This window comes from Protopterus annectens, chromosome 17.part0 (genome assembly GCF_019279795.1).
Source record: "Protopterus annectens isolate FY-2018-M chromosome 17.part0, PAN1.0, whole genome shotgun sequence".
NCBI classification, from domain to species: Eukaryota; Metazoa; Chordata; order Ceratodontiformes; family Protopteridae; genus Protopterus; species Protopterus annectens.
Window position 1 is genome coordinate 193711546 of NC_056751.1, and position 144179 is coordinate 193855724.

Sequence of the window (144179 nt, forward strand, 5' to 3'; positions counted from 1 at the left end):
CAACCAAGTACCCTAAGTGTCTTGCTAAAAAGAAAGCAGATATTAAGAAGAGTGATTATGTTAGCTAGAGGGACTGAGCAGTTAATGGAGAGGGGAACCATTTTATTTTCAATTTTTTTGATAGTCATGTTTAAAGTTATACATGGAAGACATAAGAGTGGGGATGTAATTCTTTTATGTGACACTTGTTTCCTAGAACTTACCTGGGCAACTTACGTACAGCTGAAGTTTGTAGTTGTTTATCTGACCTTATGAGGGCATTCCAATATATTTCATATGATTGCATTTATTTAATTGTATTTTACATTTGGGATAACATTTAAAAACAGAAAATACCATACCTTTTTAAAGTGTCACTTTGCTCTGTGTAAAATAAGATTTTTCCCATTTAATATTATTTCTGCCCTGTAGGTGTTACAATCAGCGAACATCCGGCTACAATTTTTAATTAAATGTTCTTTATTCTTGGCTTAAAGAGGTCAACAATATGTGACACACATGCCTTTTAATTCAGCTGTCATAAGGAAATTATATTACTGAATTTTATTAGCTCATCCTTTTCATTCATATGACTGAAGTAGCCTATATTCATGGATTTGAGTATGAATTTTATTAATGTCTGTGCTGTTTCCTTAGCTACTCTGATTATGTTAATTCCCTCTGTCTACAATTTTCTTTTTTTTTTTCTCTCTAAAACAATGTATGTTGCTTCTGCTATGTTTCTTTCTTCTGGAAAACACTTTATAAATGCAGCAAACCATCTATGGTATTTACGAGCTGTGTGACTATTACAATTAAAGTGCATTATACAGATGCCACAGATTTTGAACCCACATTGCACATTATATTGAGATGTTTCTGCATATGCTTGTGATAGTCTTCAATGTAAAATTTAAAAACTATATGCACTGTAGCTGCAGACAGCAATTTATTCACTAAATGCATTTTCTTTATAGTTTACACGAACTATGATGGACTTTAGTGGAAACTGATAATTTTTATTGTATAATGCAAAGCTTTGCATGAAAATGCATGTAACTAAGCAAGCATGTCTATTCACTTTGGGGAACAAAGTAAAGTTCATAGGTTCATAGGCAGGTACTAGGTTATCTGCCTGAGGGCATTTATAAGCCTAGCCAGTGTGTGCCAGCTTTCGCCGCCCCATTGATTAATTAACTGAGCCTCTGTCAAGAAGAGCCAATTAAGTGATCCCAGGGGTGTATTTTCTGTTACCCATCCACTTGTCAAGGTTTCTCTTGAAGAGTGTTAGTGAGGGGCTCTGCCTAATGTAGTTAGGAATTTTGTTCCAAAGCATGGGGAGTCTCTGTGACAGGAATCTATCCCTCCAGCATGTTCTATTTATTGTTGTGGCGAGGTTTAGCTCACTAGAGCGAGTGGCTCACAGTGACTTGGATTTCTTTAGGTGGAGCATGTCCATCAATTCTGAGTTGGACATGGCTTTGTAAGTCAGGCAGAGATCACCTCTGAGTAAGCGATATGCCACTGAGTACAGCTGGAGTTTTTCCAGTTGGGCTGCATAGGACATATGTTTGAGGCCAGTAATCCTCTTGGTGAGGTACTTTTGTGGTCTTTCCAACTGTTGGAAGTGTCTTGTGAGGTACATCCCAAATGGGACATTGTACTCTATGATGGGTCTGATGAGTGACAAGTAGAGGGGCACTATAACGCCTTTATTTCTAGATGCAAACACTTTAGTAATTAGATGGGCTACATAGAAGGATTCCCTAACTACTTTGGCAATATGATTGTCAAAGGAGAGATTACTATCTACCTCAGTCCCCAGATCTCTTATTACCTCTTCTGTATTAAGGGGGCTGCGACCTATGTAGTAACTCATGGGTGTTTTGTTTTTCCCAAACGGGATGACTATGCATTTTTTTTGCATTTAGCTTGAGACCATGACTTTGACACCAGGTGTCCGTCTCAGTAAGGCCCTTTTGGAGAATGTCCGTGTCAGCCAGAGAGTCAATTATGGCTCCCAGTTTGCAGTCATTGGTGAGCTTGGCTATCCATAGTCCTCCTGTGTTTGCCTGTACTTCTGAGAAGTATATGCCGAACAGTAGGGGTCCCAGGACCAAGCCTTGTGGGACACCACCTGTGACTGGTTTAGAGTCGGACCTGGAGCCCGCTATTCTTACCGTGTGAGTTCTGTCTGTAAGCCAGTTGGCAAACCATCTCATGATGTAGGGGTTTATGTTCAGGCTGGTGAGTTTTTCTATAATTCCTGAGTGGGGAATGGTGTCAAAAACCTTGGCAAGGTCAAAGTAGGCTGTGTGAACTACCTTCCCCTCATCTATGGCCTTGGTGACTGTCTAGAAGAAGTCAACCAGGTTTAGTAGGCATAATCTGCCCTTAACAAAGCCAAACTGGGTTGGGTCAAGTGCTTGGAGGTTCCCAATGTCTTTGTTAATGAGTTCCATGATGATGCGCACCATAGCCTTGCAGACCAGGTTAGTCAGGCTTATGGGGCGATAGTTACCAGGGTCAGTTGTGACCCCTCCTTTGTGGAGTGGAATAACCATTTCTGTGAACCATTCTATGGGCATGTAGCCTGTGGAGAGGCTGAGGTTGAACAGTGTGTTTAGGTGGGGGGTTAGTTTGTTCTGTATTTCATGCAAGATGCAGCCTGGGACATCATCCAGCCCCATTGATGCTGTGCTTTTGACTTTTGAAAGGGCTGTTTTCACCTGTGCATCTGTGATTTCCAGGACGCTACACTTTTCCAGTATTGTTGTGGTCCCTTTCGGGGTGAACGGGGGGTGAAGTTTGCACTGAATCTATCTGCCAGGATGTTGGTAATATCAGTGGGTTCAGTATATTTTGTGCTATTTTGCACTAGCTCAGAGCGTATCTGCAAGTTGCCACTTAGATTATTGACATAGCTAAAGAAGGCTTTGTGGTTATCTTTCAAATCCTTGGCTATTTTTCTTTCGAAGTTAGACTTGGAGGATTTTATGAGGGACCTTAATTTCTTACTGATACTGATCAGGGTTGTCTTTCCTTCTTTGGATTTGCTTTTTTTCTGAACTAGTTTCCTCCTTCTATTGTATAGCCCGTTTATGGCAGGGGTCCACCAGACTGATTTCCTTCTCTTAGGGGAGTGAGTCTTGGTTTTGCTAGGGATGGCATGATCCATGCATCCTTGTAGGTGCTCATAGAGTGCATTTGTAAAGTTTCCTGCATCTTGGACACTGTTATCCTTTAGTATGGGGGCTGTGAAACTTACCACCTCTGTCTTAAGTAAGGTGAAGTTTGCTATAGAAAAGTTTTCACTGTGGTTTCCTTGGCTGGAGGTGCTGGTGTGGTATGGACATCCAGAGTGATTAGTTTATGGTCTGATCTAACCAGTGACATGTTGACCTCTGTCGCCCATGTTGGTGATGACCAGGTCCAATATGTTTTTACCTCTGGTAGGGTAGTTTACCAGCTGAGCCAGGGCATTTGAGTTGATAAATTCCAGGAAGAGCTGGATTTGGGAGTTTGTACTTGAGTAGTTTTCCCACTTAATGGTAGGGTAATTGAAATCACCCAGTATCAGGGTGTTCGGTAGGACCTTCATGTTTTCCAGTGTCTCCAGAAAGGAGGAGTGGTGGTCCTGGGTCATGGAGGATGATCTGTAGCAGGCCACAATTTGCATTGCAGATTTGCCTGATGTTAGTTGCACATGGATGATCTTGGTGGTATCATGCTGCGCCACTAACCTGGAGGTGTAGGTATCCTTGATGAATATGGATACACCCCCTACTTTTGTGTTTCGGTCCATGTTCTGTGGCCAAAGTGTGTGGTATGAGTTGTAGCCCGGTAGTGCTGCAGTGCTCTGTGGAGCCTTGAACCAGGTTTCAGTTACTGCACAGATGTCAACGTTCTCCATACTGAAGAATGCTTCAAGCACATGCATTTTGAGATTGAAACTCCTGGCATTGAGTAGCATAGCCCTCATTTATTTTTTTGTGCCGTTTACGAAGGTGAGTTTGACTTTTGAGCCTTACCTAAAAATGGCACTATGGGGGCAGCAAGAGCTTTGGCCAGTATTCGAAAGCCTAGGGGTGACAGGTGCAAACCATCTCTTGCGAAGCAATGAGGCCTGTCGAGCATGTCATCCCAGGCTGACAGACACTGGATCCCCTTTGAATGACACCAGAAGTTTAGCAAATTGTTGAAATTGATCATTTTTTCTTTATACTGCGGTATCATTCTTGGTGAGAGCAAGATGCTACTCAGGGTCAGGGTCATACCCGCCTGGGCTACATGATCAGAGAGGTCTTCCATGTCTCTTTTCATGTAGTCCAGGGAGGTACATCTCAGGTCATTCACACCAACATGAACAATGACAGAGTCATATTTGTCCTTGTTCGGGAGTGACCTGATTGCTTGTGTTATGTGGTGGATTCTGGCTCCCGACAGGCAGCTAACAGTAACCTTCTCCTTGTCCAGCCTAGTGAGCGAGACGTCAGTGTGCCTGACTATAGAGTTGCCTATTACTAGTGTGTTAGGTATGTTATTTCGCCTTAAGGGCTGTGATTGTGCGGCACACTGATTTTGTGTTTTATGTGTTGTCTGGTTTGTAATGGGAGTTGCAGGTTTTTGGGTGTCTGCTTTGGAGGTCTGTGATGCTTTTGCAGGTTTTTATTTAGAGCCTCTGAGTATGATTTTGTGTAATTATGTGTATTTTTGCCAGTGCTGGTTTAGTATGTCTATATGAGGCTGGAGGTGTGGTGCAAATGTTAACCTTCTCATCATGACTGCCTGTTCCAGTCTTGGATGGAGAGAGCTTAGCCTCCAAATTAGCTATATAATTGCATCTCTCACATACGTTAATGTTGTGTGGTAGGATGAGAGGGTTGTCTGTGTACATGAGACAGTTGTAACATTGCTTCCGGATACCCAGGTTCACCAGCTGGACTGGAGAGTATATCTGAAATTGCCCTTTGGTCATGCCTGAATAGTAGGGTAAGCTGCTTAGTCGCATGGTTGGTGAGGGGTGAATAATGAGCCTTGCCCTGCTGGGCAATCAAGTGTCGGGGTATATTAGTGCTTGCTATTAAGTCTGAACAAGTGCTGGACTGTAGGATGCTTTTTAAGTACTTAGGTTGAGAGTTAGACTACTTTCAAGGGAAAAACTGAAGAGGAGACTTGGTGGAGCCGGGATAAATTTAGCCCTAGCTAACTGGCACTGCCTGGATGTGCAAAACTGTGCAAATGCAGTATTTACAACAGGGAAATGAAAGAGATAGAAATTAGCCCAAAATGGCCTATAAACTACTAACTTCTGGGCTGGAACCACTCCTCCAGGGACAGATGGCTGCTCCAAGCTCCCTCTCTCACAGGTGAACAGAGAAACCTCCCTCTATCCTAGTAAGGTATGGGCAACTCAGAAAATTGTAACACAGCCCTGAATTCAGTACTAGCCTGAAAACTGGACTATACTAGCCTAGAAAGGTGAGAAACAAGGAAAAAAAATTTGAAAAGATAAGGCAAAAAACAGTAAATAATACACTTAAAACAGCTTTAAAGGACTACAAACAGTAAAAAATACACTTAAAACAGCTTTAGATGACTACAAGCAATCAGAAAAGGCTTTTAAACAAATTACCCAGTTAACCAGTAATAAATTCTCAAAACGGAGCCCTGTTCCTGTAGTCTTCAATCAGACAAGTTCTAACTGCACACTCCTGCCACTGGGGTGCAGGGGAACCTTCTCCAAAAAAGAAGGCCTGGATTAGTGCTCAAGTTATACAAACAAAGCTAGATTCAGCAGGCCTGGATCTAGTCTATGCTACAGCAAACAAGGCACACAAATTTCAGTAAGAAATAGTTCAAATATGCAGGCACTATAAGCCTTTAACCAGAAATTCCCAGCTCAGAAGGGCAGAGTCCAGCCTCTCCTCCTACAAGAGTGCAGACCACAAACCTTCTTAATGTAAAATAACTGGCCTGAAGCCCAAGAGCTTAAATCAGAACTAATACACTTTTAGAATAACAGACACTGAGCCTTCAGTCAGCAGTTCCCAACTTAGAAGGATGTAACCTTCCTGTCCTGCCACAACAGTGCTGACCACAAACCTTCTTAATGTAAAACAACTGGTCTGAAGCCCAAGTGTTTAAAGCAAAAGGCTTAGAATGATAGCTACACTTTAATCAGGTTACTACCAAGCAGTAATAAATACCACTGAATACCTTTAAGAAGGCCTGGATTAGTGTTAAGTTATGCAAACAAAGCTAGATTCAGCAGGCCTGGATCTAGTCTATGCTACAGCAAACAAGGCACACCAATTTCAGTAAAAAACAGTTCAAATATGCAGGCACTATAAGCCTTTAACCATAAATTTGCAGCTCAGAATGGCAGAGTCTAGCTTCTCCTCCCACACGAGTGCAGACCACAAACCTTCTTAATGTAAAATAACTGGCCTGAAGCCCAAGTGCTTAAACCAGAACTAATACACTTTTAGAATAACAGACACACTGAGCCTTCAATCAGCAGTTCCCAACTTAGAAGGATGTAAGCAACCTGTCCTGCCACTACAGTGCAGACCACAAACCTTCTTAATGTAAAACAACTGGTCTGAAGCCCAAGTGCTTAAACCAAAAGGCTTAGAATGAGAGTTACACCAAGCAGTAATAAATACAATTGAGTACTTTTAAGATGATGTAAAAGCAAAATAAAGTAGGAAGAAAAACAAATACAGTAAAAGCAGATGAAAAAAGTGCAATTTTTTTTTAGTGAGCAAATGAGATGGGCCTAGGAGGAGTATCCAAATGCAAATTTACAAGAGGGGCAGCAGTTTCAAAGCCACCAAGAATAACACCAAAACAAAAGCAGGGAGGGTGGGTGGGTAACTAACTGAAAAAACAGAGCCACAACTTCCAGCTAGATAGTATTCAATGCAACACAAATAAATCAATTTAAATGCTGTATTATTTGAAAAAAGTGCAGATAAAGATTTACTGAAATTCATTTATACGTCCAGCTGATTTGATTTCATGTAGGTCTTAAGAGTTTAAGCAGAAAATAATCCAAAAATGTACCGCATATATAAGGTAGAAACTGAATAACAACGGAGTGAACTACCCCCACTTATCACTGGTTATTCAAGAATTCTAACAAGCATTAACTGAAAAAACAGAGCCACAACTTCCAGCTAGATAGTATTCAATGCAACACAAATAAATAAATTTAAATGCTGCATTATTTGAAAAAAGTGCAGATAAAGATTCACTGAAATTCAATCATACGTCCAGTTGATTTGATTTCATGTAGGTCTTAAGAGTTTAAGCAGAAAATAATCCAAAATGTAGCACTTATATAAGGTAGAAACCGAATAAAAATGGAGTGAACTACCCCCACTTATCACTGGCTATTCAATAATTCTAACAAGCATTAACTGAAAAAGAAAAGAGCCACAACTTCCAGCTAGATAGTATTCAATGCAACACAAATAAATCAATTTAAATGCTGTATTATTTGAAAAAAAGTGCAGATAATGATTTATTTAAATTCACTTAGACGTCCAGTTGATTTGATTTCATGAAGGTCTTAGCTGGCCAACGCTCAGAGTTTAACCAGAAAATAATCCAAAATGTACGACTTATATAAGGCAGAAATGAATAACAATGAAGCGAACTACCCCCACTTATCACTGGCTATTCAAGAATTCTAACAAGCATTAACTGAAAAAAACAGAGCCACAACTTCCAGATAGATAGTATTCAATGCAACACAAATACATCAATTTATATACTGTATTATTTGAAGAAAGTGCAGATAAAGATTTACTTAAATTCACTTATACATCCAGTTGATTGCATGTAGGTCTTAGATGGCCAAAGCTCAAAGAGTTTAAGCAGAAAATAATCCAAAATGTACCACCTATATAAGGCAGAAACCAAACAACAATGAAATGAACTACCCACACTTATCACTGACTATTCAAGAATTCTAACAAGCATTAACTGAAAAAACAGAGCCACAACTTCCAGCTAGATAGTATTCAATGCAACACAAATAAATCAATTTAAATGCTGTATTATTTGAAAAAAGTGCAGATAATGATTTACTTAAATTCACTTATACGTCCAGTTGATTTGATTTCATGTAGGTCTTAAGAGTTTAAGCAGAAAATAATCCAAAATGTACCACTTATATAAGGTAGAAACCGAATAACAATGGAGTGAACTACCCCCACTTATCACTGGCTATTCAAGAATTCTAACAAGTATTAACTGAAAAAACAGAGCCACAACTTCCAGCTAGATAGTATTCAATGCAACACAAATAAATCAATTTAAATGCTGTAGTATTTGAAAAAAAGTGCAGATAAAGATTTACTGAAATTCACTTATACGTCCAGTTGATTTGATTTCATGTAGGTCTTAAGAGTTTAAGCAGAAAATAATCTAAAATGTACCTCTTATATAAGGTAGAAACTGAATAACAATGGAGTGAACTACCCCCACTTATCACTGGCTTTTCAAGAATTCTAACAAGCATTAACTGAAATAACAGAGCCACAACTTCCAGCTAGATAGTATTCAATGCAACACAAATAAATCAATTTAAATGCTGTATTATTTGAAAAAAGTGCAGATAATGATTTACTTAAATTCACTTATACGTCCAGTTGATTTGATTTCATGTAGGTCTTAAGAGTTTAAGCAGAAAATAATACAAAATGTACCACTTATATAAGGTAGAAACCAAATAACAATGGAGTGAACTACCCCCACTTAACACTGGCTATTCAAGAATTCTAACAAGCATTAACTGAAAAAACAGAGCCACAACTTCCAGCTAGATAGTATTCAATGCAACACAAATAAATCAATTTAAATGCTGTCTTATTTGAAAAAAGTGCAGATAAAGATTTACTGAAATTCACTTATACGTCCAGCTGATTTGATTTCATGTAGGTCTTAAGAGTTTAAGCAGAAAATAATCCAAAGTGTACCACTTATACAAGGTAGAAACCGAATAACAATGGAGTTAACTACCCCACTTATCACTGACTATTCAAGAATTCTAACAGGCATTAACTGAAAAAACAGAGCCACAACTTCCAGCTAGATAGTATTCAATGCAACACAAATAAATCAATTTAAATGGTGTATTATTTGAAAAAAGTGCAGATAAAGATTTACTGAAATTCACTTATACGTCCAGCTGATTTGATTTCATGTAGGTCTTAAAGGAAAACAACAGGATATTAAAGCAGATTCCCCAACCTGCTGACTCTTCCAGTTCCTGTTCTTTGATAAAGCTTAAAAAAAAATCACCCTTGCAGCTTTAAAAAATAACCCACTCAACTGTTTTCCCTGTTCTGCTTCCTAGCTTTCTATACTGTTTTTGTTTCACTTTGCAAACCAACATGAAAAACCTGTAGCTGGCTCTGAAATTATGATGTCACATCTGCCATCTGCTCTTGCTCTAGCTATCGGGATGTTTCCTCCCCTAAAGTGATGTAATCCCCACCTGATTTGAATGCTGTATAGAAGAGCCAGTGTTCCTCCCACATTGTGATGTCAGACCTGCCTTACCCAGCCCACTCAACCTAATAAAATCCATGTGGTGTGTGGAACTCCTTTTCATTGTACGTGTATCCTGTCGACTGCATTTGTTTGAGGGACTACTGAAAAGTTTGGATTGCCTGCATTTTTTGTTTCATTGGTAAGGTAAGTCTTCCTAGTGAATTAAACATGTAATTCTACACACAGCCCCTGTTTGAATGCACTTCTAGTCCTATTTTGTGCTGCCTGATATAGTTTATGCTTCTGTTTGAGGGTGCCACATGGTTCACTAGTGTATGCTGCTGCTGACCATCTAGATTAGTCTTCTGTTGTATTTGCTTGCTGCTGATATGTAATTATATGTATTTTGTATATTATTATTGTATTATGGTTATACATTTTATTTGATACTGCTGGTTCTCAGTTAATTATCTAGTCGTTGTGTTCCCGTGTGTGAATGCTGCCTTCTGTTTTAGTCATGTCCCATGCTGCATGCTGAATTCGGCTTGGTGAGTATTATCTGCATTTATCTTCGTTACTCAGAATAAGCCATCTCTTCTTTTTTTTTATGCAAGTGTTGGTTTATAGTGATATCTCGTATATTTATCACTACTGCTGCTCGTTTGTTTTTTCTAATTTTAGCATGTTATTAATGCTCATTTCGGCATCTGTGTGTGCCGTACTCGTTTACATATATTTTTTTTCTGCTGCACGTTAGTGTTTCATGCAGCCGTTTTAAAGGTTAGAGTGAGATGGACTGCAATTGCGATGTTCTCTCGTCGGCAAGTATCATGTTTACATGCCCTTGTTTTGCTGTGTATGCTGTGGGCTCTGTTTGTGTGTGTCAATATCATCTACATTTCTGAAAAGCCCCCTCACCCTGAAGAAAGTTTCTCTTTCATGGTATATTCTGAACCAAGTTAGGTACTGCTGTAGATATTTTAGCTCTGTGAGCTGTTCTTGGTATTGTAACACATAACACTTCTATTTAAAAAATCCGATGAAGTGTAATGTTGGTGTAGGTCTGAAACTGTTCTAACTGAAACCGCCGAGGTCTGGAAGGGGATGTTCATCGTGTTTCACTGTTGCAGTCATTACTCTTGGGTTATCCTGCTGGCAGGCTACCCGCAGTCGGCCTGAATTCCAAAGTCTTGGTCTGGCGTCGGTTGCTGTCACCTCTTCCCTGACGTCAGTGCGCCAGGAGTGTAAAAGATGCAGCAGACACCATTTTCTCCAGTCTTTCTTGCCACATGGTGCCCGAAGCAGAAGCAGTTTGCAAGTGCCGGTCGGCCGACTCTTGAGATTTTCGTGTTCGAATTTCAGATCCGAAGTCTTCATTTAAAGCTAAGTACCCTTTTGGGGAAACTTTTTTCTTGCTCCAGACCGATGTCAGAAAAAGTTAATAATTGTATTTCTTGTGGGAAGCAAATACCTCATAAGGACTTTCATTCTTATTGTATTCCTTGCCTAGGCCCTGATCACGATGTTGCTAATTGCAGGTTTTGTGCTAGATTTAACCAACACACTATTAAGCGTCGGTACGATTTTGCATTTCATTACTTTGGCCGAAGATTTAATTACACGATGTCATCGGATAGCCATCCGACTACTGCAATTCACAAGAAATGCAAGGAAAAGGAAAAGGACAGGCATCCAAGGTCCAAAACTGATGACAAGGCTTCTTCTAAGCTAGTCGCCGGTTCTCAGTGAGGCTCTTTCACAGCCCCTGACACCAGCTACCTCAGAGCCACAGGCTGCTTCCGACTCCCACGTGGAGCAGACTAGGCCACTGGAAACTCAAGGTATTGGACACTTGGAAAATATTCCCTCAGATGGGTCCGGAGCCGCTGAGCAGACATCGGCTTCTCAGGGTGTTTTCAGGCCTACACAGTTATATGTAAAACCGACTACAGCTTCAAAGGCAAAGACTAAAGCACCACTAAAGAAAAAGAAACAAGTGCAGCAAGCCAATGGACAGGCCTCCATGCCTAAAATACAGATGCTCAAAATGGCCGAAGATCTAATTACTTTGATCAGGGGTTTCCATCCCCCTCCTGATAAGAGGCCTAGGCAAGAGACAGAATATGAATCTTCAGATCACATTTCCATTTCCTCTGACTCCTCTTCTGAACAGGAATACTCTCTTCCTCCCTATGAGTATTCTGCTGCTGAAGAATCTATCCCTTCAGCCTCTCCTCCTAAGGATTATTCTTTTGGGGAAACCCTGCATACCATGAGGGAGCACTTCCACTGGGAGAGCCACGACTACTCAGAATCTAAGAAAAGGCTCAGAGACTTTCATTTACTACCTCAGCACAGGCCTCTTGCTATCCCCCTTGTTTTAGACATTGTAGATGTATTTTCAGAGTCCGGCCTGTCTCCTGAATTTTTACCCCCTGCACCTGTTAAGCCAGATAGATACTACAGGGTTCCAGATTCACATACATTTCTTTATAAAAACCCTGCTGCTGACCCAGAAACTATTTCTCAGGGTCCCAAAGGGGTCAGTGCTTCCACTGAAAAAAACCCTATCCCCTCTGATAGGGATTCAAGGGCACTGGATAGATGGGGGAAAAAGGTTTACACTTCTGCTACCTTGGCTGTGAGGGCTTTAAATTGTCAATTTCATATGCTTAAATATCAGCAATACTTAATGTCACTGCTTAAACAGAAAATATTAAATTCTGAATGTGCAGAAAACAAGGAATTGCAGGATTTATTGCATGCAACTGAACAAGTGGGAAGGCATACTTTGCAATGTGGTTTTGATTCTCTGGAGGCCTCTTGCAGGGCCGCTGTTACGGGTTCTGTCATTAGGAGGCATGCTTGGTTAAAGGAACAGAATCTGCCTGATCATGTTAAAGCAAAATTATTAGATGCTCCATTACAGCATACTTTGTTTGGTGTTAAAGCAGAAGAGGTGTTGAAGAAAATGAAGGACAAAGCAAAATCTATGCAGACAGTTAAGGATTTCTTACAGGTGCAGCCACCCAGATTTAGCAGGAACTGGCCCACAAAGAATTGGTCCTTTCCAGTGTCAGACTGGCCACAAAGAGGCAGATAAAGATCCCCCAGAGGCAGATCCCAGCCCCAAGGCTCATACAGGCCTAAACAATGGGGTGATTATACCTCCAAAAGCAGAGAAGACAAATCACAGCCATACAGGAAGTCTCAATGACTTTCCTCTACCAGCACCAAGCACTTATCTTTTGGCAGCCCCCTTAGGGGGAAAACTAGCACTTTTTTCACAAAATTGGCACATGATCACCCAGGACAAATGGGTCTTGAATATAGTGCCTCAGGGCTACAGGTTCCACTTTCACACCCTGCCAAGGGTGAAAGGTATGCCAAACCTGCCACACAATCAATGGGCAGAGGCACAAAAGCAAGTTTCATCCCTCATGGACATGAGGGCCATTCAGTGAGTACCACAGCAAGAGCAGGGACAAGGATTTTACTCGAGACTTTTCTTGGTACCCAGAAAGGACAAAGCCTGGAGACCAATACTGGACCTGTCTATTCTAAACACATTTCTGGATGTTCCAAAATTCAAAATGTTGACTCTGCAGCAGCTTCTGCCCAGGCTGGGCAAGAAGGCTTGGCTTGTAACTTTGGACCTAAAAGAGGCATACCTGCATGTCCCAGTCAGACAATCTTGCAGAAGATACCTCAGATTCATAGCTGACTCAATGCACTACCAATTCTCTGCACTGCCCTTTGGCTTATCTACTGCGCCCAGGGTCTTCACAAAATGCCTGGCACCAGTAATTGCATTTTGCAGACAAAGAGGAATTCAAATATATCCTTACTTGGACGACTGCCTTATTCAAGCAGAGAACAAGGACATCCTACTAAAGCATCTAGCGTTTGTAAAAAGATTACTAATTTGCCTAGGGTACACAGTAAATGAAAAGAAATCAAAACTAGTACCCTCTCAAGAGATAATATTCCTGGGTGCAAGCTTAAATACAACTACCCAGATGGCGTAGCTCATGCCAGACAAACAAAGGCAACTGACTTCTTACTTCAAAATGTTGGCATCCTGCATTCTGCTAATTCCATATTCCAGACTGCATATGAGGAAACTACAATGGTATCTAAAAAGTGTTTGGACTCAACGTTGCCACAGCCTGGAAACATTAATTACCCTCATTCCCTGCCTGCAACAGGAGTTTCGATGGTGGGCACAGGTCTATCACCACAACAAGGGACAGCCATTCACTTTACCCACAGCCAGGCAGACACTAACAATGGATACATCAGATTATGCCTGGGGGGCCCACATGTCAGAAACATGTATTCAGGGCACATGGCCCACAAGCCAGATGCATCTTCATATCAATCAAAAAGAGATGCTAGCTGTTCAAAATGCCCTGACAGCTTTCAAGGATCTACTTCATCCAGGACAACTACTGATAAAGACGGACAATACTACAGTCATGTGGTACATAAAGAAGCAGGGAGGCACACATTCCTACCCCCTCTGCAGACAAGCCATGACTTTGTGGGACACAGCATTGACGTATCAAGTTCACCGGCAAGCACAATTCCTGCCAGGAAAGATATATACTCTGGCAGATGAACTAAGCAGAAACCTCATGGATACCCACAAGTGGAAACTGGATCCACTAGTCTTCAGCATGATAACAAGGAAATGGGGATGCCCAGACATACATCTATTTGCCTCCCCTCACAACTGCCAACTACAGAGATTCTGCACAAGGACTTGTCACAAGCAAAGTGGATGCCTTATCCTTCAGCTGGAAAAACCTAACAGTATATGCCTTTCCTCCACTGCCTCTCCTCCCCAAGGTACTCCTAAAGGTCAGACAAGAGAAGCCAAAAATTATACTGATTGCCCCAGACTGGCCACGCCAGCACTGGTACCCAATCCTAAAGAACTTGTCTCAAGGTCTGGACATTGCCTCAAATTCCTCAATTACTGACCCAACAAAACAATCAGGTCTTGCATAGCCAACTCAGGACCTTAAATCTGGCAGCATGGCGGATAATGTAGCCATTCAGAACACTCCTCTCTGTAAAGCTGTGATGGATGTTATTTTAGAGGCCAGGAGGCCCAGTACCAGAAAATCTTATGCAGAAAAAATGGAAGAGATTCTGTGCTTGGAACCAGGCACAAGGAATTGACACATTTGTTCTAAACATTCCTCAGATTTTACAATAGTTAACTGAGATGCTGGACAGAGGCCTATCCTTTTCATCAATTAAGATCCATGACTCTGCCATTTCAGCCCATTACAATACAGAACCACCTATCTTTTCTCATTCTTTAATAAGGCAGTACCTCAGAGGGGCCAAAAACTTAAGACCTCCAAGGAGAGCACCAATACCTGCATGGGACCTCAATTATGTCTTGGAAAAACTGGCACTGCCTCCTTTTGAGCCAGCCTCAACAGCTGATATAAAATTCTTATCCTGGAAAACCACACCACTCCTAACAATAACCTCTGCAAGACGAGTCTCGGAGTTACAGGCACTCATGGCTGTGGAACCTTTTATCATTTTCCATCAGACAGGGTTTCTCTGAGGACAAACCCAGCATTTATGCCTAAGGTGGTATCCAGTGTGGCCATTAACCAAACCATTCACTTGCCTACCTTTTATCCAAACTCACAGAACAAGGGTGAGAGACTTCTGCATTCTTTGGACATACACAGACAGCTATGCTTCTACTTGGATAGAACTAAAGCTTTCAGAAAGACTGAGCAACTTTTAGTGGCATATGCTGCAGGATCACAAGGAAAGGCTATCTCAAAACAGACTATTTCAAAATGGATAGGCCATTGCATTTGTTTCTGCTATTCACAACATGGCAAATCAGTGCTTAAGGACATTAGGCCACATTCAACCAGAGCAGCAGCCTTCCTTGGAGGAGTACCAACCAAAGATATCTTAGAGGCTGCAACTTGGAGTTCGGTGCACACCTTTACAAAGCACTATCACTTACCTCTCTACTCTAAATCCAGAGCAGGCTTTGCCACTGCAGTTCTGCAGGGCCTCATAGCCTCTCCTAATCCTATTTAGCCCCAGCCACCCATACTCAGCTTTGGGATTCAACCCAAGAGTAATGACTGCAACAGTGAAACATGATGAACATAGTACAGTTGTGTAGCTACAATAAATGTAGATGTTCAAGTGTATTCACTGTTGCAGTCCAGGTTACCCTCCCACCATCCCCCTTTCTTTTGCTGGGTCTTATCTGTACTTCTCTATTCTATACAACCTATGTGGTGCATTTGCTTGTAGATGAAGGAAATGATTACCTTAGTGCATGCATGTTTATTGGCATAATTTTTAGCCTACCCTTTTGGGGGCACCTGACATCTGGGGCAAGAAAAACTGAAGAAAATGGCATCGGCTGCATCTTTTATACCCCTGGCGCACTGACGTCAGAGAAGAGGCGATAGCAACCAACGCCAGACCAAGACTTTGGAATTCAGGCCGACTGTGGGTAGCCTGCCAGCAGGATAACCCAAGAGTAATGACTGCAACAGTGAATACACTCTAACATCTACATTTATGGTAGGTACACAACTGTACTTTCTGCTGAGTCAGCATAGCAGGAGCATCGGTTATGAATTGAGAATACTATATAATTTCATCAGCGGCACCCATTTGTTTCCACTTATATGTATTATTAGCATTGATATTTTGCAATAACACTGGTCTTGTATGAACTGACCGTTCACCCAGGTCTGCTAGATTGTCTTACTGTAACACATCAGTAGCTTTAGTGGTGATAATTGTACCGTGCCAGATTTTTCAGTTATGGACATTGAAATTGCTTTATCAGCATAGGTAGTATGATTAGATACTAACTTGATTTCAGGGCTGTATGGTTTAATGTTGCTCCTTGTTTAGCTTTATAATGTGTTTAATGCATCTCCTCTAAACATTCCTGTGTCTATTTTTAGTACCACTGTTATGCAAGGATATGATGGGGGTTCACACCTGTGATTAGTTGGGCAAGCAGCAGCTCAATTCAGTCATGTTTTTTGGACCAGTATAGCATTGTATTAGTGCTTTAAAAACATTGAAACACCTCCTCCATACGTTTTATTCAGAGCTGAGGGGGATCAAAATGTATGAAAGGCACTGTAGACTTTAATAGCCAGAGTGATTACTACGGTTCTGAACTGTTTCTGTGACTGCATATGTGTGTGTGAATTTTCTAGGGTAAGGAGTGCTTCCAGGTAATAATTTTTTTTTATATTTAAACTACTAGCATTGAGAAGCAGCACCTTTAGGTATTTCTAACTGACTTTTATTATGTTGGCAGGCTTAACTTGGCATATCCTAAAAAAGGCACTATGGTGACAAAGTTTTTGTCAATATTCAGAAGCCAAGTGGTGATAAGTGCGAACCATCTCTTGAAAAGCATAGTGGCTTGTCGGTTATGTCTACCCAAGCTGTCAGAGATTGAATCCCCTTGTTGTGACACCAGAAACTAAGCCGTTTGTTGAAGTAGGTAATTTTTGCTGGTCCTTTCGTATAATCATTGCTGAAGGTAGGAAGTGACTCAAGACTAGATTCATACCCACCTGGGACACATGTATTCAGAGAGCTCAATGTCCCTCTTCATATAGTCCAGTGAGGTATCATGGACTATGACCGTTATACTGGTTCTTGTGTTTTAAAGCCACAAGTGCATGTGTGTGTATGTGAATGCAAGCAAGGGGCAAGTGTGTGTGTGTGTGTGTGTGTGTGTGTGTGTGTGTGTGTGTGTGTGTGTGTGTGTGTGTGTGTGTGTGTGTGTGAGTGTGTGAGTGTGTGTGTGTGTGTGTGTGTGTGTGTGTGTGTGTGTGTGTGTGTGTGTGTGTGTGTGTGTGTGTGTGTGTGTGTGTGTGTGAGAATGCAAGCAAGGGGCAAGTGTGTGTGTGAGAATGCAAGCAAGGGGCAAGTGTGTGCATGAGAATGCAAGCAAGGGGCAAGTGTGTGTGTGCGTGAATGCAAGCAAGGGGCAAGTGTGTGTGTGTGTGCGTGAATGCAAGCAAGGGGCAAGTGTGTGTGTGTGTGTGCGTGAATGTAAGCAAGGGGCAAGTGTGTGTGTGTGTGTGTGTGTGTGTGTGTGTGTGTGAATGCAAGGGGCAAATGTGTGTGTGTGAATGCAAGCAAGGGGCAAGTGTGTGTGTGTGAATGCAAGTGTGTGTGTGAATGCAAGCAAGGGGCAAGTGTGTGTGTGTGTGTGTGTGTGTGTGTGTGTGTGTGTGTGAATGCAAGCAAGTGTGTGTGTGTGTGTGTGTGTGTGTGTGTGTGTGTGTGTGTGTGTGTGTGTGTGTGTGTGTGAATGCAAGCAAGGGGCAAGTGTGTGTGTGTGTGTGTGTGTGTGTGTGTGTGTGTGTGTGTGTGTGTGTGAATACAAGCAAAAGGCAAGTGTGTGTGTGTGAATACAAGCAAGGGGCAAGTGTGTGTGTGTGTGTGTGTGTGTGTGTGTGTGTGTGTGTGTGTGTGTGTGTGTGAATACAAGCAAGGGGCAAGTGTGTGTGTGTGTATGAATACAAGCAAGGGGCAAGTGTGTGTGTGTGAATGCAAGGGGCAAGTGTGTGTGTGTGTGTGTGTGTGTGTGTGTGTGTGTGTGTGTGTGTGTGTGTGTGTGTATGTGTGAATGCAAGTAAGGGGCAAGTGTGTGTGTGTGTGTGTGTGTGTGTGTGTGTGTGTGTGTGTGTGTGTGTGTGTGTGTATGAATGCTTACTAAACTGGGTATTAATCCCTGCGTCACTCGATGGGTTGCCAACTGGCTTACTGACAGAACCCACGCTGTAAAAGTAGCCCACTCCAAATCCAGCTTCTGACAAGTTAGAGTACCTCAGGGGTCAGTCCTGGGACCGCTCTTGTTTGGCAATTACTTCTCTGAAGTACAGGCCAACACTAAGGGATTCTGGCTAACAAAGTTCACAGATGACTGCAAACTGGGAGCCATTATTGAATCCCCAAATGTTGTGGATACTCTAGAAATGGGCCTTACAAAAACAGATGCTTGGTGCCAGAGCCATGGGCTCAAGCTCAGTGCCTAGAAATGTATAGTTATCCCCTTTGGGAAAAAACATGTACCCATTCTGGGACATGCTACACTTAAAAAAATCCCAATCCCTCAGAGCTACACGCTCCAAGGATCTAAACCTTGTCATCACAATAAACAAATGCTGGAGAGATAGGTTCCTGACTCAGAGACTACCCAGACTCTGGAATAGACTGCCCATACATGTCAAGCAGACTGCCTCTTTGGCCCTCTTCAAACGGAACATTGATGATTGGATGGGAGAAAGAAATTAACCCCGGGGATCACGTCACTCACCCTGCTAGACTGGGGTCCAGGGTAGAAAATAGTTTGGAATTAATAGCCAGGGAATTGTTATGGCTAGGCTTGTATAAGCCCTAGGGCCGATAGCCTAGTACCAACCTATGAACCTATAGTTAACAGACTGCTATCAGAAGGAAGAAGCCCTTGGGTCATTTTAGCTGTTGCCAAACAAACTTTGTGTCTGTGTGATAAGGGGCAAGTGTGTGTGCATCTGTGTGATAAGGGGCAAGTGTGTGCACGTTTGTGTGATAAAGGGCACTCTGCCGGTATCTGCTGAATTTTACAAAACCACTTTTATCTCTAAAGCTGTCTCAGCACAATCTGGTAGTTAGGTGTAACTTTAAATACACTCTGCTGGCATGTTCTTCATATACTGAATTTATAAAGTCTGTTTTGTGATTTATGATTTAGTGTTGAACTGTCACTTAATTCCATTAGGTACTGGTGTGCCTTTGCTGGGTAATTTTTTCCCTGTGGTTGTGGAACTGTGTAGTTATAAAGACAGGAAGAATTTGATTGTTCCCAGGTGGTGTGGTCATGTTTGCTTAACCCTCCCCTCAAAACCGTAGCACCTTTAGTTTTGCAGCCATGTTTGGATGGATTTGGATCAGGGTGATTGCAGTTTATAGGTCTCCTTTTTGCTGGAATTTATGTAAGACCCCTAAAGTGGGAAGGATGAAAGTTTAAAAATAAAACATCTTTCATGAAAGGTCTGAGGTGGAAGACTGTGTATGTGGTTATGCTGATAAGAACTGGAAATTCCTGTGTTAACACTAATGTACAGTAGACAGTTTATTGGACTGTGCTGTAGAAGCTGAATCTGTGGACAGGTTTACTGGGCTGTGTAAAGTAGGGCTCACTAGTGTTGGATTAAAGTACTTTAATAATGTTGTAGGTGGAAAACTGTTCAATGGGTGCATTTCATGTACAATTTGAATGAAGCAGCTTGATGTGTAAGATCTGTATTGGCATGTGTTTCTGTTTCTGATGTCTGCACAGCCAAAGTACATAATTACTCGTGCATTCCTCGGACGAAGGCCTGGGGTCATTCTTGGTGTTGCCAAACAAACTTGTGGTTATGCGTGTGAAAGGGTGAGTGTGTGAGTTGAGTGAGTGTGGTGCGCGAGTTGAGTGAGTGCATGAGTTGAGTGAGTGCGTGAGGTGAGTGAGTGTGTGAGGTGAGTGAGTGCGTGAGGTGAGTGAGTGTGGGGGGTGAGTGAGTGTGGTGTGTGGGTTGGTGAATGTGGGGATTGAGTGAGTGTGAGTGAATGAGTGTGGGTGAGTGAGTGTGGGTGAGTGAGCAGGTGGGTGAGTGAGTGGGGTGAGTGGGTGTGGGTGAGTTGTGTGAGTGGGTGTGGGTGAGTGTGGTGGGTAATGAGTGTAGTGAGTGAGTGTGGGTGGTGAGTGTAGGTGGTGGTGAGTAAGGGTGGTGAGTGAGTGTAGTGAGTGGGTGTGGGTGGTGAGTGTGGGTGGTGAGTGTGGTGGGTGAGTGGTTGAGTGTGGGTGAGTGGTTGATTGTGGGTGAGTGAGTTGGTGTGGGCGAGTGAGTTGAATGTGGGTGAATGAGTGAGGGTGGTGAGTGAGTGTGGGTGAGTGAATGTGGTGAGGGTGGTGAGTGAGTGTGGGTGAGTGAATGTGGGTGAGTAAGTGAGGTGTGGTGGGTGAGGGTGAGTGTGGTGAGTGAGTGAGTGTGGTGGGTGAGTGAGTGGTTGAGTGTGGGTGGGTGAGTGAGTTGAATGTGGGTGGGTGAGTGTGGTGGGTGAGTGGGTTTGGTGGGTGAGTGTGGGTGGGTGAGTGAGGGTGGGTGAATGAGTGTGGTGAGGGTGGTGGATGGTGAGTGAATGTGGGTGAGTGAGTGAGGTGTGGTGGATGAAGGTGAGTGTGGTGAGTGAGTGTGGGTGGTGAGTGAGTGTGGATGAGTGAGTTGAGTGTGGGTGAGCGTGAGTGAGGTGTCTGAGTGAGAGTGAGTGGTGAGTGTGGTAGGTGGTGAGCGTGGTGGGTGGTGAGTGGTGAGTGAGTGTGGTGAGTGGTGAGTGAGTGTGAGTGAGTGTGGTGAGTGAGTTGAGTGTGGGTGAGTGGGTGAGTGTGGTGAAGTGAGTGGGTGAGTGTGGGTGAGTGAGTGTGGGTGAATGAGTTAGTGTGGGTGAGTCTCATTTTTGGATGTAATTTCTAAATTTTGTAAATTTTGTTTTTGTATTGTCATATTGCTTTACATTGCCCAACCAATATGTGACAAAGTACAGGCAGAAGCATAGTAACAGCTGCAAAAACTAAGAGCATAAATTTGCAATAACCATGCGTATACATTAATTGTATGTTTTTACATAAGAAGCAGATGTCTGTCACAATTAATCAACAACACTACATCAGATTACAAGAAGTATGCAATACCGTAATTTTTTAAATTATGTCTTAAAAAAGCATGTTGGTGCTGTTGTGCAAGTCTGTGAAATATTTAATGTTTATGGTGTGTCATTTGTTAGCTATTTAACCAAATGGAAAGGAAAAATAAGTGGGAGTTTGATGCTTTGCAAAACAGTGATTATTCCCAGTGCTATGTAGCTTGGTTCTAAAACTGACAGGAGGAGTGCAACAAAAAAAGTGTCCCACTGTAAGGAGGGAAAGGCTGACAAGAAAACATTACATTACTCTGGTCACCTGCTGTGAGCTGTCAATCACATGCAGATAATGGGTCAAATTACCCTTAGCTCTTTAACAGCTAGGGAAGGTAAGTGTGAAGTGGGAGGGGAGATGCCTTGAAGAACTAGATTTCAGCCTTCACAAAATAAAGCAAGTTAGCATTTCTAAGAAACAAAAGCAATAAAATGCACTTTTCAGTTCTGTTCTGTAGCATTTGCACTGCTTGTGTTTGAAGTAGTCATTGAAAAAGGATAACATTTTAACCAAAATTAGGGGACATTAAGACAGCAGTGAATGCCTGTTAAGTCAATGAAGTGACAGCAGCTTAAGGAAAAACGTGGCAGATCTGATGCAATTTTTTGGAGACAAACAATGCATTCTGGGATACTTAGAGGCAGAGTAAACAGTCTGCATTATTTCAAAATGCCAGCCCCCATGTGGTCAGAGTCAGAAATTGCATATAAAAATATCGAAAAAGCTCTAAATAGTCCCAGAGTGTTGTTAAAATGTAGCAAACACCAAACCATGATGAAATAAATATGTTTTTTGAGTCTGAGGGTGCAGTTGTCCTTTAAGAGTTTAAGCAGAAAATAATCCAAAATGTATCACTTATATAAGGTAGAAACCCAATAACAATGGAGTGAACTACCCCCACTTATCACTGGCTATTCAAGAATTCTAACAATCATTAACTGAAAAAAACAGAACCACAACTTCCAGCTAGATAGTATTCAATGCAACACAAATAAATCAATTTAAATGCTGTATTATTTGAAAAAAAAAGTGCAGATAATGATTTACTTAAATTCACTTAGACGTCCAGTTGATTTGATTTCATGTAGGTCTTAGCTGGCCAAAGCTTAGAGTTTAAGCAGAAAATAATCCAAAATGCACCACTTAAATAAGGCACAAATGAATAACAATGAAGCAAACTACCCCCACTTATCACTGGCTATTCAAGATTTCTAACAAGCATTAACTGAAAAAAACAGAGCCACAACTTCCAGCTAGATAGTATTCAATGCAACACAAATAAATCAATTTATATGCTGTATTATTTGAAGAAAGTACAGCTAAAGATTTACTTAAATTCACTCATACATCCAGTTGATTGCATGTATGTCTTAGCTGGCCAAAGCTCAAAGAGTGTAGCCATAACACTGTGTTCTCTTCAAATCCATACCCCTCAATTCAAAATTGAATCAAAAACAGGCCTTCTACCCAAGTAATCCATTCAACAACTCACCCTAATAAAAACCATCCTCCAGGTTCCGTCCCATCCAAACAAAATCATTTTCTCTGGCACCATCCCTGACACCTTCAGTGACCATTTCCCTGCCTTCATCCATCGATCAACAAGCTCCATTCAACACCAACATGTCTATATTCAAACTCTTAACCTTAGCAACTTCAACCCTTTAATTTTTTCTAACATCTTTAAACAAATTAACTGGCAAATCTTAAACACTCTCCCTCTCGACAACGCTGTAGAGCATTTTAACTCTATCTTCTTAAATACTCTTAACTCCCTAGCCCCTCTAAGAAACAAATGAATCAAAGCCAATTCTGCTCCCTGGCTCCCCAAAGAAACTAAACAAATTATGCATCTCAGAGACAAATACTGGAAGCTTTACCAGAAAAGTAAACTGTCCTCTGCCTTGCTCCAATACACACAACTCCGCAACCAAGTAAAAAAACTTATTACCAAGGACAAAAAAAACTACTATAATAAACTTCAGTCCAACAACAACAAGAACCCTAAACAATTCTGGAAATAAGTCAACTCCCTTCTCCATCCTGGATCTAGGAATAACCCCTGCCCTGATCCTAGTTTAACTGATAGTGAACTGTGCTCCCATTTCAACACCTTCTTTACCGAATCCATAGCTAAGCTAACCAAAACATTCCCAAATAAGAATCCACCTAACTCCCACCACACAACACCCAACAACCCTAATAACAATCCCCTAAATTTCCATCTCAAACCTGTATCCACCATTTTTATAAAAAAGCTTTTATCCAAATTAAAGCCTTGCTCAAATTCTCCAGACAACATACCCTCCTCCTTCCTCAAATGTGCAGCTGAAGGTATTGCTCTCCCAATCAGTATCTTGATTAATAGATCCTTAAATAAATCATATGTGCCCAAACTCTTGCGTTCAGCCTATATTCTTCCTCTACACAAAGGAGGCAAAAACACCTCTATTTCTAACTTTTGCTCCATTGCCCTCCTCTCACCAATATCTAAAATCCTAGAAAAATGTGTCCACCACCAACTTATGCCTTACCTAATTCAGAATCACCTTCTAGCTCCCACCCAGCACAGCTTCCTTCCTGACCACAGTACCATAACTGCCCTACTATCATTCCTAGAAACAGTCAATCTAGCTCGAGACTCTGGACTCTTTGTATCCACAGTACTGCTAGATCTTTCTAAAGCCTTTGACACCATCTCCCATACACACCTTCTCCTTCATCTTGCCAACTTTAATCTCTCCCCTAATACTCTATCCTGGTTCTCCAGCTACCTATCTGACAGATCTCAAGCTGTCAAATGGAAGAACTTCTCCTCTTCCTTCTTGCCTACACCCACTGGCGTTCCTCAAGGATCCATCCTCGGACCCATGCTTTTCAACATCTTTATAAATAACCTTCACACCATCATCCCTGACACTTCAGTCATCCAATAAACTGATGACTCTACCTTTGTCAGTGCCACCCCCAACATTCCTGAACTACTGACTAAAACTCAAATAGCATTTTCCACTACAGAGAACTGGATGCACCAAAACCACCTTTCCCTCAACTCCAATAAATCTAAAATAATAAATTTCCTCCCCTCCAAGGCTTCCTCCTTTGACAAAAACACTTTCAATGTCCTAAGCCAATCAAACACTGCAATAGAAGTAGTCCCCTCTGCAAAACTCCTTGGCATTACCTTAGACGAACACCTCAAATTTGATCTTCACATTCAGCATAACATAAAGAAAATGCACCAAAAGATAGGTATGCTATATAGGAACAATCAATTTCTTTCCAACTCCTCTAGGCACACCCTGGCAATCACCTACTTCCTACCTTCTCTTCTATATGGAGCCTCTCTACTAACCAATCTGTCCACTTCCAACACCTCTAAACTTGAATCTTGCTATAATAAGATCTCCAAATGTGCCACTAAATCCAAAACATCAACTCAACACTGCCTCTGCCTTCAATCTCTGAATTGGTTAGAACTCCCTAACCACCTAGACTATCTCCAACTAACCAGCGCTAACAAATTAATATTCTCCCCTGATAAATGCCCAGCCTTAAAGAACATTCTTCCACCTTACATCCCAAATAGATCTCTGAGATCAGAACACCAAAACCTAATCTCCATTCACAAACCCAAATGTCCCGATGGCCAGCTTCTACCCTCCTTCTCTCTAGGTAAAAAATGGATCTCTCTCCCTCCTTCTCTTAGGACTATACCTAACACTGAATCCTTCAAAAACCACCTCTTCCTACACCTATCTTCCAAATGGAAATGCTCCTGCTTTCACCCTACATAACTATTCACACTAAGCTCTCCATCCTCCTGCTCTGCTTTACTCTTAACCTTATTCTAATTTCTCTAAAGAACCTGAACTAGCTGACTTTAAATAAACTCCAAGCTTGTAAATATTGTGAATTTCCTAAGAGTAACAAAAAAAAAAAAATGCGTTGTGCTTTTTTAAATTGTCTCATGATGTATATTACGCTTGCTATTTTTTTTGAATGTATGAATCTTACTCTTGTATTTCATCTCATTCATTATGTAACCTTCTTTGTATTTTGTAATCTTTATTGTACTGTATTGCACATGGAGCTTTTCTCCCCGGGCCTCCACTGAAAATGGGCACTTCTTGGCCCAGTGGACTTCCCCGGTAATCAAACTGAAAATAAATAAATAAAATAAATAAAGAGTTTAAGCAGAAAATAATCCAAAATGTACCACTTATATAAGGCAGAAACCAAATAACAATGAAATGAACTACCCCCACTTATCACTGACTATTCAAGAATTCTAACAAGCATTAACTGAAAAAACAGAGCCACAACTTCCAGCTAGATAGTATTCAATGCAGCACAAATACATCAATTTAAATGCTGTATTATCTGAAAAAAGTGCAGATAAAGATGTACTGAAATTCACTTATACATCCAGTTGATTTGATTTCATGTAGGTCTTAAGAGTTTAAGCAGAAAATAATCCAAAATGTACCACTTATATAAGGTTGAAACCGAATAACAATGGAGTGAACCACCACCACTTATCACTGGCTATTCAAGAATTCTAACAAGCATTAACTGAAAAAACAGAGCCACAACTTCCAGCTAGATAGTATTCAATGCAAAACAAATAAATCAATTTAAATGCTGTATTATTTGAAAAAAAGTGCAGATAATGATTTACTTAAATTCACTTATACGTCCAGTTGATTTGATTTCATGTAGGTCTTAGCTGGCCAAAGCTCAGAGTTAAAGCAGAAAATAATCCAAAATGTACCACTTATATAAGGCAGAAATGAATAACAATGAAGTGAACTACCCCCACTTATCACTGGCTATGCAAAAATTCTAACAAGCATTAACTGAAAAAACAGAGCCACGACTTCCAGCTAGATAGTGTTCAATGCAACACAAATAAATCAATTTATATGCTGTATTATTTGAAGAAACTGCAGATAAAGATTTACTTAAATTCACTTATACATCCAGTTGATTGCATGTAGGTCTTAGCTGGCCAAAGCTCAGAGTTTAAGCAGAAAATAATCCAAAATGTACCAGTTATATAAGGCAGAAACCAAATAACAATGAAATGAACTACCCCCATTTATCACTGGCTATTCAAGAATTCTAACAAGCATTAACTGAAAAAACAGAGCCACAACTTCCAGCTAGATAGTATTCAATGCAACACAAATAAATCAATGTAAATGCTGTATTATTTGAAAAAAAAGGGCAATAAAGATTTACTTAAATTCACTTATACATCCAGTTGATTTGATTTCATGTAGGTCCTAGCTGGCCAAAGCTCAGAGTTTAAGCAGAAAATAATCCAAAATGTACCACTTATATAAGGCAAAATCCGAATAACAATGAAGTGAACTTCCCCCACTTATCACTGGCTATTCAAGAATTCTAACAAGCATTAACTGAAAAAACAGAGCCACAACTTCCAGCTAGATAGTATTCAATGCAACACAAATAAATCAATTTAAATGCTGTATTATTTGAAAAAAGTGTACATAAAGATTTACTTAAATTCACTTATACGTCCAGTTGATTTGATTTCATGTAGGTCTTAGCTGGCCAAAGCTCAGAGTTTAAACTGCAAAGTGGCTGGCAAAGGGTCCAGATTTAAATAGAAAATGTAAATATGCTTTGTAACTTAATGCAAATGAAGATATAAAGAGACATTTTACGTAAAGTATAAATATAAGAAAAGGAGGAAAGGAACCAGAGTTACAGTAGTCTAGCTACTACGGCAAATGAACAAGGAAAATTGAAAGCAGAGGTTATAGAAACAGTCCATAAGCCAAACTTGAGAGTTGCATCTTTGATCAGGAAGCAAAATTAGTAGGTCATTGGACTTATTACATCACCCAGAATGTGACAAATAAGGCCACCATCTGATTTATCATATAATTTTCCCTGCTATATACATTTTCCAAAAACCCTGTCTTGCTTTATGACCTGTGTGCAATTTTGCCATTGCTTTCTTGTTGAACATATCCCACTGGTAATGTTCCTTGCTCTCACATTGCCTTGGATGACTCATACAAGGTGTAAGTCACTTCTTTCCGACCTCATGTCCCAAGTTTAAAAAAACACCCCAGTGATTACTGTTGCCAGAATACAAAACTTTGTCTGTTTGCTGATGAATCTCAAATACAATCTCTTTATCCATTTCCCCTACATTCCAATATCTCTCCTTGAAATAACTCTGTCATGCTGCACCACTGTCTCAGTATTTGTGCCACTCAGTACCACAATACTGAAACTAAATGTGTTCAAGAGTTCTTTACCCAAGCACTAATCCATATTGAGACCCACTAGTCGCCTGCCTCTTCTATCAGAGTATTGCCTTTAGTACTATCTTTTGTATTTCTTGGAAAGGTTTCCTCTTGATGCATCATTCTAAGGCTAATCAATACCCATTTCATGAAAGAACAAAACCAAACTGATATCAAGAAACATTATTGCTCCTTTTTTGTGCCTATCTATATCACTAGTTATCCAGTCATAGAACCATACCTTTCAACTGTTCAAAATATTGCAGTATAACATTGATTTAACCGCATATTTTTGTCTTGTCCCAGATAAAAAAAAAAACATACTTGATTTTCTGGTATAACTAATGCCAGATATTAGAGTTTCATTCTTCTTAATGTTTGGAAAATATATGATGATAAAAAACTTGCTTCTTATCTCAGCTATTGTTGCTGTGCACATTTCTGTTGCCTTTTGCCATACCCTCAAAAGAAAACCACTAAGGTATTCTGACTTGTTGTTCAGCACTGGTCTGAGTTCTTTAATTATCTTCTGTTCTCCTTATTTAGTAAAGTCTTCCAACTATACACATTACCCTTCACATCTTGAAATCTAACATTTCATCTTTATGTTGAAGAATTCATTTTAGATCTATAAAGGCATCCAGTATGGTGTAGGGAGCAAATTTGCAAGCCATAGTGTCACTCTCCTTTGTGGATGCTGCAATCTCTTTCCACTCAAATTATTCTGCTAAAATTAGATATATTTTTGCTTTAATCTCGGACTAACTAAGCAAGATAGCTAGTGAACTTGCTTGTGGAATTGTATCTGAATCACAGATATTAATTTTCTGATGACTCACCCATTTATTTCAGACTACATGTTTACTGTATGGAAAATAAAACAGGGAAATGAATGGAAGGTCTAGCAATGCAAACCAGAAAAACAAAAACATCAGAAAAAGGAGAACTAAGATGGTCTTGATCCAAAATTAAATCAGAGCTAGACAGGCAGAATTATCTATCTCTGATTTGAAAGATCTTTCCTTTCTTTTAAAAATGTCAACTCAAATAAACAGCATGAGTGCAAAAATATCTGATTTAATAGGATAAGCAGTGGATGCCAAAATATGTTAAGGTAAATTTGTATTTAATGTTTCATTAATTCAGTCCCAGGCTGAATAATGTATTTATTTATTTATTTATTTGCATTTTGTTTACCAGTACGGTCCATTTTCAATGGAATCCAGGGAGAAAAGCTCCACATATAAGGCATTGCACATACAATACAGAATTTACATTAATAAAGACATTTAGTACATATTATTTGTAACAGGAAAATAAAACACTCAGACCATGTATCCAATAACTCCACAGAAATAAATGGTCTGGGCACACTGCAACAGGCTATAAGTAATTTAATTTAATTAAACAAACTCAGATATAAGCACTTTCACCCTGCTAAATGCTGGGCTTTTTCAAGTAGAATGTGTTGTTCTTGTGTACTCTACTCTTACACTCCTATTTTCTTTGCCTTTTTAATTAAATATGGTTTAATTGATATGTGGTCATTAAGTCGTGGGGGGTTAGTTGTGTTCAGTCTGATTTGCCAATATGTTTCTCTACAACACAAACAAGTAAGAGTAGAGTAGACAAGAACAATAAATTTTAAATTTTAAATGTGTATATATATTTTCCTTGGTACAACTATTATGAATTTTATTGATGGTTTTACACTTTTTATTAGTGTATAACAAGACAAAGTATGTTTTTTCATGTGTGCACTTATTATAATCAATTATATTACAAATACTTTAGATTTTTTTATTAAATGATTTTAACTAAAGGAAGTCTTGTTAAGAAAGAAGGTGTATCTCTTTAAGGAGTTTTGGCGCCTTTTTTAAATGGAATTATTTATAGTTGTAATGGTCAGTTTTATTCTACTTGAAAGATCCCAGCATTTAGCAGGGTGAAAGCGCTTGTATCTGAGTTTGTTTTATTAATTAAATTAAATTACTTAAAGCCTGTTCCAGTGTGCCCAGACTATTTATTTCTGTGTAGTACATATTATTAGCAGCTTATACAACTGGTGAAAAAACAGTACATAAGTAAACATACTCATATCAAAGATAGTATACAAGCAATACAGAGTATACACATAAGAACATTCCTTACAAATAGTTTTCAGCTTGCAAAATTTATGTAGGACACTTCATGCAATAGATGCATAGCAGGTATAGTTACCATGCCAAAATAATATGTTTTGGACTTAGAATCTCAAAGCTGAAGAAATCATGTGATTTTTGTAATGTTTTCTGGAAAGATGTCAGGCAAATAACTATTTTTACGGCTTGTAAAGTAGCCAAAAGCCAGTCAAACAATGAATGTGGAAAGAGCTCATCACGCCTTATATACGAAGATATCTTATTAATCCTAACAAATGTATGTCCAACTGTTGAAAGTGTCCCCATCAGATGTTCCAGGACCATAAATGGAATTTTCACCTTGGAAAAGTGATAATTCAAGTGCAACTACAGGGACATCAAGACTAATTATGAAATGACTGAATCTTGGGGTATTCCTTCTTCTCCAAGGTATGATCTTAGACTTTACATGTATAAAAGCAGGGGAGTGGATAAAGAAGCCCCACACATCAAGGGGAGCAGTGGGGATTGTCACCTTGCAAAAACACTTTTTATGAATAACAGCAAACTTTGCATTTTGCTGTGATGTTCTGAGCATTGCACATGCTTTACTGGAGTACCAGGACTTGCACTGAAGAGTTTCTAGATTCCAAAATGGAGCTTAGTTGAATTACTGATATGTCACGAGAAACCCATACTTTCCAATAAAGTAAGACCTCACATTGAATGGAGTAACACTATTTTTTCACAGACTCTCCTGACACCACTTAAGCTTGCTAGAAGAAAATGATCTTCTTTCTGTTGATTTCATAGGTTCATAGGTTCATACTAGGCTATCTGCCCTAGGGCATTTATAAGCCTAGCCAGAGTGTGTTTGGCTTTCGCCACCCATTTTAAATTAATTTTGCTATGCCCTTTTTGAAGGTTAGTATACTGTGTCTATGTCTAACAGTGACACAGAAGTGATACCCGGGGTAAACCTACGATCTCCCATCCACTCAACAAGATTCCTCTTGAAGAGAGTCAATGAGGGACTCTGCCTAACCTGGACTGGGATTTTATTCCAGAGTGAAGGGAGCCTTTGGGTTATGAATCTGTCCCTCCAGCATGTCCTATTTATTTCAGTGCTGAGGTTCAAGTCTCTCGAGCACGTAGCTCGATAGGATTTGGATTTTCTGAGGTGCAGCATGTCCATTAATTCCGGGTTAGACATGGCTTTATACATCAGGCACAGATCGCCTCTGAGCAGGCGGTATGCCACGGAGTAGAGCTGGAGTTTCTTTAACCGGGCAGCATATGGCATTGTACTCAATTATGGGCCTGATGAGGGATGAGTAAAGAGACATGATGACCTCCCCTGATCTAGATGTGAATCCCTTCATGATTAGGTGGGCTATATAAAATGTTTTTCTAATCACTTTGGCCACGTGGTTGTCAAATGTGAGATTGCTATCAACTTGGGTCCCCAGGTCCCTAATTACTTTTTCTGTACTTAATGGATTACCACCTATGTGGTAATTTGTGGGCACTTTGTTTTTGCCAAAGGGGATGACTATACACTTTTTGGCGTTTAGCTTGAGGCCATGGCTCTGGCACCAGTTGTCTGTTTCTATGAGGCCCTTTTGGAGGATGCATGTGTCAGCTGGAGAGTCAATTATGGCGCCCAGTTTGCAGTCATCTGCGAACTTGGTCAGCCACAGTCCTTCCATGTTGGCCTGTACCTCCGAGAAATATATACTGAACAAGAGAGGTCCCAGGACTGAGCCTTGTGGGACACCACTTGTAACTGGTTTGGAGTCTGACATGGCTCCAGCAATTCTAGCCATGTGGGTTCTGTCCTTCAGCCAGTTTGCAACCCATCTAGTGATATAGGGGTTTATATTTAAGCTGGTGAGCTTATCTATAATGCCCAAGTGGGGTATTGTATCGAAGGCTTTTGCGAGGTCCAGGTAGGCTGTGTGGACCACCTTCCCCTCATCAATGGCCTTGGTGACTGTTTCAAAGAAATCAACCAGGTTTAAGAGGCAGGATCTGCCCTTAACAAAGCTGAACTGGGTAGGATCCAATGTCTGTAGGTCCCCAATACCTTTATTTATGAGGTCCATGATGATCCTTTCCATAGCTTTGCAGACCAAGCTAGTCAGGCTTATGGGGCGATAGTTTCCAGGATCTGTTGAGGCACCACCTTTGTGGAGAGGGACCACTGTTGCTGTATGCCACTCTTTGGGTACATATCCTGTAGTAAGGCTGAGATTGAACAGTAGTTTTATGTTTGGGTTTAGCTCTTCTTGGAGTTCATGTAGGACGCAGCCCAGGACACCATCTGGTCCCATTGATGCTGTGTTTTTTGCTTTGGAGAGGGCAGCTCTTACCTGAGCATCTGAGATGTCAGGGGGGCAGCACTCTGCTGGGATAGATATTTGCCCTTTTGGTGGGGGGAGGGAGAAGTTTGCGCTGAACCTGTCAGCTAGGATGTTGGCAATGTCTGTTGGTTCAGTGTATTTTTTGTAATTTTGGACTAATTCTGAGCATATCTGGGAATTCCTACCCAGGTTCCTAACATAACTAAAGAAAGCCTTGTGATTATCCTTAGTGTCCTGTGCAATTTTTCTCTCGAAGCTGGCCTTAGACGATTTTATGAGTGCCCGTATTTTTTTGCTAATACTGATCAGAGATGCCTTCCCTTTTTGGGATTTTGCTCTATCATGTAGTAGCTTCCTCCTTCTGTTCTATAGTTTGTTTATGGCTGTGATCCACCAGACAGGACATCTGCCTTTGGAGGATTGGGTCTTGGTTTTATTTGGGATTGCATGATCCATTCATTCCCTTTAAAAATAACATTAAATTCTAAATGGTGTTTCTAACAAAGCTTCCATTTGCATGGAATGGCTTTTAATAACCAGCTAGTGACTTTACTAAAGGTAAAATAGTATGCATCAAGCTGTTTTGTTATTAATCTGCTTGACATTCGGAAGTTCCTAAGGCTTTTCTAGCTTGTAAGACTCCTAGTCATATAAGAGCACAGTTTCATGCTGAACATATAGGAGGTAAAATTAAGAGAAATGAAATATACACATATGTTGTTTGATGCACACTCTATTGATGTTGTTTCCTAGAATATTTTATTGTTTTCTGGGGCTTAAATTCATCATTAGAATAAGCATTACATACTTTTTTCACTCTTTGACTGATACAGATAATACTTTTGTCATAGGTTGGTACTAGGTCATCGTGTTTGATAAGGTTCTTGTTTTTCCTTCAATTACTATTGCAAAACTGACTTTTTTTATTTTATTTATTTTATTTCAATTTTTTATAATGCCTATTTATATAACTTTTTTGACACAAGTTCACAAACCTATTTGATTTCTCAAGTTTTATTCACCTGCTATTTTGTTTTTTTATTCTCAAACATGTGCACAGCTAGTCCCTTTATTCTGTTGGTTTGACTGAAAGAATGACTGCATGCTTGACAGTGAAACAGCTAATCTGTGAGTTCTTTGATAGCATGTCTAATCTCATTTTAAAGGTGCCATTGCCTTTTATTTCTTTTCTTCATTATTCCTGACACAAATATTAGTTGGTTGCATTTACTTAGCTGATGCAAAGTTTTCCATCAGAAAACAACAAGAGACAGACTTACAGTTTGCTCTAATGTTGTCTTTATCATGCACGTGCCATGAATTTGTGAACTTTCATGTATGTGCTATTGACCACATATGGTGTGTCAAGTAATCTTTATAATCTGAAGATCATCACTTTAGTTTATATACTAGACACAAGAAAAGTTTACCCTCTAAATGGTGAAATGACTTTAGAAACCTCAATTCCATAAGCTAAGTTTAGTTTTGAGCTAAAATATCAGTACCTGTTCTCCAGACACACCACTAAAAAGTTCAGTTTAGCTGATGTCAGTGGTGTGACATTTTGAAACTTCTGTCTTATAATTCATTTAAGCTGTACAATGTAAAGCATGATATGTTCTTTGACTTGATCTTATTTTCCCCTTAAAATTATTAAAGCAGTCTTCAAGTTGTCTAGTATGACAAATTATCACATTTCTACGATGTTTAGCTACACTTGGACATGCTATGCAATCTCTAGCGAGGCATATTTTATTCCAAAGGTTCATTTATCTTTAGCCAGCCTTTTGCTGTATTTTAAAGTACTAATCCAAGTTAATCATTATACAGTTGTATTCTTTCATTATCAACAAAGTTAGTCATTATATTTAACTTCATCTACTAATCTTTATGTGCTAACAGTCCATTAAATGTTTAATCATGTGTTAATATTTTTTTCTGGAGGTCACTAACTACACAGAGAAGTTTTAGTGATGGATTCCATTAGGACATATGTGTGGAATATCAGGCCTCACACAGTAGATACACCACACCATAGTTCAAAAGTTCGACTTTGTACAGTCTTCATTCTGTGCATCGGGCTCAACATGGCAGAGGAATTTGGCATTGCTGCTTTATGGTGGACATTATTTCCCAGCCATTATTTAACCATGGATTCTAGGTTTCTTTAAGGGTATAATCTAACTGGTAAATTCTTTTAATTTCCTTGTCAGTGTCATATATCAGAGCTAAATTTTTAATTGGAATGTTAAAGAAATCCAAACCCTTGAAAGACGAAAATTACTCTGACACCTACTTTAAAAATCAAAAGCCATGAAACGCATATGGGTATTCTGTGAGAAATCATCAAAAGCGTTAATGCTGGCAATCTCAACATTGGGTGTTAATAAAAACACCCAGATTTGGTTATTCTAATAAAGAGTTCAGCTAATATAACAGTGATATCATTCCTATATGCTTTGTGGTGTCCAAATCAATGTTTAGACAAGTTATCCTTTTCCTAAACTTATATGATGATTACATTTTTTAATAAGAACAACTTTATTGAATATAACAACTGTAGGATTATATATTTCATATTAACCAGTATCAACCAGGTTTAACAATTTCCAAAAATTTCTCTATCAAGAATTGTTGCATTCATCCATGCTAAATGTATTTACCAAGCAAATCAAGAAAAAACAGTTAGAGATGACTTACATAAGTATCAGAGTCTAAAAGAAATAACAAGATACAGCATAACTCTGTCCATTGTTTCCTATCTAAATTCTTGCTATACCACCCTTTAAGCTTATCACTCATAGCTTGAACAGCCCATTTACATTGGGAGTGAATGCCTGTCCAATTTTGAATGACTACAGCTAACCCTGTTGACAATGCACTTCTAATCTAATATCTGTCTGTCTTAGGTATAGACCCTACGGATGTTATAGTATCAATCAACCAAAATGTATTTGAGTCTATTTCAAGAGGGAGTCCCGTCGCCAGACTGATCTCTAAAATAAACCTTTTCCATGTGTGGACCATCTTCTTGTATGACCAAATCATATGAATGTGGTCAGTCTCTTTCTCTATGCATCTTCAACAATGTCCCTCCTAAAATTAATGAAATTTCTTACACCCTATTGGCATTCTATGCCGAATAAATATTGTTTTTAAAAAGGCTTACTAATGCATGGAGATTTGAGTCATTTTTGTTTTGTATACACCGTTTCCATTCACTTTGATTAATTTCCTACTGAAACGTTTCCCAATTCTATGTCAACTGATCAGAGACTATCTTCTGGAGGTCAAGTTCTGCCATGTGCAGTGTACCCATTTTCAAAGCTGACCTATTCAACGCCTTTCCTGATGTAGATCCATTTATACCGAACTTATACCTGCACTGTGTGAGGATTTATTTATTTACCATTTGTTTACCAGGAAAGTCTGACTGAGACAGAGCCCATTATCAGCAGAGGCCCAGGGAGAAACCCTCCAGATGCATGTCTTTGGAATGTGGTAGGAAACCAGAGCAACTGGGCGAAACCCAAATGAATGTAGGGAGGATATGCAGCCTCCACACAGAAGGTACCACAGCCAAGAATTGAACTAGAGAACCTTTTGCTGTGAGGTGACAATGCAAATCGATTCACCACTGCACCACCCAGGATGCTACTAATTTTAAGCACTGTCACTAACTTAACTAGTCAAAGGAACATTTCCTCCACAAATCAGTAATTTCCAGTACCTATACAATTTGACAACCAATGGTTTTATTTTCCACTTTGATTAGTCAGTTGAACCAGAGCCATGCATTATTAGCAATAATAGCTGATCTACCCTTAGCTGATCTCCTTTGAGCAAAGTATCTCTTCTTCATTTCTCCTGGGTCCTATACCTTGTGTACTGACATTTTTACTACTCACCTTTCTTCCACACTCAATAAAGTTTCTGGTAAAACCCATATCAGCTCTGATGCTTGCCTGTCTCAGTGAGAGAACCAGCCAACGACAGCTCTTCTGTATGCTGCTATATTTAAAAAGCACAGTACTTCATGTCTTTTTTTAAGAACAGTACGTCTACTCATAGGCACCTTACCATTGCAAAGGAATCTGCCCAATAGCTGTTAACACTTTGAAACTAATTTTGCAAAGGATATGCTGGAATTTGCCTCAATATAAAGGTGATACTAGGTAGGAGATACATCTTAGTGGTTGTCATTTATGCAGTGAAAAAGCTTTTGACTCCAGCTAGGGTCAAACAAATCAGCTTTTCCAAAACTGATTTCAACCTCCTGAGGGAAGATATAAACAGCTTCACAGGCCACTCCCCCTCGATAGGAACTGGCACATATTTCCAAACTTACACCAAAGTACTATATGAGCATTTATACAGCTGCATGAAATCAGGAATACCAGACAGGACAAAATCATCTTCCTCAAGGAAGAGCAAACCTGTCTAGTGAACATCTACAATAAATAAACTATATAATAAAAGGAAAAAAAATGCTGTCCAGGACCAAGAAGGAGCACGTGCCTAATTGGAAGCAATCTGTCCTTAGCCTGAACAAGCAAATAAGAGCACTAGTGGAATTCTCAAAAGCAAACCCCGTGTCCAAACTATCCACATCTACTAAAGACAGTCATAAGGCCTTCTTCACATTTACCTGCAATCTCAAAAAAATCACCCAGATCTGCTCAAAACTGGTGGTCAAAGACACCACATACACAAGCCCTGTAGATATAGCCAACCTGCTGCCAGACAGGTTCAGTGAAAACTTCACTCCTCTCCCCCCCCCCATCAGTAAATCAGGACATCCCTAGTACCTGCCCCCACCCCTCCCCTTATCTCTAGGGAGCAAGTCATCACTGCCGTCTCAAAGGCAAAAAATACAGCATCTATGGGACCCGATAACATCCCAGACTGCATCCTGCATGAACTCAGGCAGGAACTTGCAGCACCATTAGGCACCCTGTTCAACCAATGCCTGAGTACTGGCTTCATCCCAGCTGAGCTGTGAACAGCGACTGTAGTGTCCACCAATCTAGGAAATTATAGACCGATCAGCCTAACTAGCCTGATCTGCAAGGCCATGGTGTGGATTATCATGGACCTCATTAACAAGGAAATTGGCAACCTCCAGACACTTGATCCCATGCAGTTTGGTTTTGTCAAGGGGAGATCATGCCTGTTAAATTTGGTTGACTTCTTTGAGACAGTCACCAAGGCCATAGATGAGGGTAAGATGGCACACATCACCTACCTTGACCTGGTCAAAGCCTTCGGTACTATTCCCCACTCAGGTATAATAGATAAACTCTCTCAACTAGGCATCAATCCATATGTTACTAGATGCGTACCAAACTGGTTCACTGATAGAACCCACATAGTCAAAATAGGGGAAACCACCTCAGGTAGTAGACCTGTAATAAGCAGTGTATGCCAGGGATCGGTCTTGTGGCCTCTGCTGTTTGGGATATATTTGTCTGAGCTGTAGGCCAAATCTTGTGGGCTATGGCTGACCAAGTTTGCAGATGACTGCAAAGCTGGGTGCTATTATCAATTCCCCTAGTGATGTTGACATCTTCCAAGAAGGTCTCACCCAAACAAATGACTGGTGCCAGAAACATGGCCTGAAACTGAATGCCAAAAAATGCATCATCATCCCTTTTGGGGAGAGGTGATATCCCTACAAATTATCACATTGATAATAAGGTACTAAGCATGCAATCAGTCGTGGGGGACTTGGGCACCCAGGTTGATAGCAAACTGACTTTTGACCAATATTTTGCCTACATTGTACAGAAAGCTTTCTACATGGCCCACCTCATTAGTAAAGGTATCTCATCCAGGAACAAGGCGGTTATAACATCCCTGTATTCTTCCCTTATAAGACCCATTATTGAGTACAATGCCCCTTTTGTCATGTACCTCACAAAGCCCATGCAGCAACTGGAGAGACAACAGAGGTTCTTCACCCTGAGAATCCAGGGCCTCAAATGTCTACCCTACACAGATAGGCTAAAAGTTTTGTCCCTCTACTCAGTCTTCTACAGACTCTTCAGAGGTGACATATGTCTGGCATACAAAGCAATCTCAGACTCCACCCTGATGGGACTGCTGCATATCTACAAGTCAAGCTCAACTCGAGTAACCCACAAGTGCGACCTCATCCTGCTCTGTGACATGAATAGGACTCATTGTCGGGACAGATTTGTGTCCCAGAGACTCCCCCTTTTGTGAAACAGACTCCATCTCCATGTAAAGCAGAGTACATCATTAAACCTTTTTAAGCGCAGCCTGGATAATTGGATGGGGAACAGAAAATACACCCCTGGGATTCCACCTGTGTCCCTGTGGGACAGTGGCATAGGGTGCTGACTTTTTGGAAGATGGGCTAAATTCTTTGCTAGGGTTGTAAGGGCCTCAGCGCCAATAGGCTAGTAACATCCTGTGATCCTATGATTCTATGATCCTATAACTACATCCTCTTTCATCTGTAAGTGCAAAAGCACTGTTTTCCCTTTTTTTTCTCTTCACACCTCCTAACCAACAACTTTTGAGATTTAATCACTTTAGCTCAATAAAATAACTTCTGACACTTCCATTTATTTCTCACCTCACTGAATAGCCAGTCAGTATATGATACTTTTTGATTTATTTTTGTTTACCGGGAAAGTCCAATTGGGCAATAACCATTTTTAGCAGAAGACCAAGGAGAAAAGCTCCATTTATTGCAATATTGTATAAGTTCCAGTGAAACATACAAAAGTTATATTTGTACACATACAGTACTTAGAAATGAATATTCAGTGTTATATTTTGCAGAGATGGAAGTTGTTATAGAAAAACTATATGTACAACAGGGTCTAAAGCATATATACAACATGTTCTGCTTACAGTATGGAGAGTATACAGTGAGCAGGTATGGAAGTAGTTAATAGCTGCATATACATACATGCATACATATATGGACAATCATGGATTCTGACACTTTCATGAGAGGAAGGAAGCATTCAAGGTTAGGAGCAGAGCAGTAGGAGGTTACTATCCGCTGTGCATGTGCTAGTCGTAGACTGGTGAAGAGCATGTGCAGGAATATTCATCCGCTGTGCACGTGCTAGTCATAGACTGGTGACGAGCATGCGCAGGAATATGACTAGATGAAATATTAAGTAGTGGTTTAAAACTGTTGAGTTTGCTGGAGAGTTTTATTTCTGCAGGGTTGCTATTCCAGAGCTTTGCAACATAGTGGGATTACAGTGAGTCTCCAGCTACATTATTTGACTTGTTTGTGAGCAGTAAGAGTTTGTTACTGGAACAGATGTCCCTTACTAGGCAGTAGGGCAGGGCAGAAGGATGTTTTTTAGTGCTGGGTGTTTTTCTATATTATGAATGAGTTTATATGATCAAGTTAGTTGTGAACATGTGAGGCGCTTGTGCAGTTCAAGCTAATTTAATTGCTTTAAGACATGGCAATGCTGGGCCTTATGAATGAGACTGGTAACAAATGTGGCTATTTTGTTGTAGCAGGAGGTGTTTTTGTCTTTCTGTGATGTTTAAGTTTGTTAGGATATGAGCAGCTTATAAGATATGTGTTAGTAAAAAGGTTGAAGCGAGAGTTTTTCTTGAAGTGTCTGTAAGGTATTCTTTGTCCCTATAAAGGAAACCTAGTAACTGGTGTGTCTTTTTGATGGTGTGCAGAACATGGTGGTCAAATCTGAGACGGTCATTTATTGTAATGCATAGAAGTTTGCTGGGGGTTGTTGTTTCAGTGACAGTATTATTTGCTGACATCATGGTGAATGATTGCTTTTGATTTTGGAAATTTTTTGAGGTAAAAAGCATTAACTTAGTTTTTTGGGGTTGAGTAGTAGGTTTGATTACTTGAGCCAGGTTTCTACAGAGGAGAAAGATTTTTGGGTAATCTCTTGGAACGTATTTATTGTTGATGCTTCACATATTAATGTTGAGTAGTCCATCTAATGAACTATACTAGCATAGTGAGTTGCAATGTGAAGCTTATTAATAAATATATTGAAAAGAAGTGGGCCCAGGATGGAGGCCTGAGGGACACCTATAGTAACTGGTTGAAAGGATGAATAGGTTTGTTGCCATTTAACATCTGTTGCCTTCCAGATAGGTAGCTAGGCTGCTATGACAAGGAATATCATGAAAGAGTCAGATTTAGGAGAATTGTATGAGCATTTACTAGTGTGAGACAGTATCAAATGCCTTAGGCATGTCTAAGAAGATGGTGGAAAAGAGCAGACCATTGTTTCTATGTTGGTTTATTATACTGTTAAAATTTAGTAGAGCAGAAGTGGTCCTGCAGTGTGGCCTAAAGCCATGTTGTATTTCTGAGAGAAGGTCATTTGAGGTTAGATATTGCATCAACTATATACATGGGTGCATTTCTCTAGCATTGTAGAGAGGTGGAAGACAGTTGCTATTGGTCTGTAATTATTAAACTCTGTGAATGTATACCTTTTTATAATTGCATTATATACGATTTTTTACATAGTGATAGGACATATTTTTCTGTTATGAACCTTGTTATTATTATGGACACAAGGAAGGCTCTAACTTTTGCAACCATTTTTAGGTAGTCTAATGGTAAAATGAGGTAGTTTTTAGTTTAAGGAGTAATTTCATTATGAGTGAGGGTGCGATTGGATAGGGACAGAGAGAGGGAGATAGATGTGTTAGGCTAAAAAGAGTGATAATATTGACTTGAACCATGAGGGGATAGTCTGTCTTTTTGTCAGTTTCTCAAGAAGGAGGAGTGGCTTTGCTAGGGTAGAATAGTTTATTTAAGGATGACCAAAATAGTTTTGGGTTGCATTAATGTTTGTATTGTAGGTTGATGTGATATGTTTGCTTGTTCTGTTTGACATAGAGTTTTGTGAGGTTTCTAAGATATCTAAAATCCTGGAAAGTGTTTTGCTTTCTGTTTTTATACTAGTCTTTCCAGTCTTTGACCCTTTTTAGCATTAGTTGTTTTGTTTCTTTTGTTAGCTATGGTGCTGGGTTGAATTTTGCTCACTTATTGACTGATGGCACAAGGCTATTTAAGGCCTGTAGAAATGTGTAATTAAAGTGTTCAACAGTAGTACCTAAGGGCATTAATCTCTGTACATTCCAATTATATTGTTTTAGTGTTTCATTGAAAATGTCTTCGCTGAATTTGGTTGTATTTGGTGTTTGGCTATCTTTAATATGGTTGTCTTGATTATGATGAGCTCTAATGGCATAAGTTAATATGTGGTCACTTATGCTATCAGAAGGGCAGCCTACTTTTCCCAGTTTATTCAGTTTGTTTGTAAGGATTCAGTCTAATTCAGTAACTGCCTAAAGTTTTAATGATTCTAATAGGTGTGTTTATTGGCTCTCTGATGTAATATAAGTGTATAAATTTAGTGTGTGTGTGTGGTAACAGAATTTATGGGCTGCCGCTCTATATTAAAGTCTCCAGGTATTATAGTTTTATGACTGATATGCTAGAATACCCATTGCAGGATGTTTTCAGCAGTATCATTGTTATTCCCTTGTGGCATATAAATGGCTGTTAAACATTGTCTTTCTATTGTTGATTTTAAGGAGTATTACTAGGAATTCTGCATTGTTAAATGTGGGTATCTCTATTTTTAATTTCTCTAAGCCTTTTGGGTTTCTAATACCATGATGGGAATGAACTCCATTACTAAGCAAAGTATGCATAAAATTCATGAAAGTATGATTAAAGTTCATGCAATTAGTATTGTTTCAATCTTTGATGTTAGCCAGAAGTGCTCTTTGCAGCACCCACACTGTGCCCAGCAATGACTCCTTCTGCAATTCATATGGAGTTAAATGTATCTGTAACATATCTAAGTATGACTTTAAATTATTTTTTACAAGACCCATTGCAACCCATTGCTCCTACTACTATTGGTACTTGTCTGCATATCCTTCTTCCGCATTGCCCTTATTTCTGCCTACAAATCCTGGTATTTTATGACTTTGTGTCCCTCTGCACATAGGACACTGCAGTCACTGGGTGCAGCAATTTCAGTGATCGATGCTACTTTTGTCTTCTTTTCAACTACTACTTTACCTGGTTTTCTCTCATCTATTTTTTCACCTGTTGGTAGTGGGTGATCCCATTTGATATAAAGTTCATCATTGTCTATAATGCTTTATGGATCATTACCAGTGTTTCTCAGCTACTTCAAGATTATAATGTTTGCACAAACCCAAGTGAAACAGTCTTGCCACATTATTATACCTTTCGGTATACAGTCCTTCTGCCATTAGTATATCACAGCTAGCAACAATATGTGTGACTGTTTCCAATTCTGTTATACAAAACCTAGATTTGTCTGTTTCTCCCACATGATCAATGGACTTTGTTAACCAATGTCTATGTAGTCCACTATCTTGGGACACCAATATTAGCCTTTCATCCTTTGGTTTAAATTTACCTCTACTTAACCATTCCTGTGTTTGGTCAATATCAAATTGGTTTATAGCTTGGACTTTGTTGCTAAACATCAACAATGTTTTCAGTATTAATTTTAGGCTTCTAAATTACTCCTTACTAAGTTTTATTTGCATTTGTTCATGTTTTATTGTTGATCCTTCATCAATTCCCAAGCATTTATACACTTCCTCTTGCTCAAGTTCTTTTGTATCACATTCCTGTCTTAAACTGATATTTTCTTTTTGCTGCAGCCTTCCTGCTTTAAAGGTCACTTTTGCACATTTATCAAGACCAAATAGCATTCTAATATCATCTGAAAAAGTTTTGACAACTTGCAGTTGTGCTTTCAGTTCCTCATCTGATGAACTATACAGTTTTAAATCATCCACAAAAAGATGAGAAGTCTTTAGAGTTTCTTGTTTTCTGTGAGCAAGATTGTAGCCATGACCTAATCCATTAAGTAGACAGCTTAATGGGTTAAGGGCGAGAGAAAAGAGCAGAGGTGACAGAGAGTCACCGTGGAAGATCCACCTTTGAATTTTTATCCCTGGAATAATAATTTGTCCTTTATCATAGCTTAACTGCAAAGTGGTTTGCCACTCTTTCATGGTCACTGCAATATAATCCATCAGTGTAGGGTGTATCATAGATTTTCAAGCATTCTTTTATCCGTGAATGTGGGATACTGTTAAATGCTTGTTTGTAGTCAGTGCATGCCATACTTAGATTCTTCCCCTTTTTACAGTTCTGAATAATTAGTTTATTTAACAACAAATGATCCTTTGTTCCATATGTCTTTCTTTTATTACCCTTTTCCTCTATTCCCATGATTGAGTTTTCTTCTAAATGTCTATAAACGCTGTCAGCATAAATTTCTGTGTATAGTTTATATGTTGTCAGATGGCAGGTTATTGGTCTATAGTTTTAAGGGTAGCTTGCAGGTTCAGTCTTAAGTAGGAGTACCATTTTTCCTTTTGTTAACCAGGTTAATGTCTGTTTTTAGTGCACAAAAAATAGTTCTTACTTACGGCTAAATCTTTATGTAAAGATGTTAATACTTTTAGCCAGAAATTAAGTACTGCATCTGGGCCTGGGGTTTTCCAATTACGGGCTTTTCTTAACTTTGTTTCAATCTCTCTGGCTGTTACTTATCCCATTTCATATCCTGTACATTTGAACTTCTTATTCTTTCTTTTACTTCTTCTAGCCATTTAGCATATTTGTTATGTTCCACAGGATCATCATAGATATTTCTCCAAAATGTATCTCTTTCTTCTTTTTTGGTAGTATTTCAATTCCTTTAGCATTGTTTTCCAATTCACTATAAAATGTTTTTGGGTCATCAATAAATTGTTTATTTTGTACTTTTCCTTTATATTTATCTGCATATCTTTTATGTTTTTCTGCCTGTGCTGATATTTTTTAGTTTATTATTTGCAATAGTACACAATAGATCCTGCTCTGATCTGATACTGCACATTGCTTTTATCACGTCTATCTTTCAAAGTAGTTTTGTTACTCTGTTCCCTCTTCTATATTCTTCTAATAGTGACACATCTTCTCTTAATTACTTTATAGTTTTGCTCTATTCAGTACTTCCATGATGGCATTTGATTTCTCCCTATCCTTTTCTTTACTACTCTGACTTTTTGTGGCAAGACTTTATTAATTTAGCTGCAAAGTAATATATCCTATTTGCTTCTGTTAAATCGCAAGAATCCCTATGAACAGTTTTAATTACTGTGTTCATTTGTTTTATCAGTCTTCTAACTTTTGGGTTTTTATTGACTTTCTGTAGTCTATTTCTTTCATTGATCTTAATATGTCTGTCCATCTCAATCAAATCAAGCAACTCTTCTCTTAGATTATTTTTTCTAAACTGAGAGCACATTCTTTGTTCTCTGTTTCCTGCAGGCATTCTTTAGAAAGTTCCACAGGATCTTCTTTTTCCGTATTCTCTTCAGTTTTTCATTCTGTGACATCCATTCCTCTTTCATATGGGAATTTGCCTGCCTATCATGCCACAACATTGACTGTGTCATATTTCCCACAGTTTCCTGTTCCTTCCCTTGCTGTGCAGCTCCAAATGAACTTTTGCACTGGTTTCTTTGGAAGGCTCCGAATTATCTTAATATAGCAACTGATCATATGGTTTCCACTTGCATGGTTTCTACTTAATTTGGGAATCCATTGCTCTATCCTGCTATGATATTATCAAAGTTAGATGTTCTATGCTAACACCTTTACTGCACAGCTAATCTGTATCCTCAATTTCTATGTCAAACTTTTCCAATACTAATCCTCATTTCTACTTTTCCTCTTTGTTTTCTTAATTTTTGTATTGTAACATTTTCCACATCTGAATACCTTTGCCTATATTTCTCTTCAAGTATCTTTGGTGCTGCTCTTTCTGTATTGATTAATTTTGCTTTCGCCTTTGCATACATATTGCACCATATTAAATCGCCTTCTCTTTCCCATGCCCATATTTCTTCTTGAGATGCCTCCTGCTCCTACCTTCTGTTTTTTCCTTACTTGGGTGACTTGTCCCATCATAATGTAATATAACCTGTGTTAAACTTTCTACACTAAATCCTTCACTTTTCAGGTATGCCATAACTTGAACTTCTATTTCTTTTAACTTCTGCTGTACTAGTCTTCTGTACTGCAGTGATCTTATTTTTTGTATTGTGAAATGTTCCATATATGGATACTTTTGCCTGTGTTCTCTCAACTCAGGACTGGCAAGACCAGACAGGAGGAGAAGGCAACTACACACACCACAAAACCAGCCTCACATAATGCTACCACTCCACTGAATCAAACACATAAACACACAAAGACATACTCGAAGGCTCTGAATAAAAATTTACCTAAACAGCAGAGGCCTCCAAAGCAGACACCCAAACAACTGCTACCTCAAGACACCCCACAAGCAACACATAAACCACAAAAGCAGTGTGCAAAGCAGTCACAGCCCTTAAGGCCAAATACAACACCAAACATACTTGTCATAGGTGACTCCATAGTCAGACACACTGACGTCCCACTCACCAGGCTGAACAAGGAGAGGGTCACAGTAAGCTGCCTATCGGGCGCTAGAATCTGCCACATAACACAAGCACTCGGGTCACTCCACGGCAAGTACAAATATGACACAGTCATTGTCCATGCTGGTGTGAATGACCTGAGATGCACCTCCCTGGACTACATGAAAAGAGACATAGAGGAGCTCTCTGATTATGTAGCCCAGGCAGGTATGACCCTAACCCTGAGCAGTATCCTTCCTTCACCAAGAATGATGCCACAATATAGAGACAAGATGATCAGCTTTAACAATTGGCTTAATGTCTGGTGTCATTCAAAGGGGATCCAGTGTCTGTCTGCCTGGGATGACATGCTTGACAAGCCACGCTGCAAGGGAAGGCTTGCACCTGTCACCCTGGGATTCGGATATTGGCTAAGGCTCTTGCCACCCCATAGTGCCTTTTTAGGCAAGGCTCAAATTCTAAACCTACCACCCTAGAAAACAAAAATGGGAAGAAACTGAGAGTAATGCTGCTCAATGCCAGAAGTCTAAATCTCAAAATGCATGCACTCGAGGCCCTTCTCAGTATGGAGAACATCGATGTCTGTGCTGTAACTGAAACCTGGTTCAAGGCTCCTGAGAGCACCCGGCACTATTAGGTTTTACCTCATATCATGCGTTCGCCCCAAAACCCGGACCACACCACAAACAGAGGGGTGTATCCATATTCATAAAGGATACCCACACCTCCAGGTTGGTGGCAACGCACGAAGCTTCGGAAACCATCCAGGTGCAACTAACCATAGGCAAAACTGCTCTACAAATTGTAGCATGCTACAGGCCACCCTCTCAAACTCAGGAACCCCACACAGCCTTCCTGAAGACACTGGAGGGTATAAATGTATCTCCAAACACCATCATATTGGGTGACTTCAACTACCCGAATATAGACTGGGAACATTACTCAAGCCCTAACTTTCTAGCCCAATGGTTCCTGGAGTTCATAAATTCAAATGCCATGGAACAGCTAGTCACTGTTCCCACGAGAGGAGAAAATATACTAGATCTCATTGTCACAAACATGGGGACAAAATGCTCCACACCGAAAGTATATCCCTCATTGGTGAGATCTGATCATAAACTAATCTCACTGGAAATCCACATCCCGCCCCCACCCCAAACAAAAAAGACCATAGTGAAGAACTTCTCTAAAGCAAACTTCACACTACTCAAGACTGGTGTGGTATCCTTCAAGGCCCCTGAGCCAGTGGAAACCACAACCCAAGCTGCGGAAGCCCTTACAAATGCCTTCTATGAACACCTCCAGGACTGCATGGATCAGGCAATCCCAAATAAAACCAAGACTCTTTCCACAAAGGGCAAACGTCCAGTCTGGTGGACCCCAGCCATTAACAAACTTTACAATAAGCGGAGAAAGCTATTACATGATAGAACAAAATCCATAAAAGGGAAGTCACCTCTGATCATTATTAGTAAAAAAATATGAGCACTCATAAAATCAACTAAGGCCAATTTTGAGAGAAAAATTGCCATGGATTCAAAGGACAATCATAAGGCCTTTTTCAGCTATGTTAGGAACCTGGGTGGAAACTCCCAGATATGCTCAGAATTAGTCCAAAATGATACAAAAATCACTGAACCCACAGACGTTGCCAACATACTGGCAGACAGGTTCAGTGCAAACTTCACCCCCCCCTCTCCCCCCCTAAAGGAGAGATAACTATCCCAGCCGAGTGTAGCCTCCCGGACATCTCAAATGCACAGGTGAAATCTGCTCTCTCTAAAGCTAAAAACACAGCATCAATGGGACCGGATGGTGTCCCCGGCTGTGTGCTACACGAGCTAAATGAGGAATTAAACCTGCACATAAGGCAGCTGTTTAATCTCAGCCTTACCACAGGATACGTGCCCAAGGAGTGGCGTACGGCAACTGTGGTCCCACTCCACAAAGGCGGCGCCTCTACAGACCCTGGTAATTACCGCCCCATAAGCTTAACAAGTCTAGTCTGCAAAGCTATGGAGAGGATCATAATGGAGCTCATAAACAAAGATATTGGGGACTTGCAGACATTGGACCCGACCCAGTTTGGCTTTGTCAAGGGAAGATCATGCCTTTTGAACTTGGTCGACTTCTTCGAAACAGTCACCAAGGCCATTGATGAGGAAAGGCAGTCCATACAGCCTACCTTGACCTTGCAAAGGCTTTTGACACAATACCCCACTCGGGTATTGTAGAAAACTTACCAGCTTAAATGTAAACCCATATGTCACAAGATGGGTTGCAAACTGGCTTAAGGACAGAACCCACAGGGTTAGAGTTGCTGGCGCTATGTCAGACTCCAAGCCGGTCACAAGTGGTGTCCCACAGGGCTCGGACCTTGGCCCCCTATTGTTTGGCATCTACTTCTCAGAAGTACAGGCCAACATGGGAGGACTTTGGCTGACAAAGTTTGCAGACGACTGCAAACTGGGCCATAGTGGAAAGTGCATCGGACACGGATATCCTTCAGAAGGGACTCACGGAAACAGATAGCTGGTTCCAGGGCCATGGCCTGAAGTTAAACGCCAAAAATGTATAGTCATACCCTTCGGGAAAAACAAGGTAACCCCAAGCTACCATATAGGTGGCAATCCACTAAGCACAGAAGAGGTTATCAGGGACCTGGGGACCCAGGTTGACAGTGGCCTTTCTTTTGACACTCACGTTGCTAAAGTGGTTAGAAAGACCTTCTACATTGCCCACCTGATCATGAAGGGATTCACATCCAGATCTAGTGAGGTCATTGTTCCCTGTACTCTTCACTTATCAGACCAATGATCGAGTACAATGCCCCATTCGGGATGTATCTCACCCGACATCTGCAGCAATTGGAGAGACCCCAAAAGTTCCTCACCAAAAGGATAAAGGACTCCAAAATCTGTCATATGCTGCCAGATTGAAGAAACTCCAGCTCTATTCAGTCACATACCGCCTGCTCAGAGGTGACATGTGCCTGACATACAAGGCCATGTCCAACCCGGAATTAATGGACATGCTCCACCTCAAAAATCCAAATCCACCAAAACCACTAGAGCAAGCGACTTAAACCTTAGCACGAATATAAATAGGACGTGCTGGAGGGATAGATTTATCACTCAGAGACTCCCTATGCTGTGGAATAGAATCCCGGTCCATGTGAGGCAGAGCACCTCGCTGACTCTGTTCAAGAGAAATCTAGACCTGTGGATGGGAGATCGTAGGTTTACCCCGGGAATCATCTCTGTGTCACTGCTGGACAGAGGCACAACAAACTAATGGGCACAGTATTTTTTCATATAAGGGGTGGCGTAAGCCACAAAAATTTGGGCTAGGCTTATAAATGCCTTAAGGCAGATAGCCTAGTATAAACCTATGAACCTATGAACCTATGTATTTCTCTTCAAATATCTTTGAGGCTGCATTTTGTATTGATTAATATGACTTCCTCTTTTGTATAATTACTGCACCATATCAAATCTCTCTTTCTTTCCCACTTCCATATTTCTTTTTTAAACTTTTCAACAATCTCTAGATTTTGTTCTTTATATTTTTACACTTATTCAGTCACTTCTCTTTTCAAATGGCCCAAGGTTTCTTGGTCTATATAATGTTTTTCATAAACCTGTTGTATTAATAAACACACATTCTTATTTGATGCTTCTGACAGTTTTTCCTTGTCCATGTATTTTTCTTTCCTCTTATTTCTCTCTTAATCATTTTTGTATATCTTCTCTCTGGAATTCTGGGCTTCTTGCATAATAGTAACAATATATAATTTATTTTTCGTAATACTACTTTGCAAAGGAATGGTTGGAGACACTCCCTCTTGAAACATCAAAGGAAGTGTTGTCATTGTTCATGATGTGTGTATAAAAGTTTTGCAACTTAACTGTTTTTATATTCTGATGGATTTTCAATAAGGGACGGAAGTGCTTAATATATATGTAAGTATTTCATTTTGGTTTTAAGTGGTTTACCAAATAAAACAGTTGCTGCTTGTGACCTTCTGCCTTGGGTTTGTTTTGTTTTTTCTTTCTTATCCTCAGTAGCACATTCTGTCATCTTTATGGCTCTTTTTTAGCCTATCAGTTTTTGTGATCTTTGTGAAATATTACTTCCTTCTACAACAGGTGGGCCATCCTCCCCAAGGCCTGGCCTAGCCTCATTGTAGGATTGTTTCCATGTCTTGAGGATTCTACACTGTCATTGTTTTCCAGTACTGGCACTAGTGCACCTACCAGGATTGGGAACTTTTTTACATTGCATCTTGTGCACCCAGCTATCTCTTTTATTTTTTAACTTTTCTGTCCATGATATGTGTTATATAAAATACAGCCTATATATCAGTTTCATTTTGGTGATATTTTGTGAAAAACAGGGTCCAGCTCATGAAGGTACTCACTTAGACTTCAGGATGAATTCAGTTCCAGCAATACCACTCTCCTTTGCTTGCTGATTTATCATCTCTGCACTTGGACCCTTGGTATTTGCTGTGGAAGTAAGATGATAGTTGTTGGTTGTTTCTTTCTTTAGCAAGGTTTCTGTAGCTATGACTAGATAAAGAGTGTATGTGGCAATGTATGCATGGATGTCATAGATTTTATTTTCATTCTTCTTAGGTTTATATTTTGTAAGGTAAGTTTAGCTTCTTTCTTTTATTTGGGGGGTATTATGGGGGTGGTTCACTACAATGTTGGAAATGACAGTTTGTTGAATAGTGGGACCAGAGTTGAGGTGAATGTTTCAATTGATTATTTGAATTGATATTTTACAGAGGGTAGAGTGTGGCCAGTTATATTTTGGTCTTGGTTTGGTCTGTATCTGTTAATTTCAACACTTTGGTTTAAGGTATTCTGTCAAAGGAAAAATATACTTTAAAAATGATCAATACACAGTAGGTTCAGGTTAAGGCACTTTAATCTTGCAGCAAGGAGACAAAAATGTGCTAATACAGAGTTTGTCTGACTAGAATCAGGAAATGCAAGCATTTTTATACATTTTCTAATAAGACATTGCCTACCAAGCTGACGTAGTAAATCACAAGTTTTAACATCATCATTCCGTAGTGATTGTTTTTGTAAATTTCTGCTTGTACCATCAATTTTTGTGAGAAACTTCCTAAGAAAAACAACGTGGCCTTGGCTACTACCGGTTAGATATATGCAATGTTACCAATCAAGGTACTATGGCTAATTTAAGCACAAAGCAAGTATAAATTGCAGTTCATTTCTCCAACAGTCCTTTGTCTGTCTTATCTCTTCCTTCTGCAGCTGTGCGTGTTCTCATACTTTGAACAGAGCTAATTGTTCAAAATCATTACATTATAGAATATGGCATTGTTCATTCATTGCTTCCTGACCTAGCAGATAATCACCTGCTTCTAAAGTACATTTCCAAAAGGCATAAACATGATTTTGCTGTGCTAGCAGTTACTAGGTCAGGGGGCATCTTGCAAGTTTCAGAAAGCACACTGCAGTTTTCAAAAGCATATTTTAGTCTCATATAAAACTAAGCTGTATATAAAATAGTACATATAAAATAGAATGAAAAACGTGTTAACTCATTTAGTTTCTAATTAGCATTAAGCACACACATTAATACATATTTTTCTGACATTCCCCCCCTGTTAATACTTTTTAATTCTATTTTCAAAAGAATAAACAGTTTGCTTCTTCTCCTAACCTCTTCCATTCAAGATTTGCAGTTAAGAGAGTCATTCAGTTTAAACTTATGAAAGTGTTTCACTTTTCAACAACTCTTCAATTTCAGAACTTTGATACAAAGTCTCAGAAACTGATATATCTATAAAATCTTTGATTAACTTTTTCATGCAGGGAATACCACAACAAATGCATGCTCCTAATAGGAGTAATCCTACACAAATGGCAATCAGGATGTTCATTAAGATGGAACCCCACCCCCAAACAGATTCTGGAAAAAGTCCGTCAGAGAGTTTGGGCCTGGTTTCGTCATGGTCGACACTTGCTGGATCACCTCAAGATGGTCGTTTATCTCATGCTGGTTGTCAGGAATATATGAACAGCATTCTTCTTTGATTAAAGCGCACGTACCACCTCTCACCGCTAGGATGAAGTCAAGAGCCATGCGGTTTTGAAGCACCACAGTTCTCATAGCATTCAGTTCATCAGTCACTAATTTGAGAGAGCAGAAAAAGTTGCATTGCTCATAACTTTGAGAAGTTTAGACAGTTTTCTCAGCTTCCAAATCGATTTCTCTATGCCATATGCAGGGGCTATGCCTGTCCACGATATAATGTTGTCACTCAAGTCCATGTGCATCAGTTTATCTTTGTTTTTTACGGCATTATGGTTTCTCCACCCTGCTTTGATTCGTCCCACTGGATTCTTGGGTCTCTTAATTGGAATTCTAGGTTTACTGCTGACCTCTCTGACATTTTGAAATTTTCCCTGAGGCAAAGCTGTAGTGTGTTGTATGGCCGTAACCAGGTAACCCAAAAAAAAAAAACTGCCGGACCAATTCTCAGGTAGCCATTTATATGCTTTTTCCCCCACAAATAAAATACCAATTCTCTACTTTAGTATTGATATAAGCTTGCCCTGCATGAAACATTTTCTTATCAATAATAGAAAGCTGCTTTAAAAGAACAGGATTATGCTGTATCTCGTCAACATTTCTATGCATCTTCTCAAAATATGCATCATAGTTTGTATCACAAATAGTTTTAGTCTTACTGGCTTTAATATAACATTTATAAGAAACAGTCACATTGCAATTGCTCCAACCCACCTGAATAGTGCCATTCTTGTAAAAACATACAATCCCTTTTTGTGTAACAGGTAGGTACAATGCTATTTTGTCTTGTGATTTCACAGGCGTAGTATCAAAAATCAAGTTTTCCCAGGTCTCATTGACCCCTAGGGGGACAGCAGTCATTAATAATCCCCCGTATGCTGTTGGTATAGCTGTGCAAATCCAGCAGTTCGAAACATTAAAAGTCTCAGCATACACATATTTAATTGCTTGGTAAGTGTTAAAGTTTGGATGCCAGTCTATGAGTAATGCATCACGTTTGTTCAGTTCAACTCGTGTGGCTGGGAAAAGGAAAGGCCACAGCAAAAAGATCAATGTTATCAGTATAGCTATCAGAATAATCATGCAAATTTTCTGAGTTTGTTCTGCATCTTTGTTTACTCTATACATGCTCATTTTGTTCTCGTTGTACAACAGTAACAAGGTTTTTGTCCAGTTCAAAGTTCTTAACCAGTTTGCAGTATGTCAGATGAATCCAGGATACTCGCTCTGCGATCTTGACTGCAGTGGGTGTCAACAGTAATACCTGGTACGGTCCTTCCCACTTCAGAGAACTCCAGTTCTTTTTCTTCACAACCTTCACCCAGACCCATGTGCCTGGGGCTATTGCTGCTTCCAATGGTCTGGTGTGTTCTTTATCTGAAACAGAATTTAACTGCAAAAGTTTGTTATTCAAAAATCGCCTCATGTACTCTGCAAGTGAACTGTCAGCCTCCTGCTCTGCAGGCATGAGAGGTTTCCACTGAGGTGTATAATATGCCCTCCCAAACAGAATTTCAAAAGGAGTTAACCCTTTTACATTTGGAACAGTTCTCATGCTCAACAGTGCCAGAGGTAGACAGTGCACCAAGTTCTTTTGTGTCTCACTAATCAATTTCCTAAGTTTGTTTTTCAAAACCCCATTATGCCTCTCTACTAATCCTAAAGATTGGGGGTGGTATGCGCAATGGTTTTTCAGAGAAATCCCGAAATAATGGCTTAGTTGTATAGTTTGATTTACAAAGTGCGTGCGATTGTCACTATAAATCTTTTCCTGTATGCCAAATCTAGGAATAATTTCTTTAACGAGGACTTTTGCAACAGTAGCTGCATCTGGATTTTTAGTTGGAAAAGCTTCCACCCATTTGGAAAACATATCTATAATGACAAGGCAGTACTTCTTATTTTCGCATTTGTTCAGCTCTATAAAATCCATACAGATAGTATGGAACGGATACGGTGGTGTAGGGGAAACTCCCTTGCTTAGGTTTTAATGCCCCTTGTGCATGATGCTTGTTACAAACATGGCATGCTGCACAAAATTTTTTTGTGTAGTTTGTAAATCCATACGTCATAAACACTCAATTCACTAACTGTACCATTCCCTTTGTTGAGACATGGCACTGCCCATGGCTCAACAAAGCTGCATATCTAAACAAGTTAGATGGCAAAATCGGTTTCTTCTCTTTGGAGATGTACAGTCCCTTCTCAAGGATTGCTCCTCGTTTTATCCACTTTTGTTTTTCTACATTTGTAGTAAGTGTCTGCATTGTTTTTAACATTTCTAAATCTAAAATCTCAGATGGTTGTAATTCCTCACTCAAAAGAAATAATTCTGAAGCTGTTTTGCAGCTGTATCAGCCCTTGCATTACCTTTTGAAATGTTATCCTGTTGCTTGGTATGAACTACGCATTTGCAAATAGCTACTTTCTGAGGTAACTGAATAGATTCTAACAAATCTAAAATAAATTGTGCATAGTTAATTGGTTTACCAGTAGATGTTATCATTCCCCTATTTTTCCTCTACTGTGCAAAAACATGTGCAGTAGAAAAAGCATACTGGCTGTCAGTAAAAATATTCACTCGTTTACCTTTTGCCAAGGTACATGCCCTTGTTAAAGCAATCAATTCTGCTGCTTGTGCAGATAAGTTGTGTGGTAAAGACTTTGCTTCTAAAATCTCAGTATCAGAAACTACTGCATACCCCACTAGATTCTGTCCTGTAGGACCCCTCCTGCACGAGCCGTCCACATAGTATGTCACCTCGGCATCATCCAAGGGAACATCTGTAAGATCTTTTCTAGGTAGTGTCTTTTGCTCAATCTCCTGCAGGCAGCAGTGTGGTTTGCCATCTGCAGGGGTTGGGAGCAAGGTTGACAGATTCAAAGTTGGGCATCGTTCAATTGTCATATGAGGTTGGCTCAACAGTATAGTCATACAGGAAAGATGTCTAGCAGGAGAAAGATATGCTACTTTTTCTTGCAGTGAAATAATCCCGACTGCATGAGGCACTCTCAATGTGAGAAGGTGGAACAACACTACTGAGGCTGAAGCCTGCACTGCCATTGCAGCTGCGACTACTGCTTGTACACAGTGGGGCAGGGATCGCGCCACTGGGTCTAGCTGTGATGAATAGTAAGCTATGGGGCGTTGTTTGTCCCCATGCTGTTGTGTTAACACTGATGTCATATAACCTTGCTTACAATCTACAGTTTGGAAAAATCATTTATGATAGTTTGGTAATCCTAAACCTAATGAAGAAGCTATCAGTTGTTTCAATTTGCAGAATGCTGATTCTGCTTCTAGTGTCCACTGTAATAAATCTTGTGCTGCCATAGGCTTTTTGAATATCAAGTTGGTCAGTGGAGCAGATTCCAAGGCATAGTTTGGAATCCAACTCTGACAAAAGTTAGTAGTAACCATGAAGGACATCATTTCCTTCTTGGTAGTTGGTTTAGGTGCTTGTAATATTGCTATTTTTCTGTCTTCATCTAATATTCTGCCTTCTTTGGATATTACATATCCAAGGTATTTTACCTGTTTTTTCCAAAGTTGCAGTTTGTTCTTGTTTACCTTGTGTCCTTGAGTGGCTAAAAATTGTGCTAATGCTATGGTATCCTCTCTGCATTCTTGCTGGGTGGGGGCTGCCAGCAGAATGTCGTCTACATAAAGTAAAATCTGACTGCCTTTCGGTGGGATAAATCCAGCCAGGTTACTTGCCATTTCCTGTGCGAATATTGTTGGACTTTCACAATATCCCTGTGGTAATCGTGTATATGTATACCTTTTCCCCTGAAATGTAAATACAAACCAATGTTCAATGTCAGGGTGTATCGGTATTGAGAAAAATGCATTGCTAATATCTACCACAGAAAAATACTTTTGTTGAGGTTTCAAATCATTTAATAAAGTGTGTGGATCTGGCACCGTAGGTGCCCTTGATAAAACTGCATCATTTGCAGCTTGTAAATCTTGGATCATACGCCATTCTCCGTTTGCTTTCCTAACAAGAAATAAGGGTGTATTACATGGTGAATCGGGAGATTCTATCAAGACTCCTTCCTTAAGTAAGGCTGCTATTATAGGTCTGATTCCTATTTCTGCATCCTTTCTCAAGGGATACTGTCTCTTTTGAGGTCTAAATGCTGATTTTGGTGTGATAGTAACTGGTCCTGCTGTACGAATAAGTCTTACATCTGATTTCCCTGCTGACCAGAGAGTCTCTGGTATGTCTCGTAAGACTTTTTCCTCTTCCTCTAGTAAGAGTGCTACTCAGCTGTCCTCACTTGCCTGCGAGTGTACAGCTGGGTGTGTCTGCATTATCCAATTTAGTTTCTGCTTTTGTACTCCCTGTTCGGAAAGTTCTAACTCTGTCTGTTTTTCCCACTTTGTGACATTTTCTCCTAAGTCTGCTCACTTCACATTTTTATCTTTAGTCAAACTCACATGTGGTAATCGATTAGATTTGTAAAGTGCTAAGAATTCCTGGGACAATAAACAGCTCACTACACTGTTTCCTTCTGTGTCCCAGTACAAATTTCGTAATACTAATCTGTTAGTATGGTTTCTAAACAGTTCTTGCTCATATTCTTTATCAGTTCCTGGTTTGCTACAGTAATATAGAGTGCAATGCAACAAATGCTGTTTATCAGTGTCAAGGGAGGGGGATTTACTGATGGCTACGTTCATCAGTTCTTCGGTTACTGTCCCTGGACCAGTCGTAACTAAGTCCTGGCTGTACCAATAAAATGTTTCACCCTCTGGTCGCACTACAAAAGTATCCATTTGTTGCTGTGCTTCCATATCCTGCATAGTTGGAACTACGGCTATGCCAAATATCTGCATTAGGTCTCTGCCCAAGAGATTCACTGGGCATTTTGCAGAAACAACAATTTTGCTTTTCTGGGTCATCCCTGAAACTGGGTCAGTTATTGCTATGTTGTGGGAGAGTGGCTTCCGATACAGCTGTCCATTAGCTGCTTTCACTAATATGTAGTCAAGTGACTCTGAACTTTCTGGTAGTTTGGAAGTATGTATCAGGGTCCGTGAAGCCCCTGAGTCACACAGGAATTTAACTTCCCTCCCCTCTACCAGAAGTGTAACTTCCGGTTTTGTGTCTGCTAAGTAGAGCTCTAGGCTCAATAATGCTAAGTCCAAAATTTCATTTTCTTTATTATCTGTGATTTCATACACATCCTCTAGCTCTTCTATAATGTCCTCTACCCCTTCCATCACATTTGCACTTGTCTTTTCTTGTTTATTCCTTTCCAGTGATTCTTGACTATCATATAGTCAGTCCTCACCCTCCTTGTCTTCCGTGGTTACCTTTTTATTTTGCCTGCAATCCCTTGCTAAATGTCCCTTTTTCCCACATTTAAAACATTCACCCCTTTTCTTTCTCTCTTCAAAGTCCTCTGATCGTTTATCAGATTGTTTGTTTCCCTGGGTATTTTTCTTACCCTTCTTTCCAGTTTGTACTACAAAGACTTCTGATCCGTCTTCTACTGCAAATACTTGAGTTTTCTTTTTCTTTTTGCTATTAAAATGCCTTTTGGCATGTCTTGCATATTCAAGTAATGACTGTAATCTACTTGTACGATGATCTACCATGTGCTTTGTAATAAAGCTGCTAATGGGTGCAATACTGCCTTTCAAAAATGCATTCTTTAGCTGCTGCTCATATGGGGAATCATGTGTTTGGTCTTCAGGTACCTGCAGTTCACAATGGGTTTTAAAACATTCTAATAGTCTGGCATAATATCTATCAACAGTTTCACCTTCTTGCTGTATGCATTGATTAATGCAAGTCCAATCAGCCCTAGGCTTCCATTTCTCAGAGATTCGGTCTGTCAGACCTTTTACTCTGTTGTCCAGTTCTGCGTTACTATGTGGGGGTGGTCTAAGCTCTGCATCATGGGGATTCCAGTTGCCACTGATCATGTGCCAATCTGTACCTACGATTTGTCTGACTACTTTCTCTACTTCCTCTCCATTCAAATGGTAACTTAACCTCATACCCTGTAAGTCTTCTAAGAATTTTCTAAAATTAACTTTTGGATGGGGAATTCCCTCTGTGGCTTTCCGGATGTCTTCCGGTGTCCACGGTCTATATACTAGAAGAGTTGGGTCCTGTCCTGCCTGTCCTGCCTGTGGATTTGGTACTTCTATGAGTGGACATATCTCTTCTTCACTCATAGCTTGTGAATTTTTATTTATTTCATACAATTCAATATCCCCTCTTAAGTTGCGTGTTCGAGACCTGGTCTCGATAGGATCTCTGATAAACGGCTTTGGTTTTGCAGGAACAGCTGGGTATAGCGGAAGTGGATCAGCTTGTCCACTTGCTTCATATTCTGGTAAGGGAAGCAGAGGGGCTGTTGCTATTACCAAGTTATTGTCTTTTTTATCTAAAAACATTGCTTTTGAATTTTTAATCTTTTGTTCCCTGCAGTTTGCCTCCTCAAGCCACCCGTGTGCCTGAGGGACTCCTAATTGTTGTTGCTTTTTTAGCTGACCTTTCGCGTCTTTTTTAAGTTGTCTAACAAGTTTAATAAGTGAAGGTTTATCTAAATTACCATGAAATTTGTATTTATTAACCCATTTTGTATAATACCTAACATTATCGGCACGCTGTAATTGCATATATTTCACGTCTTCGGTTAAGGGCGGGTCTCGGGAACTTTTTGTGCACTGATTTCCCATGTTTCCTTAGCTAAGTTAGAAATTGTTACGTAACCCTTTTTATCACGTGGTACCACGACTTACACTTTTTCACAGTTTATCTAGAATAACTGCCTACCTATTCTGTTTCCCTGATCTATGACAAAACAGCAATGTTTTTTTGTCCCTGATCTGCACTTGCAAATCTCCCTGACAAAAAATAAAAATACTGTAACAAGTCCCTGATCTAAAACAGAAAAAGGTAAATTCCTCCTTACCTGAGCCTCCGTGTTTTGATCCCACCGGAACGTTGACTCGTCCTCCAATCTCAGATCAGAAACAGTGGCTGGCCTCTTTTGAATGACAATTCAGTCGGAGGTCTTTCAAAGCAGAAGGATCGATGTGGCTTCTTCCCCGTACAGCTTCATGCCACCCGGCCCATTCTGACCTGAGCTAGAGTGAGAGATATAATTTCCGGTCCGAAGGACCAATCTGTCAAAGGAAAAATATTCTTTAAAAATGATCAATACATGGTAGGTTCAGGTTAAGGCACTTTAATCTTGCAGCAAGGAGACAAAAACATGCTAATACAGAGTTTGTCTGACTAGAATCAGAAAATGCAAGCATTTTTATACATTTTCTAATAAGACATTGCCTACCAAGCTGACGTAGTAAATCACAAGTTTTAACATCATCATTTCGTAGTGATTGTTTTTGTAAATTTCTGCTTGTACCATCAATTTTTCTGAGAAACTTCCTAAGAAAAACAACATGGCCTTGGCTAGATATATGCAATGTTACCATTCAAGGTACTATGGTTAATTTGAGCACAAAGCAAGTATAGAATGCAGTTCATTTCTCCAACAGTTCATTGTCTGTTTTATCTCTTCCTTCTGCAGCTGTGCGTGTTCTCATACTTCGAACAGAGCTAATTGTTCAAAATCATTACATTATAGAATATGGCATTGTTCATTCATTACTTCCTGACCTAGCAGATAATCACCTGCTTCTAAAGTACATTTCCAAAAGGCATAAACATGATTTTGCTGTGCTAGCAGTTACTAGGTCAGAGGGCATTTTGCAAGTTTCAGAAAGCACATTGCAGTTTTCAAAAGCATCTTTTAGTCTCATATAAAACTAAGCTGTATATAAAATAGTACATATAAAATAGAATGAAAAACGTGTCAACTCATTTAGTTTCTAATTAGCATTAAGCACACACATTAATACATATTTTTCTGACATATTCCTAGATAAAGAGATCTAATATGGTTTGTTTGTTGAGATGGGGTGCTATGGATACTGATTGGCTGGGTTGGTCTTGATGTTTTTTCTGAGATGAAGGCTAGTAGAGTTAGGAGGCATAGTAGAAGAGTCTGAATTAGGGGCATCTTACTTAATTTTGATTTTATTGTTGATAGAATTTAGGAAAAGAAAAAATAATGTTTTGAGATTATTAGGTGAGTTTTACTGATGTAATGTGATAGTTATAGTAGCAAATAAAGAGTGAGAGAGATGGATGGGAAGTAACTAGAGAGGTCACTCTATTAGAGACTTTTCTGTCTGTAGGTAATTTCATGGAGCGAATTGATGTTATTGGTTTTTGGGCTATGTGTGTAGTGCTATGGAAGTATAAATACAGAGTAAGAGGGGGTGGGTGGGAATTTGGGAATTAGGGATAGGATAGGGGATTGGAGTGAGCCTGAGCATTAGCAAGGGTGAATGGAGCAGGTGGAACACTCCAAGCTGGCAAGGAGACAGAAAAAAATAATCAGTTAATGGAAGAAAAGCAGCCACAAATCTGTATGGTGAGATAGGGAAAAGGACAGTTCAGCTTGAAAGGGTTCTATGAAAGCAAGTAAAGCACTTAATTTTGTTACTCAAAAACAGAGTTTGTAAGTTGGAGAATTTTAGAGTATCGGGCTGTGATGAGGTAAGAATGTAAGAAATAGGGTGATTTTATTGCTTCTTGATCATTCTTATTTCTAGTATATTTTCCTATTCCCCTTTGACTTAGATGGCATCATCTCTTTTTTTCGTAATAGTCTCATATTTCCCCTGACATTTTAGACCTTATTTTCAATTTATGTTTTGTATATTGCATTATTTCTTGTCTGAATTTAATTTGGAAAAATATGTCCAACATGGGCTGTCTCCTCCTTTGTTTCTTTCCTGCAAATATCTCAACATCCAATTTGTAATGTGATGTGCAATGATCTTATCCTGATTGAATACTGGATCAAACTACCACTGCTTGTAAATGCATCCTTGTGGTGTCAGCTTTATCTCGATAACTACTGGGATAAGGTCTGATAGTAGCCCCAGTTCTATATCCACATTTACAATCTGAAAAGTTCTCTTAGCATTTACTTGGCACAAATCTAACGTACCTGGTACTGGTCCAGGGGACCCATGATAAGTAAATGTTTTCTTCCCTTGGGACAGTGGTGTAGCTACAGTTTGTGCCACCCAGAGCTGCCTTTTAGTTTGCCACCCCTCCAACCTCAGAAAATCATGGTCAAATGAGCCCCACCACAGCCATTCCAGTGTCCCATTACTTGGCTGTTTCGCCCCATTTACCATAAACACTGCAATGTGCATACGTTTTTATGCTTTACTTGTACAATGATTATTTGGACTGAATTTAAAACTTTTATTTTAAATTTTATAGCACAAGCACTGATAGACATCTGCTAAACAAAGCAATACAGGCTCACAGTTAAAAGAGGCATCATTAAAACTTCTCTGCCCTTAAAACTTACATTCATTGAAACAGCATTGACACCAACATTCAAAGAAAATGCATCTGGTCAGTGGCGGATAAAGTTTACCTTTGGACTGTTTTCATATCATAGGCCCCTTGCGCACATATTTAGGACTATGCAAACAAACACGTGTTCTTTGATTCACCTTCCTGGTTGTATTAAATTATATTCCTTGCATAATACAGCACACTTGTTAGTGTGTTTTAAATGTATTGTTTTGAACATTTTTCCCTTAAGCAGTGAAACTAAATGTATGAAGCAATAATGACAAAACTGCCCAATTCAAAACTTTTGCATCATAAAAGTCTACTCAAACTTCTGTCATTACAATCCACCAATATCAGTAAATATGCACAATCTGTGCAAAAGTAAAAGTCATCTAAATAATTCCACAGCAAAGAGATCTGTAACTAATGAAGTGGTGGCTGCTAGCAAACAACTTTATATTTCATTGTTTCATCTACAAATAAAGTGCCTATCGCCTTTGAAGAACAAATAAACTATGTTACACTTAAAAAAGATAATCTGCTAATATTGTGATAGGAATTTGATGGCAAACTGATAACAAGTTCATAATTACTAGGTATCTCCTCCAAAGGAGGACATTCTTAGTACTGCAGCATCAACCCCCTTTAAAGTAAAACACAGTACAGTATCAGCAATACATCTACATGCTGTGGGAGTAGAACACACAGTCTTCTGCATCAAAAGCAAGTACACTACCTGTTGTGCTACTAACATTGTTTTTAAATACTTTACCACAGTAGTGATATCCTGCCTTCTGTGGAAGATTGGGTGCCGGACTGGCAACTCGACACCATAAAACTCCACTGCCAATCATTCTGCGGACTGTTCTGTTGTGGCGACCCCTAACCAGGATAAGCCAAAAGGAGATGATGAATGACCACAGTAGTGATATAATTTGCTAAACAACAGTTTCACATTGCAAAGAGACTTGGCATAAGCAGCACTAAACTTCTCATTCCCCAAAGCTTCAAGCTCCTTGTAAAATGCACTTGACACTCAACTATATCTCTCAACTTTGCAGCAGAAGAAATGTGGAAAAAAACAAAATTTATGAGGGGAAACAAAGGCCCAAAACCAGGGACACATTTTAAACATTGTTTGCATAATTTTAGAAAGTTGCTAGAATAACATGTTTTGTGTTACCTTGCGTTTCCTGAAAGAGACCATCATTATTTAGTGAATTCATTCCTCACTGACTTGCCAGAAAACCACAAGTTTTTAGAGGAACAGACCAAATGTATGAGCTAGAAATCAGCTATGGACTCAGCTCCTTGAATCACAAGTGGTGTTAGGGGTAGAGAACTCAGGATCTTGCTTCTTGTAGCTAAGGTACAGGGTTTGAGCCTGAGTACAACTAACCACCAGGTATCTCTAACTGGGGTTGTTTTATACATGCAAACATACACAATGAACAGGTTTCTTTCCATATGAAATGAATCAAATTACACACACAGTTAAAGCCACAGCAACCTGAATCAAACACTTACTTAATAGGCAGCCAGCGGCAATGAATAGGTACAGGTTTCTTTCATTTACGTGAACATTAAATTTCGTGTGAGTGGGTAGAAAGGAATGATGCGGAAGGATGTCTGTGTGATAATGCATGCACAAACATGAGCTCTTAAAAACCCAGTTTTTTTTTGTTAAAGTCCCTTGGCAAAAGTGCTGCTCGAGGTGGTCCACTTCTCTCTCCTCCCCCCAGCTACTACACTACTTTGGGATGGAAGGTCTCCAGACATCAATTAATTTTAATTCCCATATCATATTATGAAATGCCACCTTTATTTACTTATTTATTTGTTTACTTATTTTTTTATTCATTAATTCACACATTCACTTTGGTAACTGGAGTAGTGCACTGATCTAAATGGAACTATTTCAGTCTCAGCCCTGAACTGACATGCAATAATCTACTTTTGCCTGAAGTTAACCTATTGATTTTCAAATCCAGAGAACACACTGAAATCACCACACAGTAGATTCATATATGTAGAGGAGACCATGGGTGTGCTGCCTTTCCAAAACCTCCTTAATGATAGAATCTCATCTATGATAGGGCAATAAAAAGTTCCTGTTATGATTTGTCCTCTTCTTGATTCAACAACAAGAATAATCCATCTCCCATGGAGGTTATGTAATTCCTTTGTGACTCTCCAACCCACAGTATGGTGAAGTAAAATAGCCACACTTTTTTTTTCAGATAAGCTCAACTTAAATATTTAGTACCCAACCATCTTTCTTAAAATTGTTGGTCTTTGAGTGTGACACAGTTGGCATAAATGAAGTCTTCACCTCCCATGCACAAGGTACAAGACTCAGTCCTAAGCTCTGGTCACTGTCTGCATGAAGTTTGCATGTTTTTCTTGTGTCACTGTGGGGTTCCTCCAACTTCCAAAAAAATATGCTGAATGTTTCCACATCAGACTCATCCAAGAATGTAGTTATGCACAGCAGCACAGACTGTAGATCAGGGATGTCCAACCTTTTTAGTTCATGAATGTCTTGTCCTCTGGATGAAATATTAAACTGAAATATTAATCTGATGAAGTTAGTGGTAGCTCAAGTGAATGTAAAAGATCCTAAGGCATGTATTGAAAAGAGTAGGGAAAGATCCCTGATGCTCTGGCCAAATTTCCCCCAATAGTATAAATACCACCATAGATCTACCCTGAAAAGAAGCACCTAGCACAGTGGGACTAACCCAGTCACAGAGGATAAATAAGTAAATAAATTAAAAATGAAAAATGCAACAAATGTCAAAAATCAGAATGAAAAGCTGTTGCGATACGTGGCATGCAAGACCACAGTTAACGGGATGTCTGACATTGATTGTTCATTAATAAGTAGTCTATCACTGCATCACCTCTTGAAGCAACAATGAGAGGTGCATCTTCCAGATGTGCAACTTTGATAACAGCTATAGATTTGCTTTTCATATTCTTCATTCTGGACAAGTGCTGCTCATAAAACTACATGCCGCCAAAAGATGATCTTTGTAGACTATGCTATTTCATAGCATTTGTTATGCTACTTGGATATATTTCTTCAGAAACTAGCCAAGACTCCACTGTACTTTTGATCTGGAAAGAATTTTATTTATTTATTTATTTATTTATTTATTTATTGTTTGTTGTTTTACTGGGTGGCCACGGTGGTGCAGTGGTTAGCATTGCCGCCTCACAGCAAGAGGTTCTCCGGTTCGATCCTTGGCTGGGGTGCCTTCTGTGTGGAGTCTGCATGTCCTCCCTGTGGTCGCGTGGGTTTCCTCCGGGTGCTCCGGTTTCCTCCCACATCCCAAAGACATGCTGCAGGTGGATTGGACACTCTAAATTGGCCCTAGGTGTGTGTGTGAGTGTGCCTTCTGTGGAAGGTTGGGCGCCGGGCTGGCAACTCGACACTGTAAAACTCCACTGCCATTCAATGTGCGGACAAGGTGATCCGCTGTGGCGACCCCTAACCGGGAAAAAGCCAGAAGAAGAAGAATTGTTTGTTGTTTTACTAAAGTTTGACTTGATGATGGCCTGAACGAAAAAATCATGAGTAAAGAAATATATTCAGTCTTCCTGGGAATAATGCTTGCCTTCCCTTCTGTGCAGCACCCTGGTGTTAGACTGGGATGAAAAGTAAAATAACAAATGTCCAGAGAGATATATAGTACTGTTGAGTGTCTGGGAGAAGAAAACAAAGCACATAGATAAAATCGACAGAGAGATGGACATCAAATGCAAAGAGTGAAAAGCCAGAAACTGAGCAGGAAAACAAAGGGCTGTTATAGAGCAACACTACTCAGTGCAACACTCTGCGAATGAAAAATAGTTGCTATCACACCTATCCTGCACAGGCCACCACAGACAGCTACTTACTGAGTGTAATGCTGATGCTTGACTGTTGCAGAAAGTGAAAAAAATATATGCACACTACTGCAAAGCCAGAATAATAAATGCTTATTTTAAACCAATAGCAATGTCAGTCACTTTTATCCTCAGACATCCCCTGAATCCAACAATTAAAGCCAACTTTATTGATTGATATACCTCATATAGAATATAATAAAATAAAAATAGCAACAACTGGACAAATGTATTTAACCCCCCCCCACACACACACACACGCATACCAGTTTCCATACTGATCCCTTCAGTAGTTTTACTAGGTATGCACAAGCAGTAAGTGACACCATTTCCCCGTCAATCCCTTCATAGTTTATCCATGTATGCAGAAGGACTTCATTTACACCAAAATGTAACATTTCCCCTAATGACTCTTCAGTAGTCTGTCCATGTATGCACAGGCACATAAATTAAGGAATTTTCCCAGACATCCCTTCAGTAGTGTGTCCATTTATGCACAAACACTTCACTAACACCAGATGAATCATTTCCCCCAAGGACCACTTTAGTAGTGTGTCCATGTATGCACAAGGAACAAAATGAAACATTTCCCCAACAATCCCTTTGGCAGTATGTCCGTGTAGGCACAAGCACCAAAATGATACATTTCCCTTCTTTTAATTCAAACAAATTATATTAATTCACACTGCCTTACTCAGTCAATGTCTCAAGTTAATAGTACTAATTTTATTTCCAAACTCCACACACACACACACACACACACACACACACACACACACACACACACACACACACACACACACACACACACATGAGCGCACACACACACACACACACACACACACACACACACACACACACACACAAACACGCACAGTTCACTCAACATTCATACTTTCAACTATATCCAAGTACACATCATACACACACAAGCTAACACAGAGTCCATTTGTTTTTTTCACAGGAATACATCAACCTTGCTGACCTGACTCACATACCAGCATTATACCCATACAAACACTCACACATGTAATCGCCCCACTTTTTCACTTCTCTTTCTTTCTACTGAAGCTTTGGCAAGCCACAGAAAAGGCATTGGTGGGCCAGATTTTGCCCATGGCTGCCCTTTGAACAGCCTCTCTCTAGATGGTTCTTTATTAGAGGAAGAGTTGTATAGACCAACCACTTTTGGCATCAGCTGTAATGAACAGTATCCTCTAGGAAGTAAAAAATAGATCACAGACTATGTGCCATGTCAGGGCTACCATTCAACATCATGAAAAAAAAATAAAACATCTCGAGGTCATTTTGTCAAGTTGACTAAAATTGCCATAAATGGACATGAGTATCGGTAAGTGATTAGTGGGTTGAAGACCTGGCCTACTCCAGCCTATGTCAGGGATCCGAGCTAGCAGCAGGAGGGGTATACTGTATGTGCCCTTTCTGGCCAGTGTCTGCCTGCCATAAAGCCCATAAGTCCTGGGTTAATAAGTAACTGGCTAGCCGGTATCAGTTGCTAAGTATGGTTTACCTGGGACAGCTCCAGTTGAGCAAAAGCTGGATGTAAAATTACTCAACCTGCCGAACATGAATTAAGGATTGCTAAATTCATAATATGTTCACTGATGGGATGGAAGTTGGACGTGGCAGTAATGATGGTAAGGAGGAGGCTAAATGCCCTCTGTATTTAGGAGACAAAATGGAAGAGCAGTGCAGCAAAGCCACTGGGCTTGGGATGTAGAATCTACTGTTTTGGAGGAGGATAGCCTAGAAGTGTATGGGAATTTTGTTGATGGAGAGTCTTCAGAAGGCATTGAAGGATGTCATCAGAATAGTGGCAGACCCATAGAAATCAGATTCTAGTGTAAGGAGAGGGCAATATTCATAATCTCAGACTATGCCCACAGCAGGGCAGTACGAGGGAGGAAAATAGTGCACTCATGCAGCAGTTGCAAGACTTGCTAGATAAAGCAGGACAACATGAGTTGGTGTTGATAATGGGGGACTTGAATGCACATATTGGGACTGGCAGGCAGTACATAAAGGCTGCTTGGGTCCTCAAGGTTAGGGAGGGCAACAGGAATAAAGAAGGAGAGTCCATTCTAGTTTTCTGTCTGGCAAATGGCTTGATGGTGGCCGACACATGGGTCAGCAAGTTAGACAGTCACAAGATTATATACAAGAGTGGCCAATATGCAAACATGGTTAGAATTCCCTCTAGTAAGGAAACGCACTGGGGTTGTATCAGTGATTGCAAAGACATCCTCAGATAAATAGTTGACCCTCACCATAAACTACTTGCTGTCACAATCAACATGTGAACAATGGACAGAGAAAGCTCTGAGGTCAAGAGAGACTTGACAGAAAACCTTGAAGTTGACTGAACAGAAAGTAGAAGAGTACAAGAAAATACTTAGATTTCCAGCACCTCAGGAAGAAGAAGAAATAGGTAGAGTTAAAGAAGAATGTCAGCACCTAAAAATATCATATCATGTGTGAGGATTATAGGAAAGATATGTGACCGAGCCAGGTACGAAAATAGGAGTCACAGGGAAAGCTGGTAGTTGAATACAGAAGTCCAGGAAGACTTAGTAGGAGATAGAAAAGAGAGACCAGGATAAGAAGGAATACTAGTAGGCTAACAAAAGAGAGCAGTTGCAATAGCAAAGAGCAAGGCATCAGAGACACTCAACAGCTTCTGGAAAGTGACACAGAAAATGGCTCAAATAAACTCTATCAAGATGAAAGATAAAGACAGAAAGATAAAGAAGATAGTCATCACACACTTCATAAGAAATGGTAGAAATAACCTTCTCATCAGTCCAAAGGACATCAAAAGCAGATAGAAGGAATGCTTCCAACAGCATCTGAAAGATTGGTTGGGAGGGTGGCCTAATGGTTAAGGTGTTTGCCTTACAAATACAAGGTGCAGGGTTTGAGTCTCACAAGGGATAATTGGCTAGGCTTTAAATGGCTCTCAAGGGCAGTTAGCTTAAGCTGCACTGCCCCATACACAGCCTATAATGAATGAAATAATATAAACAACACTAAGGGCAACAAAGTCAGGGAAAGCAGCAGGCTCAGATGAAGTCATGACAAATATGATCAAGATGTTGGGTCAGTTAGATATCAAACTCCTGTTACATTGCATCAAAGTCCTGTAGAGGGTTACTGATAAACAAATATGCAGGGTAGTAAAAAGTATGAGGAGAGATGAGGAGTTCAGATTCAGATCAAGATTCAACACAAGTGACTCAGAGTTTGCAGTGAGACAGATAGTTGAGAAGAAGCTAGAGATAAGGAAATACTCCAGCTGGGCATTCCTAGACTTGGAGAAAGCATATGACAAAGTCTCAAGAAAACTGATTTGGGCAGCCCTGATATGGATTAAAGAACCAGATACATTTGTGGAAATTGTGCAGGCTGTGTACAAGGACTCAGTGAAGCAAGTTATGAGCAGTGTTTGGACTCAGAGAAGGTTTCATGGTGGGTGTGGGTGTGCATCAGAGTTCAGCTCTGAGCTCACTGCTGTTCATACTAGTGATGGACTATATTAACAAACAGGTTGGAGGGGATAGGTCAATAAAGCTGCTCTATGCAGACACTGGTATTACAGGCAGACTTTCAATAAGAATCTCAGCAAAGGCTAGGGGAATGGAATCAAAACTACAAGCACATGGGATGAAACTGAGTAGATATAAAGCAGTTGCAATGGCAGTAAATGGTGGAAATCAAAAAAGGGGAGAATTCAGATAGAAGGGAAAACTAACAGCTTCAAGTACCTTGGAAAGGTGGTTGAGGAAAAAAGAGGCCTGAATAAGGAGATCAGACCAGAATTAGAGGGGGGCTACAACCAAGTGGCACAGAGTGGCAAGAGTAATGTATGACAGGAGAATACCAAAGAAGCTGAAAAATTAGGTGGACAAAACAATTATGATGGTTAGTACTACTGTATGGTACAAAACTCTAGGCAGGGATGCAAATCTGCATGAGTACCCTAACAGCAATTTTTCATGTATATAAATGTATGTATTGATACACTAGTAAAAAAAAATATTTGCATTGCCACATAATTTCATTTACAGTGTTGCCTTGCCTTAGTTAGTTGTTAAAATACAGGCAGACCATTTCTGAAGAAAGAATTTTATGTTGGCCAGAAATTGTTTATTAGTATTAAAAATGTAAAAGACAGTAATTTCTTCCATAATATTAACTGCACAAACAAGATGTCTGAATTCTCAATCAAGTATCATACCCTAGTCAGAATGAGGGTTGGGGGAGGGGGTTAAGGTTTCAGTATCAAGTGAATGGTCAGCACATATTAAGAAATGACCGGTTGTATTACTTCTGTATACATTTTTAAACCATCCCCTAATATGCTTATTGTTACTATGCAGAAAGCTATCAAAACACTGCATCCATCTATAACACAAATAGTATTATTTTATTTAAGCTTGTATTGAAAGGAGCAGAAAACTTGCATGAATTGCTACATTTTTATGTATGTGTACAGCTTACAGCATCTGCTAGTACACAATTCACAGACTGTTACATGCAAAAAATAGAATTTTAAAGGCGAACCTATACTAAAAGGGTATGGAAATATTCCAGGCAACACCCTTCACCCAAACAGACAAGATTTACACACATATAAAATTATAACAAGTTATTTATAACTTGCATTAAAAGAAAGACAGGCACAGTATGAGAATTCTATATTAATAAATATTTGAACTCATTCTAAGCAAGTACAGCAGTGAATGAAATGCCTTGTGTATTTGTAGTAGTTATAGCAGTAATGTTAAGGAAAACAAGGTAAAACACAGGTAAACAATAATTGTCTTATGTCTTCTTTATCAAGCAGATAAGATAGATTACAACAGGAGACATTAGAGCCGGAAAATTCAAAGATTAGTTGAAGGTGCTTGTAAGCATGAATAAGGTAGTAAATCTAGTACTCTGTCTTTAACTTTTTTTTTTAATGTATATAAGCAAGTGTTTATAAAGGATTGTAATTGAAGTCCTGTGGTGTTTACAGCATATTACTGCAACTGACTGTAAAGGATTTGTCAGTACATAAATTTAGTATTCTGCCTTTAACTGATTTTATTGCATGTGAGTATTTATAAAGGCAGCGTTTCCGTTATTATACAGAAGACTACTGAATGTAAACCCCAACAAAATGTGATAGCAATGCATTCCTCCCAGGCATGCATAAGTACTTCCCATGTCATTGATTACAAATATCCCTAAGCACTTTTCATATAATTCTTCTTAAGTATATATAAGAACGTTTGAAATTAGTGCACCCATAAAAGCATGGCACTTCCCATACATTCGGTTTTACTTCAATAATTTATAAAAACAGTATTGTTTCAAAAGTAAGAAATTGCTGTTTAATATTGCATGTGAATTTATTAAGTATATTTTCTGTTGTGTCTCCCCACCTTTATCTCTTTTTTCATGTCTCAATTATGCATTTCTTTGTCATTTCTTTTTATATTTTTTTCTGTCCCATTTCTGTTAATTTTTTTTTTACAGATCCAAATTGCTCTGGAAAAGCCCATCTGCATACATCCCAGATTAGGGAAAGTTCTCCCTCTACCCATCCAGGGTCATCCTCACAGAGTGCTAGCACTGGTCCTTCAAGCACTCTGGAATGTAACAACCTGGAAAGCCTCATTGAATGGGAGCTTTGGGACTTAGTTGAAGACATGCTAGTAGAAGACGAATGGCTACAGCTGATCAAGGCTTGTCTTCAGCAGGCTGAAGAGTCACTGCCCCAGTAGGTTTCATCCATCATTGCACCACAGGCCCTTGCTACTGCAATGTCAAGATCTTGCATTGCAGCACCATCTGGCAGTGCAAAAACATTTGAAGTTTTGTGAACCAGAGAATTTTGAAAACAGTACTTGTTATCCTTCCTTCCCTTATCCTCTCTTCTAAACCCAATTACCTACTTCCCACCTACATTACCCTCTTATAACAAAAAAGAACTGAAAAAATAAGAAGTTTATCGCCTACCAAAAACATAGTTCCCCTCTACCAGCACAAACCTCTTGATGTCTTGCTGCTGTGTCTCTTTCTTTGCTGCTTATTCCTTTTATCGGTATTTCCTATCTCGCCTTTTCCATCCTTTGAAACAATCAGTGGGGTATCCACATAATGATACCCCTACATAAAACATAATAAACTCCTTTTAACTGTGACTGTGCATAGCGATGCCTGTCTGCGATATCCAAATACGTACAAAGTCATATGAACCTAACGGGTTTCACATAGTCCTTTGCATATACTCAAGGCTTAACTTTAGAGGGCATGTTTTTCAAATTGCCTTCACATTTCCATAGTCAGCTCAAACAACCTGCACTAAGTTAATCTTCATATACATGTAGAGGCACTCTTCGCTGAAAACTGCTACACAACAATGAAGTCCTGGACTATGAATACCACAAACTATTTCATCAAGCACTTCTGTTAGTTAACATCAATGGAAAACATAGATGTATACCTGTTCAAAAAGATATCATTTTTATCAATAGTTTCCATTGAAAAAAGATGAATAATTCTGTAGGAAATAGTTTGCCATTTAGTTTTGGTGGAGATTTGTATTACTTGATAACACTAAAAAAAAGTCAGTGATGTGTGTAAACATTCTGAAAGAAATTATTTTGTAAGACTTTTTTGTGTGAAACAAGCTGAAGTGTTTTGCAGAAAATATTGTTCCATTCATTTTCTGCAGAGTTTTTTGCTATTTGATGGGTAGTAGTATAAATAAGTAACCCATCCAAAAAGCAATGATTTGCACTGTTGTTATATGTATACAAAAGAACTATTTTTCTGTCACCTTATTTATTTATTTATTTATTTAGTATATATATATATATATATATATATATATATATATATACACACATATATATATATATATATATATATATATATGCACATATATATATATATATATATATATATATATATATATATATATATATATATGTATAGATTCACTTCAGAAGTTCGAAATACTGAAATATCGAATTTCAGTATCTAGAGCCCAGAAAGTCAAATCCTGATAACAGCGAAAGTTTAGAAGCGTGAAATTCAAAACCTCGAATACCGGAGGTTTCAAATTTCACGCTTCTGAACTTTTGCTGTGGTTATGTATTCAGGTAAGTGTGTGTGTGTGCATGTTAAGGGTTTTGTGTAGGGGCTGTGGTATGTGTCATTGTGTTTTGTTGCTGTGATGTGTGTGCGAGGAGAATGTAGCTTGTGTGGTGGTGTTTTGTGTATGTTTGCATGTACTGCGACCACCTCGGAGTGAGAATATTTAAGTATGGGGGTGTGGGGGGGTGCAGGTGGGCTTGCCCCAGTGCTTTCATGCGGTAAAGAGGTTATGCGTTTGTGGGGGGAGAATAGTGTGTGTGTGTGTGTGTGTGTGTGTGTGCAGTAGTACCACGAAATTCAAAATCTCAGGTGTGCGAGATTTTGAATTTCGTGGTTTTGAGTTTTCGTGGTTTGGTGGATTCGACTTTCTGGGCCTGAGATACTGAAATTCGATATTTCAGTATTTCGAGCTTCTGAAGTGAATATATATATATATATATATATATATATATATATATATATATATATATCTATATATATATATTTGCATTCAATGTGATTATTTCAGCAACAGACGCCCACTGTACAACCAATGGCAGTTTTCATTTCACTGAAGTCTGATAACCTGAGCATTTCTGTCGAACTTTGCTCAAATTTCAGACTTGCATTTATTACTCTTTTTTATATTTGCGCTAAAGCTGACAGTTTTGGCCCATAAAAGTTATTCTGAGAATTAAAAATACTTGGAAAGAAAATTCTGATCTGGCACATATAAATGCAGTTAATAGCTGTTCTTTTGGCTTAACATATAAGAGCATGCACTACACTCTTCTCAAAAGTTTGTCACAGTGGTCTGTGCAAAATGTACTAAACATGAAAACATTTAGGAGAAACAGCTATTGAAATATAGTGCTTAGATTAGACCAATAAGGGTTTTAAAATCTTACAGGTTACAAACTAGCATTTCCAAGAAACAATTGCACAATACTTTTTTCTCATCTCAGGCTAGCAGTACAGTAAACAGCTAAGATAAATCAAAAATGCATTGCATTTTTCATAATGCCAAAATTAAGGACAGTCTGTGCCTGCTATAAAAGTTGTATTATCAAATATTCAAGTAGTTTCTATAGACAAAAACAAAGAACTGTACTGCCAAACACAGTTGCCTTCTTGCAATCACAGTTACAAGCATACATTAAATATATGACAGTCCACATATTTTGTCCAGGAACAAGTTTTGTCAGAATTTTGATGCTGTTCAGACATACAGTCATAGATATAGAGTAAGCAAACATAATCAAACATAATTTAAGACAGAACTTAAATTCTGACAGCCTGCAAACATCCATTAATTTGTCTACCAAATAAACACATACATTTTCTTTTTAGTGCAAATGTATTAACTGCAAAACCATAAACATACTATGTTGTTAAAACATAAGCCTTAAATCCTCTTTTCATTGGTCTTTTCAGTGTGCCAAGCACTCCAAATGTCTGGACTGAAGAAGAAAAAAATAAAGAATTGGCACAAAAATTAAGATATTCCTTTGCCACAGCATCTAAGAGTGCAGCCAAAATTTAGTTTATTTCTGAGTATCCAAGTATGTTGCCAATAAGGTTTCAGTATGAAATACCATTTTTTAAAGACATAACGCCCTACCCAAATCTTTATTAATGATTGACCAATTGTTGAGATCCAGAACACACATTGTGGTGACTAGGTCAGGGTGAAGGCGTGGCCATCTCACTGACAAGGTACTATTGATAGGTTCTGATGGAGAGCAGTACCAGTATTCCTTTATGTAACACTAAAATACTGTGTCTCAGTGAAAGAATGCAGATTCTACACTCATAGTCATGGCAGAAGCATTTAACATGTGGTAGTAGTTGTTGCAAGTTGCTTTGAATTTATGGAACTGCAAGAGGCATGTAATCTAGCTACAGTTCTGTCAGAACAAACAGATTATTAAAAAAAGCATAACTGCAGCTATCACTTTTATTTAGGGTGACAAATATATATTTTTATTTTTAGAATCAGGTCAACAAAATGAATTCTAGCAACAAATATAAACATATGGTAGTATTGCCTGTAAAAACATAAAAAATAAAAAGTCAAAAGTCATGGGCATTTAGAAGCCAAGTAGCTGAGACACTGATATGTCTTTAAGGATCTTATGCATATACCCCATGGACCTTCACTACAGAAGGTTTTAGGTATTACTGGAATATCATGTATAAACGTAGTTTTATGTATATCTAAAAGTTGTTTTGTGTACTCAAACATTACAGCAGGAAAAATGATATTAAAAATAGACTTGCAACAACTCCTACCAGCTGTTACATAGCATTCAGACTTTAATTATGTTCTGATTGCATTTATTAGCTGAATATTTATTCCTTTAGAAAAAATGTCAAAAGAGGAAATATCAAAGTCTTATGTATGAATGTATATGTGTGAGTGTGTGTATATATATGTATATATATATATATATATAGAGAGAGAGAGAGAGAGAGAGAGAGAGAGAGAGAGAGAGAGAGAGAGAATGCAAAGTAGACCAAGAAAATAAGAGCAATGTGTGAAAAGGGAGGCATCAGTTAAGGGGTTTATCAGTTGCAGAGCATTTCTTTGGCAGTCCTGTTACTCCTGTACGAGTTGATGTAATGTTTGAAATGTTCTGTTGTATAACACTTGTAATGAAGTGCTGTAGCATATCTGTCCATAACTCTGCTTTCAGTCCATTTCCTTTTAAAAATAAAACCTGCCTATTGAATTATGAGGTGATATATTGCAAAGACTGCAAGACAGCTCACATAGAATGCAAACAGATGAATTGTATCATGGAAAATGTGTAATTTTTATAATAAAAGTGGAAAGAGCAATGGGCAATCTCATCAGAAGAACAAAATGTATACAAACAGCTTGACATGCCAGTAAGTTGATAATGAAATATGATACAAACTATAAGAATTTGTGTATCTGTATTACACGTTTCACGAAACCTTATACTGAGTGCTGTGAAAAGTTATTCATACTTTTGTTTCTTTAAAGGGAACACATAATAAAGGCTGCTAGACAAAAATAAAGAAGGATTCTGTATATTTTGCCCCAAGACACAAAAAAAGAAACTGAATGAGGAAGAGGAAGGTTTGAAGTACATCATTAAAAAGTATAATATCCCGGTGGGACTGCACGTCGGATACAAAAAGATGTACAGGATCTCAGAAGCATAGAACAAAGACTTTCACAGTTCAGAGGTAATATGAAGCTGTTATATTTACATACACACACTGGATGTGTGTATCTACTTTGTTGAGAAAGTTGAAAGGTGAAACTACTTGTCCTCATGCATGTGTACAGGTGTGCACATTCAGGAGTACGTGTGTGTGTCTGTGTGTGTGTTAAAGGTGGAGCAGTTAATAAAAGAATGAATAGAACAGAAATATAAGGCAATTCTAACAGAGGAATAAGATAGGAAGCTGTTGCTTAACTTGGATGAGCAGATTGCCTGTATGGTACAGAAAAATAATGGAAGACTGGTGCTAGAACCATAGCTAGGGTAGAATGAGGGGGCATCTGCCCCAGTGAGCTGATTGGCAATAGTGAAGCTAAGTGCCAGCAATAAAATCTCAGTGAAAATAGAACAAATTATTTATTAAATAAACTGAAAAACAGGATAGATGGCAAAATAAGTGTTTAAACGTTTCTGCAAACTTCTGTTTTGTTACGCCATAGCATTTCAAAAGTATGACATAAGGTGTAAGATTTTGAGAAACAAGTTTCAAATGAGGTTTGGTAACAAACCAATTTGTCCAGGGACATCTTTGGAAGGAGGTTAGATATATATTAGAGGGAGTTAAGAGGGTGGGGGGGGGGTGAAAGGGTTAAATGGGAAGGAGGGATGATTGGGAGGAAATGAGGTAAATAGGGAGGGGCTTAACAGGTTTTATCAAGTGTAACTGGGTAAGGGATCACATTTTGGCATGAGTTTGCTACTGCAAGTATTTCATCGACGATGACCAGTAGATACTGTGGAGCAGGTAGGCTTTGGATTTTGATGAAAGAAGTAAAGTTGGTAAGTAGACCGGGTCAGTGTCAGGTGGTTGGGGCAGCAGGGTTAATGGGTTATTATGTTATTGTAACTTCGATAGGTAGTTGCGGGTAATAATTATTGGTGGAATTTGTTGATGGGTTGTTTAAGTTGTTTGAGCTGGGTTTGTGGTGTTATGTAGTATGTGCTAGGTAGAGCGATGGTGTGCCTTCTCAAGGCTGAATGTTTAGTGATTGGAGCACTGGTGTGGTTCACATTAGTGTTTTTATTTTTTTCCTCCATTGAAATTAAAAGTTGGTTGGTCAATGTCGGTTCGGGATCATATGGATGCTTCAGGTGAGGCACTGAGCATTGATTCCACAATCCCGCATGACTGTAGCTTTTGCGAGTGTTAGGGCATCCTTCTGGTGTTATTGTAGGGTGTTAGTTCCAGTAGTTGCATCCGTTATATGACTGTATATACGCTTAATCATGCAGTCTTTTACTGTGATTTGTGTTAAAAATGCCTGGTTATCTGGGGAGACAGTTTTTGTGAGAGGCTTTGAATTTTGATGAAGTACAAATTGGGTTTGGTTTCATTGGTGGTTTAATGTTTTGTGGGCAATGCCTCCTTTTCAGGGGCTGTGTCGAGCTGATGTTTGATTTGCTCCAGGTTGTGGGGGTTAGATGCATGCACAATGTCCACAAGGGATTGTTACTGGTGCTGGTACAGAGTTGAGTTTGAGTGCAGATTTTGTTTATAATTTCAGAAAAGCTTGGTAATAAAACACTTTTATTTCAACATCGTTCGGAGTTGAGGGAGTGGTACTATTTGTCCCTATCTTTGGCTTTGCTGGTGGTGTGTGTTTGTATAGGCAGCAGTTTTTATGGTTCTTCAGACTGGAAGAATGGCAGCTGCTGGCTCCGTGCTGCGCATGCCTAGCAGCTGCTGCACGATTGTTATATTGGTAGGGTAGCGTTGTGGTGGCATTTAATGGGAGTGAGAGGTGGCAGAGTCTAACAGGAACTAAGCATTCTTCATGCCATTCAGGAAATCATGTTCACACACATCCTTTTGTGCGATCGACTTCATAAGTTTGTAAGAGCAGCATTTAAAAAAAAAATTGCCACTATTTTGGCCTTTGACCCACTTTTAGTAATGGCTTTGTGCAGAATTTTTGCTTGACACTAAATGGGAGTTACTGTCATGCCTCTCAAATAGTGTGGGGAAGGTTTTAGGTCTCTTTACCTTAGGGTGCATGTCTTCTGTTTTTATTCATACTGTGAATGGAGCAAATGTCAGTTTGCTCAAAGTTTATGTCTGGGTGTGCCAGTGTGACGAGGCACAGCAGGAAAGGTGGATATCATTTATATCCCTTTAAACACAGGGGACAAAGTTTGATTTATTCTGTTTGTGCAGCTTGCAGAGGGAGCTTAGGCTGTACAACTTTGGAAATGGGGCAGGTTAGGTTGAGTCAAGGCAGTTACTGCTTGCCTCGGTGGGTTGGCGGTTATGTTGGCTTACTTGAAGCAGGGTTGATTAGGCAGGATTTCTATTGTTAGCCTGGGCATTTGTTGTTTCAATGCAATTAGGTCGGTGGTGGTGTAATAAGTAGCAGCTTCTGTGGCTCGGGTATTTTCAGGTGAGTCAGTCTGTCTGTTTAGGTGCTTTTGCTAGTTTCGCATGTGTAGTGGATTTTTGCCATATGTCACAGATTACGAGCCCATCGAGGTTAGTTGTGGATTTTAATCCTGGCTGTTTCTTCTTAGTATCCTTTTTCATTTACAGTGTCAGATGCGGACAATGGTCGGTGCCAGGAATGCTGTTACTGCCGATAAGTTTACGAACGCTAGTGGTGTGGCTGAGTTTTCTAAGAATGTGATGAAGTGGCCTGTGGTTGTTAGCTGAGCCCAGCATTAGTGGAGGGGACAAAGGGAAAGAGTTCACAAACAGTTGTTTACACATTACTGGTTATTTTTTACTTGGCATAGATATTGAAGTTCATAGTAGTTGTTTGTTGTTCAGTGTTTAAAGATAGACAGTAGGCTATATGCTTTTGTAAAAGATGTTGCCATTATGTCTATTCACTGATATGGTGCCAGAATGAACAACTACTTTTGTTTTATTTGACAGGTCACTGTCACTGTGTTCAGTATGAGACTTGTAGTTAGTTACTCTCACAGGTCAGTTCCTTTCATCTTTGGGCACTTTGGATGATATAATCCCTTGTGACCTGCAGGGGAGAGGAAAGCATGCTATTAGAGAGCCTTTTTTTCTGCTGGCCTGGCTTTTGATGGTTCTCTGTTTTCACAGGCTATGGAGTACTGTGAGTAATTGCCATTCATTGTGCATGCACAATGTGGTGGTAACACCCATAGGGGGAGGGTAATAGCAGGATTTGACGTTTGATGTGGTTTGTTGTGATCTGGGCGCCGAATAGCTGTACGATATGCAGATTTTGCAGAATGTTCAGATTTTGCCTCAGATTCTGTGTCCAGTTTTGTGATGTTATGATTTTCTGGCCGGTCTTGGGAAATCATGAGAGATTGACGTGGGAGGGGGGTGGCAGACACTTGAGTTTCACATTTTGTACCTTTTGGTAGATTCGTGCAGGACCTTTTCTGGGTTAAGACCAATATTTAAGGTGTTGAGTAATTAGGCCCACTGTTACTTATGGGAGGAGAATTTTTGGATCACACTGGGTTTGGAGAATACTGAGGCAGTAAATTTTAAATGCATTCCTCTGATATACTTTTGGAATTCATATCAGCTTTGTTCAGGTTTTCAGCTCAAAGGTTGAGGGCTATAGGTTTCTTTCCTAGTTGTGTGAATTAATTTGGTCAGTAGTCATGGGTTGAAGGGTCTGAGTAGGTTGAGAGGGAAAATGGACAGACTTTGATTATGTCAAGATGGGTTTTGCTGCTGGGATTAGTGGTGCTATATGGAGTTCAGTGGGTTACAGTTCCTGGGGTATTTATGTCATGGCTGTATTTAATCATTCAGAGAGTGTTTTGAGCATCATCAAAGGCTAGGATGGTCATTATGTGTTATGTTGGTACTGGATAGTTGGAGGGATGGCATGATTGCTTTTGGGCTTTATGACATAGGGCTGCTGTTAGGATGATAGTAGAAAATTGTCCTTGCATTATTTTACATAACATATCATTGGGTTTAATGTTTTGGTGTTGCCTAGGGCAGGTAATGTCTCGGGTCAAATTACAAGGTTAATATTGGTGGTTTTGAATGAGTGGGAAGTTAATATACAGAATTTATGCAAAGATATAGTTATATTAGTATTGGGAAAGGGATCCTTGGTTTAACGGTTAGTCAAGTGTGGCTTTCGGTGCTCATGTGACAGGGATTTGGGGTTGATGAAAGGGATCAACTTGTGTTAGGGAAGAGGGGTACACCAAATGATGTTTGACTGAACCACCCCTCTCCCTTTATATGGACGTTTAGGTAGTTAAAATATTTTGGTAGGAGAGAGGAGGAACAGCCTGGTCAGGCTGGTGGGTGGAGAAGAGGGACAGGCTTGCCCTCTTCTGTTCCCCCTCTGGTGTTGGATCTTTAAGTTGTAAATATAAGCAAGCAGAGGTCAGGACACTGGTTATTTGGTTGGAGGTGTAATTCAGTAAAGGGTATATGAAGTGAATTGTTGGATGCTGCTTCATAAGTAAAGTAAGTGAGTGAGTGGAGGTATGGACGCTGTTTACTGGTTCAGGATGAGTAAGATCATGCTGTCCTGATTTATTTGGTTTGATGTGTAATTCAATAAATGGTATATGAAGTGAGTTGTTGGACGATGCTTCATAAGTAAAGTAAGTGAGTGTAGGTATGGACGCTGCTTACTGGATCAGGATGAGTGAGGTCAGGCAGTCTTGGTTAACATTACATGGATGTTTATGCTGTGATTAACTTCAGCTATACTATGTTCTGTTGTAATTAATAAATATCTGCTACCAAAGTTATGTTATGGAAGTTTAATAAAGGTCGTCAAATGTCATTTGGTGTGATGTGTGTTTACTGAAGGGGACCTGGACAAGTAACTCTATTGTTTATAAACAGAATATCAAATTTGTTGTGTTAAGAAAAGAAGAAAAATAATGTTGCAAAACTGAAAAAACGTTGAGTTGTCTAAACTTTCTTGGATCCAGTGCCAAATGATTTCCCTTGTTTTAGCTAAGCAGTATGAAGCATGACACAATGTTCTGCAGAAATACATTGACTTAAATTGAAAACTCATGAGATTATCTGACCCTGTACTTGCATATGTGTGAGTTTACTAGTGTGTTGTACCTTCATATTCCTTATACTGACCAGTGGACCCATTACTTACAAGTACCTCTAATTACCAAAATATTGTTCCATTTCTGTGAATCCTGAAGTGGTGATTGCATATTATAGTTAAGGTTTTATTAACAGTATGCTTAGCTCGATATGAATAGTGTGCCCTTATTGAAATGCACTCTTGAATCCTTGTAGAACTTTTAGTCTTTTTGTCTTCCTTCTCCGTGGAGATACTAGATATTCCAAAAGTGTGCCTGGAGTATCAGTCAATTATTTTGTCATCAGAAGTCTAGTTTCCAAAACCTACGTTTCAGATGGTGAAGTAGTCTCCACCTTCACCAGCTTTATGAGATCCCTAAATCCCACTGATTAAGTCATTTTTATTTGAATTCTGTTTTGATATCTTCCTTTGTTTTAATTTTGCAAAAGTCCTTGTTAAAAGCATATTAATAAACATGAATTTTATCTTATTAAACCAAAAGATATTACAGAACTAAAGTCTCACAACAGATATTGTCGTATAAATTTGCAAAGGCCAAACAGGTCAATACTTTTACTACCATTGTCCTTAAATATGAATTCATTCTGATTCCTGCACTACAAGAATAGTTTTATTAAGTACTTTTCACAATTCTTGTATAATATACATACACACACACACACACACACACACATATATATATATATATATATATATATATATATATATATATATAGAGATATATAAACTGAATCTGCAACATTAATGTTGCAAAATATTCAGTTTAAATGCTCATTTTGTTTACATTAAAACATTATAATAAAAGTCTTTCTCAGTCTACAAAATACTTTTCAGTCAAGTTAAGTTCAATATCTGTCAAACATTACAGAATTTACTCGTCTGGACAATATTCTTGACAGTTCCATGTAATGAAATGAGGTAAGCTTTATGCATTGCAATATATCAGTCTGGAAGTAGTTCAAACAACCTCTTGCAAGTCATTATATAAGCAGACTATGAGTAACCATTCTACACAGTAAGACATCCCAAGAAAATATGGATTTTTATTATGACTGCATTCGTCACTGTTCATTTAACAGGTGTAGTACTCAATGAAGCTTTCAGAGACTTAATAATCTTAAGAATCCTTGCTCTTAATCTTCAAAGTCATTTTTCTTGGCAGTAAATCAGTTTTTGGCTGTTTTTCTTTTCCTTTCAGACCACTCACAGCTTGAAATAATTTTTCCAGTCTTCTTAACTCCTTCATTTGAATTTTATTCAAAATACAAACTCAACAAAAGGAGTGTGCTTCCAAGCATTCAAAGACTTTGCTTTGAGGAATATACTTCTCATATTTTCTCTGGTCTGCCTGAACAAGACGGCCACCAACACTTAGTTCTAATTATTCACATCAAAATTCAGGATGTTGAAATGTTTACATTACCCTTCACAATGTACCTAGGGGAAGCTTTCACATGGAGAAGTTCTTGGCGGCAATTGAAAAGGATGATTTTGAAATACATTAAGGCTGGTAGAAGACCATGGGTGGAATGGGACACAATGACATCACCAGAAAGCAAGGGTGGACTAGGCATACCAGACTATATACTATAAGACAGTACTGGCAAAGATAACGTATTATGTGTGAGATAGCAACTATTGTTCAGAATGAAAATCTGTGATATTAAACCAGGAAAGAGTTGGACAGAATGTAGAAAGAATTGACATATCGTCCCAAATGTATTTATTTATTGATTGATTGACTTATTTATTCATTTATTCAATTATTTATTGCCTTTTGTTTACTGGGATGGACAAACAGGAAACTCAGGCCCATTTTCAACAGTGGGTCAGGGAGGAATGTTCCATTAGAATTACAAAAAAAATATATAAATATTACAAGGAATTTACAGAGAAAAAAAGAATCCATTTCTTAACAGTAGATATGGGATTTTAGAATCATCCAGTGGATAATACAATCAAGACACAGGCTGATACAATTTGATTTCTGTAGGAGTGCTATACAGTAATAAACAGGCTGCATTTACATATACAGTAACATATAAATGTCACTTACAAAGGAAGAATGAAAGCAGCCTACAGTTATAAATATAGCTAGGATTTATTTACAGGATAAGGTAGGAGAACTGGAAGGGCAGGCGTTGGGGATATCCTAGAGATCTAAGAGAGAGAAAGAGAGTGTCAATCAGAGTATGAACAAGAACAGAGCCAGGAAGAGTCATTAGGTTGTGCTTAAAGCTAGATGCATAACGGTCTTGTTTTAGTCGGATAGGCAGGGAGTTCCACTGTCTGGTAATATAGGATGAGTATAGTGACTATTTGGCTGTATTATGCAAGTTATTAGTAAGCTCTGATTACCTGAGCAGTGAGAATGTGATGGGGAGTAATGCTTGAAAATGTTATGCAGAGGAGGGCATGTGTGTGATCTGTGTATTTTTTTGTCAGAAAATTGAAGATGAGTGAATAAAAGGGGATTAGCCATTTGAGCTATTTTAGTGTTAAGCAGTGGTATGTACAGTAGGATGCATTAGCTGCAAACTCAGCTATTTTTGATAAAGCCTACCTGTCATTTATTTAGTAGAATGGTCTGAATGCTGGTTAGTACGGGTGATGTATAGAGAAGGAAGGAGAGACAGGATGATGCTAAGGATTTTCTTGATGAATCTGTGAGGTGGGGTTTGATTCGGTGAAGGAAGCCCAGTTTTTGATGAGTTTTCTTGATGGCAGTTATATGCAGATCAAATTTAGCTGATTGTCTATTATGACTCTAGTAGTTTGGTATTTGTTACAGTTTCTATGGTGGCTTTGCTTGTTAAGTAATATTAAAGGGTTTACAAGTTGTTGAAAGCAATGTAGGTATGCAAAGCATTAATCTTGTTTTCTTTTTGGCTTTTTTAATTTCTCTGAGTCTTTTGGGTTTTTAATACCATGATGGGAATGGACCTCATTCTTAATTCAAAGTAGAATTAAAGATCATGAAATTAGTATTGTTTCAATCTTTGATGTCAGCCAAAAGTGCTCTTCACAGCACCCACACTGTACCCAGTAATGATGCCTTCTGCAATTCATATGGCATTACATGTATCAGTAACATATCTAAATACATTTGTAAATACTTTTTTATAAGACCCCATTGCTCCTTCTACTATTGGAACTATCTGGGTATCCTTCTTCCTCATTGCTCTCATTTCAGCCTGTAAATCCTGGTATTTTATAGATTTGTGTCTCTCTATACATAAGACATGGTAGTCATTGGGTATAGCAGTTTCAATAATCAATGCTACTTTTGTGTTCTTTTCATGGACTACTATATCTGGTTTTCCTGCATCTATTTTTGAGCTATTTGTAATGGGTGATCCCATGTGATATAAACATTAACATTTTCTATAATGCTTTGTGGCTCATGTTGCCAGTGCTTCTCAGCTTCTTCAATACTATAATGTTTGCACAGCCCCAATGCAACAATATTGCCACATTATAATGCATTTCAGTATACAGTCCTTCTGCCATTAGCATATCATAACCAGCAACAAGATGTGTTTCTGTTTCCAATTCTGTTTTACAAAACCTACATTTGTCTGTTGCTTCCATATTTAATGGACTTTGCAAACCAATGTGCATATACTCCATTATGTTTGGCTGCCAATATTAACCTTTCTTCTTCTTTTAGTTTAAATTCACCTCTCCTTAACCATTCCTGTGTTCAGTCCTAATCAACATGAGGTTATTCCAAGAGTATTCTATATTCGCAACTATACTTATGCATTTTCCACATTTCCTGCCTTCTCATCTGATCCTTCACTTTATATTCTGTCTTTTGTTTTTGGCACATCCAGTTGCTGCCTGATTTTTATCCACTTCTGATTTGATTTCCATTTCCACTTGACAGTGATATGCTTCTGCTAAACTAAGCAGGAAAGTCACCTTAGACTTATCATCCTCATGATTTAATACTTTCATTATGTTCAAATCTTGTGAGGTCAGAAGATATGTATGCAGTCCTATGACTGCAGATCTATGCATGTAATTAATTTCGAGGAGGCCCATATCTCCTTTAGAACAGGGAATACATAATCTTGGTATACACTGATTTTTATAAATTATTTGATGAGCATAAAGTGTCCTTCTTGTTTTCCTGCCTGACTAATCCATCACCTTTTGTGGTCAGTCAGTAACTCCAAAACTGTAAGTTAGGACAGGAAGAGCAAATTGGTTTATAGCTTGGACTTCATTGCTAGATGTCAGTGCTGTTTTCAGTATTAGCTTGTCTTCAAAAATATTCCTTATTACGTTTTGTTTGCATTTGTTCATGTTTTATTGTTAATCCTTCATCAATTTCCAAATATTTATACATTCCCTCTTGCTCATGTTCTTTTATATTGCACTCCTGTCCCAGGCTAATGTTTTTTGGTGCTTCAGCCTTCCTGCTTTAAAGGCTGCTTTTCAAGATTTATCAAGATCAAATGACATTTCTTATATCATCTGAAAAAGTTCTGACCACTTGCAGTTGTGCTTTCAGTTTCTCTTCTTATGAACTATACAGTTTTATATGATCCACAAAAATAAGATGAGAGTTCTTTACACATTGCTGTTTTCTGGGAGCCAAATTGTAGCCATGACTTAATCTGTTAAGTTGACAACTTAATGGATTAAGGGTAAGACAAAAGAGCAGCGGTGAAAAAGAGTCACCATTGAATATCCCTCTTTGAATTTGTATCCATGGAATAATAATTTGTCCTTTATCAAGACTCAGCTGAAAAGTGGTCTGTCACTGTTCCATGGTTGTGGTAATGTAATAGATCATTGCAGGGTATATATTATACATTTTTAAGCACTCTTTTATCCATGAATGTGGAATACTGTCAAATGATTTTTTGTAGTCTGTCCATGCCATACTTAGATTCTTCCTCTTTTAACAGTTCTCTATTTTGACTTTATTTAACAATAAATTATTCTTTGTTCCATATGACTTGCTTTTGTTACCCTTTTGTTTTACTGACATGATTAAGTTTTCTTCTAAATGACTATAGACTTTGTCAGCATCAATTCCAGTATATAGTTTATATGCTGTCAGAAGGCAAGTTATTGGTCTATGGTTTTTAGAAGAACTTGCAGGTTAGCTCTTAAGTAGGAGTATTTTTTCCTGCTGTTAACCAGTTTGGTGTCTGTTTGGGGTGCACATATAAATAGTTCTTACTCATGGCTAAATCTCCATGTAATGATGCTAATACTTTTAGTGAGAAGTAAAGTACTGCATCTGGGCCTGGGTTTCTAATTAGGAGCTTTTCTTAACTTTGTTTCAATCTCTCTGACCATTACTTCATCACATTTTATATCCGGTACTTTTGAAATTCTTGTCCTTTCTTTTTATTTCATCTATCCATTCAGCATCTTTGTTATGTTTCACAGGGTCTTCATAGATATTTCTAAAAAAAATATTCTATTTCTTCTTTTTTGGTGATGTTTTAATTCCTTTTGCCTTGTTCCCCAATTCTCTATAAAACTTTTGTGGGTCATCAATAAATTGTTTATTTTGTACATTCTCTTTATATTTATCTGCATATCTTGCTGATATTTTTAGTTTATTATTTTCAGTAGTGTACAATAGATCCTGGTCTGTTTGGATGCTACACATAGCTTTTCTTAAATCTATCTTTCAGGGAGTTTTTGTTTATCTGTTCCCTCTTCTATACTCTTGTAACAGTGACAATTTTTGTCTTAATTGTTTTATAGTTTTCTCTATTTAATACATCCATGATGGCATTTTTCACCTTCCTTTCCCTTACTGCCCTTTATTTTTGTCATTAGACTTTATCCGTTATAATATATCTTATTTAATTCTGTTATATCTCATGAATCTCTATGAACAGTCCCAACTACTGTGTTTGGTTTATCAAACTTCTAACTTTTTGGGTTTTACTGACTTTCTGAATTCTGTTTCTTTCATTGATCTTAATATGTCTGTCCATCTCTATTAAATCAATCAGATATTTTCTTAGATCATTTCTTCTAAACTGAGGGCACATTCTTGTTCTCCATCATTTGTGGGCATTCTACAGAAAGTTCCAGAACATCTTCCTGTGCAACATTCTGTCATCCATTGTTCTTTCATGTGGGAACTCACTGGCCTATCAAGCCACAACATTGACTGCATCAGAGTTGCCACAGTTTTCTGTTCCTTCCCTTGATGTGCAACTCCAACTGAACTTTTATACTGGTTTCCTATATAAGGAGCCAAAGTATCTTCATATGGTAACTGATCGGATGTTTCCCACTCCACTGTTTTCCCTTAATTTGGGAATCCATTACTCTAACCTGCTGTCATGTTATCAGAGTTAGATTTTCCACACTAAATCCTTCACTTTGGAGGTAATCCATAACCACAGTTTCTATTTTTTTAAGTACTTTTCTACTTTTCCACTTTGTTTTCTTATTTTTTGGCATTTAGGATGAGCTGATGAGCCTTTAGCCATAATTCTATGGAAGTGAAGGAGTCTTGCACGATTTGTTTGAGTAGTGGAAGGGTAGAGGCTAAGCAGATGATGGTGTCATCATTGGCATATTGCACTAAGGTGGCAAGTTTGTTGTCTTTGTGCAGGTGTTTGTGAAACTATTGAAAAATACTGGACCTAGAATTGACTATTGTGGCACACTAATAGACACAGGGAGAAAGGGAGATAGGTCTTGATTCCATTTCATGGGTGGTTGTTAGAATGATAGTTGCAGAGCCAAGTAAGAGCTGAATGAGACAGTGATATTTCACTGATTAGGAGATGGTGGGATACAGATCCAGGAAAAGTGAAGATATCAGGTTACCATTGCTTCTGTTGGCATTTATGGTTTCTGAGAAACTAAACAGATCTGTTTTTGTTGTAGTGTGGTTGAAAGCCATGTTGTGTGGGGGAGAATAGTTTGTTGTTATAAGATGGGTTACAAGTTGGGAGTGTATGCATCTGTCATAAATTTTGGACATAGGGGAGAGAATTGGAATGGGGTGGTAGTTAGAGAAATCTATGGCTGATCTACCTTTCTGAAGTGGTATAATATGTGTTTTTTTCCAGATAGTGGGTACACAGTTTTCTGTGATAGATCTATTTATAAGTATTTAGATGAGGTATACCAGGACATCAGCAGCTAAGTTAAGATATTTAGGTGGGTGTTTGTCAGCAGCTGGTGCAGTGAATTTTGTTTTTTTTTAACATAATTTTTGATAGCTGAATTAGATATTTTGTGGAAAGAAAAGAGAGATGTGTTGTGAGTTTTGTTGGTTGAGATAGAGAAATGTGAGGGTGGATTAGATTCTAGTAGAGAGAGGACAAATTGAATGAAGTGTGTGTTGAACTGGCTGGCTATGGGGGTCTGTGTCATTGTTTGTGGTAAGATATGGGGTGGTGGTTTGACTGGGGTATAGTAGGGTTTTTATGGTTGTCCAGCACTGCTTGGGATTGCAGTGTTTGCCTTGGAGTAAGTGGAAAAAAGACATTTTTGTCTGGTTTGATCTGTTGCTTACATCAATTTCTAAGTTGTCTAAAAATTTGCCACTTTTGTTGTGTTTTATCTTTACATCATAACTTCTAGGCTTTGACTCTATCTACCATGAAACATTTGGTTTCTTTGCTGAGCAATGGAGCAGGGTCACTTTTTTTGTTGTTATAGGACCTAACTTATTCAGTATGCTAAGGAATGTTTTATTGAAATGGGTAATAGCATCTTCTAGTAGTAGGTTTCTTAGAGTATTGCAGTAGTTTTGGGAGAAGTAGTTTATAAAGGTGTCTTTTTTAAAAGATGAGAGTCAACATATTTGTTTTAATAATGTATGTTTGGGGGTGTGATTAGTTTGTCTTGTAATAAATATGGGGAGATGGTCTCTGATTTTTGTTTGAATGTGAGGTGGTAAGGGTACAATTTACTAGTTCGTGTCTGTTACTGTGTTTGTTGATTCTAGTGGGTGAGTTGATTACTTGAGTGAAATTGAATAGGTTATTAGAGTGGGTAGGGGAGTCAGTCAAGTAAACAGTCTATATACATATCCCCAAGTATAATAGTTTCTTTGTTTAAATTAGTGGAAAACCATTGAAGGAGGTCTTAGAGAATGGGAATGTTGCCACTTGGGGGAATACATAAGGTAGCAATGCAAATAGTTTCCTACTTAAAGTGTAGGAAGGCAATAGATAGTTCTTTGTTGGGATAGTTGGAATGACTCAGTGGGTATCTACTCGTCACTGCTTATTTCTTAACAACGTATGAAAAACAAACTCTGATAGGAATCCCCTTCCCTAATCGCCACACTAACTCCCAATCCAATCTTTATGTCATTTCTATTCCACCTTCACTCTACCAGGATAAAATTATATCCCCCAAAATAGTCCATCTTACCCTTCATCACCCTAAAACTCCAAATAACAGAACTAACCTCAAATTACTATTTAAACTACAAAGATTCTTAGTTTACCTGAAAAATCAAATCATCATTGATGGTGATATCCATCCTAACCCAGGTCCCACCACTGCCCCAGACTCTAACCCCTCTAAATTAACCCGAAAAACTACCGACTCCCTACTAATACTACATCTGAACCTAAGAAGCATTAACAATAAAGTTCACAACCTACACGCCATGATAGCTACTCATTCCACTGACATTATGTGTCTAACTGAAACATGGCTAAAACCCACCACTAAGGATGAAGAGATCCACCCACCCGGGTATAATATCTTCAGGGCTGACCGTGCAAAGAAAAAAGGTGGAGGAATAGCTGTTATGTTTAGAAATACCCTGAATATCCTTAGGAATCCATTACAACCTCCTATAATCTCTAACTTAGAACGTATTGCCCTAAAGATATGCCTAAACACTCAAAAATGCATCAACCTCATTGTAACCTATATCCCACCAGGGAAGAACATAGAAAACCTGGAGCAAACCCTGTGCTGGTTAGCCACCAGCTACCCACAAGAAACTATAGTACTTGGGGACGTCAATATTGACTGGTCTCTCTGTTCTACCCATACAACCCCACAACCTATTAACCTGCATGGTTTTTCCCAAAATATCCTATCCCCAACCAGAATAGGCAATACTCTCCAAAAAGAAAGTACCATTGACTGGATCCTTACCAATAGAGACTCAAACAACTATACCACTGGCACCCTTCCCAGTGACCTCAGTGACCACCTAATTACATATATTATTAAACATAAATGCCCAACTTCCAACCCCCCCTTATATAGACTAATCAGAAACAAAAAGAAATTTGTCCCACAACAATTTCTTGCTGACCTAAAATCCTGCAACTGGACCATATTAAAAACTCTACCCCTCCAGGAGAGTGTGTCCCACTTTAACGACACATTCCTTAAGATACTTGACTCACATGCCCCACATAGACAAATTAGATCCAAAGTACGTATAGTACCTTGGCTAACTAGAGAAACTAAAACCAAAATTAAACTCTGTGACCAGGCCTGGGATAAATAGAGAGCCACAAAAACTCCCCAAGATCGTACTAAATTTCAACAGCTAAGAAACACTACTAAAACAGCCATTACCCAAGACAAAAAACAATACTTCTGCCACCTCCAGCATAAATACCAGAACAACCCTAAGAAATTCTGGGCTGGTTTTAACAACCTCCTGCACCCAGGTAAAACTACTACCCCAACCCCTGAGAAACTCATTGAGAAAGGTCAGGAAGAAGTAGCCAACACCTTTAACTCCTTCTTCACCGAGACTATCCAAACTCTAGCCAGTCAACTAACCTCCTTTCCCCCATCTGCCACACAACCTCATGATGATGCCCCTACCCCTTTCAATTTAAAGCCAGTCTCTTCCTCTTTTATACGTACCCTCTTAAAAAAACTCAAACCAACCACCCTAGCGGCTGACCACCTCCCAGCGGAATTCTTACAAATTGCGTCTGATGTAATCGCCTACCCCATATCAATCCTTATCAATAGAACTATAACTGAAGCTAGCATCCCCTCTATTTGGAAGATTTCTTACATCATTCTGCTTCACAAAGGAGGTACCTCCATGGAAACATCAAACTATAGACCAATAGCAATACTGTCCCCAATAGCGAAAATTATGGAAAGATGCATCCACAAACAACTCCTTCACTACCTAACCTTTAATCATCTCTTGTCCAACTCCCAGCACGGCTTTTGCCCCCACCACAGTACAACTACTGCCCTCCTTTCTTTTGTCAACTCCATTAATAACAATCGTAATAACAAACTAATATCCTCCGCCCTCTTTCTTGACCTATCAAAAGCATTCGATATGGTCAATCACCAGCTCCTTCTTAACACCCTTGAAACCCTACATCTGGACACCCCGGCACTAACCTGGTTCAAGGCTTACCTCACTGGTAGGCAACAAGCTGTCCTGTGGCAAAACAGACTATCAGGCCTGCTCCCCAATACCATAGGCGTTCCTCAGGGCTCGATACTGGGTCCACTTCTGTTTTCCATCTTCATAAACGACCTTCACACAGTCATCCCTAAATCCACCTGCATCCAATATGCCGACGACTCCACCTTGATCTGCTCAGATGTCTCCCTCTTGAATCTCCAAACCACCACTCAACACTGTTTTACTCTAGTAGAAAAATGGTTCACCGACTTAAAACTCCTACTCAATCCAACTAAAACTAAATTACTACTATTTTTCCTCAACGTCTTCTCACCCCTAGGAAAAGAACTCCCAAATACTAACAATATAACCTTCCATGTTAAATCCAACAATGGGACCATCATAGCCCCTGTCACCAGTACCAAATTACTAGGTGTTACTATTGATCATAAGCTCAAATTTGACATACACATTACCCAAACCATAAAATCTGTTAACAAAAAACTTGGATCCATGTACAGAATAAAAAACTTTTTAACTCCTACAGCCAAATTAACTATTGCCCGCACGCATCTCCTCTCCACCCTCCTCTATGCTTCCCTGGTCCTTTCTTTCCTCAATAAATGTGAGCTTAACATGCTCTCTCTTGCCTACAACCACATTGCTAGATTTATAACAGGTTCCCCATATCGCACCCACCATTGTCTTAACCTGAGGAAACTTGGCTGGTTGGAACTGCCCAATCTTCTCAAACTTAACCAACTCACAGAAGCTTGTAAAATAATCAACCAACCTGATAGAACTCCCTCACTGTGCAGCATTCTGACCCCCTATACTAACCTTAATAGCCTTCGATCATCCAACAGCACCCAGATCCTAACCATTAAAGCTAACAACTCGGGTGGTGATGCCCTCTATGCCAACTCCATTGGCAAGCCATGGAACTCCCTGCCAAACTACCTAAGACTTACAACCTCGCACAATCAGTTCAAAAACAACCTTAAAGAATATCTAAAGACACAATGGCTATGCCCATGTCGTGAACCTGACTAACTATATATCTCAAACCCACCTAGTCCCATATCTCCTTAGTCCATTTCCCTTATGCTGATCTTTAAGTTCTCTTGACCCCTAATTGTAAGCGAGTGATTCTTGATCTAGTCTATATTCTATTTAGTATATACTATATCACTACTATGTATAACCTGCTGTTTGTTCTTTTGTCTTATATAACATCTATGTTATTATTTTTTTCTATCCTGTAAATGTAACATGTATTCTCTCTTTTTGTAACATGTATTTTCAACATGTATTTTCCATTATGTTGGAGCTTTTCTCCTCGGGCCTCTACTGAAAAAGGATATGTATCCAGCTAGACTAGCCCGGTTAACAAATGTAAAATAAATAAATAAATAATAAAAAAATGTTTAGTGTGTTTTTAAAAACTATTGCAACCTTTCCAGTTTTTTTGGTGTACTCTATCATTTCTTATGGTGTTGTAGCTTGGAGGAAGGATTTCTTCATCTTTAGTGTTCAGTTTTGGACAGGTTTCAGTGATGATTAGAATGTCTGTCTTGCAGCATGGAGATCTGGAATTCTGCTGTAGATGCTTCTGAGGTTCATGTGCATTAATAGTAAGCTGAGGTTAAAAATTAATGAGTTGTGTGTTGGTAATGGTGAGAGCTGATGGGTTAGATTAGATATGGTTGGTCTGAAGGGATAGTCCAGTGTTAGAGTGGATGTATCCACAGAATGGGAGAGTAGAAGTGTGGTGAGAGAAGTTGTATATTATCTCTTAGGTCTGATGTTGATATATGGGTTTGGTTGTTCTCTTTGATGTAGCTGTAGCTGAAGGGGGCCTGAGTTCCTAAAGGGCAGAGACTGTGTGCAAAGTTGTAGTTGATGGGTTAGTGTTTGTTGCCTTGGAGTATAGAGCTAGGGAAACAGAGTGATGGGGAAGGAGAGTAAGGTAGGATATGGCAATGGTGAATATGCTTAGTATAATTCTGAGAGTAGACTGGAGGAGTATCATATTACATCTAAGTTAGGAGAAGATAAAGTTAGCCAGGTGGAAGTTATATGCTATTTCTGTTGGAGTAGATTGGGAGAAGTGAATTAGGTGGGCCTGTGATATGTTTTCATGTTGAAGAGTTAGGCCAGTTGGGTGCCTCTGCAAATTTGTTAGGTTGTTTTATTGTAAGAGTTGGCGATAGACTGGTATAAGCATAGATGAAGTTGGGGTAGATGGAATTACCAGTAGCCTAGGAGTGAACCTAAGTGTAGTTAGGGTGTATAGAGCAAGCTGAGAAGGTGGCAGAGCTGCAATGGGTAAAATACAATATCTGTAAGCCTGAAAGCTATACGGGAATGGGCAATAAAATTGTACTGAAGTATTGAGGTGAAAGAAGAGACTTAAGTGTACTATGAGTATGCAAACTACAAGTGTGTGAAAGATAAACAGTAGAGTGAGGTAGTCAGGAAAAAGTTTAGAAACCAAGTAAGAACTTTTTCTTATCTAGTTTTAAAGCTAACCATATTTAACGCTCAAAGTAAAAGCTGTTTGTTCATTAGTCAGTGAAATCTTCAAGGCATGGAAAAGGGAAGGAGCAAACCAGCACAGAACTACCTAAGAGGAAGAGTCATAAAAGCAATAATTGGAAAGAGAAATGAAGGAAGTATAGGCTGCCAGCACGAGTAGGGTGTAGCTTATAAATTAGATGGAATGGGAGGGGAAAAATTAAGGTGCAGTGGAAGCTATTTTTAATCCTAGCTAAAACAGTTGAAAAGCAGAGCACTAAGTACTGGCCAAAAACAGAGAAGAGAATTTAAACTTGGTACTATTTTCAACAGACCATGACTAGGATAACAGAAAAATCACTTAAATTCTCCTTACCCTGAATAAAAAACAAGTCTGTACGTGTCTGCAGGACTGAATGCTGCATTTATTCTGCTACAGTCTTTTGGTGGGGGTGGGGATTCAGTCCACTACTTTACTGAATAAAAAACAAATCCTATTTGATAAGCAAAATCAGACATTTCTGGGCCTTGCGCTTAAAAAAGACAATGGAGCACTTCCATAATAATGAAACTAGGCATTGGAAATGTAATCTTTGACCCACAGGTTCTGGAAAACTCAGCTTAGGCTACATTTCTCTCAGATGACTAAATGGCAGGAGAATGAAAAGGAAATATTCTCTCGGGATCAGTTAAGGAAAAGAGGGAGAAGGGTGAATTAAATTGGGGTCCTAAATAAATATCACCAAGATAGAAAGAACTGGTTGAGATACACAAGTTTATTGAAATAATAGAAAAATATGATACCAAGGTAGATAATAGAGGGGAAGACATGCTGGAAAGACTAGAAGTATTAATTCAAGCCAGAACAGTGACAGCCAGCAAATATAAGCTACTTAATAGGTTATAGAAAGAACAGATAAATGATAAACAAACAGCTAAGAAACTAGAACTAGATGTTAAATGAAAAGATAACAGAAGAGGATTAAAGGGAGGTAAGCATGTCCCTGGGGAAAATAACTAAATACAGGAAGTTTAGAATAATTGGATAAAGTGTTAACACAAATACATGTACACACAATCCTGGCTATATATAATGTTTCCAGACACAAATCAGTTCTCATGGAGAGACAAACAAGACTTAATAGGAGCAGCATATATATTGGAGGTGTAGCTGTTTGAAAATATTTCAGAAAGACATGCAAGAATTAATAAAAAAAACTCTTAGTGGCTGAATGGTGTTTATGTGAGAGTGATTTTTACTTGGGTTAGGCAAATAAAATTGCAGAAGCCTGCCAAACTCTAGTAACATTAATACTGACAGTTGCTATAAAGGAGATAAGAAAATAAAAGGAAACCAGAATAAGAACAAATCATGAGGCTGCTGCTCATTCTAATGAATGATCTGAAGGAGCCTTAGAATAAGTCACTTGGAGGGAGAAATGATAAACACCACAAGAAAAGAAATGGAAACATGGGATGCAGTGGTACCATAACAGGTGCAATCATGGAATCACGGAAGCCAAAGAAAAAAGAACCATGGGTTAGTAAACAGGGGAAATTAATCCATTGCCAAGGAGCTAAAATAAGGGATAACCTAGGGGAAGCACTAGATGAATAGGCTGAGCTGGTAGCCACAGAGCTAAGCATCAGCTGGGTAAGAGCCCATAACAAATGACTTAGCAAGTGATGTTCATTAAGATAAAACTGTGAATCCCATGATTCTGGGATGGTTTTGTTCTATAATTAGTGTTACTTGAATAAAATGACTTTTACTATAAAATCATTGAGGCCAACCATCAAGAAATAACTTATGTGCATGCATGAAGACTGTACTCAATTTGTAATACTGTGATTTATTAATGATTTATTAACGAAGCAGCTTGTCGACTTTAAAAAAGTTCTAATGTTCTTACAACACCAGAAAGATATTGCGAAAATGAAACTCTGAACTCTTTTGAACAGACTTTTTTATTAAACTATTTTATAAAATGTTGAAGGTTAATCTGTTCTGTGACCATCTTTTGCCAGAATTTGCTAGTATCCCAAAACTGGCATCTTTAAACAATACAAGAAATCTGAAAGTCAGATACTTTCTGCAATAGAGAATGACATTGAAGAGCAGGGTCCTTCAGTGCTTGGTGCTGGGACATTTCTTTGTTAGCGTTTTCTTCTCAGATCTCCAAGCAGACAGCCAAGACCTTTGGCTAACAAAATTTGCAAATTACTGCATTCTGTGTCACTCTCTGATGCCCAAACATTTCAGAATGAACTCTTCATAGCAATCTCCTGTTGTACAAAAATGGGTTCAAATAAAATGTTACAAAGTGTAGTATTGCTTCTTCTGATAGATAGCTCCTCCTTCATCATATTTTACAGGCAACACTCACACCAACATGGAAATATGGTCAGGAACATAGAACTTTTGCTTGGTAATTCCCTTTATTGACCATCAGGTGACAAAGGATTATCAACAAAGTCTAAAAAATTAATCACTTCCTTATACTCAACAATGATCAGACCAATTATAAAGTACAATGCCTTAGTCTGTGTCTCTCTAAACATAAAAAGAAGTTATGTACTCACCATAATGTTCAATCTGTCTTGTCCATGTTTATTCTTCCTCAACTTAAGGGTTCAGATCCGATCCCACAGATCTGACTCAGCTATTACAAAAGCTTGTGGCAACCAGAAAACTCTCAAGCTACTCCCTTGCCCACAATGCACCAACCCCAAGTACCTCAGTTCTTCTTTGCTAACATCAGCAGAAAGAAGAATGAAATTACAGATAGAGGAGACTATGTCTGCAGCCATGTTCCAAGGAAGTGGCATAATTAGAAAAACACTCGCTCTTCCAGGAGACTACAGAGCAGTGGGTTAATGGGAGGGGAGTTAAGGAAGAATGAAAATGGACAACACAAATGGAATGTTATGGTGAGTACATAACTTCTTTATCTGATGTCAATTTTCCTTCTGTCCTCAACTTATGGGACAGAGTCCCCAGCTGCGTACATCCCTGGGTGGACTCAAGGAAGGATATTCCTAAACACCATTCAACCACATACATACATAAAAATATTTCAAGCATGGGCATTAATGCCCTTTTAGCTTGACAATATACTAAAACACTTGTTCCCATAATAAGTATCTAGGCTGGTATTAAAATATCTAAACTAGTACTTGCTTTAATGTAATTTGGTAGTCTGTTCCATGCCTCAGCTACTCTGTCAGAGAACCAATTAGTACACTTCTCATTCCTATAGAATCTTCTACATAGGTTATCTGATGATTCTCTAGTACTTTTTGATAACCCCAAACATTCCCAGAGGTAGTTGTCTCTAAATGCCCTATATACCTGAATAAGATCTCCTTTTAGATATCTATAAGCAACACTGTACATGTTCAGATATTTTAGTCTTTCATAATAAATTAAATGTTCACATCCATGGATGCCCTTGGTATATTTTTGCTGTACTCTTTCCAGTTTACCCATGCTTTTTTCTTATAGGGTTTCCATATTGTTATTCCATACTCGTTTGGGTCTAATGTAACTAACAAACAATGACTTCATTATTTTTGATTTCCTAGACTTTATAAATATTTTTATACAACCTGTAGTTAGTTCTATAACTATCATTAACCAATTGGTTGATATGATTAGAAAACCTCAGAGCTGAATCTACCCATATACCCAGGTCCTTAAGTGAGTCTACAGTTTCAATCACTGTGTGCTGTATTAAATATTCACCTTTTGATTTATGTCTCCCAAATCTCATATGCTTAGTTTTTGTTGTATTTATTAGCATATTATTCTCCTGTCCCAAATGGTCAATTTGGTAAAGTTATTTTGCAGACATGCCTTATCTGTAACACATGTAATCAGTTTACCTAATTTCAGGTCATCTGCATATAGACCGTAGAATACCTCAGATGAAAAATATAGGTCTGAAAAATACAATTTAAACAAATAAGAGCCTAGGACAGACCTCTGTGGGACACCCTGACTGTTACCAAGGATTTCACCTGTCCAGTTGCTGTATGATACTTGCCATGTCCAATTTGCAAGCCATGCAGCTATCCATCTTACCAAGTGTACATCAATACCTAGTTGTACTAACGTATTGATCAGTGTTTTGTTATTGACCCTGTCAAATGCTGAAGTTAAATCTATATAAATTACATCACAGCACAATTTTTCATTCATAGCTGTTATTATATTATTATAGAACATCATGTTATAGGTGGTAATAGATCTGTTTTTAATGGTTTACTATCGTTATTTTGAACTGCAAAACATTTGCCACTCAAAATAATGAAAAGTTAAACCAAAACCAAACATTTTGAGCATACACAATGTCACCCTAAATGATCGACAGCTTTGAGTCGACATTTTCACTGAAAATGTGACATGATAGCTGTATGGGAGCTGATGTAAATCAAATTCCTATATGGCATATCACATTTTTGCAGGGAGACAAGCCCCCTGTGCCCCCCACACCCCCTGCTACTAATATATTCCAACTTCGAGATCGCACTGCAGTGGAGATATTGATGAATTTCCAATCCCCACTGTACCGTGATCTCATACATATAGTCGAACACACTTATGCGAATGCACTACTACATTCGCATAAGTATGTTCGACTATCCAATACACTTTTCATTTTACGAATGACATTTTCAGCATAACTGCCGACAGAATGTCATTTGCACAAATGATAGTAAATCATTTTCAAAATATACATGCTGATGGATTCACTTTATTTCCTCGAAATAGTGAAATATTGAAATTCAGTATTTCAAAGCTATAAATTCGAATTTTTGAAACCACGAAAACTCAGAACTGTGAAATTCAAAATCTCACACACACACACACACACACACACACACACACACACACACACACACACACACACACCATCCTCCCCACACACAAACACAAGCTCTATACTACATAAAAGCAGGTCACACTACACACAAACACCACCACACAATCCACATTCTCCTCGCACCCACACATCACAGCAACAAAACACACTGACACACACCACAGCCCCTACCAAAAACCCTTAACACATACACACACTTACATGAATCCATAACCACAGTGAAACCTCAGAAGCAGAAAATTCAAAACCGCTGGTATTCGAGGTTTTGAATTTCGTGCTTCTGAGCTTTCGCTGTTCTCAGGATTCTACTTTATGGATTTGAAATACTGAATTTCGATATTTCAGTATTTCAAGCTTCTAAAGTGAATCTGCATGCTGGTATATGGTTTCAAATTCCAACCTATCCAGTTCTGACAATAGCTTATCCATTCTCCATTAGTTTTCCACAACATGAAAGTAGCTTAAGGGTCTATATGACTCTGAGTTTGTCATACACCCCTTTCCCTTAAAGACAGGTTTAATAAGCGCATGTCTCCTATCTTGAGGCATCTCCTCATATTTATACGACCTAGTGAATAATAGATATAATGGTACTGCAAGTTCTTGCTGAAGTGTTCTCAAGTCATTGTTACAAATTCTGTCTCATCCCTGTGCTTTGTTTGGATCCAGTTGGCACAGTTCTTTTTCAATATAATCTGATTCCAGTATTGCAGGTTACCTGGATGTCACTAGGACAACTTATCACCCCTTTTGTGGAGCCAAACTGTTTTGCATAATGTGTCTGAGAATAAATTTTAGAATCTTCATACAGTTTATCAAAATACCCCTGGAGACCATATCCAATTTGTAATGAGTAACAAATGTGTGGGGAGTAGCCCAAGTAGCTGCAGCACAAATATCGCCCATGGAAGCTGTAGATTTCAAAAAAAATGAAGTAGCCATGGCTCTAGTGGTATAAGCTCTTACTGGTGTTGATAACGTAATGCCAAATTTGTTGTATATATAAGGAATACAATCCATAAGTCATCTGGATAGAGTAATTTTGGCATCAGATTTTCCAAGTTTTATGTCAGAAAATAAGACAAATAACTGGTCAGTCTTTCTGATACTTTCTGTTCTGTACTTGTAAAAACATAATTGCCTGTGGACATCCAATAGATGCGATGTGTATTCATCTTTGTTAGAAAATCTGGGAAAGAAAACCGGCAAATTGATAGATTGATTAATTTTAGACTCTGAAACCACTTTAGGGTGAAAGGAAGCATTGGTTCTTAAAGTGACTTTGTCTTCATGAAAGATCAAACAAGGTGGTTTAGAAGACAAGGCTTGAATCTCTTAAATTCTTCTAGCAGAAGTAATGGCTACTACAAAAATTGTTTACCAAGAGAGATACTTTAATTCACATTTAGCTGCTGGTTCAAAGGGAGGTTGAGTAAGTTGCTGCAAAAGTAGATTAAGATCCCATGGGGGAGTAGCGTCTCTAAAAGGAGATCTTAAAAGAAGAGTACCTCACAAAAAGGTTTTGCAAAGTCTATGGGAGGCAACAGAAACACCTTCAAATCCTGTGTGAAAATTTGAGATAGCTGCTAGCTGGACCTTCACTGTAGAGGAGTTAGCTCCATCTTTAAAAAGTATGGCTAAGAATGCAAGGATACTATGTAAATTGGCATAAAATGGTTCAGTTTTATTCCTCTGGGCCCAGTAACCAAATCTTATGGAGCCAAGTCTACATGTTGATGGTTTATGTGAAGATAAAAGTATCTGATGGACTGAAGAGGAGAGCATAGGGTGTCTGGTTATTAATGGAATTGGAGAAGCCAGTCAGTCAGCCTGAAGTTCAGTATGTCTGTATGAATCATGTCTGTCAAATGAGGCAATAGCCCTGGAGTCAGATCCAGAATCAATGAGTGATGGAGTAAGTGAGGACAAAGGAAGGGGAAGCAAATTTGTCGAGGCCAAAAAGGTGCAATGAGGATAACATTGATCTTCAACATGGCAGCTTTCTACAGAAACTTGGAAATTAAGAGGATTGATGGGTAGGTGTAAAGAATGCCAGGGGGCAAATCATAAAGTAGAGCATCCCTTGGTGACTCCCTTTGTGGGAAGATTAGGTCAAAGTAGGTGCTGCACTTGTTGTTCAGAGGAGAAGCAAAAAGATCACAGCAAGGCTAAATCCATTGATGAAAAATCATATCTGACACATTTTTGTTGAGACACCATTTGTGAGGTATTAAAATGCACGTGCTCAGCTTGTCTGCTGTCACATTGGACTTCCTTGGAATGTGCATTACGATGAGAAAGTGGTTGGATGAGATTGCCCATTGGCACATTCTGAGTGCCTCTCGACACAAGGGGTAAGATTTGTTTCCTCCATGTTTGTTGATGTAAAGAACTACTGACATGTTGTCTGTTTGAATTGCAATCATCCTTAAGGGGATAGCTTCTTGAAAGGCCTGCAATGCAGCACTGCTCTCATTTCTAGAACATTTATATGCAAATTGGCCTCTTCCTTGGACCACGTACCTTCAACTGTTTTCCTCAGTTAGTGCCCCCCACCCTGACTGGGAAGTGTCTCTTGTCACTATGGCCTTGGCTGAGGGAGAATGAACAGACAGCCTTGTAGGACCTGTTCTGATTGATTCCACCACCTGAGATCTCCCTTGCAAATCTGTGTAATACTTATCGGGGTTGACATAGTTTGGTAAAGTATTAACCATCATGTGACTACCATCCACTATAGAATCCTCATGTAAAAACTGGCTAAAGGTACTAGAGTTATTTCTGCTGCCATCAATCTTAGGGCCTGAAGAACCAAGCAGGCATGAACTTTGGTGCCGCAGATTATTTTCCTGACTTGTCTTTTTAAAGTCTGAACTCTTAGAGGAGGCATTGCAGCTATATTTGACTTTGTGTTGAACAATGCTCCTATAAACTCCAACTTTTGAGTATGTGTCAAGTGAGATATTTTTGTAGTTTATTTTTATTCCAGATAAGAGCATGTCTAAATAACCTGATTTGTGGCCTCTATTACTTGATGCCTGATTGGGACAGTAATGATCCAGTCATCTAGATATGGAAACGCCTGGAATCCTTGCAGTCTCAAGTGAGCTGCCACTACTGCCATACATTTGGAGAACACCCTAGTGGCTGTGGTGAGATCAAAGGCAAAACTCTGAACTGGTAATGACTGGCTCCCAACTGGAAGCATAAATACTGTCTGGGCTGCCTGTTCCTCTTTATGTGGTAGTAGGCATCCTGAAGGTCTATCAAGCACACCCAATCATCCTTGACCAGAAGTGGGAGAATGTACTAATCCAGAACCAATTGAAACTTGGCATGTCGAACTGATTTGGTCAAGTTACTGAGATCCAAGAGTGGTCTCCAGTCCCCTGTTTTCTTTGGCACTAAAAAGAATCTTGAGTAAGTTCTGGTCTAGTGGGACCTCTTGGATGACTCTTTTTTTCTAGCAGTTTTTGTATTTGAAGTGCTGCTTGTTCCCTCTGACTGGGTGGAACATCTGGGATTTTTCTTGAGGTTGGATGAGAAAGGGAAAAGGGTATTTTATAACCTCTGGAAATGATCCCCTGGACTCATTTATCTGTTGTTATCTACAGCCAGGTTCTCTGGTGCAGGGATAATTGACCCCAATTGCCTCCAGAGGGGGGCAACTTGGTCTCCTTTCAGGAGTGCTGGAAGGGTCTCTCAAAAAAGGAATCTTTATACCCTTGCTTTTGGAAGCCATCTCTTTCACAAGGGCAGCTTTTACCATTGGAGTTCTTCCCTCTATCCTGGGGGAACCTCCTCCACGTGTGTCCTGAAAGGACACTGGGATCTTTTGAACCACATTTTCTCAGTACCTCATTGATTCTTGAAGAAAAATCTTTGAGGTGTGGAAAAATGTATGCCCATGGCAGACAGGGTTTTTCCATCTTTTTAACACCTGGATTAAGTGCCCTTAACCTTGGGGCCAAATAAAGATGTTCTGTCAAAGGGGCCATTGACAAATAAAGAGTTGAAGTGCTCAACAAAAGCAGATAAGCGCATCCAGGAGTGCCTCCTTATGAAAAAGCTGAAACCCGCTGCCCTTGATGTTGCTTTGGCCATATGCAAAATTAACCTCATGGAAAAATTGGAAATTGATTGCAAGGTAGCCATCTGAGAGGAAACAGATGCCTGTACCTTAGTGGCAGCTGCCATGACCACTGCCTCAAGAGGCACCCCTTTTGTCCAAAACTGCCTGTCCTCTGGTGCTGTTAAAATTTTATTCAGTCTCTGGGAGATTGGTTCACTGGTGTCCCAGGTGTTTAAAGCCCACCAAGAGATCAAATGTATGAGGTCATCAGTGGCAGAGTCACCCAGGAGGTAGACTGGCAATTACTAAATCCCTCCAGGAACACAGACTCCTCAGACAAAGGGCTGCTGGACTTGCAACCACCTAGCTGTTTCAGGATTTCAAAGATGTTTCCAAACTGGACATCTTCAAGACGTGACCGTGGGGACCTTTCACCTTCATCAACGTCTGTATTTTCTTTGACTGACTTCTGAGGAGAGTCTAAGTGCTTCCTCTTGCACTTTCTCTTCTTAGGGACCTCCTCAGTGGGATGCTCTGGGGAGGTATCAGAACAGGTGGAAAGACCCAGCTGGGAAGCCTGGGGTTTCAGTTTCGGCTGTCCCTGTGGAAAGGGTAGATGAGACTCCAAGCGAAGAGATGGCAAGTCTGTAGACCCAGGATCTAAGGGGAAGGGAACTGTGTTCAAGAGGGATGCTGACAAGGCTCTCTCCATGTCCTCAAAGGCAGATCCCCCAGAGAGGAATAGGACCTCAGACTGATCCATAAGGGAAAGCATCTGAACTGAAGACCTTTCCTGCTCTGAGGAGAACTCCTCCAAGGCTAAAGTTGGAGCTGAACTAATCCATGCGAAGACCCCAAGGTGCAGAGACCTCTCTGAGGACTTTGGAATTGACTGTGACACCCCGGACATGACAGGACAACTCCGGCTCCAAGAGCTCTCCAGATCTGATGTAACTGAAGAGATCATAACAAGATTCAGACCTGAGGATAAAGATATTCTCAGATCTGATGCAGATGGGCCTGGACAACTCGGATCTGGTATCTACAAGACTGAGTATGGAGTTGGAGTAGGAACTTGCACAGGAGGAGTAGTGGAAGGTTCGATCTCCTGACCCAAATAGGTAGGAGCCGACGGAACACTTGACATGCTGTGCACCAAGAGAATCCTTCTCTCTAACCTCTCCACATCTTCTTCCATAATTCTCCTGGAAAACTGAGTGGATACAATGGAAGGAGACCTAGGTCTCTCCAAAAATGGAGTAGAAACCCTGGATGGAACAGGGTTCACTGAGGGAGAGTATCTGGTCTTTGGAAAGGGAGAGGAATGAGCTGTGATATCTGACCTTTCTGGTGCCAGATCAGAGAAGTCTGATCCAATAAATGCTTAGGCCTCTTAAGCTTTGGATCCAATTGTGATGTCAGATCCAATATATCCTTAATCAGATAAGTTTGATTAATAATAAGATAATATGATTTAGGATGGCACAGTAGTGCAGGGGTAGCATTATTGCTTCACAGCAAGATGTTCTCTGGTTCAATTTTCAGTTGGGGTGCCTTCTGTGTGGAGTCTGCATGTCCTCCCTGTGTTTGTGTGGGTTTGCTCACTTTTCATCCCATGTTATAAAGACATGTGTCTGGAGCATTTCTCCCCAGGCCTCTGCTGAAAATTGGCTTAATTCCAAGTTGGACTCTCCCAGTAAACAAATGTTAAATAAATAAGATGTCTTGGATTCGAGTGTGAAGTTGTATCAGACAATTTTGTAATTTTCTTTTTTAGGATCCAATGAGTCAGTCGGATCTGAAAGAGGTCTTTTTTTATTGATTTCTCAGATGACTTAGTAGCAGCTGTTGAGGTACTGAGAGAAAAGGTCTTTTTAGTTTTCTCAGTAGATGCTTCAGATAAGGCCTCAAAAAAGAGGAAGACAGTAACCCTTTAGAATTAATTTATTCTTACGCTCCACCAGAGCTCTAGGGTTGAAGGACTGGCAAATGAAGGAGTTCTCCTGGAGGTCATGAGGTGCTAAACAGTAAGCACATAAAGAGTGTGTATCTAAAAGTGGTATTTTATGACTGCATTCAGTAGATTTTTTGAAACCAGCTGGTTTCTCTGCTAGCCTAATATGGAAAAAGGTATCTTAATAGAAATACCAGAGAAGTATATAGAAATATTTAGGAATATATTTTTTATTTATTTTTTAAGGAAAAGGGGAAAGACTACCAATGATGGTATTAAAAGATAAAAATAGACTCTAAAGTATAAGTACTGGAGAGAGTACTAACATTCGCACAGAAGAAAAACACGAGTACAAGAAAGGGAAAAATAGAGAAGGTTTTAGGCAAAATGATAAGTTTAAACAGTAATTAGACTGAAAAAGGAAGAAAATTAATTTTTAAAGAGAAAAATGCTTCACTTATCTTAATCATGAAGAGTCATTCAAAAGCACAGTAACACCACGTCTTTCACTGGAAGCGGCAAATGAGATCTGAGGTACTTGGGTTAGTGCATTGTGGGTAAGGGAGTAGCTTGAGAGTTTTCTAGTTGCCACAAGCTTTTGCAATGATTGAGTGAGATCAGAGGGATTGGATCAGAACCCATAAGATGAGCACAGGATGAAAATTGACAATATCAGATCAAAAAATTAAAAATAATTCAAAGGTTCCTAACCAAGAAAGATAAAAGGCCTAAAGTCCCTAAACTATCAATACAGACTAAACGTTCAAGCTCTTTATTCAATGTCCTATAGACTTTTAAGGGAAGATCTCTGTTTTGATTACCATTAGTGATAATACCTTTATAAAGAAGCATGATTGAAGAAATAGCCATAACAGCAGCAGCACATGTTTTAACAGTTTTGTTAGGAAAAATGAACAGTTTTGTTAGGAAACATGAATTAAGAAATATCTATATCAGCATCACAAACTAGATATGTGTAGTGTCAGAATCTGTAGGTTTCTATAGTTACATCATAGAGTTCAAGGAATTGCCACTAAGAATTATGAATGACCCATAAATCAGCATTCATATACTGTTAACATTTGCAATATAATTCTGCCTATACAACTGCATATGAGAAGTCAATTATATAATATAGCAACACCTGTAGGCATAAAGTTCAAAATAACATCACTCCAATAACTTATAACAACTTCTCCTAAAGGTAACATTTTTAGTAACAATTAATTTAACCTTGTACCTTTGGAAATGACTGACCCAAAGATATATACTAATCACTAAAACAGAAATGCTACCAATTGACAATGTACCTCTCACTCCAAATCACAGAATCAAAATGGATCTAATGCATACCCATCTTTATGTACCATTTGTGCCATACATAATTAATGAGGTTCATTAAAATTCAAGTTTTTGGAATCCAATTTGTGCATCTCTGTGTAAATTGGCTTCATCCACCTTAACAGACAGGTGTACTGCACAAACAAACAATAGGTGTCAGTAAAAGGTACCATGTGGGGCACATGCCCATTATCTTCCAATGATCTGATAACATGACATCAGTGCAGCTTTCAAATATTGATTTTGATATATTTACTGATCAGACCATTACTAACTGCAAATTGAATGGTACCTCAGTGAGCATTTCACTATGTTTGTATTTTCCACACATCTTCAACTTGAGAATCATGATGACTACTTTGAGGAGGGTGAGATGTATCTATGCACTTAACTGGACCAATGAGGAGATGACCCAGACTTAACTGTGTATGCCAGATTGGAACAAAGGATGAGAGCCAGACCCAGGAACCGCCATGATGGATGTTTGGAACCAGATCAAGAGGGAGCACCAAAGGAGGGCAGGATTCTACCACACTGGAGTGCAGGTTCACCACCACTATGACAACCTGCACTGGAGTGATGAGGAGGATCTATGACATGTGGTGACACCCAGTGGATCCCTACACTAAGTGTCAGTTTTCTACACATATCTGAGCATTCGTACAGATTTTACAGATATTCTTCTGTCCCACATATATCAGATAGATGTTTCTATAACCATTTGTAGCTGCTGTGACAATTATCTCATGGGGATAGTTAAGTGGACTTGTAAATATTGACTTGATAACTGCAGGTTCGGTTCCTATGTTGTTAATTTATTTAATAATGTGTATAATATCCATAGTTATCACCTTTGTAGATGTACATATGTTGTACAACATCTAACAACATAATTTCACATAGCCAATCCCATCGTGCATCACTACCACCTATAGTACCTAGGCCGCTGATGACTGCGCACTTCATAGTTTTCCATTATAGTACCACAGTATCACCTGCTGTACTGCTATACATTGGAATAAGAACATGTACATAAATTCATTAATTCATTCATTTGTTCCAAGAAGATACACAGATACATTTATTTAAGATAAAAAGGAATGTCTGTCTGACTGGTTTCACATGTTCTCAGTTATGTGTTGATAGCTATTATTTTTGTACAATAAAATGCCCAATACATTTTTGCAGTTTTCATATTCATCCATTCTCCGCAAGACTTTTAATAAACAACTCCAGCACCTGTTTTCTAAATCAATCGCTGCTGACTGTTAGGTTGGCCTGTAAGGCATCTAGCTAGCAGGTCTAAATTTTAGCATGCTGTGGGTTCCAGTCCACATAAGGGAAAAGATACATCTGTAACTATTATCTTGGTTTAATTCATCCAAAGCATTTCTTTGGAGAAGCATATCTTAAAACCTGAAGTTAACATTTCTGTTGTGCATATTTACAAATAACTGCATTAGTCATTGAAGTCTACGAATTTGCCCATAATCTATAATGCTTTGATAACAACAGGATTTGTAGAGTTGTTTCTGTTTGTTAGGGAATATGGTGTGCTGGCTAACTTGGCTTGCAAAGAAAGCAGACAGCATGCCTAGATTTTGGTGTGCTGTTTGTTCAAATCCAGAGATGGACCACATATCTGAAATTGTTATCTTGTTTTAACCTACCCATAGCATTTATTTAGAGAAGCATATTCCACTTATTGATAGTAATGTATATTTTGAGCATGGTTGTGAAGCAGTCGGTATTCATTGAATTACTACTAACATACCCTTAATCCATAATGTTCCATTAACATCTAGCAGGATTCACGAAGCCTCCGTGTAAGAGTTATAACTCATACACGGAGGCTGCAGTTAAACGGAGTGATGTCAGCATGCTCTGCATATTCATGAGAGCATGCTGAATCACACCTAAGGCTAACACAGTCCGTGTAAGACAGTAGGGGGTGTGTCCGTAGGCCGAGCCCAGTAAGCGGACATGCCCCCAGAAGAGTAAAAGTGCCCAAAGTAAACATCCACGACAGAGTCCGTGGAAATGTGAATAAACACAACACAACACATACCCCCACAGACTACGAACATAAAATGTACAAATGAACATCTCATAATTTTTTTTTAAATTGTAAAGATGTTTAATCGTGAGTGCTGTTGCTGGCATGCCCGTAGCGCAGCTACAGTTAGCAGTCAGTGGGAAAGCATATAAGAACTAAATAGGCAAAGTAAGCCAAGAAGCAATAGTGTAGCGGTAGAGATGTTGGCTGAAGAGCAGGCATTCATGGTTCGAGCCCCCACAACACCAATTTTTATTTTTAGCAAAATAAGCACGAAACAAGTCCCTGACAAATATGTACACATAAAATCACATTTTATGTAAAATGTAATGAAATAGCCCATTTATATTGAAGAAATGTGAGGTAACAAAACAATAAAAAATGCCAGATGTGCCCATAGCTGAGCTACAGTTTAACAGGGTGAGTGCATCTGCCCGTAGGTGAGCAGTGGTTTAACTGGTGCAAAATGAGTGCCCGTAGCTGAGCAGTGGTTTAACATGCTAAATCTATGTGCCCCTAACTGAGCTGAGCGTAATATGCGTGCTGATAGCCAAATGAGGCTTAAACCAGCGTACCCCATTTGCGCGGAGCTGCACACCAGGCAGACAAGCTAACCGACGGGCAACATTGAGCAAGCCGTATCAAAACTGCCTTTACACAGACACACCCCTCAGCTTGTCTAGACAGTCATAAAAAATAAAAAGTAGTGGCCAGGTTCGAACCCAGGATACTATACACCATAGTCAAGGTACTGAACCACTAAGACATGACAGCAGTACCTATAAATGCAATAATAGCAAATATATAGGAATGAATACAAACTGGAGCATGACAATGCAGGTTTAGTGAAGTTGATACAATTCCAAAATGGCCAATCACAGATATGTGCAGGAAAAACGGACTATATAAGCTCCATAGGAGGGAATACACAGCATAAACAATTGTAGAACTGACTTGCAGCCAGAATGACAGGAGTAGGTGAGGGTAGTTGCTTTCGAGCACAGAGGTGGGGCATTGAGGAGTCCAGGTACATGGTCTGGCTCCTAGTCCACAATCATGAGGCCCAACTCATGCAGGGCCAGGTCTTGTGGGGAGCATATAGGGCTGAGGCGTGGGACCGGTTGGCTCATGATCTCACCAGTGCCACAGGGATTCCAAGGACTGGTGAGCAGGTCCGTCACCACCATGTGGACCTGAAGAGATGCAAGCAGGACCAATTGAACCTTTGGATCCAGGAGGCCCGGCAAATGCCCAATGCCCCACTACTGAGTAAGTTACATTTAATTATGTATGTAAGAAATTAAACTAGCTGATATTATGGAGATGTGTATTCCAGTATTACTTCATTTATATTACAGCTACAGGTGTCCATTCTGCGAACCGCAGAGCCTATGGCGATAGGCTGGTGCAGTTGCGCCACCAGGCAGGTCAGTAATCCACTACCAGTAACTGTAAAGAAATATAAAAGTATGACAGTCAGCAAAAGAGTGCAGTGTAGTCACTAAGTAATAAAATGTGCAAGTAACAGTGTGAAAGTGTTTGCAAGTATTGCTTGATTACAAAAGTGTGTTGCAGCCTGTAAGCCAAACAGAAAAATGAAAATGTCTGACCTAAATTCTGAAATAAAAATGCCCCACCTGTAAGAAAATAGTACACAACCTGCAGCAGGCTGAAAAGTATAGCTGCAGAAGATGATGAAATCACATGTGTGAAATATATCCCTGTTGAAATACTGAAACATTACAGAAGTGAGACTGCTGGAAAGGATTGTAATAACTACAGGTAAAACATGTCAATAAAGCCTAGAAGTAAGTACCATCCTGAATAGTAAAATGAAAACAAGTGAGAGAGTGTGAGAAAGTGTCATGAATCCAGCAATACAGTAGTAATAACCCCTGAATAAAGTATACTGCAGTCAGTACAGAATGAAATGCATGTGAGAATCAAAACCAAACAGCGAAATCTGTTCAAAGTGTTGCTGCATCTGGAATGTGTACCCCAAAATCTGGATATGTTGCTCTCAGTCTGCAATATGCAGATAGTATGATTGTCTAATATACCAAACATCCACACTTGTCTATAGCTATATAAAGCAAATGTAGCAGGATGATGTAGCTGAACAAAGCTAGATATGAATGTGTATGAAGAACAATAAAATGTATATTGATGTTGCAGTAACATTCCTATCACCACGTTGAAGTAGTTATCATATTGGAAACTGTAGTTAGAACAGTAGTGTGTATATATGTGCAGCTATTAGAAATGTACAGCATATGTATTGGTATTTGAAGGTGTTAATATTATTTGCTTCACCCCACCCTATAACCACATATAACCCACTCCAGCAATACAGTAGTAATAACCCCCGAATAAAGTATACTGCAGTCAGTACAGAATGAAATGCATGTGAGAATCAAAACCAAACAGCGAAATCTGTTCAAAGTGTTGCTGCATCTGGAATGTGTATCCCAAAATCTGGATATGTTGCTCTCAGTCTGCAATATGCAGATAGTATGATTGTCTGATATACCAAACATCCACACCTGTCTATATCTATATAAAGCAAATGTAGCAGGATGATGTAGCTGAACAAAGCTAGATATGAATGTGTATGAAGAACAATAAAATGTATATTAATGTTGCAGTAACAGTCCTATCACCAAGTTGAAATAGTTATCATATAGGAAACTGTAGTTAGAACAGTAGTGTGTATATACGTGCAGCTATTAGAAATGTACAGCATATGTATTGGTATTCGAAGGTGTTAATATTATTTTCTTCACCCCACCCTATAACTACATATAACCCATTCCACATGAAAATGGTATGTGCAATCACAATTAACACTCCTGGACATTTGTCCTGTTGGGTCATATATATTTGCATGTCCGTTGATGCATCTGCCCTGTTCATACATCCACACCTGATGGCTTGTTGCCATCAATCAACCCTGCATGTTGTTGGACTGTGTATTGCTGTTCAAATTATACGTGTGTTATGCTCGCTGTTCAATGGTGTGAATATCTGGGTGTTTGGTTAATGGGAATACTAATGCATGCTGTTACAACTAATTGTGAATGGTATTATATGTCACTAACCCAAAGTGTCATGACATAATGCAAAACATAGGACGACAGAGAAGGCGGGTTCCAGTGGACCCACCTCTCCCACCTCAGCTGGCGAGTGCACCTGGCACTAGTAACCAGTCTGGACCCTCCTCCGGTGGCCCTGTGCCACCTGCGGGTGGAAGCGCTGCAGGAGATGGGGCTCACCCCTCCTCTGAAAGTGTGGCCGGGGGAGAACCACCACTCACCCTCCGTAGCGTCCGGACTGTGGTGCGTAGGGAGATTCGGGACTCTGTTCTCGAGCCCCTACGCCAGCTTGAGGCACAGGTGGCACAACTTACGGGCATGCCTGTTGCCCGGCCTACACAGCCCCCAGCACAGCCCCGTCCTGGGCAGTGAAGGAACAGTGGCAACTGCCTATAGGTGGAGATATCAGTTCCACTGTTGCCATCTGTGGGCTCATGGGCTCTGGATATCCAAACCTCCATCCCCGTCAATTGTGTAACCCCCCACATGTGTCATACACCGCCCCTGTATGCGTCTTGTTTGTCTTGTCTGTTTACCTACCCAACCTACCTCCCCAGCTGTACCGACCTCCTTCACCTGACATACCACTCTCACCTGAAAAAAAAAAAAAAAAGGGCACTCTGTTCCACAAAAAAATTACCCCATACATAGCTGCCCATTCCGCACCCATGTCTGCTGGACATGGAAACTATCAATTACAATTGGCTGTACAACAAGTATTATTGTTGCCCTGACACCTCTCTCAGGGGTGGAAGGTTTCAAATGTCACACCAAATTACATACATATGCACAGCTGTTGCTGATGAATAAATGGGCAGCTATGGGCCTTACCTACATCCCTCTTGCAAATCCCAAGCTTGTTTCCCTACTGTCTTACCCTCTTTGTGACCCCTTTTTCACCATTTTCCTGTCTCCCCATTTTCATTTCTTTCAAAGAAAATAGCACGGGTGTGCACCAGAGTAAGCACTGTTAAGCGGTTGTAAGCGGGTGTGCGCGTGTGTGCGCGGAGCTAACCGCCAGTGCGTATGCGTGAGCTCCGCACAAACCAGCGCAAACCTGGTTACAACTGCTTAAAAGTGCCTTAGTGACTTTGATTGACAGGTCCTGTAGTCAGTTCAAAAGCAAAATAAAATCCCACTGTCAGTCCCGAACCCAGGACCTTGGAAACAGTAGTCTGTATGACCTACCACTAAGCCATGACTCTTATACAAGAACATTGTGCTAAAATAAATATAACATGTAATAGTGGGGATGAATGTAAAGGGAATATAGGATGTGTAGTACCCAAAGCATGTCATTTAGAATTACTGTCAAAACTACTGGATTCCCATAATAGTAGTGTGTGAACAGAAACAGCCATGCTAGTTGGTAGCTTGTAGGTAATAATGTCAGTTAATGTACATATATAAATGTATGTATATTTACATATATATATATATATATATATATATATATATATATATATAAATACATATCTATATATAGTTGTAGATGTCATTGTGCATACACACTTACAACAGGGAACAGGAGAGAGGAATGGAGAAATGTGAATCTACAACACAGCCTGAATCATGAGAGAGATACTAACCTTTACACTCACAGAACAGTGTCCACAGCATACCAGCATGGTCCCCACCCTTACAATCTGAAAGGGCAACGCCTATCTCACATACCCTTTTATAGCACTGTCCTGAAATCACAGTGAGAACTGCAATCAGTACACAATTGGCTGTATGCAATTAGCAAATGCTGGCTTACAATTGGTGCAGAGGCCATCACATGGACCTATGCAGATACCTACAAATGCATCCTGTACTAACACTCCACACATGCAATACATTCATTGCACTGTCTGGAAGCAGACAGAGGGAGAGAGACAAACCGAGACAGAGAGAAAAAAAAAAAAAAAAACACGCTACACACTGTGACTCTAAGCTGTCAGCAGTGACAGAAGCAGCAGGAAGCAGAAGCAGTGGTAACGAAACCAGCTGCGACAAACACAGGTAATGCAAAGTAGCAGGTTAATAGTGTGCATAATGTGAACCCTCCAAATGTGTCATAGGTCTGTATCTATAGGTATGTCCATGTGATATGTTGTGTGTACGTAGTTCCACCAAAAGGGGATGACTATACATTACATGTCAATCAGTGTTAGGCCATGATCCTGGCAGCAGTTGTCTGTGCGTTGCCCTCAGCAATGGCTGTAGTGACTGCTTTGAAAGGTCAGCCAGGTTCAAAAGGCAGGATCAGCCCATCACAAAGGCAAACTGGCTGGGAACAAGTGTCTGCAGGTACCCGATCTCACTGCATATGCATCCCATACTGAATAATTCCATAGCTTAGCAGAACAGGCCAGTTATGCATATGATGTGGTAGTTCCCAGGGTCAGTCGAGGTGCCTCCTTAGTGGTGTGGGACCACTGTTGCTGTATGCCAGTGTCCAGGTACATATCCTGTAGTACGGCCAAGATAAATTATCAGTCTTATATGCGGTTGTATGTCCTCTTGGAGTGCAGGTAGCACACATCCAGGGATACCATGAGGTCACAGTGATGCTGTGTGTTCTGCTTTGCTGAGGGCGGCCCTCACCTGGACATGTGAGATGATAGGGAGGTTACATGCAGCTGTGATAAGTATTTCAACTGGTGGGGGAGAAGGAGGGGGGATACATGCACTGAACCTGTCTGCAAGAACGTTGCCAATATCTGTGTGTTTGGTTAATGTTAAGTAGGTGTGTATTAACACAGAGCATATCTGAGGCATTTGGTCCATATGTGTAACATAATTGAAGAAGGCCTTGTGGTTATCCATAGTGTTTGTGGCCATTTCCCTCCCAGAGTAGGCCATGGCCATTGATATGATGGACCGTAGCGTAGTACCAGTGCTGACCACAGATGCCTTCCCTTAATGTGAATCTGCTCTGTCCTGCAGTAGCCTCCTGCTATTGTTATACAATCTGCCTCTGTCTGGGGTCCACCAGACAGGATGCCTAACCTTTGTGCATAGGGTCTGGGTTAGAAATGTGTGTGCAAGTTCCATGCAATCTGTGGCATGTCCGTGGTTAGCATTTGCAAAGGGATCAGCAGTGTGGGTTGTGGCTTCCACTGGCCCAGTGTGCTGCATGGATACCATCTCAGTCCTAACAAGTGAATAACTGTCTAATCACATACATATCAAAGTAGTCTACTGTGCTGGTGGTGGTGGTGGGATATGTATATCCAGGCCGAGTAACTTGTGTCCACATCACACTAGTGGATGGCATCCCACATACAGTACCTTGGGATGAACCCCCAGAGTGAGGTTGTGCATTGGACCTGTCAGTATGTGCTGAACGATGGGGCATGCTATTATGTTGTGTGGAATGTGGCAGGTATTGTTGCACAGGTGTTGGCTGAGCACTGATATCTGGCCATGTACTTGTGTATCTACCATGACACACACACATGCAACATATGGGAGTAGTAGTATATCACTACACATGAGTATCACGTATAGTATGTGTGCCATATATTGCTAACATAGTCTGCTGATATCCTGTTTGTGTTCTCTTCCAGTGAGATGGCGCATCAGCGTAATCCCGCCTACTCTGCAGCGGAAGATGAGGAGATACACCAGAGCCTGGTGCGGGAGTATGACATCCTGTTTTCCCGCACCAGTCAGAATCAGCAGGAGAGGGCTGCACTGTGGCAAGACCTTGTCCGTAGGGTAAATGATATTGGCACACATAATAGGACATATAAGCAGGTACAACATCACTGCAGTGATTTAATCAGAAGTGTCCATCAGCGTGCGTCAGATATCCACAGGCAACAGGTTGCCACAGGAGGTGGGGTGGCCACACATCCCCCCTAACCAGACTGGAGGGGCTACTCCTAAGTGTTGTGGCTCCAGCCCCGGAACAGCAACAGCAGTACACCTGCATCATGATGGAGGCTGGATCCACACAGCAGCACGACATGGAGCGTGCAGATAATATGCCATATGTACACTTGACTGTTCTGTACACTGTTAGTTTATGCATGTGTAAGGTGTGTCCGTGGTATGTATCTGTCATCATAGTATGTAATTGTGCATGTGTAATACTGGCAATATCAGCAGCTGACGTGTGAAAGGCAACTGGTGTACTACTGCACTGTATCATATGCAGTATCAGTGGCACAGTTGTGCCCACTGACATTAATCTCATCATTTCTGCAGGTCCCTCCGGGGTTACAGCAAGGCAGGCCATCCATGCTGGTGAGTGTGTTTAACAATACCTATAATAGTCCTGATAGTGCTAGTAACACTAGTGTAACTCAGTAGTGCTCTGTGTGTATACTGCAGGGTGTGCATGTGTGCATGTGTGCATGTGTGCAGATGTGCCTGTGCCCATGTGTGCATGTGTGCATGGGTGCAGGTGTGCCTGTGTCCACGTGTGCATGTGTGCATGTGTGAATGTGTGCCTGTGTCCACGTGTGCATGTCTGCATGTGTGCCTGTGTCCATGTGTGCATGTGTGCATGTGTGCTTGTGTGCATGTGTGCATGTGTACATGTGACCACGTGTGCATGTGTGCATGTGTCCATGTGTGCATGTGACCACGTGTGCATGTGTGCATGTGTCCACGTGTGCATGTGTCCACGTGTGCATGTGTCCACGTGTGCATGTCTGCATGTGTGCATGTGTGCCTGTGTGCATGTGTCCACGTGCGCATGTCTGCATGTGTGCCTGTGTCCATGTGTGCATGTGTGCCTGTGTCCATGTGTGCATGTGTGCATGTGTCCATGTGTGCATGTGTGCATGTGTGCATAAGTGCATCACTGGTAACAATGTGTGGAGACTGTAAACTGTGTTTCCTGTCTTCCTCCTACAGGTTCTGGTGCTGCTCTGGTGTCCTGCAGCAGGGAACCTGAATCTGGTGCCACAGGTACTGGTAATGATGATATTTGTGTAATGGTACAGGAAGGTGTGATAGGGTCTGCCATTGGTCAGCCAATTGACAGTACACAGCTGTCAACCCCATCATTGCGCACAGTCATCCTGCCAGTACATCCTTTGTCACCATTGTCCCTAGGTGATGGACAGGATACAGTGGGCATTGACCAGGGTAATGTGGTACCTGTGGCACATGCGTCCCCACACAGCAGCCATGGGCAGGGTCCTGCGATGGTACCACACAGACAGTTGCCCATGGGTTCTCATGGGAGCATCCGTGGGTGTACTGCCTCTGGCAGATGTGCCCAAAGTGGTCTGTCAACCTCAGCTATGTTTCGGTCTGTCATGCAGGCACAGTCGCGTATGGAAAGGTACACCAGACAGGGTCTGAGGGAGCTGAGAGCATGTCGCACAGCCATGACTGACAGGATGCGTGACATCGCGGATGCTATCCGTAATTTCACCAATGTCATAGACAGACATTGTGGGGACATATTACAGCAGTTCCACAACCAAATGTCCGTGAGCCAGGGCAATGGTGGGCGTTTGCGGCGTCGACGTGGCCGTATGCCAGCAACAGCAGCAGCTGGCAGTCGGCACAGACGACAACAGGCCCGCGCATGCCCCCATAGTGCCAGCAGCAGCCCCATCAATGCTGGGTCTGTGCTGTCATCAGAACGCCCCAGGAGACCACATGCACGTGGCTCTGGACAGTCCCAACAGGGACCTGTGTCCAGTCAACACACTCCCGCTTCTGATGACAGTACCCAGTCTGGCTTAGTACTGGATACGGTCCGTAGCACCCCTGCCAGGCACAGGTACCGTGTTCATGCCCACAGACACTGATCTGTATGACCTGTCAGGTGCAGTCTGTGGCTGTCCACAAACCCCTGTATATGGCAGCCATGAGGTGGAACTGTGTGCGTGCATACATACATGCAAAATGTTAACACATAGGGTGACCACAAACACGCACACACTGCACCAACACTGCCCCACCCTGTACTGCTGCCCCTCACCAACACACATACACACACATGTCAATTGGTGGTATAAGTGGCTGACTCAGGCATACCTATTTCACACCCTATGCATATGATGGCACTGTGCCACCTCCTGCAATCTCCAACATCACTGCGGGAACAGGTAAACACATTGCTGATGCACAGGGTGACTACATAGAAGTATATTAGTAGTATCATGTTGGTAACAGTACAGTGTGCTGATATGACTGTGTGTATATCTCAGCATGCCTGATGCAGTAACCGTATGAATGTCCTGAATTGTCATCTGCACCCATAGTACGTACCAAAGTGTAACAGCTGCACATAATTGCATGCCGGTGGTAAGGATGTCAACAGATAGCCGCATACATGGGTAGCATAGGGGGGAAGCTAACGCAAGTAGTGATATGCAATGGTGGACATGTACAGTAATGGTGTCAAGTTGCCCACAATGACTATGCAATGTGGATGTTTGTGCATGTTGATATGTGTGCAGTACCAATGTAATCCAAATCACAATTAACTATGACATAACATCAGTTCTACCATGGGCATCTGCGCTGTGTATTCCTGGGTACATGTTGATAGTGCCTACATATTTTCATTGTTACTTACTGTTATTGTTACCCCTTCTTTGTTGTACAATGCACTACTTCCAGCCCTGCTTACTGTAGCTTTGTTTGCATGCATGTTCACTTGGGGTTCCCTGGAACACGGCTTACACCTGCAATGCAGAGTTACAGTGCTTCTGTAGGCTCCTTGTGACATCTGCATAGTGTACGATACGTATGTCAAGTTTACACATGACAGAACGTCACTGTCTGTCCTGTATGCATGTACGTTGCCTGTGACACATTGCACATGTCTTACCTGGCATTTACCCACATGTGCAATCATATATGCCAGTGCTATGAAACAGTAGCAGTACACCCACACATACACACCTTCAGTATGGTGTTCCCCATTGGCCCTATGTGTTGGTACTCACCATGGCAATCACACTACTAGGGTAGCATGTGCAAAGGTAACCTGTGGATCACCTCTATGGTCCAGTTGTGGTTTATGTGAGTCATGTGGCAATGTCACAGCTGCCACATGTATGCAGTCAGCCATCACCCCTGGCCAGGAACGTACAACACATGTGTGGGATGCCACCACACAGCCAATCTGGGGACTGAGCTCTCTGAACCCAGTAATGCCGTACCCTGTCAGGTGGCATGTCACATATACTACATCCTGGACAACCTTCAACCCCAATCCCTGCTGCTACTATTGATAAAACCCCTGAAGATGTTTCTGATAGTTTTAACCAATTATTTACTGAGACAATTCAAGCCCTAGCTAGCCAACTACCTCCTAGCAACCCTGGTCCTGAAAGTAGCACCCCTAGAAACCTACTTGCGTTCAGCTTCCAACCAGTCGCCACTTCACTTATCCATACCTTGATTGAAAAATTAAAACCCACTACACTTTCTGCTGATCAACTCCCTGCCGAGTACCTACAAAAATCAGCTGATGCTATTGCTTACCCCGTCTCAAAACTAATCAATCAAACCATAGTAGAAGCTAAAATTCCCACCATCTGGAAAATATCCTATGTAATCCCACTTCACAAAGGAGGCAGCTCTACTGAATTCTCCAATCATAGGCCAATAGCTATCCTCTCTCCACTTGCAAAGATTATGGAAAAATGTATTCATAGACAATTCATGCACCGCCTAATCCAAAATCGCCTTATGGCAGACACTCAGCATGGCTTCTGTCCTCATCACAGCACTACTTCAGCCCTCCTAGCCTTTACTAACACCATAAACCATAATCGCAACAATAATTATATATCCTCAGCCCTCTTTTTGGATCTTTCCAAGGCATACGATATGGTTGATCACCAACTTGTAATCCACACCCTGCAAACATTCTGTCTAGATACTGAAGCCCTCCAGTGGTTTCAATCCTACCTGAATGGTCGACAGCAGGCTGGCCTCTGGCAGAACAAACTCTCTAACCTTCTACCTAACACCCTCAGAGTACCACAAGGCTCTATACTAGGGTCCTTGCTGTTCTCCATCTTCATTAATGACCTTTATACTGTCATCCCAAAAGTCAGCTGTATCCAATATGCTGATGACTCTACTCTGATTTGCTCAGTCACATCTCCAGTACAGTTATGGTCAGCTACCCAGACCACCTTTAATACAATAAAAAACTGGCTTTCTGAACATCGTCTGATCCTAAATCCCAAAAAAACTAAAATGCTGTTATTTTCACCAACACGTAGGTCTACCACTTTCACCTTTACCATAAAATCAAATGATGGCACAATAATCTCCCCTGACCCATCTACTAAACTATTAGGTGTCATCATAGACAATAATCTCAAATGTGACCTACATGTTAACCAAACTATCAAAACCATCAATAAAAAACTAGGGTCACTTTACAGAATAAAAGCCTTCCTAACCCCTCCAGCTAAAATTGCCATAGCTCGCTCACACCTTCTTTCAACCCTTCTGTATGCATCCCCTCTACTCTCGAATTTGAACAAGACTGTCTTTAACAAACTCTCAATTTGCTACAACCACATTGCCAGGTTTGCCACTGGGCTACCTTTTAGGACACATCATTGCATCAATCTAAATCAGCTTGGTTGGCTTGAACTACCTAGCCTAATCCAGTATAACCAACTGATTATGGCCTATAAAATCCTCTATAATCCGGACAATACTCCTGCACTTAAAAATATTATCACTCCCTATAACAATCCTAGACCGCTTTGATCCTCTAACAAACTACTAATTCAGACTAGCAAAATTAATAACACAGCCAGTGATTCTCTTTGCAAACTCTGTAAGTAGATCCTGGAACTCACTTCCAGCTGATATTACCTTACTTTCCACCTTAGGTCAATTTAAAACTAGACTCAAACAACATTTGCCACTTAACTGGCTATGTCAATGTATCAAGCCTGGCTAACTCGAATGTGTAAAAATCTGTGAACCAGTTTACTGTGTAATTTAATTTAATCCTGACTTGTGCTCAGGACTAACTTTAACCTGTGGAACTTGTTTAACTTGCTTACTTATGTAATCTCTGTAAATAATCTGTTTGTAATATGTAATGCTGGTATTATGTAATGCTGTATCTGCTTACCCTTGGAGCTTTTCTCCCCGAGCTTCCGCTGAAAATGGATATGCATCCAGTCGGACTATCCCGGTCAACAAATGTTAGACAAATAAATAAATAAATAAAAAATATTACAGTGACTACAATACAAGTCAGACATTGACACGCACTGACAGCATGCTGAACACACTGGGGCATACGTGGGGACTCAGAATAGCATCCTGCCTGAGCATCACACACCTCCGCAGCTGGCACACAGGCATATGTTCCGTCAGAATAGAGCACATGCCACACACGGCACACACATCCCGTGTGCCACACACTCACAGCCTGTAGGGCTACACAACACACCTGCTACAGATGTGTCATGTACCTGTCTTGGGTGCTGCACTGGGGTCCCGCACAACAGGCTGTATCTGGTGAAGGTCACAGTGATATGCCTCAGGGGCACTATGGTCCACCACAGAACACATGCATACAGGTTAGTCAGAGGCATGGACACATATGACTTACTCATTGACCATGCCACTATGGCTGACCTGAAACATACCTCCCTGGACTACATGATAGGGAACATAGAATGGATCTCTCAGCATGTGGCACAGGCCAGTATGAGCCTGATCTTGGTTGCCGACATACCCTCACCAGGTATGCTACCACTATATGTAGGAAGGGTGTTGTATGTCTGCATTCTGCTTAGTCTCCAATGTCATTCATAGGGTATCCAATGGCTGTCAACGTGTGCTTACATGCTAGGGAAGCCACAATGATGTGCAAGGGTCATCTTGCACGTGACACCTATGGCCCTATGTATATTGGCAAAGCTCCTTGATACACACATACTGCCTTATGCTGCAGGACATGGTTTACATAGCCACCTCCACAGGTATCACACAGGTTAGGACACTAACAGTGCTGCTACACAACAGCAGTGTACACCGCAAGATGCATGCACTGGACACTGTCCTCAGCATGGTGAACTGCAATGTCTGTGCAGTACCAGAGTCCTGATTCATGGCTCACAGGTGTTACCCATCACTGACAGGTTATGCCCCATACCATGCCTGTCGGCCCCTACACATGTAACACACATGGACAGGGGGTGGTATCCCAAGGCACCACAGATACACACACCTCCAAGTTGTTGGCACAGCACAAAGCATCAGTGCCTAATCATGTGTGGCTAACAGTGTGTCAGACTGCCATCTGGTTCATAGCCTGGCACACACAACCCTCCCATACACAGGAAGACCACCTATCCTCCATAACAACACTGGCAATATGACAGTCTCAAGAACTGTTTTTATATGGCTGGACTGCATCCAGCCAAACATTGTGCGTGAGCATTGCTGTAGCTACAACACACTAGTTGAAGGGTTCATAGCATGTGGTCACTGAATTGCAGTGGAATGACATGTTACCACTCCCACAACAGGTGGGAACATGCAGCACCTGTACATCGACTACATGTAGACTATATGGCCCAGACCAGATGTGTATCCCCTGCTGTAGGTATTTTACCATATACACCCACACTGTATAGACACATATCACGTGCGGCCCCTGCACAGTAAGACACAGTCATATTGGTATACATTGCAAATACCATTTATCCACTCGAGGCATGTGTCAGACATGGTAACTACTGCAGGTCACAGGTATTTATGTGTATATGTCACACACATACATCATGTGTGCAATGCCATTGCTGGTTTAGGCAATGGCATGCATTGTTATGTACAAAGACCCACACAAGGTCATAATGTGTGACACAACCACATGTGGCAGTTGTGGGTTACCAAAACATACCTATCTGTACTCTGACAATGGTAATATACACAGTAGCAGAGCGCACTATTGGCATTACTGGCCAACTAGCCCTGTTTGGCTGTGCTGATAGTGTGGTGACATCCCCTGTGTTTACTGGGGGAATATGCAGCATCTGGTGTATTGTAGTATTTGCCAAAAAGATCTGTTCTCTCACACTTGCATTTACACACACCCTACTACCCCCACACACACACTTGCCGGATTCATACCCCTACCTAACTAGGTCACGACACATGAGAGAGACGCATTAGCAAAGTGCACTATTCGGATTACTCGATAGTTCCTCTTCTCTGGCTGTACTTATAGGGTGCTGACATCATCAGTATTTTGAAAGGGTAATGTGCATCAGGTAGTGTGATCTCCTGATTGCCAAAACTAGCATGTTTTTCATACGGAAATGCACACACACAAACTCCCCACATCCAAACTTGCCGGATTCAAACCCCTACCTAAATATGTTATGGCACTTGAGAGTGACACTGTTGCAGGTTGCGCTATTCTAAGTACTGGCAAATGCTTCTTCTCCAGCTGTATGTATAGGGTGCTGTCATCATCACTGTTTGGAAAGGGTAATGTGCATCATGTAGTGTGATCTCAAAAAAGCACATGTTTTTCATACAGAATTGCACACACACACAGAGTCCCCTCATCCAAACACACACACATGCCATTTACAGGTTTCAAATTCCTACCTAACTATATTATGACACTCGGGAGTGATGCATTAGCAGAGTGCGCTATTCGAATTACTGGGAGGTTTCCCTTCTCCTGCTGTACTTATAGGGTACTGACATCATCAGTGTTTAGAAAGGGGAATGTGCATCCTGTCGTGTGTTCTCCTAGTTGCCAAAAGGGATATTTCCTTTATACAGACTTGTACACACACTAGCCCCCTCCACACACATTAAGTATTTGCAGGATTCAAACCCCTACCTAACCATGTTATGACAATCAAGACGGATGCATTAGCAGAGTGCGCTATTCGCATTACTGGTAGGCTTCTTTTCTCCTGCTGTACTTATAGGGTGCTGACATCATCTGTGTTTAGAAAGGGGAATGTGCATCCTGTAGTGTGTTCTCCCAGTTGCCAAAAGGGACATTTTCCTCACACAAAACACACTAACCCCCCCCCCATCCAAACTATGTTATGACACTCGAAACAGACGCATTAGCAGAGTATGCTATTCGCATCACTGGGAGGCTTCGCTTCTCCTGCTATACTTATAGGGTGCTGACATCATCTGTGTTTAGAAAGGGGAATGTGCATCCTGTAGTGTGTTCTCCCAGTTTCCAAAAGGGACATTTCCCTCGCACAAAATTGCACACACATTAATCCCCCTCATCCAAACACACACACTTGCAGGATTCAAATCACTACCTATCATATAACACTCGAGATGGACGCATTAGCAGAGTGCGCTATTCGCATTACTGGGAGGCTTTTCTTCTCCTGCTGTACTTATAGGGTGCTGACATCATCTGTGTTTAGAAAGGGGAATGTGCATCCTGTAGTGTGTTCTCCCAGTTGCCAAAAGGGACATTTCCCTCACACACACTAACCCCTCTCCTCCAAACACACACACTTGCCATTTGCAGGATTCAAGCCACTACTTAACTATATTATGACACTTGAGGCGGACGCATTAGTGGAGTGCGCTATTCGCATTACTGGGAGGCTTCCCTTCTCCTGCTGTAAGTATAGGGTGCTGACATCATCTGTGTTTAGAAAGGGGAATGTGCATCCTGTAGTGTGTTCTCCCAGTTTCCAAAAGGGACATTTCCCTCGCACAAAATTGCACACACATTAATCCCCCTCATCCAAACACACACACTTGCAGGATTCAAATCACTACCTAACTATCATATGACACTCGAGATGGACGCATTAGCAGAGTGCGCTATTCGCATTACTGGGAGGCTTTTCTTCTCCTGCTGTACTTATAGGGTGCTGACATCATCTGTGTTTAGAAAGGGGAATGTGCATCCTGTAGTGTGTTCTCCCAGTTGCCAAAAGGGACATTTCCCTCACACAAAATTGCACACACACTAACCCCCCTCCTCCAAACACACACACTTGCCATTTGCAGGATTCAAGCCACTACTTAACTATATTATGACACTTGAGATGGACGCATTAGTGGAGCGCGCTATTCGCATTACTGGGAGGCTTCCCTTCTCCTGCTGTACGTATAGGGTGCTGACATCATCTGTGTTTAGAAAGGGGAATGTGCATCCTGTAGTGTGTTCTCCCAGTTGCCAAAAGGGACATTTCCCTCACACAAAATTGCACACATACTAACCCCCCTCATCCAAACACACACACTTGCCATTTGCAGGATTCAAACCACTACCTAACTATGTTATGACACTTGAGTCGGACGCATTAGCAAAGCGCGCTATTCCCATTACTACGAGCCTTCCCTTCTCCTGCTGTACTTATAGGGTGCTGACATCATCAGTGTTTAGAAAGGGGAATGTGCATCCTGTAGTGTCTTCTCCCAGTTGGCAAAAGGGATAATTCTTTCATACAGTCTTGAACACACACTAACCCCCTCCACACACACTGAGCATGTATAGAATTCAAACCCCTACCTAACTATGCTATGACACTCGAGACGGATGTATTAGCAGAGCACGCTATTCGCATTACTGTGAGGTTTCCTTTCTCCTGCTGTACTTATAGGGTGCTGACATCATCAGTGTTTAGAAAGGGGAATGTGCATCCTGTAGTGTGTTTTCCCAGTTGCCAAAAGGGACATTTCCCTCTCACACACACAAACCCCACTCACCCACCCACCCACACACACTAAGCATTTGCAGGATCCAAGCCCCTACCTAACTACATTATGACACTTGAGGGAGACGCATTAGCAGAGCGCACTATCCGAATTACTGGGCATCCGTTCTGCACCTGCAGTATTTATAGGGTGCTGACATCTTTATTTCTACAGAGGTATGTACATGTAGTACTACCTGTCAGGTGGGGGATAGCATATATATGCATTTGCAGCCATCTACGTCAGGGTCAGATATGCACATCGCACTGGCAGGTTATGTTCTATACCATGCTTTGTGACCACAGGACCTGTAACACACAACACAACCAGTCCAGAACACCACACCCACATCCAGGACACACACTTAGCTTCCCTGGGAACAGTGCCGGGATATGCAGGTGTTCACATACACCATTCCAGTTGTTAACATCAGGTACAGGCATATTGTGTGTGAGAACTAGTCAGGCCTCTACCACTTTACCCTACAGCCACTACAATTTGTGGGTCCATGTGCTATGGCAGAACCACACACCACAGCCACATGGGGGAATACATATTGCACCTGTCCATCAGCAACGTGGGTACTCACTGTTTCACACCAGAAGTAGGCCACCATTGTTGATATCTGACCATACCCACCTTTCCCTGGACATCCATATCCCATCTCCACCCCCAGTCAAGGTTGTCACTGCACACAAACTGTATTTAGCACAAGCAGACTCTACACTTGTGAAGACTGGGGTGGACGACTTCAGAGGACCCATGCTGGGGGACTTTACTGGCCACTCAGCATAATCCTTGACAATTGCATTCTAAGAGCATGTGTACGGTTTGCATTGATCATGCTATCCCACATATACCCATGACTGCTCCACAACAAGACACCTGTCAGCTGTACACCAGCCATATATGCGCCGTACAACAGACAGAGTGAGCTAATACATTGCAGAGCTGTAGCCCACAGAGGGAAGACATCTGTGAACAGTTCCGGCATGGCACTTCATTCACACATAATCATTACAACACAGTGTTGACAGTGGAATCGTCCAGAGAATGCAGATAGGGCTCCCCTCAGTCTGTTATTGACGGACACCTACTGTCAGAGATCCTCAGCAACCCTCTCCCAGCACACACCGACAACATGGCTGTGGCTTAGCACATTCAATCCCTGGGACCTCCACGGTGCCCCTGCTTGACAGAGGCACAGCTCACTAGCCTCACATGTTGCCTTCTGTGACCTACTTTACAGTGGCACAGTAGCCTACTGTCCTGGGGATGCAGATGCCAAGCACACTCTGGCTGATCTGTCATTCCCTAGGGCAACAAGCCTAGTATTGACCTCTACACCCATATGTTCAATTGTCGGATGCACAATATTTGTTGTGCTGTTCTACTGTTTGCAGGTCTTTATTGCCATAGCATTCCCTGTTCGTATGACAAACTTGTGTATCTGTGGAGGATGTTTGCATATGACGGTGATCCACTATATCACTTATGTCTCTGTAGTCATTTACTGTGTGCACTGGGCAGATTGCTGTGTTGTGGTTGGTTCCTGGACTGACACGTACAAATACCAGATATGTGTGGCCAACTGCTAAAAGGAAATATGGCCTAAGTGTGTGAGCATGCCCAGTTCAGCCTTTCCATGGCATGTTGTCTGACATATGCCTCATTTATCAGTGTGCGAGCATGCCCAGTGTGAGCTTTCCATATGTTGCACTCTGAAGTCCACCACATATTTGGGTGTGTGTGAACTTCAACAATATCTCACGTTTATGGTTGTGTGTTGGGTGTCATGTTGTGTACTAACTGGTCAACTGCTTCATGTCTGCCACAAAAGGGATTATACTGTGCCTGCAGGGATTGCATGGGATACTTTGCAGACAGTTCTCAACATACTTTCATAATGACCCAACACTGTAGTACCGTATAGTGTACTGGTTCAGTACTTTCACTGTGGTGGACAGTATCCTGGGCTTTAGTCCTATGACTGCTTGACATCTTCATAGTGAGCACAACAGACTGTGTAGGGGCCAGTTGTGCACATATGACCATGTTGCATTATGTTCAGATATGGACTACCTACACCAGGCTCGTCCAACATTGCTAGTGTATTCCACAACATGGGTGGAGATTGGCAAACACTAGCGATGTTCCCTAGGCCATTTCTGATGCTAGTCACAGGGTGTGTTTGTCCTTCGACACACATTGTAACTGGAGTTTGCCATGACATATGTCATGGTTAGTATACTGTGCCTCCGTCTTCCTCTGACATAACAGTGATACCCAGGGTTAGCCTACCATCTCCCATCCACTCATCAGGATTCCTCTTGAGGGGTGTCGATATGTGACTCTCTGGCTGACCTGTACCAGGAGTTTACTGAAGAGTGGGGGTGCCTTCTGTGTTATGGATCATTCTGTACAGCTTGTCCTATGTATGTCAGTGCTGGTGTTCAGGTCTTTCATGTGCATAGCTCACTGCCATTCAGATTGTACAAGGTGCAGCATGTTCATTGATTCCAGGTTGGACATGGCTTCATACATCAGGCACAGCTTGCCTGTAGCTGGGCAGTATGGCGGTGTGTGGGGCTGCAGTTTGTTTACTCAGGCAACAACATGGCATCTGTTCATGCTCTTTGCTACTCCTGGTGGGGTACTGTTGTGGACTTTACAGTTGATGGAAGTGTCTGCTGCGGTATATCCCACAGGGGCTATTGTAGTCAATTGTGACGCTGATGGAGGATGACTGCAGAGCCACAGTGAGTTCCCCTTATCTACATCTGCCAACCTTCATGTTTGGGTGGGTATATAGTATATGTTTCTGCGAACACTACAGCCACATGTTTGTCCAGTGCAGGATATCTATCACTGTTTGTACCCAGGTCTCACATTACATGTTAGGTACGTCATGGGTTAACACCTCTGTGGTAATTTGTGGGCACTTACTGTATATCCACGGTGGTTGTATATACACAGTTCTGCAATTAGCTTGCTGACATGGCTATGGCTCCAGTTGTCTATTTGTAGGTGGCACTTTTGAGTGTTGCTTGTGTCAGCTTGGGGTCGGATACGGTGGGCTGTTTGTACTCCTCTGCATACATATTCAGTCACAGTCCTTCCATTTTGGCCTATACCTATGGGACATATATACAGAACGGGGGGGGTGGGGGGCCAAGACCAGGCCTTGTGGGATGCCACTCATCTGCTTTGTAGTCTGACATGGATACGGCATGTCTGACCATGTCAGTTCTGTCTTGGTCTGGTTTGCAACCCCTCTACTGACATAGGGGTATATATTTAAGCTGGTGAACATATCCATACTGAACTCATACGGTATTGTCTAGAAGCATGTGCACGGTCCAGCTACGCTGTGTGGACCACATTGCTGTCATCAATTACCTTAATGACTGCTTCAAATGGGTCAAACATGTTTAGGGGCAGGATCTGCAGTTACGACAACCACACTGTGTAGGGTCCAGTATCAGTAGGTCCACAATAGCCTTCTGTCTGCGGTACATACTGATCCTTTCCATAGCTGTGCAGAACAAGCTTGTCAGGATCCTGGGGTGGTAGTTTGAAGTATCCATTCAGGCAACACCTTTGTTGTGATGGACCACTGTTGTTGTACACTGCTCTTTGGGTACATATCCTGTGGTAAGGCTGACATTGGGCAGTAGTGTGATTTGGCATTCCATTATTATTGGAGTCCGTGCTGGCCTCAGCCCAGAACACCATCACATACCTTTGCTGCTGTGTGTTCTGCTTTGCAGATGATGGCTGTTACCTCAGCATCTGCAATGTCAGGGGACCATCAGTCTGCTGGGATAGGTATTTTGCACTCTGGGGGGGGGGGTTTGCACTGCACCTGACAGGTTGTATGTTAGCAATATGTGTGTGCGTTTGGTATGTTCTTTGTAATATCTGTGTGATTCGGAGCATATCTGTGGATGCCCAACATGGTTCCTACCATCAGTTGGGTAAGCCTTGTGATTATCCTTAGTGTCCTGTACATTTTGTATCTTCATAGGTTCATGGGTTCATACTAGGCTATACACCCTAGGCCATTAGTAAGCCTAGCCAGAGTGTGTGTGACTTTCACCACCCCTTGCTATGTTCTATTATGGCCATTTATGAATTTCTTCACTGTGCCTCTGTCTGGTCATGACACAGTGAGGACCCTCAGTATACATGTACGATCATCCATCCACTTGGCAATATTCCTGTTGAGGAATGTCAGTGAGGGGCTCTGCCTAACATGGATTGGGATCCTGTTTCTGGGTGTGGGGAGCCTCTGGGTTATGTATCTGTCCCTCCAGCACATCTTATTTCATTATGTGTTGAGGCTGACATCTGTCACTCTCACAGCTCCAATGGCTTTGATTTCCTGTGGTGGAGCATGTCCATTACTCCTGTGTTGGACATGGCCTTGTACAACAGACATACAATGCCTCTGTGTAGGCAGTCTGTGACTGCATTCAGCTGGGGTGTCTACAGCCAGGCAGCATATGACATATATTTCACACCCTTTATCCTGTTGGTGGGGTAACTATGAGGTCTTCCGAATTGCTGCAGGTGTCACGTACGGTACATCCCATATGAGTCATTGTACTAGATTATGGGTCTGATAAGGGAACAGTACAGCGGCACAGTGACCTCTGTTGATGTAGATGTGAATCCTTTCACGATACGGTGTCCAATATCAACAATCTTCCTAGCCACATTGGCATTGTGAGTGTCACATGACAGATTACTGTCGACTTGTGTCCCTAGGTCCCTGATTACTCCTTGCATACATAATGGTTTGCCACTTATGTGGTAATTTGTGTGTATCTTGTCTGGTATTTGGTGGGACATTCATACTGTCCAGTGTCTTCAGGATGTCTGGGTGGAGTTCTTGTGTGTGAGAGTGTGGTCTGTCGCATGCTACAGACTGTACAGCAGTTTGGACTACACTTAATTGCACATGGGTGGTCTCCGCTGCTTTGTGCATTGTCAGTTACCTGGCCATATGGGTGTCTGTGCTGCATATGGATACTCCCCCTCCTTTGATGTTTTGGTGCAGGTGTTGGGGCCATAACACATGATATGTGGTATAACCTAGTAGTGCTGGTGTGCTATCACTAGGCTTGCAGCAGGCTTCTGTCACTGCACAGACATCGATGTTCTCCATAATGGGAAGTGCCTCAGGGGCATGCATATTGCAGTTTACACATCTGGCATTGGTCAGCATTACCCTTATGTTTCCTACCACTTATGTTTTTAGGGTGGTGGGTAGTCTTTTTGGCCTTGCCTACATACGGCTCTATGGAGGCGGCAAAGGCCTTATCCAGTATCCAGACGCACAGGGGTAACAGGTGCAAGCCATCCCTGGAACAGCAGCATGGCTTGTCATGCTTGACATCTCAAGCAGACAGACATTAGACCCTCTTGGACTGACAGTTGTAACTGTGCCAGCTGTTAAACATGAGCATTCTGTGTTTGTACTGTGGCATCATTCTTGGTGAGGGTTGGATGCTGCACACAGCCAGTGTCATACCGGCCTGGGGTACATACTCAGAGGGATCATCCATGTCTCTTTTCATGTTGACCAGGGAGGTACATCTCAGGTCATTCACACCAGCATGGACATTGAGTGCATCATATTTCTGCTTGCTTTGGGGTGACCTGTGTACTTGTGTTATGTGGCATTTTGTGGCAGCCTACAGGCAGCTTACTCTACCCTTTCCCTTGTTCAGTCTGGTGAGTGGGACAGCAGTGTGTCTCCCTATACAGACACCTATTACAACTGTATCAGGCATGTTGTTTCTCCTTCTGGCCTGTGACTGTTTGGCACACCAGCTTTGCGTACTATTCGTTGCATGTGCTATGTTTGAAGGTTGTGGTTGCTTGTGATCTGCTTTGGAGGCTTCTGTTGGTGTGGTGTGTTTGTAATTAAGGCCTCTGGGAATATTTGTCTGTGTTTATGTGTTTGGTTTACAGTTGTGGTAGGTCTATTTGGGACTGGGTTTGTGGTGTATGTGGTTACCTTCTCCTCCTGACTAGTTTTGACAGTACTGAGTTGGTGGAGCTCAACCTCTGGTTTGGATACATGGTTGCATCTATCACATATATTTGTATTTATTGGGGGGTGTTGTGGTTGTCTGTGTACTTGGGACTGGTGTCACATTGCCTCTGGATTCACAGATTCTACTTGTTGTGGCTGGACTTAGTGGATTGTATGTGTGGGCATATGTTATTGCCATACTACTGGTCAGTGATTACTTCCCTTTTTATGCTTGCTCTATCATGTGGTAGCTTCCTCATTCTCTTGCATGGTTTGGTAATGGCTGGAGTCCAGCATGCCAGATGCCTGCATGTATGGCATTGTGTGTTGTTGTTATTTGTGATTGCATACTCCAAGCATTCCTGGCTGTGTTCATGGAATGCCTGTATAACATGTTCTGTGGTGTGTCCCATATTCTGCACTTGCACAGGGCCTTTCGTGGATTCAACATCAGTTTGGAGGGCTGCAACCTATGCTTTAAACATGTTTTTCACTGTGGTATTCTGGCGAGGGACTGGGGTCGGGATGTGTATATCCAGTGTGATTACTCTATGGTCTGGTCTTACCAGTGAGGGATACACTTCTCATCTTGCCATCCAGTACACATGTTGCTGATTATCACATCCAGTATGCTTAACCCTCATGTGGGAGTGGTACATTGTTCCTGGGCATTTTGGTTTATGGATTCTGGGAACTTTTCTCCTACTGTGTTGGTGCTAGTATAATGTTCCCGGTGTATGTCTGGGTATTTTCAGTCAAGCAATATAATGTGGTTTGGGGGGCTTGATATATTCATGTATTCCAACATAGGCCAGGTGCAGTTCCTGGTATTAGGACAGTAGTCTGCAGCAGGCTATATACTGGGAGGTGGTTTTAGCCATTGGTATTTGACCATGGCTAATCCATGCTGCTTCTTGTTGTGGTACCAACATGGGGGTGTGGTTATCCTTGACATTTATTGCTAGTCACCCTCCTTTTGTAGCTTGTTCCATGTTTTGCGGCTGTACAGCACAGTATGAGGTGTGACCTGGTAGTGTTAGGGTGCTGATGTGAGCCTTGACCCAGTTCTCTATTACAGGACTGGTATCTACATTCTCCATACTGTGTGCGTTTACACTGCACACATCTTGCTATTTAGACTTCTGGCATTGGGTAGCATTACATCTAGGTTCCTATCCCTTGTGGAACCTATGAAGGTGGGTTTGTGTTTTGAGACTTACCTATTCAGGGCATGCTGTGGGTACTGACAGCCTTTGCCAGTATCCATGGGGCATGGCATGATAGGTACACGCCACCCCTAGCAGGTGGTGCATCATGTCATGCTCCGCATGTCTTCCCAGCCTGAGACACATTGGCCCCCCTTTGACTAACTGCATTACTTCAGCCAGTTATTGCACTTGATCATCCCATCGTCATTTTGTGACTTCATGCTTGGTGAGGGTGGATGTTAGTCAGGGTGCTCAGGTGTGCATATAGTACATGGTGTTACATTACTTAACACATGGCATTCATGCCTCAGGTGGTGCTGCAGGGCTGCCTCTGTCGGATGCGCATATTACACTTCCCTGTACATGTTTGTGAGCAGGTCATGTCATTTTAGGCATCCATGTTATTATTTGAGTGAGTCAGAGGGGGTATCATTCCCAGGGTTCCTACTGAGCCAGTGTATGTGCTATGCATTGCCTCTTTGCCAAGGCCAGGGCATACTGGGCACGCCTCCTTCTGCCTACTGGGGCAGGCTCAGGTTGTTCCTCCTCTGAGTCACGCCTGCCTGTTATGGCCTTGGCAATGGTGGGGCTGTTTGGCCCAGCCCTATGCTGGTCCTGCTGCAGCTGTTTTCGCAAGATCATATTATGTAGCATAGCACATACCATGACAATTTGGGTACATGTAGTTGGTGTGTACTGCAAGGCTCCACCAGATGTGTCCAGACACCGGAACCGTGACTTGAGCAGCCCAAACACATGCTCTATTACATTACGTGTTTGTGCGTGTGCCTCATTATGGCATTCCTGTTCAGGTGTGTGTGCATTTCTGATGGGTGTCATCAGCCACGGCTCCAGTGCATAACCTGCATCCCCCACTAGGTGTCCGTGTGGGATGTCCCCATTGGCAAATGTCTGGTACAGCTGCGTCAAATGCCAGATGTGGGAATCATGGTAACTCCAAAGGCAGCCAGCACACACATTCATTATTATGCCCTGGGCATCACACATGACCTGGCAGTTGATGGAGGGGAAGCCCTTGCGGTTAATGTAGTCCCTACCCCACTCACCGGCTGGTGATTTGATGCGTATGTGCGTGCAGTCTATTGCACCCACTACCTCAGGGTATTCCGCGATTTGCTGGAAGAGACGCATATTGCTGGCCAATACCTCACGGGCATTGGGGAAATATACATGATCACCGACATGTGCTGACATGGCATCCAGGAACTGGTGCAGTACCCTGGAGGCTGATGCCTGTGAAATCCCCATCATATCGCCAGTTGGTCTCTGGAAGGTACATGTTGCTAGTATACTTAGGCCAACACATACCTTGGTTTCCACTGGGATGGGTTCCCCTCTGTTGGTTCTGTGTGTGAGGTGTGGCCTGCACAGCTCTACAATTTGCTGCAGGAGCTCTCTGTCCACTCTATAGCGCTCTACTATCTCCAGCTTATGTAACCCATGGTAGGTGACCCTGGGCCTGTACACTCTTCTCCGTCTCCTCACTGTGGGTTGTCTGGCACCATCTGCATTGTCACCACCCTCAGAAAGTCACCTATGTCTCATTATGACAGCTATGGCAGCCCCTAACATTTCTGTTCTGAGTGAAGCTTTTTCAGTTTTCACTTCTATTAGCTTACTCCTGTCTTGCAGTGTCTCTTAAGAGAAACATCCTGCACTACTGTATGCAGTGTTTTAAGTGCTGGGCTGGGCTACTATTATGCCTGTGTAATTGCCTGCTTCTAATTGTTTTCACCTGCTAGCTTCAGCAGTTATCCCTGCTAGCTTCCTATTAATTCTGTTGCTTCCTTTTTCCTTTCTGTTTCCTCAGGGTGGAGCAACGTGCATACCAGCATAAACACGCTCACAGTGGCTTACACGCGCGCACACGTGCTTACACGGTTCAGAATCTACTTATTCGGGTTAAAAGGCGCGCACACCAGCGCAAACACTGTCACACGTCTGCCAACAGCCTCCAACATACTCAGCCTGCCCTACACACGCGCACACCAGCGCAAACAGTGTTAAACATCTCCCAACATGCTCCCACATGCTCAGTCTGCCTTACACGTGCGCACACTGCCCTACTCGCGCTTCATGGTGTGCACACATGTGCATGCACGCCCAGCAAGAAACTTTGGTGTAAGTAACAGTGTACACCTTCCATTTCTTGACTTTCCATGACTTATCTAGTGGCACACCTCTTTCCATGATCTGTGTCTATCCTCTGTCATGTTACACTGACCTCCGATGAACTGCATTTCTTTCTACCATTCCCCCCTGTGATGTCACCTATCTCCTACTCTATTCCTCCCCCTTATGTATCTCTTACACTACTCAGACTGTGCTCATTTGCTATGTGACTGTGAGATTCAGTATCCTAACCCTCATTTACATGAGATTGCCTACTAATGCTTAGTTACATGTCTTAGACTCAGCTTCCCCCCTTAGCAATCACTACACGGTGGCCATGTTGTTTTTGGTCTGCTGGTCCCTGCATTGTCATTCCATGTATTGCATGAAACCCACATTTGTGGGTTTATAACCTTCTTTTTTATGGTTTTATACAGCGCAGCCCATTTGCACAGGGCTGCGCTGGGTTTATATTTTTAATATTTTTGCATCGGGTTACCTTGCCAGTGACCACATATTTGGCCATTGGCATGCTGTCTGAGACATATACACCCTTTTTTTGGAGCTGACATGGCTCCATTGTGGAATTTGCAGAAACGTACTCAGTTGTCAACTGAGTACATTTCTGCAGCTAAAACGTCTCTTACACGGACTGATTTCTGCTTCGTGGATCGCTAATATACCTCATTTGCATACCTTTCGGCTGCAAGTGAGGTATTTAGTATGTCCACGCCCAGTCCATGTAAGAGACGTTTTAGCTGGTCTCTTACCCGGAGTTTAGGGCTGTTCCTGGATCGCGAGGCTTGCATGGAGTGTTGCACGTCTCTTACACTCCGTGCAAGCCTTCGTGAATCCTGCCCATCATCTATTTAACATCAAGGTCAGGAAAGCTTGCTAAATATTATTGTATGTCTGAGCAATTCTTGGTCAATATTGTATACTTCGTAAAAGTGCTATCAAGGTCTATTTTATCATGAAATATTACAATCAATTCAAGAACATCATTCTCAAGTTTTGAGGGGGTGTGATGGGCAGACTAACAGCTGAAATGCAGAACAGGGAAAATGTATGTATGTTCCTACCATGGTTGCCAGACGTCCCTATTTGTGCAGGACTGTCCCGAGATCAGCAGCCTGATCCCGAGTCCTGCCCTGCTGGTTTAAATCCCGGGCAGCCTCCGCTTTATGTATTTATTTATTTTTTGATTGGCCCGTATACCGGCATATGGGCCAATCAAAAATCGCTAAACACGGAGCTTCTTGTGTTTAATGTGGAAGTTCCGCATTAAACAAAGCTCCGTGTTTAGCGATTTGTTATTGGCCCATATGCCGATATACGGGCTAAGCAAAACAGAGCTACTTCTGTGTAATGCGGAACTGCGATGTTTCGCATTAAACAGAAGTATCTCTGTGTTTATTTATTTTTGATTGGCCCGGGCCAATCAAATAAAAAAATAAACAAAATAAACACAGAGACACAGAGCTACTTCTGTTTAATGCCAGTCGGAAATCTGGCAACCCTGGTTCCTACAGATGTGTAGTGTGGCAAGGGATATCATCTTCCTCATGCATACATTACTGGGTCCATTATCTACAGTAACATGTATGGTTCTGTTCACAGAATCTCTATGCTACATGACACTGTCACACTGCCTGAGGAATGGATGCTCTCTATTACTGTTAATGTTTCTGAACACAGTGCTGACATGAATGTAATTCTCAAACTGTTTAGCTACGTGACTAGCACATGTTCATACTCTGAAGTCCTAAGTCAAGTTCCTTATTAGCAGACCATCCCCCATCCAAATGATGTCATAAAAAGAAGCCTTTTCACTGCATTCAAAACATGCTTTTCCAGTCAAGATGTATTAGCTAGGCAGGTAGCTCTCAAGGTTAGATGTTCTTCAGAAATAAATGTCTAGAAACTGTGCTAAGAAATGTATATCACTGTTATTTGAGGAATACATCATTCATACATTCTACTTTCTGATTTCAGGTGAGAAGGATTGCAGCAAGAACCAAGCCATGTGCATCAGGAGAGAGGCATGTTGATTATTTTTCTTTTTTTATTAAATGAAATGCATCTTTCACCTGTTTACAGGCTTGCATTTTTCACAGCAGCATGTATATCAATTAGAATGCAGGAATACCTATCATGCATCACTAAGGTAAGTGAATTCATCACACAGTAGCTGTGCTTACAACTGTCGTTGACATCTAAAATGTTGAACTTTCATGTAGCATTGAGCCATTGTTTCAGCACATAGTTTTTGAATTGTACTCTACAACCTAAATAACAGCTGGGTTGGTGTATCTGTTACACATATGCTGTATGTTTATATGCATGTTTAAATGTTTGGAATGCTGCTTATGTTCTGTGGCTTGGTCTATTTCTATGTATGGTTGTGTTTTCCAATCCTTGGTCTGTTCTGCATAGTCTGTTTATTTGCAGAATTAATGGATGTCTGATGTATCAGTGTTTGCACTGCTGTTTTCAGACTTCGTGGCATCTCCTTCATTTCAACAGTGGTATTGCGCCTGCCTCCAACACCTTGGGTATCTTAATAGCAACACAGTTATAAACTAGGTTTACTGACACTTGTGCAGATAGACATTTGTGTGCAGTAGCTTATTATCAGCAAGGATATTCATGATGTTTTAGGCTACTGATTGCTAATACTTTTTGTTAGATAATGCAAACAGTTGTACACATACAGTACTGTTAGTAACAGAAATATTAGAATCTCATACGTCACCAGCTGTGCTGATTGAACATATAATATTGTTTTTACTGTTGTAGTCATTATATTGGTGTGTTCAGCAAATTATTATGCTACGTGTCTCAGATGTTTGTCATATTGCTTGCCTATTATCCACAATGTTGTCATATCATTTCCCCTTATTTTAACAATGGCATTTTATGGGTGTTAATATAAATAATTGAATACAGGCAGCACAATCTCTTGATTTGAGCATTCATACATTCTTACAAAGATAATGACCTGGGTGGGTGTGTCTAAGCCTATAGAATTGTTAAAAAATAATACTAACATCCTGTTTCTGAATAGGACATATGGCCATGCATCTATGAGGTAATTCTGTCCATAATGGACATGTGTCAGTTCCTCTCTAAATTGTCATCAGAATCATATTCTGTTGTGCTATGATATTCATGGGAGTGTTCTGCAAGTGAAATGTGCTTTTCTTTTCTGCTGTGTTTTGCAATTAATCTTGACAGAGCATGGGAGCCATGGACATTTGCTCAGAATAGCATGATGAGTGCATGCCAAGCCACTGCCAGAGTCTTCTGAGGATGAGGGTGAGGATGATGATGATGATGATGATGACACCGATGATGATGATGAGGAACCTGGAAGTGCCCCTGCCTGCACCATCATGCCTGTACCCTGGAGGAGATGATCACACACCCAGAATCAAGATAAGTACCTGGAGGAGATCCATAAGGTCATGACTGATGTGCTTTGAACACAGATTAAGGCCATGATGGGGTTCTGTTTTTAGGATATGTGATGGGCTATGCAAGATTCATTCATGCCAATAGCTTGTGAAGTTATTCAGGAATCTGAGCCCCATCAGCCTGCTCACTCCAGTCCATAGATATTGTCTGTGTGCTCCACTTGTGTTATGCTACCAACATGGAGATTGCCATTTCATTGATTGGACTGTATATACACTCTTGTGTAAGCATTACACTTTCCTCCCACATTCAACTGTCCAAGCATTGTAGCAGCTAACCTGCAGCTAGTACTGCAAGAGGTAGCCTGTAAACATGTGTGTTACTAGGGTGACTGACAGACAACATACATTGTCCATACTCTTATCACTGACAGTGTGATATGCCTTGGAATTGTATTTTGCCATATCAGGTGTGTGCAACAGGCAGATATGTCATTCCACATGTGTTTTGGATGACAGTTGTCACGATATCCCACTGGCATGATGTGGTGTTGTGTGTCATGGGCTGGCAATACTGACGCCATGTGGAATAATATACACAGATATCCTGTTTATGTGCAGTCCTCCTTTTTGATTGCATCATATAGTGGTATAGCATTAATCTATATACAATGTTACAGATAACACATTCTTTAACAGTATGTTACACCATGTTTGCTGTATGTAGCATTTCCACATCCATTATGTACTGACATCGGTTTACACATTCCTCAATAGTTCTGCACATTAACTGAATTAAGGTGTTTGTACTTGGAGTTGGACACATGCTGACACACAAGTGTACCCTTGACATGTAAGCATTCACTGAGTTACTGCTGATGTGCTGTAATGCTGCTGACAGGAGTGTTCTTTGCTCTGTAATGAACAGGATGGTTGACATACACCTGCAATTGATTATTTAACATTTACTTGATAGTATATATGTGTGTGCTTGTAATTTTTAGCTTGCTTATCTATGCATGTTGATGTGGCATGATTGCACATTACAGTGTATGCGTGTTTTATACATGTCCAGTTCTGTGGACATCAGCAACAAATGTGGCCATTTGACATACATTTTCCATTTGGTTAAATGCATTTCTTTTTGACTTCTACAGCACCCGGTCTGCTGTGCACATGCATTTGAATTTTGTCAACTTACCTTGTTCTTTTACCCTGATGTGGGCCCAGTTTGTCCACCTCCCTCCCACCTTTATATTTCTCTATTATTTTTTGCAGATCTGTTTGTCTTTGTTGTAACTAATGACCATTGGCTTGTATTAGTCTGACACAGTGAACATGTACCAGTTGTATGACGATTTTATTATGCGGCACATATGCGCACAAGTTGCTGGCTAATGTTTGCAATACATCCTTGTTCTCATTATACTTGTGTTATCCAATGGATTTTTTTCGCACCAATGTGCACAACCTGCTGTATTTATTATGCTGCACTGTTACATTTTTGAACATATTGTTACATATTAGTATAGCAACAAACGGAAGTCTAACCACGATCATAAAATGACAATTCAAATAATTCACTTACAAAGTCTCCGTAGTAAAAATAAGAAAGAAGATTTATTCCATGGACAAACAAATGAGCGCTTTCGCGTAGTACAACCTACGCTTCTTCCGATATAAAAACAAACAAAACTCTCCCTTTTTTTATACAGAATATGGCGGGAAGAGTAACTTTAATTGACAATCAATTATCTAATCAACTGATTTATCAAACTGTGGAAACTCACTGACAGTTGAAATAGCTGGATCATCAATCTCCTGCATAAGAAAACGCACATTTAATATAGACATAAATAGACACAATCATCACCTTGAAATATTATTCTTAACCATAACTAATCAATCTATTTAGGCAATATTTTTTAAAATATACGTAACACTGCAAATCACTTAATTTTATCCTAAGAGTTGATGTATTAATATTAAAATCTCATGTGTAATAGCTGTCAGGTGTATGAAGGCAACGTAAACAAACAAAAACTGGCAGCCAGTAGTGAAGCGTTATCATGCAGTGAATGGTAGTTGTCGAATGCATGAAATGCATTACAAACAAATTACAACTAAACAACTTTTTTCATAGCGTTATTGTGCAACAAACTACACTCATTAAACATATCTCTCTTTTTCATTAGGCAAAATACACTAGCCTGAATGAAATACAGTATAAACAAGCTGAACCTATCAGCCAGTAACGGAGCTTAATCATGCAGTAAATGGTGATCGTCTGATGCATGAACCGCATTATGGACAAATTATAGCTAACAGTTTTTAGTATAGCGTTATTATGCAACAAAGATCAATTATTAAACACATCACTCTTTTTCTTTTTCATAGGGCAATATATTCTAGCCTGGATGGAATAGGAAATATGTGTGTGCTGCTTTTGACAGTTTCATGACTGTTGATTTTAATCTCGTTGTCCAAGTGAGGATCTAGTGTATAAATATGAATGTATATGACACACGAGATGTTACGAGTGTGGTGCGTATCAGTAGATACGCAACATATAAGTTGGTTGCTTAAGAGTTTAGCTGTTATACTATATCAACTGATGTGGATGTATGAATTACTGTTAGCCTCTGCAAGACATATATTCATCCACATGCACAAACAAATGCCCATATGTATCGATGTTATAAAAAATCTATGACTTCATTAAAATTCTATAGCTTCATTAAGGTGCTGTATGTAGGCTGCCTGGAAACGCATCCATATAAACCTATAAAACGCACTTTAAAAAACTATGACAATATTTTCTAAAAGTAAGTGAACAACAAAATTGCAAGCTTGATCTGGCAACATCTACAAGACGCAAAACATTATGATAAATGTCCTGAATAACAATATACAATGAAGCCAAGTATGACACATCAATGAGAACCATATGTATGGAGATCATAAACCTATATCATAGCTAATATTTACAAATACACATTCCTACTAAAAAACCTAAATAATATGTATAGACATGAAAATATCAATGCATAGACCCCTAAAAACATAGGAGTTGTATGGAGGTCCCAATTATTATTTTGAAAATCATATGACTATAAAATTATAAAATTAATGAAAAACTTAATATAATGTAGAACTCTTGGTTGTCGAAGGTGTTGACCATTGTATATATGCTATTGAATTATAGAAACCTACATTAAGTATATTCCAGTTGCATAATGGAAATGTGTTCAGGTAATGCATTATACTAACAGCATTTACGTCAAAGATGTATATGACACTCTAATGTGCTTCCCTGAAACACACAGAAAAAAGGAGATATTCTTATCTATATATAAAATTAGGTGCATTAAAGTATGGGCTTAATGGAGATGGAATTATTCAAACCTGGATGTAAATGGGCCCCTAGTTTCAATATCCAATTTAATTCAGCCTTGGCCAACCTGTTCACTTCATCACCACCTCTTAAATTTAAAGCTACTACTTCTAACACTCGAAACTGAAAAGAAGAGTGTGTAGGGTGCTCTATCAGGTGTTTGGCCAGGGCATTGTTCTCATTGCCCTTCCTGATGTCATACAGGTGATTGTAAATCCTGTCACTAAGTTTTCTTTTTGTTAAGCCTACATAGAACGCTTCACAACCTAAGCAATGAGCAAGGTATATAACGTTCTTCATGTCATAAGTAGCAATAAATCTAGGAAGGAACCTATAATTCATATATGGATGAAAATATTCCTGAGTGGAGGTGATATAACTGCATCTGTTGCAGTTATTACATGGATAAGTTCCTAGGTTTGTCTTATTGGGAACAGTAATAAATGTACCAGATGGTGGGTCTTTACATAGAATCCTTTTTAAATTACTACAGTTTCTATATAGAAATCTGGGTCTTTCCCCTACTAGTTCTCTAGTTGCACCATCCATGGTTAGGACATTCCAGTTATGTGAAACCACCCCTTGAATGCTCTTAACATCACTAGTATATTTAATTACATATCTGAGCAATTCGCCCGAAAAATGTGTGTTAAAATGTGTTCTACATTTATAATTATGGTTAATATTAGGAGTGGCGGGTGCCCCAGAGTCCAATACCATGGATCTGATGTCCTTCACCATGTTCAAGTTATATCCTCTGTCTTTAAATAAGGATTCCATCAGATCAGCCTCTGTTGATAATAGATGCTGTTCTTTACAGTCTCTTTATTCTCATAAATTGGCTTTTGATAATACCAGAGAATATATATCTGGGATGCATGCTATCATACTTGAGTATCGTGTTTTTCCAAACTGATTTCCTGTATAGGGAAGATGTAACTCGTCCATTGTCACTAATTTTCAGTAACACATCTAGGAATGGAATAGATACTGCAGAACTTTCTTGTGTAAATGTAAGGAATGAAGTAGTGGATTCTAGGTCTGACCAAAATAAATTGAACTCTGTTTGTGTGCCTTGCCAAATGACTAGGATATCGTCTACAAAGCGTTTATACACCTTCACCCTGCTGAACATGGGATGTGTAAATACATAATTTATCTCCCAGTCTAAAACCACTAGGTTGGCGTATGAGTTAGCGCAGGGTGTGCCCATGGCAACACCCCATTTCTGCAAGTAACATTTCTCACCAAATACAAAGACGTTGTTATTCAGCACCAAGTCTAACAGTTGACAAATAAGAATATTTCTGTCACTACTATATGGTGATTCACTGGTGAGTATCTCATGGATGGATTGTATACCTGCATCATTAGGTATGCAGGTAAATAAATTTTTAACGTCTAAGGTGATGAGAAGGTATTCATGTTGATCAATGTTGAGTGTTATATTATCCAAATAATCTAGCAGCTGATAGGTGTCTCTCAATATAGATGGAAATGACTCAACAATGGGTTTTAACAAATGTTCAATAAAGGTGGAGATGTTGTAGGTTGCCCAATCCTCCCCCGATACAATGGGTCTCATTGGTATCGGGGCTATATTCTTGTGGATCTTGGGTAAAACCTTGATGATGGGTAGAACTGGATTTTCAACATGAAAAAACTCGTGAATCTCTTTACTGATCTGCCTACACATAACCAAATCGTATAAGGTGTCATGAATGTTGCGAATAATTTTATCAACCTCATTGATATGAATCTCTTTATATGTATCTTGATCAGTAAGCATAGACAGCATGGTTGCTGTGTAGTCAAGAGTATTCATTACTACTACCCCGCCACCTTTATCGGCAGGTTTAACAATTATATCATTCCTATGTTTAAGGTCATTGAGTGACTTATTTTCAAGTAAAGTTAAATTATAATATGCTGCCTTATTTGCTTTAGTGGAAAAAAGAGTGTAAAAATCTGTTTCACAAAGCTTCAAAAAGCATTCTATATGACCAGGCATATACATCTTTGACGTAAATGCTGTTAGTATAATGCATTACCTGAACACATTTCCATTATGCAACTGGAATATACTTAATGTAGGTTTCTATAATTCAATATCATATATACAATGGTCAACACCTTCGACAACCAAGAGTTCTACATTATATTAAGTTTTTCATTAATTTTATAATTTTATAGTCATATGATTTTCAAAATAATAATTGGGACCTCCATACAACTCCTATGTTTTTAGGGGTCTATGCATTGGTATTTTCATGTCTATACATATTATTTAGGTTTTTTAGTAGGAATGTGTATTTGTAAATATTAGCTATGATATAGGTTTATGATCTCCATACATATGGTTCACATTGATGTGTCATACTTGGCTTCATTGTATATTGTTATTCAGGACATTTATCATAATGTTTTGCGTCTTGTAGATGTTGCCAGATCAAGCTTGCAATTTTGTTGTTCACATATTTTTAGAAAATATTGTTATAGTTTTTTAAAGTGTGTTTTATAGGTTTATATGGCTGTGTTTCCAGGCAGCCTACATACAGCACCTTAATGAAGCTATAGAATTTTAATGAAGTCATAGATTTTTTTATAACATCGATACATATGGGCATTTGTTTGTGCATGTGAATGAATATATGTCTTGCAGAGGCTAACAGTAATTCATACATCCACATCAGTTGATATAGTATAACAGCTAAACTCTTAAGCAACCAACTTATATGTTGCGTATCTACTGATACGCACCACACTCGTAACATCTCGTGTGTCATATACATTCATATTTATACACTAGATCCTCACTTGGGCAACGAGATTAAAATCAACAGTCATGAAACTGTCAAAAGCAGCACACACATATTTCCTATTCCATCCAGGCTAGAATATATTGCCCTATGAAAAAGAAAAAGAGTGATGTGTTTAATAATTGATCTTTGTTGCATAATAACGCTATACTAAAAACTGTTAGCTATAATCTGTCCATAATGCGGTTCATGCATCAGACGATCACCATTTACTGCATGATTAAGCTCCGTTACTGGCTGATAGGTTCAGCTTGTTTATATTGTATTTCATTCAGGCTAGTGTATTTTGCCTAATGAAAAAGAGAGATATGTTTAATGAGTGTAGTTTGTTGCACAATAACGCTATGAAAAAAGTTGTTTAGTTGTAATTTGTTTGTAATGCATTTCATGCATTCGACAACTACCATTCACTGCATGATAACGCTTTACTACTGGCTGCCAGTTTTTGTTTGTTTACATTGCCTTCATACACCTGACAGCTATTACGCATGAGATTTTAATATTAATACATCAACTCTTAGGATAAAATTAAGTGATTTGCAGTGTTACGTATATTTTAAAAAAAACATTGCCTAAATAGATTGATTAGTTATGGTTAAGAATAATATTTCAAGGTGATGATTGTGTCTATTTATGTCTATATTAAATGCGTGTTTTCTTATGCAGGAGATTGATGATCCAGCTATTTCAACTGTCAGTGAGTTTCCACAGTTTGATAAATCAGTTGATTAGATAATTGATTGTCAATTAAAGTTACTCTTCCCGCCATATTCAATATAAAAAAAGGGAGAGTTTTGTATGTTTTTATATCTGAAGAAGCGTAGGTTGTACTACGCGAAAGGCTCATTTGTTTGTCCATGGAATAAATCTTCTTTCTTATTTTTACTACAGAGACTTTGTGAGTGAATTATTTGAATTGTCATTTTATGATCGTGGTTAGACTTCATTTTG